The sequence below is a fragment of the Haemaphysalis longicornis genome, unplaced genomic scaffold (genome assembly GCF_048455015.1).
Source record: "Haemaphysalis longicornis isolate Haplotype H1 unplaced genomic scaffold, Haemaphysalis longicornis Haplotype H1 scaffold_7, whole genome shotgun sequence".
Taxonomy (NCBI): domain Eukaryota; kingdom Metazoa; phylum Arthropoda; class Arachnida; order Ixodida; family Ixodidae; genus Haemaphysalis; species Haemaphysalis longicornis.
Genome location: NW_027526422.1, coordinates 133,287,770 through 133,424,660, shown reverse-complemented (window position 1 = coordinate 133,424,660; position 136,891 = coordinate 133,287,770). Strand labels below are relative to the sequence as shown.

General features: G+C 46.9%; 2 protein-coding genes across 3 annotated transcripts; one reads left to right on the top strand and one right to left on the bottom strand.

Moving 5' to 3' along the window:
• Nucleotides 1-33,604: 33,604 nt before the first annotated feature.
• On the bottom strand, nucleotides 33,605-69,098 carry LOC144145159 (uncharacterized). The gene is made up of 6 exons (XM_077676663.1): nucleotides 68,949-69,098; nucleotides 54,751-54,851; nucleotides 49,402-49,464; nucleotides 46,982-47,056; nucleotides 43,111-43,164; nucleotides 33,605-33,806 (listed from the first exon to the last, which is right to left on the bottom strand). The coding sequence occupies exons 1-6, from the start codon at nucleotides 69,043-69,045 to the stop codon at nucleotides 33,723-33,725; spliced, it is 474 nt and encodes a 157-aa protein (XP_077532789.1). The 5' UTR covers nucleotides 69,046-69,098; the 3' UTR covers nucleotides 33,605-33,722.
• Nucleotides 69,099-90,062: 20,964 nt separating this feature from the next.
• LOC144145157 (uncharacterized) lies at nucleotides 90,063-122,209 on the top strand. Of its 2 annotated transcripts, none has more exons than XM_077676661.1 (6): nucleotides 90,063-90,279; nucleotides 92,066-92,166; nucleotides 101,773-101,835; nucleotides 107,692-107,766; nucleotides 116,121-116,174; nucleotides 122,066-122,209. In XM_077676661.1, the coding sequence occupies exons 1-6, from the start codon at nucleotides 90,147-90,149 to the stop codon at nucleotides 122,147-122,149; spliced, it is 510 nt and encodes a 169-aa protein (XP_077532787.1). In that variant the 5' UTR covers nucleotides 90,063-90,146; the 3' UTR covers nucleotides 122,150-122,209. The 2 variants fall into 2 exon arrangements, with proteins under 2 accessions (XP_077532787.1, XP_077532788.1); XM_077676662.1 differs by lacking the exon at nucleotides 122,066-122,209 and adding an exon at nucleotides 117,468-117,635.
• The last annotated feature ends 14,682 nt before the right edge of the window (nucleotides 122,210-136,891 follow it).

Sequence of the window (136,891 nt, the reverse complement as noted above, 5' to 3'; positions counted from 1 at the left end):
TACAGTTTCATCATCGTAGCTGATTGTTGTTGCTCAGGCCTGTACAAATTTTTAACCTGTATCGCTTGTTTAGCTTGATCATGATAGCTGCAACTCTTTGGCTAATGATGAAATACTCCTCCACGTATCTTGCTACTTCTCTGTGGATTAGCATAGAATATGCCCACTAGTGACCTCTATGAACCCTTCTCGTGTCCTTCTAATCTTCGCTTAACCCTACAACATCCGACCTAATATCCGACAGCCATAGTAGTGCAGCTAAGCTTCCCTCGCTAGACAGAGTGTGATCGTTGCACATTTCCAGGGTAAATTTTCAGTGGAGGCCTGTCCGGACTACTGATTCTTAGACCCTCTTCTGTATCGCTGTTCTGACCGCCGCCCTGAACACGTATTTTGCAGCTGCGGGGAACTAATGGCCGAGAGGTAAGTTGGTTAGTCATGAGAGGTGGTGACAGGCTACTACAACAGGGTGGCAAGATTATTCCCTGCTGAGCAAGTGCTGTTTATATCCATAATAGCCTTCTTGGCATGCTTGAACCTTTCTAGTGTAGCCCCGTACGTATATATGATGATTTTAACTTCCAGAGCAGGCAGCACTTAATACCTGCATGAGTGCGCCATAGGGAGCGAGACGAAAAAGGAAGAGCGAGTGGAGAAGTTTCCCGCCGACCCAGCAGTTATATTGAGCAAGGGTTTTTCAGTTTTGCTTTTATGCCTGCGGTTTTGAAGAGATATCCTGACTGCCATCTTACGGATGAGAATTACTAAAGCCTGGCCGTTCAAATGGTAAGCTACTGCCATGCTCTAGTGTACGGCAACGAAGAAAAGGCTAGTTTGAAGCATAGCCTAATCACGAGAAGCTGAGCTTCAGAGTTGACGCTAAGATGAGTAGCTGACGCTCAGCCAGCTGGCGCTCAGCCGGCTGGCGAACGCCACCCGGCTGAGCGCCAAATGTGTTCGCCATCCTTCCAAATGTGTGTGTCATGAATGGATGTAGCGTAAAGGGTCTGTTTGTTTACATTTCTGTTTTCAGCTGTAACTTTACAAAAAATGCGTTTACTTTAACATGTAAAACCACCCGAACTTCCACGCGATGAAGCTAGTATTTGGTTTAACCGGTCACCCTGTAGCGGAAGTTACCTAGGTTCATTTTCTTTGCGCGTTACTCAACGCACGCGGGCGCCCCTGTGCCTACAAAAAGAAAACGCTGATAATTTTAACACAATCGTTGCTACGACGTTCAACTTTGGTACAAAGTTGCTCGAGAACTTTATGGGAGAGGAGTGCGAAGGAATTAAAACTTACATTGGAGATTTTGTGATGAACACGCAAAAATTCGCTGAGTTTAATATGGGTGCGTGCGGCAGGAATGGAACCTTCCACAATTAATGAAATGGAAAAAAAATGTTTTCCCAAAATCTCCTGACAAACGCAAAAATATGTACCTTATACATCTTCCCCTAAACCAAAAACTAAACAAACCACTTTCAAACTATAAATTAAAAAACGCGAAAGAGAGCCAGCCGCCTAACGCCCTGCATATTGCTGCGAACCATACATTGGGTTTGTTTATTTGTGTTTTGCTTTTACCGCCCGGCTGCGCCGGTCTGTGTTATCTCTGCGCCAAGGGAAGCGCGTGTTCCATTCTTTCTTTCTGTGCCGCATGTGTTATCTGTTGTGAGGGAGAGCATTCCGATCTAACGTGAACAGCCCAGAATAATCTTCCTGGATCTACTATGTTCTCGATGTGAATCGACGTTTCGAGAACCACGCGCGCCGAAAGATAAAAAGCCTGCAGTGCGGACGCCGGAGCATTCGATTCGACGACACTCGCCTGTGCAAGTCACTTTGTTGACCGCTCCTTCGCCGCCTCTGTATTCTTTTGAGTTGTTAGGGGAGCACAAGTTCGCGCCAATAAACGTGTTTCTCATTCAACACAACTGCATCGTCCTTGTCTTCGTGACATCTGGTGGAGGTGCTGGGTACGCACCGTTCATGCCCACTACAACCTCGAAAAGCCGCCAAGCCAGTCCAACAAGAGCCAGCCCCCGCCTGCAAGATTTACCGCCCGAGTTCGGTTTGATGCCAGAAGGGCCCAAGAAAAGGAACGCTGCAACCAACACCATGGTGCAAGAAACAACGTCGCCAATCGTCCTGCAGCAGCCCCGGGAACCGCCATCGTTCCGAGGAGCCCCCGCAGAAGACCCAGAAGAATGGTTGGAGAAACTGGAGCGCGTCCGGATATTCAACAGGTGGGACGACTCAGAAACGTTCCGGCACGTTTTCTTTTACTTGTAAGATTCGGCTCGCACTTGGTTCGAGAACCACGAGAGCTCCTTGACAAACTGGGCTCAGTTCAAAAGCGAGTTTACTAAGACCTTCACTACCGTCGTGCGGAAAGAAAGAGCCGCCCTTTTGTTGGAAACGCGCACGCAACACCCCAACGAAGGTGTCGTGATCTTCGTTGAGGAGATGAAGCAGCTATTTCGCCGCGCGGACCCCGAAATGACGGAAGAAAAGAAGTTGCGCTTCTTAATGCGGGGAGTGAAGGAGGAACTGTTTGCTGGACTTGTCCGAAATCCGCGCAAAACCGTCGCCGAATTCGTGACCGAAGCCAGCACCATTGAGAAAGCCCTCGAAATGCGTGCTAAGCAGTATGACCGCAACTTTGTTGGCGCGGCCAATGCGAACGACTTTGGCAGCACGCGGATCCCGGCCGACAGCCTACGCGAGACTATCCGCGCAATAGTGAGAGAGGAGCTGCGGAAACTTCTCCCAAAGCCGCCGCAGCCCCAAGTCGCTTCCCTCACCGACGTGATTAGATAAGAAGTGCAACAAGCGTTGGGAACTTCTACGCCATCCGAGGTACCCCGAGAGCCACAAGCTATGACATACTCCGTGGCTGTTCGTCGACCCCGCCCTGCTCCAACACGCCGTCAAGAGGCCCCGCCGTACCGCCGCCCACTGTCACCCGCCCGACCCCCGGTAGCCCGAAACCAGACGCCGAGGAAGACGGACGTATGGCGAACTCCCGATAACCGTCCTCGGTGCTGCCACTGCGGAGAGGCCGACCACATTTACCGTCGCTGCCCATACAAAAGACTCGGACTGCGTGGTTTCTCCGTCGACGCACCTCGCCCTCTCCCTGGCCAACGACCACGTGAGATCGACGAGTATCTATCTGAAACCAGCCGTGGCCCAGCGCGTTTCAACCGTTCGCCGTCGCCCTACCCCTACCAATCGCCGAACCGCCGTAGCAACGCTGACTTCGCCCTTGGAAGGTCCCCCAGCCCACGCGGGGGAAACTAAAGGCGGCAACTTCTGGAGGTGAAGTTGCTCTACGGCGAAAAACTAGAAACCCTCCAACGACGCAAGGACGCGCTGAAGACAGTGATTCACGCGCATACCCTCATCCCGACGACCCGACCTAACCCTGACGAGACTCCCGAACACGACGACAGCTACACGGCGCGACGCGTACCCGACCTGACCGAGACGTCCGTTGAGAAGACGACGACAACGACGATGCACAGTGCCCGACCATCAACACGTACAAGCAGAGATACGACGCCCCGACGAACCCGGAACTCGAGGACGACTGCATCTGACGTCAAGGTGTCCATCGACGGCTTTGACGTAGTCGCCCTCGTAGACACGGGAGCTGACTATTCGATAATGAGAGGACCATTTGCGTCTAAACTGAAGAAAGTTATGACCAGATGGGACGGTCCGCACATACGCACAGCAGGAGGCCACCTCGTGACGCCAAGTGGAACGTGCACATCGCGCGTCACCATAGACGGCACAACGTACCCTGCGGCGTTCGTCGTTCTGCCTAACTGCTCCCGCGACGTGATTCTCGGAATGGACTTTTTGACGGACAACGGCGCAATAATTGATCTGCAGACCAAGTCGATAACATTTTCCTCCAATCACTCCACGACGCCGCAGCCGAACCCTGATCACCGTGCTGCTGTCAGGATCGCCGACGATCACATCCCCCTGCCACCCCGCGCAAGCTTGATGATCGCCGTCTACTGTGAGGATGCTGCTTCTGACATCGACGCTATCGTAGAGAGTGATCGAAGGTTGCTTCTCGACCGCGGTGTCTCCGTCGCAAGAGGCATTGCGCACTTTAAGCAACGCCAATCTCACGTTTTGGTCACTAATTTCAGCCGAAGAGTACCAGCATTTAAACAAGGGAGCTGCAATTGCGTTCCTCGAAGAAACGCAAGAAGCAATTGATGTGATCGCAGCCGCCGACTTTGAACGCACACCCGTAGAAACATTCAAGCTCCCGCAGCCATTCGACGTGAATCCGGCGCTACCGCAAGAACAACGGAAAAAATTATTGGCTTTGCTGCGTCGCTATAGCGAATGTTTTTCGTCGAGCGCAAAACTACGTCAGACCCCTCTAGCGAAGCACCGAATAATAACGGAAGATGGAGCCCGACCTACCCGACAGTCACCGTACCGCGTCTCTTCACACGAACGGGAAGCCATCCGGACTCAAGTCGACGACATGCTGAGCGATGACATTATACAGCCATCGAAAAGCCCCTGGGCTGCGCCCGTCGTACTCGCAAAGAAAAAAGACGGCACATTAAGGTTTTGCGTTGACTACCGGCGACTGAACAAAATCACGAAAAAGGACGTGTACCCCCTCCCCCGAATCGACGACGCCCTCGACCACCTCTGCCACGCGAAGTACTTCTCATCGATGGACCTGAAGACCGGCTACTGGCAAATTGAAGTGGACGAGAGAGACCGAGAGAAGACTGCATTTATAACCCCAGACGGCCTATACGAGTTCAAGGTGATGCCGTTTGGGCTGTGCACAGCACCAGCGACGTTTCAAAGAGTCATGGACACTGTGCTAGCTGGCCTTAAGTGGCACACCTGCCTCGTATACCTCGACGACGTAGTGGTATTCGCCCGGACTTTCGACGAACACCTTGCAAGGTTGGAGTCTGTACTCGAGGCCATTCGTACGTCGGGGTTAACGCTGAAGCCTGAAAAGTGCCGTTTCGCATACGGGGAACTCAAGTTCTTGGGCCACGTCGTCAACGCCGCGGGAGTCCTACCTGACCCGGCAAAAACTTCAGCCATTGCGAACTTCCCAAGGCCGAAAGACAAGAAGGGCGTGCGGAGATTTCTCGGGCTGTGCGCATACTACCGGCGCTTCGTCGCAAACTTCGCACGCATTGCAGAGCCACTCACGCGCTTGACGAAAGATAGCACCCCTTTCAGCTGGGAAAACGACCAAGAAAAAGCAATCGGCGAGCTGCAAAAACGCCTGCAAAGCCCGCCCGTGCTCGCTCATTTCGACGGAAATGCCGAAACGGAAATGCATACCGACGCCAGTGATATAGGCTTGGGTGCCGTCCTTGTCCAAAAGCAAAGCGGCTGCGAAAGGGTAATCGCCTATGCTAGCCGTGGTCTGTCGAAGGAGGAGAAAAACTATTCTGCCTCTGAGAAAGAGTGCCTGGCTATTATATGGGCGATTTCAAAATTTCGCCCATACGTGTTTGGAAGGCCATTCAAGGTTGTAACAGACCACCATGCGCTGTGTTGGCTCGCCAATTTGAAGGACCCCTCTGGCCGTCTTGGGCGGTGGAGCTTGCGCCTGCAGGAGTTCGACGTTACAGTCGTTTATAAATCCGGCAGGAAACACTCCGACGCCGACTGCCTGCCCCGCGCCCCCGTCGACCCACCACCACAAGACTCTGATGAAGACAGCGCGTTCTTCGGGATCGTGACGGAGAGCGACCTATCCGCCCAGCAGCGTGCCGACCCCTACTTACGCGTCATAATCGAGTACCTCGAGGGATGCAACGTTGCCGTTCCTAGGACCTTCAAACGCAGCTTACCAGCATTCAGCCTGAGAAACTCCGTCCTTGTGAAGAAGAATTTCAGCACCGGAAGAAGAGCGAATTACCTTCTCGTCATCCCCGCGGACCTTCGGGACGAAATTTTGGAAGCATGCCACGACGACCCGTCTTCCGGACATCTGGGCACAGCCCGCACTATTGGAAAAATCAAGGCGAGGTACTACTGGCCCGGCCTTACCTCTGACGTCACACACTACGTCCGGAGCTGCCGTGACTGCCAGCGACGAAAAACGCCGCCGACAAGACCCGCCGGACTTCTGCAACCGATCGCCGTCCCATCGAGACCATTTCAACAGATTGGAATGGACCTTTTAGGCCCGTTCCCTACGTCACGATCACAGAACAAGTGGATTGTCGTAGCGACAGACTACATGACGCGCTACGCAGAGACCGCCGCTCTTCCGAGGGGGACTGCACAAGAAGTGGCGAAGTTCTTAATAAGCCAAGTTGTGCTGCGACATGGAGCCCCGGAAGTCCTAATCACAGACCACGGAACGGCATTTACTGCGGAGCTGATGCAAGGAGTATTACGCTACAGCAACACGGATCACCGAAGAACGACGGCGTACCACCCCCAAACGAACGGACTAACAGAACGTCTGAACAAGACAATCGCAGATATGCTGTCAATGTACGTTGACGTTGAACATAAGACTTGTGACGAAGTGCTCCCGTATGTCACGTTTGCGTACAACACGGCTATCCAGGAGACGACACAGCTGACGCCGTTCGAGCTTGTCTACGGTAGAAGGCCGACTACGATGCTCGACGCCATGCTTCCGCACGTAGAAGACGACGACCTCAACGCCGACGTCCACGGATATCTTCAACGTGCGGAGGAGGCCCGCCAGCTCGCTCGAGTTCGTATAACGGACCAGCAGCTGGTGGATGCGGGCTGCTACAACCTCCGACGCCGAGACGCCGAGTACCAACCAGGGGATCGTGTGTGGGTTTGGACTCCCATCCGACGACGCGGACTCAATGAGAAGCTCCTGCGACAGTATTTCGGACCCTACCAGATTCTATGACGTGTTGGCCAACTTACCTACGAAGTGATCCCTGATGGCGACTCCGGCACACCACGACGACGCACGCGGCCTGAAGTCGTCCACGTGGTTCGCTTAAAACCTTTCTACGGACGATGACGAACTTTTATTTTCATTTGTTCGGACTGTCGCTTATGTTAGCATCGGGTCGATGCACTCTTAAAGGGGGGGGGGGGTAATGCTGCGAACCATACATTGGGTTTGTTTATTTGTGTTTTGCTTTTACCGCCCGGCTGCGGCGGTCTGTGTTATCTCTGCGCCAAGGGAAGCGCGTGTTCCATTCTTTCTTTCTGTGCCGCATGTGTTATCTGTTGTGAGGAAGAGCATTCCGATCTAACGTGAACAGCCCAGAATAATCTTCCTGGATCTACTATGTTCTCGATGTGAATCGACGTTTCGAGAACCACGCGCGCCGAAAGATAAAAAGCCTGCAGTGCGGACGCCGGAGCATTCGATTCGACGACACTCGCCTGTGCAAGTCACTTTGTTGACCGCTCCTTCGCCGCCTCTGTATTCTTTTGAGTTGTTAGGGGAGCACAAGTTCGCTCCAATAAACGTGTTTCTCATTCAACACAACTGCATCGTCCTTGTCTTCGTGACAATATCGAGAAAAAGGCAGATTTCGCGGAAGTATCACCATTCGTAATTATATGACCGAATTTGAGATAATTGGTGTAACCCAGTTTTCATGACAGAAAAAATCAGAAAATAATAAAAAAATGCACAAAACTGACCTGACAAAATAAACAAATATGCATCTAATACACTTCTCCGCAGAACTGATGTCTAAACAAAAAAAACGCCGCAAGAGAACCTTCAAAGTACAAGTAAAAACTGCAAAAATGAGCAAACCGTTCAACTTGCTGCATTTCCGCAAACATGCATATTTTGGGGGAGTTACAGCTTAATTGGGTATGATAGCGAAATGAAGATGATTGGTTGAACGGAGTTTCGAATATTAAAAAAATATATTCCGGACACTTTTTACTAAGGCGCAACCTGGTAATGAGCGAAGCATGCAGCGAATGTTGATTTAAATATTGTAAGTCACTCTCTTTCCAAGCGGCGCGTACTGATTGGGCACCGGTGAATCGCCGGTGGGAGGTGAAATCGTGCGCTTGCTAAGGCGGTGGGGCCCACTCTTGATTTTAACAGGATTTGAGCAAGCGGCATGCCCATTTGCCCATGTTTGGGGTAGTGGCAGGGGTCCATGCGGGCGCCTGTGTCTCGCCTAGGGGTTTCGTCTTCGGTGATTAACGAGGACTCGGCACCAATTGAGTATGCATTTTCTTGTTTTGACCAACCACCCAACGCGAACAGGCCTAGCGTTGGTCCGGGCTCCGGCATGGTCGTGTTGTGCGCGCCGTCAGCAACTAGTTATCGTCGCCAACTCGAAATGCATTTTGCCCTTTCGCGCTGGTAAACGCCCGCAAGACGCCTCCTTTCCAACTCCGTTCTTTTTATTGCGTAGTTCGTGCAATCTGACTGTACGGGATCTAGGCCCAAGCGACGCGGAATGTGTCGAACGCAGACGGAGCGGTTCGGTTCCGGGAAGTGGGAATGAATGACTATATGACAGCCAGCTTGATAAGAGCAAGCGGCCTCAGGGTCGCGCCGCTCGCGTGAGAACACATTTTCTGGGGCCGCAGCCACGTCGTCGCGTCGTTTTGGCCGGGGTGCGTGATGTAGGCGTGGGAAAACATTGGCGGTACGACAGCTTAAAGTAACTCAGGCAGCTTGGCAGTAGCTGGCTCCGGGCTCCCCATTTTTCGTATAGCAGGTTGTAAAACCATTCGGTCCGCTGTGCCTCCGGAGACGGGGAGGCTTGGAGCTATCAGCTGGAGCCGGACGGCGGTCGATTTAGGGGAAAGTGCTCTCTTTGGTGGCCCGTGCGCGCGCGGAGTGAAGTGGTGCAGGGTGTGCGTGTAGCAGCCCAGGATGGGTGCGGCATTGGTGACGACTGAGCCAGCCGTCGTACCCTGTCGCCCTCCGCGCAGTTTTTGGCCACAGTCCAATTAAAGGGGCATCGCCTGTCAACGGCGGATAGTCTTGGTGACGTGCCGTGTCGTTAAGACGGGTGGTTAGGGGCTTCAGCTGGCGTGGAGTGGCTGTCCGGCCTTGGACGATAATCGTGGGAACGGTCGGCGCAGCCGCGTTCGTAGAAGCTTGTTCCCGGCCGCTTGCACGTGTCTCCGCGGGTTTTTGAGTGTTTTTTAGGTTTGTTTGGTTTGCTTTTGATATTTTAATTCCTTCTTTCTTTTGTGAGAGAGGGTGACCGCTGTCTTAGGGTTACGGGGGGGGGGGGCATTGCCCACCGCAATGTAAACCCGGATGTGGTAACCCGACCAATCAGATCGCCGAGGGATGCTGATTGGCCCGTGTATCGGGGGTGGAGACTAGGTGACCCATTAAAACCACTAGACCCGAGGTCTCGGGGTCGAATCCTCAGGGTTTTAATGTGCTATGTACGGCCGGCGTATTCCCGGGCTAGCCAGGTAAGACTAGGGAGGATCGCACCACTTGTGTAGTCTTAGGTCAGGGTCCATCGCTGACGGGGGTGCCGTGGGAACAAAGTCTTAGCTGACCTAGAAACCCACTTTATTTCTTACTCTGTCTACTTTAGTCTGTAAATAGCCTGTATTTATCTCTCGCTTAAATATACAGTTTTAAAAACCCTCAACAGCTCTCATCGTCGTGTCATCAGTGCCGCAACCATCAGGCACCACGGCAGACCATCGCAAGGCTTCTACACGCCACAACATCGGCGCATCGAAGCAAAAAAAACGAACCAAATCTTTACTGGCGCAGTCGGGCAGAATCTGCGTGGCACGGCGACAAGGAGGGTGACTACTGACTGAAGAACAAGTTAGAGCCGCATCTGCAAAGTGAGGAAGACCTCGCTTTCTGGGAGCCCGGGCAGACAGCGGGACGGCGAGCCAGGGAAAGCTTGGCGGGACCAGCAGGATCGACGGAACCGGTCACATGTCATCGGAGGGACTTTTTGGGTAGCGGTGCACCGGAGGAGCGACCAATGACACCGAAGACTGGGCAGGGACAGTGCAGCGACGAGTAGCAGCGAGAGAAGCCACCGCGAGAAAGACGGAGAAGCGACGGGCGACTACACATCCGAAGGTGCGTCCCCTTTTTCTACTAATGCCGTTAATCTTAAATTGAGCTACGTAAAAGGTCACAGTAAAACACTAGGTAATGATTTAGCGGATGAACAGGCAAAAAAGGCTTCAGAGTCTGGAGAATACACTTTTATCCAAATTAAGAAATCGATTATATCTATAGAATTACAGTTAAGGCTCACTAAGGAATGGAAAGATCTTTGGAATAAAGAAGGTAAGGCAAGTTACACATATACGTGGATTCCAAACGTAAATCTTATTCCAGAACACTTCCCGACAAATTTTTATTCAGCTCAAGCTGTGACTGGGCATGGGAGGTTCCCTTTCTATTTTTAAAGATTTGGAATTTCGCAGAATACATTATGTCCATGTAAGGAAGAAGCAGTAAACTTCGATCACTACCTAAACGACTGCAAACTAGTTGCCAAGGAGAGGACTCAAATGGTTCAGAAGCTAGGACGAAATCTTGGAAAGCGGAAACCTGAAATGATTAGAAACAAACAAACCAGAAAGATTCTTGAAGCAATGGTATTAAAAATTAACGAATTTGTAATGCAAATGTAACCAAATAACCTTATCTTTGAACCACAGATAACAACAATATTTGAAGCAGATATGATCGGGAGATAGGGTGTAAGGCCGATTTGGTGAGGTTTCCTCCACCTGCATCTCTCGTCATATTGGCTCTAATGCTATAACAACACTACATACAACCAAAATATATTCAAGAACTAAGGCCAAGTCCTTCCTAAAGACGAATACAAGGCAAGCTGTCCTCAACTCAACTGAAGGAACAACAGCAAGAATACGACCAAGTTCTACAGGGCCAGAACGACATGACTACAGACAAGCACTTCGTCCGCGTCATCGTCTTCAAGTCAAGATCAAGGAATAGCAGTACAGGTCTACCGACTACAACACATTGTTCCAGTTCCAGCACAAAACGAGTGTTAATATTCTCTTTCTAAAGCTTAACTCTTGTATAATTCTAGTTTTGACACAAGCAACTGAATGTACACTTTAAGTTATGCAAAAAAATAAAAAAAATAAAAGCCGCTGATTGTTGGGCCCGTTCCAGGGCGGTGGTCGCTGATGGTAGATCTATTCTTTTCCCCCTTACCCCATCCCTTTCCTGTCCCAACCACTTTTCTGCCAATCCCTTAACCCAAATTTCTTTCTTTTCCCTTCCCTTTCTTTTCCTGCGATACTTCGGTGGTGCAGGCTGGGAGTCTCTTCTCCTTCTCACACACTGTCACCCAGGGGCGAGCACTGCTGTCCACATTGAGTCTTGGTGATTCATGAACACGTGTTTGGGGCACTTAAACCCGGACAAGTGTAGGCTTTCAACGGTGAGCGGGGACGAGGAGCGAGAGCAGGGGGGAGGTTCATCTGACCCTGAGATGTTGAAGATGCAGTCGAGCTAAGGCTGGTGTCACAACGTTGTAAAGCTCTCGAGCTTGACCTCGAGGTGATAAAAGCGAAAGCAAATTCCGCAACAGGCGCGGGAGAGAGTTCAGGTACACCACCTAGCCGAGACGCACACGCGGCGCTCCGTCATTTTTCGAAGCTGCTCGCGGGAGCGCTGCCGAAATTGGCTACAGAAGTAGAAGTGCCCGTGTGGTTTGAGTCCGTCGAGAACACACTGGAGGCGTACGGGGTAGCACGGGAATTGCGGGGCCAAATTGTCTTCCCGTTAATAGCGGAAAAAGTGCAGCTTTTGTCGACGCACCTCAAACCATCGGAACACAAAGCTTATGAGACACTCAAGAAAACAGTGCTCGAAGAGCTTAAGCTTTCAGCAGGAGAGTATCTCAGGCGGTTCCTCACGACGAGGAAAAGGGCAAACGAAGGGTGGCGCCCGTTTGCCACGCGTATTCAGAGCTACCTCAATTTCTACCTGGATGCGCGAGGGGTGAAGACGTTCGATGAGCTGGGGAAGCTACTAGTAGCAGATCAGCTCAAAAATAACCTCTAGGAGGGCGCACTGCGCTACGCCACGTTGCAGGATGGAACAAATTGGAGAAAGCTTCCGCTTTGTCGGCCCGTTTGCAAACATTTGAGGCAGCAGAGGGGAAAGGCAGCGCATCCAAGAAAACACAAGCAAATGATGCTCAGTTCGGCAAGAGAAGGGAGCTAAAGAACCGCCGAAGCAGGGTGCCGCGAAACAGTTCGGTGATAAGCGGGCGCAAAGGGGGTGTTGCTCGTGCGAGGCTCTCGGTCACCAAAAGGCAATGTGCCCGCCTGGTACAAAAAAGCTACCAAGCCAGGCTACGAGCAACGCTAACAACAGCTTGTCGGCGCGGGTGGCGACAGAGGGGGTCAAGGGCGCGCACTGTGAGCTGCAGCCAGTCACTTTGGAATGTTTGAACAGCCAGATCGGCGGGATCCTCGACACGGGGGCAGAAATCACGGTCCTCCGCGAGAGCGGCGTTCCCGCGGAGTTAGTTAAGCCACATGGCACCATTGGCCTAGTTTCCGCCTTCGGAGAGAAAGTGAGCGCCAAGTTGGCGGTGGTGCCCCTAACCTTGCCCGCGAGACGGGCGTGTTCGCCGAGATAAGACAGACAGTGCCAGTGCTCTGCGCGCTAACTGACAAGCTCGTTTCACGAACAGATTGCTTGCTTTCCCGAGAAGCATGGGAGTCGCTCACAAATGAGTGCGACATGAAAGGGCTCGTAACGGTGGGCGAGGAGGAAGCGACCGCGCGCGCGGAGGTCGAGCTGGCGGGGCGCGAGGCCGGAGTGGCCGGAGAGGAAACTGAGTCGCTCTGCGTTGCGGTTTCGCATATAGACGCGAAGGGCGGCTGCAGTCAGAGCACGGAGGTGAACAATCGGGCCTCGAAGAGGAGGGCGAAAGTAGCGCGTCAACCGAATTTCGGAGGGCGCAACGAAACGACTAGACTTTGCAAAGCGCGTGGAAAAACGGCAGAGCAGGAAAGGGAGAAATGATCATCAGCTAAGGGCTCCTTTACCACAAAGCCAAGCTACTAGGGCAGCTGGTAAAGCAGCTCGTTCTTCCCGAGGGTAGGCGAAAGGAAGTGCTCCAGGTGGCCTACGAGTCTAACTGGGGTGGTCACCTGGGCTTCCGTAAAACAGTGGCCAGGATAAAATCCAACTTTTTTTGTTCAGACATGGAAGACGAGATTAGGCGCTCCTGCAGCACCTGCCACGGGTGCCAGACAAGAGCAGACATCCGACACACCGACAGAGTACCTATAGAGTCACTGGTGCGGCCGAAGTACCTTTTTGAGCAGGTCGATGTCGACGTGATAGGGCCACTTGAGCCGGTGTCGGCTAGGGGCCACAGATAGGCGTTGTGCATTGTCGACCTGTGCACACGGTGGCCGGAAGTGGTGTGCATGCGCTCCTTGAGTGCCAGGGCAACTTGCGACGCCCTGTTAAGCCTGTTCACCAGGACGGGCATACCGTAGGTTATCGCATGTGACTGCGGAACTAACTTCACCGTGGAGCTCACAAAGGAGTTTCTGGGAAAACTGGGCAGCTCCCCTAGGTTCTCGACGGCGGGACACTCCGAAAGTAACGGAGCCGTCGAAAGGTGGAACCGCACTTTTAAGAACATGTTGGCTCACACTATACAAAAAGAAGGCAGGGACTCGGACAAGTTCGTCCCGTTCCTGCTGTGGGCTTATCGGGAGGTCCCGCACGATACGACGGCGGTCGCGCCCTTTCAGATGCTTTACGGAAGAACGCCAAGTGGCCCGCTCTCCGTGGCAAAGCGCATGTGGGAAGGAGAGGGCACCATGCCGGCGGCTCTGGGGCCGTCCCCATCGGTGTACATGAGAGACATGATGGCGAGCCTAGATCGCGCCGCCGAGGCGGCCGAGCTAATGAGCAGGAAGGAGCAAAACGTCTACGCGAGCGAATTCAATAAACGGGCTGTGTACAAGAGGTTTCAAGCGGGCGAAGCCGTTTCGGTGTTCGACGATGAGCGTCCCGGGAAAATGTTTCCTAAATGAAAAGGACACGGCACGGTCGCCAGAGGGCATCGAGAGCACTCGTACTTCGTGGAAATGCCAGAAGGAGGGAGAAAGCTTGTGCATGCCAGAAAATAGCGGCCCTACCAAAGCAGAGTGAGCGCAGTGGGTGTTATGCTTGACGAGAACAGGACTTCTGGTGGGGTCCATTATATGCCTCGGCTGACAGATGAGCGTTACAGTGGCCAGGTCCTCCCTGACAGCATGACAGCTCATCAGGAGGAAAGAGCCAGGGCTGACCTTCGCGCGGTGTTCGCAGAGCACCAGGGCTTGTTTAAGGACAAACTAAGAATGGCCATGGTAAGGGAACACTCAATTCTGTTAGATGAAGGGTTCGCCCCAAAATAGTGTCGCCCCTACCGCGTACCCGCCGCATTACAAGGGGAGGTGAGGAAGCAGGTCAATGAGCTCCTTGAGGGAGTACTAATTTTCACTTGCGAGAGCCCGCATGCACATCCATTTGTATGCGTTGCTAAAAAGGACGGCTCCTTGAGGATATGCGTGGATTAATGTAGGTTGAACGCCGACACTGTAGCGGACGCGTATCCCATGCCCCTGGAGCAGGAGCTGATAATGAGAGTAGGGAAGGCATGTTTCATAACTATTCTCGGCCTCCGTAGGGGATACTGGCACGTGCCATTGACGCAATTGGCTCAGGTCCTAACCGCGTTTGCGTGTGCCAGAGGCCAATTTGCGTGGAGGGGTATGCCTTTTGGTCTCGAAAATGCCGCTTAGACTTAGACAATGAACACCTGCAGCATTTACGTGTGATCTTCACGGCCTTACAGCGGGTAAACCTTCAGGTTAAGCTTGAGAAGTGTCAAATCGCATGTGGTCTTATACGCTATTTAGGGCACATGGTAGGATCAGGGACGCATGCGCCAGACCCAGACAAGTTAGAGGCCATACAGGGCTTGCAAGCACCAACTACTAAAATGGAACTACGTAGTCTGCTGAGGCTTTGCGGCTATTAACGAGGCTACGTTGCGACCTACGCCGAAGTGTCGAGCCCGTTGACAGAACTGACGGGAAATCGGGTTTCTAACAAGATACCGTGGTCCGCCGAAGCCGAAAGGGCGTTCAAACGGCTCAAAGCAGCGCTTTGTGAAGCGGTGACACTTGCAAAGTCAGACCAAAACAAGCCGTTTTGGCTTTACACTGACGCCTCCTCGTTTGCGGTGAGGGCTTGCCTCTCGCAGCGTGCTGCAGACGGCTCTGAGCGGCCAATAGCGTTCGCGAGCCATGAGGTCTCTCCCACGCAGACCAGATGGTCGACAATCGAACGGGAAGCTTTCGGGGTTATCTGGGGGTTGGAGTTCGATCTTCGGCTTTTCGGCGCTCAGGTGACGGTGGTGTCCGACCATAACCCGCTGTCGTTCCTCACCCTGACTACGCCTCACGGCGCCAAGTTAACGCGCTGGGCGCTGGCCCTACAAGGGTACAACGTTGTCGTACAGCACCGAAGGGTAAGTGCTCATGACAATGCTGACGCGCTGTCACGGGTTACGCACGCATGTTGGGATTCGGACGACAGGGCTCGTGACTGGGGGCGGGGAGACAGGACTCGAGGTTGCAACAGTGACCGACCACGTTGCTGAGGTAGGCAACGACCAGACGTGGTGGGGCTGACTCAGTGTGTGCGTGTGTGCGAGTGATGAGCGGGGCGCAGTGCACTCGAAGTCGAGTTACAAACAATGTGCTATGCCAGAGACATTTCTTTCCTTGTGGAACTCTAGGGATTTTGGGGGTTTCCTTGTTCGGAGGGGTTGCGTGTGGTTTTACATTGTCGCTTTTCTTGCCTGTCTTGTAAATATTTGGTGTTATTCCCGTAGTGACCAGTGGGCTCTTACGTAAATTGTGTGACGGGATTTTAAGGGATCCAGGCGCCAGCGACGCGGAATGTGTCGAACGCAGAGGGAGCGGTGCGGTTCCGGGAAGTGGGAATGAATGACTACATGGCAGCCAGCTTTATAAGAGCAAGCGGCCTCTGGGTCACGCCGCTAGCGTGAGAACACATTGTCTGGGGCCGCAGCCGCAACGTCGCGTTGTTTTGGCCGGAGTTCGTGATGTAGGCGTGGGAAAACATTGGCGGTACGGCAGCTTGAAGTAACACAGGCAGCTTGGCAGTAGAGATGTGAGCAGTTGAAAAAAACAAAAAAGCATTAGGAAAAAAACATGTTTTTTTCGTTTTTTTCAACTAAGGTAAAATTGAAAAAAACACAGTACCCCCCCCCCCCTCCTCCGCGGAATTGTGTTGTTATGCAGCTCCTTTTGACGTGCTTGAAAGTTTCTTGTTTAACTTTTAGTAATTGTACTATTTTTGTGCTTCTTTCTTACCGCTCCATTTATTTCGCGTGAGTGATTGCCAGGAAACGGGGGTGCAAGCCTTGCTGTTTCCGAACAACCGAACATTACACGACTGCGGCTTCAGTTGCGTAGTCTCTGCTAGGGCACCACGGCGTCAGCGGCTAGCGCCGATACAACGGCAGCCGTATCAGATAGCGCGCGCGCGTGCTTAGCGCGGCGGGAACGCCCAATATCGCGCCTGCGCCAAATTCAATACAGCACAGTAGAGCTGCGCTAGTGAAGTGAACGGATGGGCGTTTGAGGACCTTTTTTCAAATACCCTGCCATTATTTCAGTCAATCCAACAAGCTATTCATGAGTACTTCAGAGTAGAAAATATAACCCAGTTTCCGCTATGGTACGTCCGCGGTCGCACGTTTGGAAACATTTTAACGTGTGCGACTCGCCTACCTCGGGGAAGAAGCAGCAAGCCTTCTGCAAGTACTGCGATGCATCCCATGGTTTCCTCAACGCTACCTGCCTTACGAAACATCTGTGGTCCTGCAAAAAGTGCCCACAAGAGGTTAAGGAGCGGTACGGCTTTCCATCCGAAAACAAGCAACCAAGGATCTCATCGGCGGCCTCGTCAAGTGAGTACCAAAGCACCGGTATCTCAGCAGCAAGTGTCTCAGTTGTAAAATCAGCAAGTCTCTCGTCTTTTGTTGACATAATTACACCTGAAATGCAACACAAAATTGACGAAGCTTTGGCTAGGGCTGTGTATGCGACGAACACACCATTCTCTATAGCGGAAAACGAGCACTGGCTTGCCGCTTTCAAGATGCTTCGGCCTTCACACAATCCTCCTAGCCGTTACATTTTGAGCGGTCGCCTGCTCGACGCTGAGTATGAGCTTGCAAAGACTGACGTGCAGGATACTCTGATGAAAGCGACGTGCCTTACCGTGCTCACAGATGGGTGGACCAACATACGGGGAGAGTCAATAGTGAACTTTGTAGTCACTACACCAAAGCCTGTGTTCTACAAATCGGTCGACACAGGCACTAACCGGCACACTGCCGCCTACATCAGCAGCGAGATCTCTAACGTCTTTGATTCTCTGCAACCCAACAAGGTAGTTGCCCTAGTCACCGACAATGCTAGTAACATGCAGGCAGCATGCCAGAAAGTTGTTGAAAAATTTCCACACATTGCAACAATGGGATGTGCAGCACATGGACTGAACCTGCTCCTCAATGATATCATGCGCCTAAAAGTTCTAGAACGAATTTATGAGACGTCAAGAAAAATAATCAAATATGTGAAGCACACCCACGTAGTTGCTGCTGCGCTCCTACAAAAACAGGAGTCAAAATACGGCAAAGGAACTTTTACGACACTTAAATTGGCTAGCAAAACAAGATGGGGCGGCGTCACCCTGTCATTGCAAAGCCTGCTCAACAACAAGGAAGCACTGCAAGAGACCGTTATCGTGGAAGATATCGGTGTGGCGAAGCCGATACGCCAGGCCATATTGGATGAGGAAGTGTTTTGGAAAGACCTTCGCAGCTGCCTAGACTTGGCGACACCAGTCTCCTCGGCCATTACGAAGCTTGAGTCTGACCAGGCCTTGTTATCAGACGTCGTCGAAGTTTTTCACTCCATCAAAAGTGACATCACAGCGAGGCTAGAAAATAGCTCCTTCACTGAAGACAAAAAGTCTCACATATTGCGTGTGCTCAGGGGGCGTGAAGAGTTTTGTTTGCGACCCATTCACATTGCTGCTAATGTCCTGGATCCAAGGTATCGCGGCAAGAACCTAGCTGACGCGCAAAGTGTGGTCACGTTTGACTGGATTTCCCAACATGCAAAGAAGCTCTCGCTAGACGTCGGGAAAATTTTATCTAACGTCGCACAATACCGGACTTGCAAAGGAATTTGGTCCAGTGAAGGAGTTTGGGAGTCTGCGAAACATCTAGACCCATCCACGTGGTGGGAAGGACTTTGCTTTAATGAACCCTTAAATCTCATCACCGGTCAAATACTGCAAATTCCCCCTTCTTCTGCGGCTTGCGAAAGGAACTTGTCGGAATTCGGAAACGTGCACACCAAGCTACGCAACCGGCTTTCAGGCGATCGCGTGCAGAAGCTCGTGTACGTGCACTCGAACCTGAATGTCCGGAAGGGTTCGTCGGCTTCACAGCAAAGAATCGACGTGGCAAGCGGAACCGAATCAGACACGGATTGACGACTGTTCGCACTTTTTGATCGGAACTTTAGGAATTGACGTGAAATCACTCCATTGATTTTGAAACTGAAAGCTCTGCTGGAATTTTTGTGTGCTACTAAATAAATGTGTCGGGTTTTTAAAACAGTGTGCGCACAAGTCTTTTTTTCCAAGTTTTCGTAATTTTCTGAAAGAAAACTAGAAAAAAACCTGTTTTTTTCAAGCACCTCAAATTTTCATGAAAACTTGCATCTCTACTTGGCAGTAGCTGGCTCCGGGCCCCCCATTTTTCGTATAGCAGGTTGTAAAACCTTTCGGTCCGCTGCACCTACGGGGACAGGGACGCTTGGAGCTATCAGCTGGAGCCGGACGGCGGTCGATTTAGGGGAAAGTGCTCTCTTTGTTGGCCCTGCGCGCGCGGAGTGAAGGGGTGCGAGGGTGTGCGTGTAGCGGCCCGGGATGGGCGCGGCATTGGTGACGCCTGAGCCAGCCGTCGTACCCTGTCGTCCCTGCGCCCAGTTTTTGGCCAGAGTCCAATTAATGGGGCATCGCCTGTCAACGGCAGAGAATCTTGGGGACGCGCCGTGTCGTTAATACGGGTGGTTATTGGTTTCAGCTGGCGTGGAGTAGCTGTCCGGCCTTGGACGATAATCGTGGGAACGGTCGGCGCAGCCGCATTCGTAGAAGCTTGTTCCCGGCTACTTGCACGTGTCTCCGCGGGTTTTTGAGTGTTTGTTGGGTTTGTTTGGTTTGTTTTTGATATTTTCCTGCTTTCTTTTGTGAGAGAGGGTGACCGATGTGTCAGGGTTACGGGGGGCATTGCCCACCGCAATGTAAACCCGGATGTGGTAACCCGACCAATCAGATCGCCGGGGGATGCTGATTGGCCCGTGTATCAGGGGTGGAGACCCATTAAAACCACGAGACACGAGGTCTCGGGGTGGAATCCTCAGTGTTTTATTTTGCTATGCACGGCCGGCGTATTGCCGGGATAGCCAGGTAGGGCTAGAGAGGATCTCACCACTTGGGTAGTCTTAGGTCAGGGTCCGTCGCTGACGGGTGTGCCGCGGGAACAAAGTCTTAGCTGACCTAGAAACCCGCTTTATTTCTTACTCTATCTACTTCAAACTGTAAATAGCCTGTATGTGTCTCTCGCTTAAATATACAGTTTTAAAAACCCTCAGCAGCTCTCAACGTCCTGTCATCAGTGCCGCAACCATCAGGCACCAACGCAGACCATCGGAAGATTTCTACACGCCACAACATCGGCGGATCGAACGAAGCAAGAAACAACGAACCAAAGTTTACTCCGACAACTACACCTTCGGCATTCATTCCCCCATCGGTAGTCCTGTCTTGATTACAGAAGAAGTTTGAGGGCAAAAAAACAAATAAGCATGTACAATCATGGTGATATTCTTCAGCTAGAGCTGCATCCCATTATTGCAGTGCAAGCCTTGATTGAGAGCCAAATGTGTTCGAAAATATACAGAAGAATTTCTCTCTAAATAAGCATCCCGCCCGTTCGTTGTGTTTCCAGGTAAAGCCGCTACAAAGCCCACTCTAACAATGGTCTTAAAGATGCGTACTACGCTGTACGTTTCTTCCAAAGCGGTCATTGAACACAGTAATTGTTACAACATGTTATGTATCATAAACGAAATAAAAAGAAAGCAAATGCTGGGAAGATAAACAGGTCTTGATCTGCAGTAACTATCTTTTCTACTTCCAAAAAAGAATGGATAATTCAAAAACTTGAGTACAGCAATCGGAGTATATATTTTCCACAATCAAACACCTTTATAATAGCTGCTAGCAGATACCCGACAAGAAATGTTTTATTACAGGCTCAAGAGACGCTCACTAGTAGCGTGACGAACGGCGCATGTTGAGGTCGAAAACATTTTAGTTATCACTCAACAAAACTTCTTGGCCGAGGTGTTTCACACCGAGCTTGGGGAACCATGGATTGGCCGGACTTGTGTACCCAACCTCGAACACGGTAACTTCAAAACGCAGAATTGTATTTACGGATTTTATTTTTGATCACACGCGAATATTAAACAGGATACCTATACCTTCTTCGAAGGGGATTATTTGAAAAGACATGCGTCATAGCTTGATGCCCATGCGAGTTCCCACCATTAGCCAATATTAGGGCTAAGGTAAAAAGCCACGGCTCGGCCAGGCCCCGTAGAATAGGTTGATTGTGAAGGCCCCTGTGCCGCCCGGGGGAAGTAAATTGTTTCGTGTCAGGCCCGGGCCCCGACCCAAAAGTTCAGCCCGTGCAGTGCTCTGAAGTCTGTATCGTGCTCAGAGTGGTGGTGTATAAACAAACCCATGTATAAAAAACCCGTCCGTCTGTATAAACAAACCCTGTATGAACCCGTGTATAAACAAACTCGTCCTCGAGCTTACTAAAGAAGGTAACTTCTCACCTGAGGAAACAATCTTCTTGAGTAAAAATATAAGCCGCGCTTTGATGACCCAGAGGTGGTCCGAAACCATCGCGACGAAGTTTTTACCGTGTACAAAGCTTTTTTTATATTATTTCAAGCAATGGCCTATCTGTTTGTCATTCCTCCGTTGTTTTGCGTGATAAACCGAGAGGTCAGCTTACAAATATCCAATATGCATCATACTTCTCACTCCCAACATTCTTAGCTACCCGCCTGGTAGTTTACGGCTCGTGTAAGCTGTAGCAATGTACAAAATGCACATGCGATAGGGTGCACATTGTACATCACTGCACTCTAAGATAAAAAATCTCTTGGATGCTATTGCCCGTGTTGCTCATTCGCATGTGTTCGTCTAGACGATTTCAGTAAGCCTGTTCTGCTCGCGACGCGCTTCGACGTGCCCAGTCCGATGCACTTCTGTATGTATGTCTAACTGCATTGTGTTGCAATGTGATGCAATGTGACTTAAAGGACGATGTCGCCTGTGGAATATAGTGCTATATTCTCAGCGTTTGAAGAGAAAGCAGCTTCGTGTGCGGGCAGCCTGAGCGAGCTCTCTGGTGGCCGCCATGTAGATGCTGTGAATACTTCAATCGCATCTCTTTGTAAATAGGCCTCTTCACCATCAACCATGGACCATCTATTGTGACCTGCCGCCACATAAATATATCGAGGCTATATTTTAAAACAATTTTTTTTTTCCATTTATTGAGATTCCAAAAAAATTCACAGCAATGTTTTAGTAAAGAGTTTTTTAAATACAAAAGACATATAGGGCATTCCTTGTCCTGGTGCCGTGTTTTTATGATCACTTTTTATTATGAATAATTACGAGCACGACAGCTGCTGCATGTGAACGCATGAAATTGCCGAGGTATGAGTGCAACAAAGGTTTCGGTGGCATCAACGTATCCGGAAGGGGCTCCCGTAGACATCATTGAAATGGTTTGCCACCGTTCCTTCAGCCGGATACGAAGTCCCGCAGGTATTCAACTGTTTTCAAAATATAAGGGAGGTCTGTAGACTTCAGACTTTTCAAACACCGCTGGAATAGGAAGACAAAAATTGAAAGCGCATCTAAAGTTTTAAAACTAAAAATGGAAACAAATGGCGTAGTAAAACAGAATTAAAAAAAAACCGCTAGTATTTTTTTTATTAGGCTCCAGACGTTATAGCCATACAACAGCGAATTTTAGTGGTGACACCCGTGGAGGTCTCAAAGGAATACCCTTCTGCACGACTGAAAAAGCGGTGCGGGAAGCAGCGATTTTTCGCGGGAAGCAGGAAGCAGCGGGAAGCAGTGCATGCTGCGGGAAGCAGCATGCACATTTGCCCATGTTTGGGGTAGTGGCAGGGGTCCATGCGGGCGCCTGTGTCTCGCCTTGGGGTTTCGTCTTCGGTGATTAACGAGGACTCGGCAACAATTGAGTATGCTTTTTCTTGTTTTGACCAACCACCTAACGCGAACAGGCCTAGCGTTGGTACGGGCTCCGGCATGGTCGTGTTGTGAGCGCCGTCAGTAACTAGTTATCGTCGCCAACTCGAAATGCATTTTGCCCTTTCGCGCTGGTAAACGCCCGCAAGACGTCTCCTTTCCAACTCCGTTCTTTTTATTGCGTAGTTCGTGCTATCTGACTGTACGGGATCCAGGCCCAAGCGACGCGGAATGTGTCGAACGCAGACGGAGCGGTTCGGTTCCGGGAAGTGGGAATGAATGACTATATGACAGCCAGCTTGATAAGAGCAAGCGGCCTCTGGGTCGCGCCGCTCGCGTGAGAACACATTGTCTGGGGCCGCAGCCACGTCGTCGCGTTGTTTTGGCCGGAGTGCGTGATGTAGGCGTGGGAAAACATTGGAGGTACGACAGCTTGAAGTAACTCAGGCAGCTTGGCAGTAGCTGGCTCCGGGCTCCCCATTTTTTCGTATAGCAGGTTGTAAAACCATTCGGTCCGCTGTGCCTCCGGAGACGGGGAGCCTTGGAGCTATCAGCTGGAGCCGGGCGGCGGTCGATTTAGGGGAAAGTGCTCTCTTTGGTGGCCCATGCGCGCGCGGAGTGAAGTGGTGCGAGGGTGTGCGTGTAGCGGCCCAGGATGGGCGCGGCATTGGTGACGACTGAGCCAGCCGTCGTACCCTGTCGCCCTCCGCGCAGTTTTTGGCCACAGTCCAATTAAAGGGGCATCGCCTGTCAACGGCGGATGGTCTTGGTGACGTGCCGTGTCGTTAAGACGGCTGGTTAGGGGCTTCAGCTGGCGTGGAGTGGCTGTCCGGCCTTGGACGATAATCGTGGGAACGGTCGGCGCAGCCGCGTTCGTAGAAGCTTGTTCCCGGCCGCTTGCACGTGTCTCCGGGGGTTTTTGAGTGTTTTTTAGGTTTGTTTGGTTTGCTTTTGATATTTTAATACCTTCTTTCTTTTGTGAGAGAGGGTGACCGCTGTCTCAGGGTTACGGGGGGGGGGGGAGGGGCGTTCCCACCGCAATGTAAACCCGGATGTGGTAACCCGACCAATCAGATCGCCGAGGGATGCTGATTGGCCCGTGTATCGGGGGTGGAGACTAGGTGACCCATTAAAACCACGAGACCCGAGGTCTCGGGGTCGAATCCTCAGGGTTTTAATGGGCTATGTACGGCCGGCGTATTTCCGGGTTAGCCAGGTCCGACTAGGGAGGATCGCACCACTTGTGTAGTCTTAGGTCAGGGTCCATCGCTGACGGGGGTGCCGTGGGAACAAAGTCTTAGCTGACCTAGAAACCCACTTTATTTCTTACTCTGTCTACTTTAGTCTGTAAATAGCCTCTATATGTCTCTCGCTTAAATATACAGTTTTAAAAACCCTCAACAGCTCTCATCGTCGTGTCATCAGTGCCGCAACCATCAGGCACCACGGCAGACCATCGCAAGACTTCTAGACGCCACAACATCGGCGCATCGAAGCAAAAAACAACGAACCAAATCTTTACTGGCGCAGTCGGGCAGAATCTGCGTGGCACGGCGACAAGGAGGGCGACTACTGACTGAAGAACAAGTTAGAGCCGCATCTGCAACGTGAGGAAGACCTCGCTTTCCGGGAGCCCGGGCAGACAGCGGGACGGCGAGCCAGGGAAAGCTTGGCGGGACCAGCAGGATTGACGGAACCGCTGACATGTCATCGGAGGGACTTCTTGGGTAGCGGTGCACCGGAGGAGCGACCAATGACACCGAAGACTGGGCAGGGACAGTGCAGCGACGAGCAGCAGCGAGAGAAGCCACCGCGAGAAAGACGGAGAAGCGACCGGCGACTACACATCCGAAGGTGAGTCCCCTTTTTCTACTAATGCCGTTAATCTTAAATTGAGCTACGTAAAAGGTCACAGTAAAACACTAGGTAATGATTTAGCGGATGAACAGGCAAAAAAGGCTTCAGAGTCTGGAGAATACACTTTTATCCAAATTAAGAAATCAATTATATCTATAGAATTACAGTTAAGGCTCACTAAGGAATGGAAAGATTTTTGGAATAAAGAAGGTAAGGCAAGTTACACATATACGTGGATTCCAAACGTAAATCTTATTCCAGAACACTTCCCGACAAATTTTTATTCAGCTCAAGCTGTAACTGGACATGGGAAGTTCCCTTTCTATTTTTAAAGATTTGGAATTTCGCAGAATACATTATGTCCATGTAAGGAAGAAGGAGTAAACTTCGATCACTACCTAAACGACTGCAAACTAGTTGCCAAGGAGAGGACTCAAATGGTTCAGAAGCTAGGACCAAATCTTGGAAAGCGGAAACCTGAAATAATTAAAAACGAACAAACCAGAAATATTCTTGAAGCAATGGTATTAAAAATTAACGACTTTGTAATGCAAATGTAACCAAATAACCTTAACTTTGAACCACAGATAACAACAATATTTGAAGCAGATATGATCGGGAGATGGGGTGTAAGGCCAATTTGGTGAGGTTTCCTCCACCTGCATCTCTCGTCATATTGGCTCTAATGCTATAACAACACTACATACAGCAAAAATACATTCAAGAACTAAGGCCAAGTCCTTCTTAAAGACGAATACAAGGCAAGCTGTCCTCAACTCAACTGAAGGAACAACAGCAAGAATACGACCAAGTTCTACAGAGCCAGAACGACATAACTACAGACAAGCACTTCGTCCGCGTCATCGTCTTCAAGTCAAGATCAAGGAATAGCAGTACAAGTCTACCGACTACAAGACATTGTTCCAGTTTCAGCACAAAACGAGTGTTAATATTTTCTTGCTAAAGCTTAACTCTTGTATAATTCTAGTTTTGACACAAGCAACTGAATGTACACTTTAATTTATGCAAAAAAATAAAAAAAATAGAAGCCGCTGATTGTTGGGCCCGTTCCAGGGCGGTGGTCGCTGATGGTAGATCTATTCTTTTCCCCCTTACCTCATCCCTTTCCTGTCCCAACCACTTTTCTGCCAATCCCTTATTCCAAATTTCTTTCCTTTCCGTTCCCTTTCTTTCCTGCGATACTTCGGTGGTGCAGGCTGGGAGTCTCTTCTCCTTCTTACACACTGTCACCCAGGGGCGAGCACTGCTGTCCACATTGAGTCTTGGTGATTCATGAACACGTGTTTGGGGCACTTAAACCCGGACAAGTGTAGGCTTTCAACGGTGAGGGGGGACGAGGAGCGAGAGCAGGGGGGAGGTTCATCTGACCCTGAGATGTTGAAGATGCAGCCGAGCTAAGGCTGGTGTCCCAACGTTGTAAAGCTCTCGAGCTTGACCTCGAGGTGATAAAAGCGAAAGCAAATTCCGCAACAGGCGCGGGAGAGAGTTCAGGTACACCGCCTAGCCGAGACGCACACGCGGCGCTCCGTCATTTTTCGAAGCTGCTCGCGGGAGCGCTGCCGAAATTTGCTACAGAAGTAGAAGTGCCCGTGTGGTTTGAGTCCGTCGAGAACACACTGGAGGCGTACGGGGTAGCACGGGAATTGCGGGGCCAAATTGTCTTCCCGTTAATAGCGGAAAAAGTGCAATTTTTGTCGACGCACCTCAAACCATCGGAACACAAAGCTTATGAGACACTCAAGAAAACAGTGCTCGAAGAGCTTAAGCTTTCAGCAGGAGAGTATCTCAGGCGGTTCCTCACGACGAGGAAAAGGGCAAACGAAGGGTGGCGACCGTTTGCCGCGCGTATTCAGAGCTACCTCAATTACTACCTGGATGCGAGAGGGGTGAAGACGTTCGATGAGCTGGGGAAGCTACTAGTAGCAGATAAGCTCAAAAATAACCTCTAGGAGGGCGCACTGTGCTACGCCACGTTACAGGATGGAACAAATTGGAGAAAGCTTCCGCTTTGTCGGCCTGTTTGCAAACATTTGAGGAAGCAGAGGGGAAAGGCAGCGCATCCAAGAAAACAGAAGCAAATGATGCCCAGTTCCCCTATGTGCGGCAAGAGAAGGGAGCTGAAGAACCGCCGAATCAGGGTGCCGCGAAACAGTTCGGTGATAAGCGGGCGCCAAGGGGGTGTTGCTCGTGCGAGGCTCTCGGTCACCAAAAGGCAATGTGCCCGCCTGGAACAAAAAAGCTACCAAGCCAGGCTACGAGCAACGCTAACAACAGCTTGTCGGTGCGGGTGGTGACAGAGGGGATCAAGGGCGCGCACTGTGAGCTGCAGCCAGACACTTTGGAATGTTTGAACAGCCAGATAGGCGGGATCCTCGACACGGGGGCAGAACTCACGGTCCTCCGCGAGAGCGGCGTTTCCGCAGAGTTAGTTAAGCCACATGGCACCATTGGCCTAGTTTCCGCCTTCGGAGAGAAAGTGAGCGCCAAGTTGGCGGTGGTGCCCCTAACCTTGCCCGCGAGACGGGCGTGTTCGCCGAGATAAGAGAGACAGTGCCAGTGCTCTGCGCGCTAACTGACAAGCTCGTTTCACGAACAGATTGCTTGCTTTCCCGAGAAGCATGGGAGTCGCTCACAAATGAGTGCGACATGAAAGGGCTCGTAACGGTGGGCGAGAAGGAAGCGACCACGCGCGCGGAGGTCGAGCTGGCGGGGCGCGAGGCCGGAGTGGCCGGAGAGGAAACTGAGTCGCTCTGCGTTGCGGTTTCGCATATAGACGCGAAGGGCGGCTGCAGTCAGAGCACGGAGGTGAACAATCGGGCCTCGAAGAGGAGGGGGAAAGTAGCGCGTCAACCGAATTTCGGAGGGCGCAACGAAACGACTAGACTTTGCAAAGCGCGTGGAAAAACGGCAGAGCAGTAAACGGAGAAATGATCATCAGCTAAGGGCTCCTTTACCACAAAGACAAGCTACTAGGGCAGCTGGTAAAGCAGCTCGTCCTTCCCGAGGGTAGGCGAAAGGAAGTGTTCCAGGTGTCCCACGAGTCTAACTGGGGTGGTCACCTGGGCTTCCGTAAAACAATGGCCAGGATAAAATACAACTTTTTTTGTTAAGACATAGAAGACGAGATTAGGCGCTCCTGCAGCACCTGCCACGGGTGCCAGACAAGAGCAGACATCCGGCACTCCGACAGTGTACCTATAGAGCCACTGGTGCGGCCGAAGTACCTTTTTGAGCAGGTCAATGTCGACGTGATAGGGCCACTTGAGCCGGTGTCGGCGGACCCCAGATACGCGTTTAGCATTGTCGACCTGTGCACACGGTGGCCGAAAGTGGTGTGCATGCGCTCCTTGAGTTCTAGGGCGACTTGCGACGCCCTGTTGAGCCTGTTCACCAGGACGTGGATACCCGAGGTTATCGCATCTGACTGCGGAACTAACTTCCCCCTGGAGCTCACAAAGGAGTTTCTGGGAAAACTGGGCAGCTCCCCTAAGTTCTCGACGCCGGTACACCCCGAAAGTAACGGAGCCGTCGAAAGGTGGAACCACACTTTTAAGAACATGTTGGCCCACACTATACAAAAAGAAGGGAGGGACTCGGACAAGTTCGTCCCGTTCGTGCTGTGGGCTTATTGGGAGGTCTCGCACGATGCGACGGAGGTCGCACCCTCTTAGATGCTTTACGGAAGAACGCCAAGCGGCCCGCTTTCCGTGGCAAAACGCATGTGGGAAGGAGAGGACACCATGCCGGCGGCTCTGGGGCCGTCCCCATCGGCGTACATGACAGACATGATGGCGAGGCTAGATCGCTCCGCCGAGGCTGCCGAGTTAATGAGCAGGAAGCAGCAAAACGCCTACGCGAGCGAATTCAATAAACGGGCTGTGTACAAGAGCTTTCAAGCGGGCAAAGCGGTTTCGGTGTTCAACGATCAGCGTCCCGGGAAAATGTTTCCTAAATGGAAAGGACTCGGCACGGTCGTCAGAAGGCATCGGGAGCACTCGTACTTCGTGGAAATGCCAGAAGGAGGGAGAAAGCTTGTGCATGCCAGAAAATAGCGGCCCTACCAAAGCAGAGTGAGCGCAGTGGGTGTTATGCTTGACGAGAACAGGACTTCTGGTGAGGTCCACTATATGCCTCGGCTGACAGATGAGCGTTACAGTGGCATGGTATTCCCAGAAAGCATGACAACTCATCTGGAAGAAAGAGCCAGGCATTTGCGTGGTGTTCGCAGAGCACGAGGGTTTGTTTAAGGACAAACAGGAATGGCGAAGGTGAGGAAACACTCCATTCTGTTAGAGGAAGGATTCGCCCTAAAATCGTGTCGCCCCTACCGCGTACCCACCGCATTACAAGGGGAGGTGAGCAAGCAGGTCGATGAGCTCCTTGAGGAAGACCTAATTTTCCCTTGCGAGAGCCCGCATGCACATCCATTTGTATGCGTTGCTAAAAAGGACGGCTCCTTGAGGATATGCGTGGATTAGCGTAGGTTGAACACCGACACTCTAGCGGACGCGTATCCCATGGCCCTGCAGCAGAAGCTGATAATGAGAGTAGGGAAGGCATGTTTCATAACTCTTCTCGGCCTCCGGAGGGGATACTGGCACGTGCCATTGACGCAATTGGCTCAGGTCCTCACCGCGTTTGCGTGTCCCAGAGGCCAATTCGCGTAGAGGATTATGCCTTTCCGTCTCAAAAATGCCGCTTAGACTTTTTAGCGAGCAATGGATGAGCTCTTGCTGCCGCATTCTTATTACGCCTGCGCCTATCTGGATGATATCGCAGTCTTCAGCGGGACGCTCAATGATCACCTGCAGCATTTACGAGCGGTCTTCACGGCCTTACAGCGGGTAAACCTTCAGGTTAAGCTTGAGAAGTGTCAAATCGCATGTGGTCCTATACGCTATTTAGGGCAAGTGGTAGGATCAGGGACGCGTGCGCCAGACCCAGACAAGTTGGAGGCCATACAGGGCTTGCAAGCACCAACTACTAAAAAGAACTACGTAGTCTGCTGGGGCTTTGCGGCTATTAACGAGGTTACGTTGCGACCTACGCCGAAGTGTCGAGCCCGTTGACAGAACTGACGGGAAATCGGGTTTCTAACAAGATACCGTGGTCCGCTGAAGCCGAAACGGCGTTGAAACGGCTCAAAGCAGCGCTTTGTGAAGCGGTGACACTTGCAACGTCAGACCAAAACAAGCCGTTTTGGCTTTACACTGACGCCTCCTCGTTTGCGGTGAGGGCTTGCCTCTCGCAGCGTGCTGCAGACGGCTCTGAGCGGCCAATAGCGTTCGCGAGCCATGAGGTCTCCCCCACGCAGACCAGATGGTCGACAATCGAACGGGAAGCTTTCGGGGTTATCTGGGGGTTGGAGTTCGATCTTCGGCTCTTCGGCGCTCAGGGGACGGTGGTGTCCGGCCATAACCCGCTGTCGTTCCTCACCCTGACTACGCCCCACGGCGCCAAGTTAACGCGCTGGGCGCTGGCCCTACAAGGGTACAACGTTGTCGTACAGCACCGAAGGGGAAGTACTCATGACAATGCTGACGCGCTAGGGGTTACGAACGCATGTTGGGATTCGGACGACAGAGTTCGTGACTGGGGGCGGGGAAACAGGACTCGAGGTTGCAACAGTGACCGACCACGTTGCCGAGGTAGGCAACGACGAGACGTGGTGGGGCTGACTCAGTGTGTGCGTGTGTGCCAGTGATCAGCGGGGCGCAGTGCACTCTAAGTCGAGTTACAAGCAATGTGCTATGCCAGAGACATTTCTTTCCTTGTGGAACTCTAAGGATTTTGGGGGTTTTCTTGTTCGGAGGGGTTGCGTGTGGTTTTGCATTGTCGCTTTTCTCGCCTGTCTTGTAAATATTTGGTGTTATTCCCGTAGTGACCAGTGGGCCCCTAGGTGAATCTTGTGACGGGCGTGTAGGGGATCCAGGCACCAGTGACGGGGAATGTGTCGAACGCAGAGGGAGCGGTACGGTTCCGGGAAGTGGGAATGAATGACTATATTGCAGCCAGCTTGATAAGGGCAAGCGGCCTCTGGGTCACGCCGCACGCGTGAGAACACATTGTCTGGGCCCGCAGCCGCGTCGTCGCGTTGTTTTGGCCGGAGTGCGTGATGTAGGCGTGGGAAAACATTCGCGGCACGGCAGCTTGAAGTAACTCAGGCAGCTTGGCAGTAGCTGGCTCCGGGCCCCCCATTTTTTGTATAGCAGGTTGTAAAACCATTCGGTCCGCAGCGCCTCCGGAGACGGGGACGCTTGGAGCTGTCAGCTGGAGCCGGACGGCGGTAGATTTCAGGGAAAGTGCTCTCATTGTTGGCCCGTGCGCGCGCGGAGTGAAGGCGTGCGAGGGTGTGCGTGTAGCGGCCCAGGGAGGGCGCGGCAGTGTTCACGCCTGAGCCTGCCGTCGTATCCTGGCGTCCCTGCGGGTAGTTTTTGGCCAGAGTCCGATTAACGCGGCATCGCCTGTCAACGGCAGAGAATCTTGGGGACGCGCCGTGTCGTTAAGACGGGTGGTTGTGGGTTTCAGCTGGCGTGGAGTGGCTGTCCGGCCTTGGACGATAATCGTGGGAACGGTCGGCGGAGCCGCATTGGTAGAAGCTTGTTCCCTGCCACTTCCACGTATCTCCGCGGGTTTTTGAGTGTTTGTTGGGTTTGTTTGGTTTGTTTTTGATATTTTCCTGCTTTCTTTTGTGAGAGAGGGTGACCGATGTCTCAGGGTTACGGGGGGCATTTCCCACCGCAATGTAAACCCGGATGTGGTAACCCGCCCAATCAGATCGGCGGGAGATGCTGATTGGCACGTGTATCGGGGGTGGAGAGCCATTAAAACCACGAGGTCTCGGGATAGAATCCTCAGTGTTTTATTGTGCTATGCACGGCTGGCGTATTGCCGGGATACCCAGGTCAGGCTAGAGAGGATCTCACCACTTGGGTAGTCTTAGGTCAGGGTCCGTCACTGACGGCTGTGCCGCGGGAACAAAGTCTTAGCTGACCTAGAAACCCGCTTTACTTCTTACTCTGTCTACTTCAAACTGTAAATAGCCTGTATGTGTCTCTCGCCTAAATATACAGTTTTAAAAACCCTGAACAGCTCTCAACGTCGTGTCATCAGTGCCGCAACCATCAGGCACCAACGCAGACCATCGGAAGATTTCTAAACGCCGCAACATCGGCGCATGGAAGCAAGAAACAACGAACCAAACTCTACTCCGACAATTACACCTTCGGCATTCATTCCGCCATCGGTAGTCCTGTCTTGATTACTTAAGACGTTTGACGGCAAAAAAACAAATAAGCATGTACAATAATGGTGATATTCTTCAGCTACAGCTGCATCCCATCATTGCAGTGCAAGCCTTCATTGAGAGCCGAAAGTGTTCGAAACTCTAGAGAAGAAAACCAGCCTACCATTTTTTTTTTTCATTCGTGGGGTAATTTCTCTCTAAATAGGCATCCTGCCCGTTCGTTGTGTTTCCAGGTAAAGCCGCTACAAAGCCCACTCTAAAAATGCTCATAAAAATGCGGACTACGCTGTACTTTTCTTCCAAAGTGGTTCTTGAACACACCAATTGTTACAACATGTGATGTATCATAAACGAAATCGAAAGGAAAGGCTGGGAAGATAAACTGGTCTTGACCTGCAGTACCTATCATTTCTACTTCCAAAGAGGAATGGATAATTTAAAAACTTGAGTACAGCCATCGCAGTATATAATTTCCGTAATCAAACACCTTTATAATAGCTCGCATCACATGCCTGACAACAATATTTTTTATTACAGGCTCAAGCGACGCTCACTGGTAGCGTGATGAACGGCGCATGTTGAGGTCGAAAACATTTTTAGTTATTACTCAGCAAAACGTCTTGGCCGAGGGGTTTCACACCAAGCTCCGGAAACCATGGATTGGCCGGACATGTATACCCAACTTGGAACACGGTAACCTCAAAACGCAGAAGTGTATTTATGGATTTTATTTTTTGATCAGACGCCAATAATAAACAGAATACCTATAACTTCCTCGAAGGGCATTATTTCAAACGCCATGCATCAAACCTTGACGCCAATGCGAGTTCCCACCATTAGCCAAATTTAGGGCTAAGGTAAAAAGCAACGGCTGGGCCAGGCCCCTTTGAATAAGTTGATTGTAAAGGCACCTGTGCCGCCCTGGTGAAGCAAATTGTTTCGTGTCAGGCCCGGGCCCCGACTCAAAGGCCCAGCCCATGCAGTGCTCTCAAGTCTGTATCGTGCTCAGAGGTGGTGATGTATAAACAAAGCCATGTATAAACAAACCAGTCTGTCTGTATTAACTGCCCGCCTGTATAAACAAACCCTGTATGAACCCGTGTATAAACAAACCCGTGCGAGAGCTTACTCAAGAAGGAAACTTCTCACCTGAGGGCACAATCTTCGTAGAATAAAAATATAAACCACGCTTTGGTGACCCTGAGGTGGTCCTAAACCATCGAGACGACGTTTTTGCCGTGTACAAAGCTTTTTTTATTCTTTCAATCAATCGCCTCTCTGTTTGTCATTTCTCCGTTGTTTTGCGTGATAAACTGAGAGGTTAGCTTAAAAATATCCACTATGCATTATACTTCTCACGCCCAACATTCTTAGCTACCTGCATTTTAGTTTACGGCTCGTGTAAGCTGTCGCAATGTACAAAATGCACATGCAATAGGGTGCACAATGTACATCACCGTATTCTAAGATAAAACATCCCTTGTATGCTATTGTCCGTAATGCTCATTCACTTGTGTTCGTCTAGACGATTGCAGTAAGCCTGTTCTGCTCACGCCGCGCTTCGACTTGCCCAGTCTGATGCACTTCTTTATGTATATCTAACCGCATTATTGTAGCAATGTGGTGCTATGTGACCTAAACGATGATGACGTCTGTCGAATATAGTGCTATCATCTCAACGTTTGAAGAGAAAGAAACTTCGTGTTCGTGCAGCCTGAGCGAGCTCTCTGATGGCCGACATGCACATTCTGTGAATACTTCAATCGCATGTGTTTGTAAATAGGCCTCTTCCCCATCAACCATGGATCATCTATTGGGATCTGCCGCCACATAAATATATCGAGGGTATATTTTAAAACAATATGTTTTCTATTCATTGAGATTCTAAGAAAATTCAGAGCAATGTTTTAGTACAGAGTTTTTTTAATTACAAAAGAAATATAGGGCATTCCTTGTCCTGCTGCCGTGTTTTTATGATCACTTTTTATTATGAATAATTACGAGCACGGCAGCTGCTGCATGTGAACGCATAAAATTGCCGAGGTATGAGTGCAACAAAGGTTTCCGTGGCATCACCATATCCGGAAGGAGTTCCCGCAGACATCATTGAAATGGTTTGCCACCGTTCCTTCAGCCAGATACAAAGTCCCGCAGGTATTCCACTGTTTTCAGAATATAAGGGAGGTCTGTAGACTTCAGACTTTTCAAACACCGCTGGAATGGGAAGACAAAAAGTGAAATCGCATCTAAAGTTTTAAAACTAAAAATGGAAACAAATCGCGTAGTAAAACGAAATTAAAAAAAAACCTTTAGTATTTTTTTATTAGGCTCCAGACGTTACAGCCATACAACAGCGAATTTTAGTGGTGACACCCATGGAGGTCTCAAAGGAATACCCTTCTGCACGAATAGAAAAGAGGGGAAAAAGGCAAAAAGCGCTTAAGCCTGACGAGGCCTAGGTACGCTAAGGCAGAACGCAGTACAGAAATAAACGCAAAAACCACGCAATACATAAGAGGTGCAGCTATCAAAATGCAAAACTAGTACACAAGCAGTAACACTTACAAGAATTCAAATATGTGTACAATATACCGCAAATACAAAGTGGTACATGTACAAATACAATTTCGTACATGCGGGCGACATAAAGTCATTCTACTCAATTACTCGTGTGAAAAAGATAGAAATATTTATATATAACAAATCCATGTACATGCTGTGTACACACATACCTAGCCATACATATACATATATACATGTACATACATACATGTAGACATAAATACATACCCATACGCATTTATCTTGTAGACGGTAAATTACAATTTTACATTGGAATTTCACCTTCAATCAGCTGTTGTTTGGTCTTTTTCTTGAACATGTTTTCAGATAAAAAGAACTCATCAGCAAATGACTTTTGTTTACTGCCCTGGGTACACGAAAGTTGTTTTTGTTCACGATAATTCATCCGCGTTCGTGGATCTCTTAGTTTCACCACGCGAAGATTGTAAACTATGTGGCTATCAGGAACAGAGTACAAGAGATTCCGGTGAACGTATTGAAGCAGCCGTAGATAGTACACTTGGTTGGCTTTTATTATGCGGTGTTTAACAAACAATGGTTGCGTACTTAAGTTTCGTGGTTCATCATGGTATCCCTCAATAGCACGGAAGGCTTTTTTACACATGACAAATAATTTTTGCAAGGTTGAAGACGTGTTCATACCCCAAAACAAAATTACGATAAGAAAGTCTTGAAACAAAAACCACCCATTATGCATAGACGCGTTTAAACAAACAGGCAGCAGATACTAAGTCCTAACAATCGGCCAACAATTTTCTTACTTCAGAAGCAGGCTTGCAAATAATAACAGACCACGGAAGTTTTTCAATAAACCACACCCCAAAAATTTTTGAGAACAGACCTGATTGATTTTTATACGATCATAATGATTATGTATACAATACGTTTCCACGATGATGATGTGCTGGAAAATATTATCTTTAGTTTTATTGATATTACATGCAACGCATCCCGTTGTCGCGGCGTAGTCCACATCCCTCCGCCATTCTCCTCACCGCGGCAGCTGCGCGCTCCGCCGCTCTCACCGCAGCGCCATCTGTGCGTAAGCGCGGTCAGCGCGCAGCTTGCGCTCGGCTGCGCTCGCTCCCGTCGCCGTGCCAGCTGTGCGTAAGCGCGCAGCTTGCGCTCGGTTAAAAAATTTACACCATCTTCCCGCGAGGGGAACCATGGGGTAGATGCGACGCATCGGGGGTGAACATGCTGCGTAAATAGGATACACAACAACAGCAATCCACATTCTGACATCGCTAACATAACGAAAACGCAACGGCAACCCCCGACGCGTCGCATCTACCCCATGGTTCTCCTCGAGGGAAGATGGTGTAAATTTCTTTAAACTAAGCCTTTTTACGTGTAACTAATCACGAAGGTTGGTTAAATACGCAATGACAATATTTTGAAGCACTGTTAATGAACAGGAACAGAAGAAAAGTTTAGTGTCATCAGCGTACATAACCACATCGGGAGACCTTTGTATTCCAAGTTATTGCAATATGTAATGAATGATAACAGCCCTAGTATTGATGTCTGCGGGACAACATCCTTACTTACCTGTGTATCGGAGGATATGTTATTTGCTAGAAAATATTAGGACCTAGAACTCCGCAATAGGTTCCACACAATACCTCGAACCGCATAGTTACAAAGCTTCCAAACAAGTGTCTCATGATGTACGCAATGAAATGCCTGGCGAAAATCTAAAAGTATGCCGAGGGTATATTTTTGGTCTTCAATAATATCTAATATTCTGTCTTGAACAACTAACAGTGCTTTCTCGGTGAACTTATTTTTGTGAACCTATTTTGTGAATCAACAAATCAATAATGACATTGTATTTGTGCAGGAAATTGATTATCCTACAACGAATAACACTTTCAAGCATTTTTGACAACACAGGCAGAACAGAAATTGGTCGGTAATTCGACAGTTCATTTATGGCACCTCCTTTACGAACTGGAATGACTCGGGCCAATTTTATGTTCTCTGGAAAAACACCAGCTGATAGTTTCAGAATTTCAATTTGTGACAGTACATCGCATATAACGGCGCAGACATACTTTAATGGTATCACTTTTATATCTTCATATCCCGCAGATACGTACTTTTTAAAGGAAGGATCAATGTACCTTCTTTTTGAGTATTTGTGAGCGCGAGTACTATAGATTTGAGCAAGGGGGTGGTGAGGCCCAAAGAGCTATTTACCGGAGTTTGCGTGACAGAATTTGGAGAAGCGGCATTATTTAAATTGTTATTGAAGCCGTGTTGCAGCTCATGACCAGTTGATTTCCTATTTGATATAATCATTTCTTCAAGTTTTATATGTGTGGTTTTATTGATCAAGTTACTGACCTCTTACCAAACTTTACAATGATCACTTTGAATGCGAGAAAAATATCTTATATAGTAGTCATATTTCCGATTTTTTTAATTCGTTGTTGAGTTTATTTATATTTCTTTATATTCAGCAACTGGAGTTAGAATTATGCAGTTGAGAAACTCTTCATACATTTATATTTCGTTTTTATCCTTGAGTAAAGTGATTGATCGAATGCTTCTTAAACTTCTTACGAATAAATTATCTTTCTTTCTGCCGGAAAGCGGTGTTATATTGGGTTATGAACATATCTATTAAAGCGGAATATGCTGCATTGACTTAGAATATCTTGTATATAGGCTCCCAATTATTATCTTTGATTCGTTTATGGAAGTAGTTGAGAACAAGATCAATAAAATCTCTTATCATCTGCATAACAGTGTTTGTTGTGTCATTTAATTTGAGAGGTATGAAGCTAAATATCGGCAAATGGTCGCTCATGTCGGAAGATATTACGCCAGACTCAGAGTGGGGAACCTGAACATTGGAGATACAAATATCTAATAATATGGCCGTGTTGCAAGTTATTCTAGTAGCTAAAGGGATATAACTATAACAAGAATACGAGGAAATGAGGCTATGCAATTCCCTTGCATTACCGGCATCCGATACTAGGTTCATGTTTAGCTCGCTCATTAAAATGAAGGGCAGCTTAGTCCAGTCGAGAAAAGGGAAAATACATTCCAAGAAATCGAAGAATAAGGATGTGTTACCATGAGGGGATCTGTATATAGCAAAATAGATTAAGTTCTTTAAAGGTATAGCTAAATATTCAAATTTGGCATTTGTCATTGTAACATCGCTAATCACAGAATTTAGGTGACCTTTTTTAACAAATACAGCAAGCCCACCCCCTCTTCTATGGGGCCGTGATAAACCATGGTGAACATTGTTATCGCAGGAACGCTCATCGCTATCAGTGCCAAACCAGGTTTCTGAGAAAAGCCTGAAGCCGAACTGAATCGACAGTGACCCAAGCAATCAATCAAGCTCGCATCACTTGTTTTTCATGCTACGAATGTTACGTGGAGGGCTGAAAAAAAATTTTGTTACAATGCGAAAGCCAGAATTAAAGTGATCAGTTTTGTATCTAATACAGACGGGGGAAATATTCCCATTGATAATTTAGTGGTGATGAGCATGCTGCGAACGCCCCTTCTCTATTTACTCATCTTAGTCAGGTCAGACAAGTCCTGTATCCTCCCATCATTCATGTGTTCGTCTTTCCGCGGAAAACCTTTCTTCCGCTAGTTCAGACAAATTGCAATGCGACTTCTTTCTTACGGGAAATAGCGGCACCAGTCAGATGTTTGTTGCCCGGAGAAAGATGCTCGTCGACATGCACTGCATTGGTGTGGGATAAGCCGAGCTGCTTAGTTGGCATCTTCTGCTACCTACTCACTTTTTTATCCTCAACGAACGGAATAGCAAAATACATGAGGCAGTAGGACTGAGATTCATCATTATTTGGGATGGGTCGGAGCTTGGTTGTCGAAACACACTACTCAACACATCGAATTTGGGGATTAAGTGATGGTCATCTGTGCGGTAATAAAGAGAACAGAAAGGAGTGCGTCTGTCCGATCAGTTTTTTCATCTATGCTTAGTCGCCCGACACTTGAAACCTTACGAAAGCATCATCGCCAATATTAACAGTGCAGTAGCAATCAGAACCCAAAGGTTTAGCAGTAATCGTACCAAGAATTGTGGAAACTTTGCTTATTGAGATCCACCCGCATGGGCATAGGATGCTCAGCACACCGAGTGCCCCTTGATGCAAGATCATACGTACGAACCATGTGAAGAGAGCTGGGCGACAGAGTTCTATGGCATAATATATCACAAAATTTAACTCAGAATGAGCTGTTCTACGCCTGGAGTTTATTTTTGTGGTAAATGCTTAAAATTTTATTTGCTTTCTTTCGTTCTTCTAACTACCATATTACGCAAACGTCCTTAAAATAAAACGCGCTGATGCCATTTTGACTTTTATTTTGATACTTATCTTTACTTCTTATTTATACTTTTCGTAGTTATCTTTATGTATTTATATATAATTATCAGTAGTAATATATTCCTTTAGGTTATATTTATCAATAAGCAAACATGGCGCAACCATGTGTGCCCTTTCTATTTGAATACAATATTTTGTTGTAGAAAGAACTCGACCTCTGCAGTTCTACTCGGCCTCATCAAGCTGCTGAGTTTTACATACGATTTGTAACCAAACGGCTCACATTCCCATGTTATAGCAGCAAATTTCTTTGAACACGTAACTGATATTACACAGTTTGTAATAAAAGTTGGGGTTTTACCGTTACGACACTTTCACAAGTGAATGTTGCAAATCGTGGTTTGGGTTCGTAAAATAAGTAACACCATCGTGGGATCTCCAGCGTGGGAATAATTGTCACCATGCAGGGATATTCGTTCGCTTGCACACAAAATTCTGGAAGGAGCCACGATCGCCGCCTGTGTCCTCGGAGCGCTTTTCGGTTTTTAAAAATTTTGTTGTTCTCTTTTGATGTGAAAGTGAGGCTGGCGTATTGAAAATTTATCACGTTTTAATAACACCTTGAAAAGCTTCAAAGTTTACAAATACGGTCATTTCGGCATGAATCGAATTAGGTTTTGCCCGGGAACAGATCATAATATTCGCCTTCGCATGTAGTTTAGGTTTTTGTACAAGGGGTGCCTGAAATTTCTTCTGGCCGTATTTTGGCCAAAGAAGCTGTTCTATTGAGACCATAAGTAAAGTAGCTCCTATTAAAATTAGCGCTACCTAAATACTCGAAGTAACCTACCAACACTGCTCACAGTCAGTACAGTTTCTAGCTTTCCTCAAATGGTTACTTTCTCATGACAGTCGGTACAGTAACTTATTAACAGGCGTTAGGTAGTTCAGAACTAAACAATATTGTGTGTTCTGAAAACTACTCACTAAATCTTTTTACACCCGTTTTGGCCGAAAAGGGTGTAAAAATGTTGTCCTATGGCGAACACCTTTAAAATGTCCTGTGGCGAAAAAAAGGTGTATGGATGAAAAAAGGTGTTCGTGTGAACACCCTAGAAAGGGTGTAGGGTTGCTCAAAATCCTAAAATGAGGGTGTGGCCAGAGCAGCAGCTACGCATGGCAATGTGAATCGGCGGAGCGCGCAGCATCCAATACACACAGTCAATACGCAACAGGTTACACTTAGAACACAAATGAATTGAGCAAGAAAACCAACGGAATGCAAGCGGCACATGCAGTGCATACTTACTTAGCAATAGATGTGCTCTTTTTGCTTTATATCAAGCAAAGGAAAGCCCCCCGATCGAGTCGGTGGGCTTGTCTCGAAAACAGATATGTCAGCGCTAATTTTGGAACTGTGGATTTTACTATGGGAATATACGAATCAACAGGCGGATTTGCAAAAACTTTGTAATCACGAGGTAGTGTTCAGGTTCCAACACTTATTGAATTTTATTACCAAACAAATCTTTCCCGCCACTTGAATAGCCTCTAAAAAGAGTATTCATTATTTAAACACCCTTTTTTCCATAAGGTTGTAAAGCTACAAATTAGAGTGTTCGAATCTAAGAAAAAGGGCGTAAAGAAAAAGGTGCAAGAAGAAGGGTGAAAGAAAAAACCGCACGCTCAGAAAAATGGTGAAGAGACCTGCAACTTTGGAGGCATTTTGTACTTCGTTACACGGGTGGACTGAACATTTTCTACAAGCGGGGGGGGGGGGGGGTGTTTTGTACCTCACGATATGTAAATCAGTATGAAATTGGGGGATTTATTACCATGACGCTGTAACCCGCCGCGGTGGCTCAGTGGCTAAGGCGTTGCGCTGCTGAGCACGAGGTCGCGGGTTCGATTCCCGGCCGCGGCGGCCGCTTTTCTGATGGAGGCGAAAAGCAAAAACGCCCGTGTGTACGATATTTCGGCGCACGTTAAAGATCCCCAGGTGGTCAAAATTAATCCGGAGCCCTCCACTACGGCGCGCCTGATCGCCTGCGTTGCGTCGGCGCGTTAAACCCTACAATCAATCAAAATCAATCAACCATGACGCTGTATAAGCTTGGGCTAGTTTCTGTGGCGTTAGCAAAAAAACAAAGAAAAAGAACTGCGGCATCTGTAGAGGGTGCACCACCGCAGATAGAGTATTGTAACAGGGAAGTCGGCTTTCGAGCTTGTTAGAGTATGAGCACAAGGACCGTATGCGTATGCACACCTCTTACTATACCATTTCAAGGGTACTAGTTTTTTTTTCGAGTCTAAAGGGCAAAAAAATGCCCCAGCTTGCAATAGGGGTGCGCGGCTGCAGAAACAGCATAGCTTGGGTTCAACCTAGCTTGTTATCTCCTTGGATCTCCTGTCAGTGGGTGTGGGGGGGACACACTAGAACAGGCTTGTAAAATCCGGTTAAACTTGGCCTCTCCTTCAGCGGTCATCCTAGCATATCTACAACACTGCAAAGCCAAGTAAACATAACAAAACTTAGCAACACCGGAAGAAACTAGGTCCACCTCTAGCTCCACCGTTCTTTTTTTGCAATTGAACACCTATTTCACACGTTTCAACACCCTAAAGAAAGCCAAGGGTGTTAGGGTCGGTAAACATCATTTTCGCCACACGACTATAGTATTTTTATTTTTTACCACCATATCATGGCTCACCTGAACAAAAATAACCTTTTGTTTGAAACCCAGCATGGTTTTCGGCATGAGCGATCATGCCAAACACAGCTTTTTGAGCTTTTGAATGACCTTCACCGCTCATTGCATTCTTCCGTTACGTCGATGCTATATTCATTAATTATTCTAAGGCCTTCGACCGTGTGCCCCATAAGCGATTACTGCTGAAGCTCTCCGCTCTTCAGCTGGACAGCCGCACAACAGAGTGGATCGAAGGATTTTTAACTAACCGTTTTCAGTCAGTCAAACTCGATAATCATGTATCTAATCGCATTCCTGTAAAATCCGGTGTACCACAGGGTTCAGTTCTAGGCCCTCTACTCTTCCTAATATATGTACATGACATTGCTCATAATTTACCCTCAAACGTCCGCCTTTTCGCAGATGATTGCGTTATTTATAGAGAAATAACACATCCGGCTGATATAACTGCGCTCCAAGCAGATTTAACAGGTTTGTCAGAGTGGCGTTGCACCTGGCAAATGGAGATTAACACATATAAAACTAAGCATGTAACGTTTACTTCCTCTAACAGTGTCACCCCAAATCAGTACACTACTTCGAATACCCGTATAGAGTCAGTGCTGTCATTTAAGTATCTGGGTATATTTCTTAGTTCAAACTTGAACTGGAACACTCATATAGAATACCTAACAGGTAAAGTTTTTATAAACTGGGCCTTCTAAAATGACGCTTACACCTTGCAAACTCCGAAACTAAACTGCACGCATACTGTTCTTTAATTCGTCCTTCGGTAGAGTACGCGTCTAATATATGGCACCCGCACCAGGAATATCTAACAGCCTTACTCGAGTCAGTACAGAACAAGGCTGCTCGGTTTATTCTTTCGTCATATTCCCGCTATACCAGTGTTTCGGCAATAAAAGCGTCCCTCAAACTTCCCCCTCTCGCAATTCGAAGAATATACTGTCGCTTATCATTTTTTATGCTCTTTATCACAACGGTTTATTGCCTTCAAGCAGTCATGTTCATCCAGCAACTTACGTATCAGCACGCTCGATCATGCGCATAAAGTCAGGCCCATATTCGCGAAAACTAACAAATAGCAAAATTCACCATTACCGCTTAGTATTGCCGAGTGGATTCTGTTGCCTGCCAGTGTGGCAAACCTAACCGAGCTGTCCTCATTCCAGAGTGCTCTGTTAGCGTTTTTAGAAAATGAACATCCGCTCTAGTTCTGTATCCATATTCTCTTGTACTATTCTGTTGTACTTCTCTCTTGTACGCCATTTATGTTTTGTACCGGCTTTTCACCCTGCAATCATTTGACACATGTGACTTGTATGCAATTTTTTGGTTGATGTGCAATCCCCCCTATGTAATGCCTTTTCGGCCCTTAGGGTATCTCAATAAATAAATAAATAAATAATAAATACATTTTGGAGGTTCAAATTGGTGTTTCGCGTGCCAAAGCTAAACTTAGGGCATGATGTGCACCTCATATGAAAACGAGCGATCATCCAATACGAGCAATTATTTTTTTTGCGTTTGAAAATTTCTTGCGAGTACAGAAGTATATGAGGCGATGTCTTGTTCTTTACCGTGCTATTATGCATATAAGCATAGCCTTATTGAATGAACAGCTGAACATCTTTTCCACACCCTTTCAACACCCCAAGAAAAAACAAGCGTGTTGAAGTTGATCATACCGTGTTTTTCCAACCAAACGGGTGTAGAGCTAGGAAAAGGGTGTTGAACTTCAAGAAAAAGGTTGTAAGGGCATCCCAACCCCAATTTTCCTCTTATGCTACACCATTTTTTGCTAAAAGGGCGCGAAAAAGTTTAGTGTGTATGCTGCACATAAAACTACTACAGTTAAGAAAATAATATTCTTGAACACGAAAGAATTGTACGTACGCGAACAGCATCTACGGTTTTCTTCACGTCCAAGTTGAGCTTCTCCGGCATATCCTTCGAGAAAAATTTTGAAAAAGAGTTAGAAATCCTCTTTATATTTATTGCGTACTTCAGCAAGGATGCTGAAGAGGGTAACACTTTTCATCTCTTTTCGAACTGTTCGCTAAAAATTACGATATTCTTTATACTCAGGCAAATGATAGGGATAGACGCGCTGTGAACCATGCAGTGATTGCGGTATACCTTACTGTCATTGTATGCTAAATGAGGTAGCAGACGGCTTTTTTTCTATGGTCAATCTCCCGGCTTTTTCTGCCCATTATATACCTTCCTTGCTCATGCTGAAAACTCCCAGCTGTCAAGTAATATTCACTACAAACGTGTCCGTGTCTACAAAAAAAGTTCAGAGCACAAGGTCAACCAAACTGCATACTTTACAGTAAAAATCTACGCTGAATAAAGAAAAGCTTTTACTCGAAATCAACTTTTCAGCCGCAGATGCCGCATGGAAGCGTTACGAATTCTGGGCAACAATTTGTATACAGTTAAAACCCGATCAAACCAAGTCACTGGGAACCTCAAATAACTTCGTTCCATCGAGGACTTCGTAAAATCGACGCCATTTATAGACAATTAATTCTCTAAATACGATGTCTAAAAGGTGTCGCATACCCCAACCTACCGTGACATTTTATTTGAGACGGCTACAGCGTTCGCCTGCCGATAATTTACCAATGGGCTAAAGGAGGCTTCGAAAAAATTATCAATAAAATGCAAGGGGTTCTAGGGGAAATGAATTTATTTCCTGGCAAAAAGCTTGTCATTGTCGCCTGCGTGCGCTTCGTTACCATTGGGCGTACAGGTGTGTCGTAGTACACAAGCGCGCTCAACGGGTCCTCGTTTCCTTTATGAGCCCCTCCAAAACAACTGGGCAAGTCAAAGCGTCCATCACCTGGCCTGGTGCTGGCACAGGAGCTTTAGTAAGTGCTGAGCGTGAGCAAGATGCGGAGGCACTTGTCGCCGTCGATGCGACCTCCGTTTTGTAGTTATCCCCGCGACACTGTGGCGACCCTTGCATTGATGACAACGTTCGCATTCCGACAACATTTCAGAAGCCCTACGGCACTTCAAAGACAGTTTTATTGGATCCGATTACGAAAACGTGGCCGGTGCAGAACGCGGTCCCGCTTCAGGCGATGGCGGAGATCCTGCTTCTCCGGCGCTCCATGAGCGAGCTCCGACGCCGAAAGCTACCTTCGGCCGCACTCGTCCAGGCCCGGTGGCGACGCATTCTCGTGGCGAAGCAGAACAAATGCTTCGATGGTGACGACCCCTTCTTCAGCGAGCACAAGTCGATGCTGGACGCCTCTTTCTGCACAGTTTATAGGTCCGACGAGAGGGAAGTCTCATGGTTCCCAGATAAGCCGGTTGGGCTGCTGGAACATGCCGAGTACTTCAATGAAGCAGTATCAGACGTGGACGCAACTACAATGCCACTACGCTTGCGTCATGATCTCTGCAAATTTGACCGTACGCAAAAGCGTTTCCCAATCGATCCCGGCGGCTGCTTTCTGGTCGAAAATTTTGAACATGGTCTCTTTTCTCGGGGGTCCGTATGAACATTCGCAGTCTTCACTTTTAGCCGCAACATAACTTTGATCCTGCAACCCAGCAAGCGCTTGTTGCCCATGACACTGGCTATCGACTTGTACTGCCTCGCTCGCATGGCAGCGCTGTCTACAGAGATCGACGCCACCGAGACACCAAGCCAAGTGATCCACTGAATCCCCAAGCCAGCCGACAAGCATCGCTAATGTGGAGTCGTGCGGCGCTACGGAAGCCGGACAACCAGTCGTAGTTGATCCCGAACTTCGGCACTGCCCGTGAAGCTACCAGATAGCTCCTAACCAACTTGGTGGCAGCGGGAGTATGTTGAGAAATAAAGAAGCGCAGGCAGGGGGCGAAAGTAGGAAGGGAGGACGAAGACGATCGAGTGGGCTGATTGCCCGGTAGTCGACTCCATCACCATTTTACAAGCAGACGCTGGTCTTGTTTCGCTACAGTGGACGAGAGCGGGATTAGTCAAGTTTATATGGCGTTGAACCGTCCTTCGGAAGCTTCGTAATAAGTGCTACGAGGGGTGCTAACATTGAGAAGGCAAATACCTGGGTATACACATCTTGTTTATAAATGGTAGAAGGTATTGTCTGCTCGCCGTCAGAACTGCATAGCATGGCGTATGCAGAAATATCTTTATCCATAGAGCTTCCGACGTTCACTTGGCCCATGGCTGCTACTAGTTCTGCGAAAGTAAAGTGATCTTCATTGCTCTATTTTGTTCATGGGTTCCAAATGATAGGTCGCAAGAGGCGGGGTCAAGGCTGGCTGCAGTAAACTCGCGCTCGCAGCGTCTCATTCGAACGTTCATGGTTGTTTTCCTTTGTGTAAAAGAACGGTCGGGACCATTGGCTCCACCTTTGTCCTGTTGGTGAGTGTGCGGAAGGTACCTCAGAGCTTGAGTGTTCCTAGGCGGGTGACAATAAAGCCCAGCAGATTACCAAAGGGCAGGTACTCAGCAGTGGAGTTTATCGTCGGACAGACGCCATTTACTGCCGCAGCCACACCATGTCGGCGAACTAATGCCCCCTGCTCAAATACGCACTGCCAATGTATCCCAAATCGGCCAGAGATTAATATTTTGGTATTCTGGCTCGGGAGTATTATTGATGGCCTAACGCTGCGCGTATCCTGAAATGACTGCACGGGGGTCCATGTCACTTTAATGTGGGGAAGATGGTAGTTTTTTTTTTGAAGTTTTAGTTATCATGGTACAGTCTTCCGCTGAAAACTGCGGCGTTCTTGCGAGTATGTTATAATGGTGGCGTAGAAATAAAAAATAGTGTCCACATTTCTTGGTGCAATATGACGGTATCTATGTCAGAAAAATGTGCACCTTCCCGGTGGCCTAATACCTAAAAGCTAAAATGTGTAGCCGCGGACTTGGCTCAAATAAAGATGCAACGCTGCTGACTTAGGCAGCGAGTAATAGTTCCGGCGCCCTGTATATTTGAAGGGAAATTTATTATCCTATTACTTGTATAAAGAATATGTATATCGACCATAATTTTTTTTAAATTTAGGAGTACCATGACAAATATTTTCAGCACAGTGATGGGTCCTCTAAGAGTTTGCCAAGGTATTTTTGTTCTTTTGTAATAAATGAAACTGCTGTCCAATTTTGTTTTAACAAATTGAAGAAATTCTCCACTACTTGCCCCTTCAAGATAATCTTCCTTCTAGATATAGCGAACTTTGCTTAAGTAGCCTGCGCTCAAAGAATGCTCGAAATAAAGAACTTTGTAGCTTCGAACGACATCATTTTCACCCATATTTGCCCTCCTTCTTTTTGATAGGCGTGTTTGGGGGGGGGGGTCTAGAATGGAATGAGACAACAAAATAATAATGCAATCTAAAGAAGATTTGGATATAAGAGCAAATAGGAAACCCGCTAAACACTCATCAGGCATAGGCTGGGGGAGAGGGGGAATGTAACCAATTGGAAATCGCAAGACATTACTTTTATACACTCCTGTTATCTACAACCATAAACATTGAACTGTGATTTTCGCAAAATACCACTGACTCTATTAGGCCACAAAATTTCCACAACAAATTTGTACTTTTTTTGAAGGACGGCTTCGGTGAGCCTTTACGTTCTAGTGGCCAATTTCTGAAAGCAGAATTGATATTTGGGTCGAAGTTACGTTTTAGTGGTTAACGAACACGGGAACTGGCAAATAGACCTGTCGTTGTGCAATTGCACGTCGTGCAGACTCATCATCAATGAAGGTTTTGATGAAGATCTACGAACCGGAAAGGCAGTGCTCCATGCGTTTCCATACTTTTCCATACAGTCCAGAACCTTGTCGCGAAACGATGTAGAATCCTGCAAAGTTTCACAGATGGGCAAAACGTTTTTCTGTATAAACGAGAGCAGTTCCATGAATTTCCATTGCAACCTAATATACCTAAAAATGATAGTGTTGATGATGATGGTAGTGCTTAACGCGCCTACGCAGCGCAGGCGATGAGATGCGTTGTAGTGGAGCCCCCCTGAATAATATTGACACCTAGGGATCTTTAACATGCGCCGAAATCTCGTACAGAAAGGCGTCATTGCTTTTCGCCTCCATCAGGAAAGCAGCCGCCGTGGTGAGGAATCCAACCCGCGTCCTTCCGCTCAGCAGCACAACTCCTTAGGCAGTTAGCCACGGCGGCTGGTAACATGACAGTTTTGTGCATGTTTTCTTGGCTGATAAGAAGTGTTCGTATTGAACGCCTCTGATACACGTGCCTGCCTGGGATTCACAAGACGGAGGTAGCTTCGAAGTTTACAATTATCTGCCGCCTAGGCCATTATAAAATCTCTCCGAATGAGAGTAAGGCGATCTTGCCCATTGTGGACAATCATGACGTGGTCGGTGACCTTCCAACAAAACGTTGCTTTCCTTTTGAGGAAACAGGGTAATGAGCACCCGCCTCATAATGAGGTGGCTACAATAGCACTAGTTGAGGGATAATCGTCGGGGGCACCGAGCGAGCGGAAACATCCCGAACGTTGTGGCTCACGGTTTGATCGTACAGTATCGCGCCGTAGATTTGTTAGCGGTATTTCTTTTTTGAAATTTGCTCTCATTACGACGTGTTGATTTAGAATCTTCAGAATCTCCACAAGCTCGCCTAATTCGACGAGAACTTTGCACAACTTTTTAGAGCACACCTTCATCAAATAAATGTTCGATTTCAGTTCGTGATGTAGAACTAACTTGTTTTGCGTGCTTGAGTGTATAACCACCGTGATGCCCATGCCTATCATCACGCCCACCCTCGTACAACTCAGTGTTACCTCCTGCTTACTTGAGGAGAAAAAGGGGCGAGAAACTTGTAGATCGACTCAATAAGACTGGAGGTCCTAAGTAACCTTTCTGGCAGATAATACAACGAAGGAAAAGCCTGTCATTGCCCACAGGAAGTGCAACGGTGGCGGGAAAAGAAAACTCGGAAAACAAACCCCGCCAGCAAACCTTCGGCCAGACTGCTCTTGCAACTATGGTGGTCTTGACGAGCCAGCAACGCATGGATAAAAAGGAAGAGAGTGACGTGCACCCAACCTGCTTGCATCGTAGATAGAGCACCATGCGCCAATACCTAGCACGCCGCCGGTGGTAAATGAACCGGGCGCGTCCGAGGCCTACATGCCCTTCGTAAAGGACGTATGCAAACCTATATATTCTAAAAAAAAACAGCCTTTGTATTAGCGATAGAACGCATGTTAGTGATAATTGAAAATAGCCAAATCACATACATAACTACCTACAAACATTGTAGGATTATGCACCCCGTAGCGCAACTTAGTTCACATAAAGTCCCATGCTGTTGTGGATAGAGTCCGCATTCGGTTACTACTCTCTCTGGCGTGGCGCTCCGACTATTTGGTGCAGTTGAAGGATTTCAAGGATTTTATTAAACATTTTCTGTACATACACATCGCACGTAGTTATTAGTACAGAAGGAAGTTCCAATGTGATACTGTCGGGGGGACCTCCTGTTAGTAAATGCGAAAATACTGTCATAAATATTTAAGCAGTCGACGTACAGGTCAGTCTAACCAACTAATGGAAAATGAAAACACTTGAACAAGATATATAATATTAGCTCTGAAAAACCGTTTTAAGTACTATAAACAGGAGAAAGCAGAAAAAACGTATTATTCAGAAAAAAAAGTTCTTACGCATGAAGGGTCTTCAGCTGCTGCACAATGCAGAAGCAATATACTCTAGAAGTACTAAAATATCTCCGTTAGGGCCAGTTCAGTCTAGCACGCCAATAAAGTATGCAAGCACTAGAACAAGAAATTAAACAATATTAGGTCTGGGAAAACAGGTTTAACTACTATACACTGGGAAAAGAAGACTTTATTATTCAGACAAATTGCTAAGCAAAAACGATCTTAAACTACTGTAAATCGAACGCATAGAATTACACTTTTTAAATGTTATTGGTAATGCATTTCATAGTTAAATGCCTGCGAAAACGGCGGTTTCCGGTAATTAGTGTACACCTTAGGCAGCAGTAAGTTATGGCCTTGTGGAAATCTTGTGTAATTCATGAAAGATTTCAGGATGTCAAGTACTTTTTAAAGCACGCTGTGCATAGCTTGTGTAAAGTGAGTTTTGTTTTCCTATGACTACATTATAACCCATTTTACCGTTCCCCACCATTCACACTTACGTCATTTGTGTCTTGGACGAAAGCGAAGCAGAGATGATACCCAGCGCACGCTTTTCTCGCCTCCTGCAAGATTTGTGTGAATATATTCAGATTTGAGTAACGAGTGCAATGTTGGAGGCACATAATGTGAAATATAGAAAATACAGCCTTTGTAGCTATCCCATATATTCCCCACTACCAATTCCGTCACATTTTATGGAACAGCAGCACCTAATTTTTCATCGGGAAAAGTACTACTCCGGCCAGCATACATATAGCACGTCCTCAAGATTTGCGTGTCCCTCCGTGAAGAAAGGCGCTTCGCTGTGCGTAATCACGGTGCGTGGGAGAATAGCAGAAAGGAAAAAGCGGAGAGAGTACTAGGAGAGAAGAGTCTTTGAAAGTGCATACGGCGCCTAAGAGAAGTATATGCAAAGCGCCTGTTCAATTCATCTTTCCTGGTCGTTCACTCACGCTAGCCTGTACGCGTGGTCCCGGCTCGGCCAGTAAGTAATCGCCTGCGCTCTATACAGGTTCGAGTAGGTGTTTGTTCTGTGGTTCCACTGGCGGTGTTGCGCGTGTTAACTCCATGTCATGAAAGCAGCGCTGTCCTTGGAGCCAGTGTTTAAGCGCGTCTTCACCGTTTTTTTTTTTTCTGTAACAAGATGAGCACGAATTTAGGACAGCCAGAGGTGTGTATCCCTTTGCGTCGACGTAAATGCCGGTTGCATCGCTGCTTACAATATTTTCACAGGGCGTTCGTAAACAAATGGGAGCACTGTCTCGAATTTTTCGCCCGCTTTTCAGCAAGGAGCGTTTCTGTTCCTACAATGACCAAACCAGCAACTCTGACAAGGTGACCCTAATTACGAAGTTACTTCGGTAGGAAGTATTTTTTGTTTGGATGTTTGTTTGAAATTTTTCATTTCGTCTGGAGCGACCAGCATCATTTACAACGGCTGAGCTATATGCCATTAAAGAAGCAATTGTTTACTTCCTACACCACCCGCTGCATCAGTGGAGCATCTTTACAGATTACAAGGCAACTGTGCAAGTTTTGTCAAGGAGGAGCATGTCTTCCCCTCACCATGCCGCAGCCTCCGATGTCTCCTACCTTCACCACCTCGCTTGCATTGCTGGACACACTATAAAATGGCAATAGATACCTGTCCACAGGGGTATTATTGGAAATCAAAAAGGCGATGGAGCGGCTCGCATGGGCCTGAACCACCGGAAATACCGTAAAGGGTACTTTACAAAAACAGACGCTTCTACCATGGCCCATCGCTTTGCAGCAACCAAAAAAAACCGGATATGGCGCAACAAACCGTATAACGAAGTAATTTTTTACGCGATTGACCCTGAATTGGCATCAAGACTTCCAAGACAGCTCCCTCGTAGGCTGGAGACATTATATCATCGCCTACCATTGAACTCGGCCTACACCAACAGTTACCTTTTTCGCATCGGACTGACGACCAACCCGTACTGCGATAACTGTTCTTCCGTAGAAACCGGTGAACATATTTTAATAAAATGTGTGGACTACTTGGCACAAAGATCCCCTTTTTTTGAAGATATTGAAGGCCGAGATCAACGGCCGGTAACTTTGAAAACCAACCTAGGACCATGGACTTGCCCCTCAAAGCAGCGTCAGGCTCTACAAAGTTTGTTTTTACATTCGGAGTACATCGGCCACATTTGAAAATTGTGAATTCTGTGACACAATCTACAAAATAGTCCTTCAAACCCGTCCAGCCACACCAGTGTTTTTTGTTTTTTTTTTCTGCCCACCTATTTCTATGGCCTGTTTTCCCTGCATCCCTGACCCCTAGCAGGGAACATCTAGGCGATTCCAAACGCCGGCAAAACTCTCTGCTGTTTTCAATAAAGAGCGTTCTCACTCACTCTCTCTCTCTCTCTCTCTCTCTCTCTCTCTCTCTCTCTACAATGGGTCAACAGCTAACATAGTGCTCCATAAGAAGAGCAGTAAAATTGCTACAAGAAATGGCGTCAGGTAAGGAGACACTATTTCTGCAATAATATTCACAGCATGTTTACAAGAGTGATTCATGACATTTGATTAGGAACAGGCTAGAGTTAGGATGAATGGAGGATATCTCAGTAACCTCAGATGTGCTGATGACGTTGCCTTGCTAAGTAACTGGGGGGTGGGGGGGTGGCGAATTGCAAAACATAGTTACTGCCCTGGACAATCAGTTAGAATCATGGGACTGAAAATTAATATTGTTACGCTGGGCAAGGAATAATTTCATTTTCATTTTTATTTTCTTTAGGAACCCAGTGGGGGTATTACATATGTGGCGGATATACAGAAAAAAAAGGCATTTGAACGCATCAGTTTTATGAACTCAGCTGACTACTGACATTCGCTATGAAGTTTGATGAGCAGGTGGTTGAAACAATGGAGCACGCAAGGTCGTTCCAATCTTTGGCTGCACAAGAAAAAAATAAGCGGAAAAAATGACAGTTCTGGTACGATAACGGGACACTTGAAGTGTATGGCCGTTGCGGTGTGAAATTTATGTCGGGGGTAGGATGTAAGGGGCTACATTTACTGAAGAATGAAAATTTTGGCAAAGAGGGAAACGGTGGCCCTACAGCAGCGAACAGAGAGTGGTGATAAACCGGATTATACTTTCGAGGATGAAATGCTAATATTCAACGAGTACAGGGAATGAATACATCGGGCGGCACAATTTTGGACAGATTCAAGATATCTTGGGGTGGATTCCATACGCCGGAATCATATTCAAGTTTTGATCTGATGATGGACTGGTAAGTGAGCAACTATACATTAGGGGGCGCATGGCGTTTTAAAAAGCCAAGTGTTTTGTTTGCAGATGAAATGACGTTAGTAATATGCGCATTCCATGTAAGATCACAAGACAATGTTACACCTAGATATTCGTAGGATGATTGGGACCATACAGTGACGTCCGCGATGTGATACAAAAAAATAAAGGGATTTTTACGGAAAAAAAAGACACGCGTTTACTTTTAGTCGGGTTAAGAGATAGAAGCCATTTATCGCACCATTCTTAAATATCGTTAAGTTCTTGCTGGAGGACCACTTCGTCGTGAGCGTTATGTCTGCATGATAAATTACGCAGTCACCCGCAAACATGCGGATTTTGCAGGATACGCTGAGGGGCAAGTTGTTAATGTGTATTAGGAATAGAAGGGGGCCGAGAGCTGAGCCTTGAGGTACACCTGATGTTATTTTGAGACACTCTTACTGAAAGTCTTATTGACATTCACGAAATTAGAATGGTTAGATAGAAACGTTTCGATCCAGTTTAGTGCATCTGGATTTAAGTTAAACTGGGATAATTTTACCATAAGTCATTATGGGGAACTGTGTGGAATGTCTTTGCGTAATCTAGAAAGATTACATCAGTTGGTATGTTATTGTCAAGGTTAGCATGCAGGGTGTAAAAATAAATGCTAGTTGTATTTCGCAAAAGGATTCTTTCCGAAAACCATGTTGGCTAGGGTGAAAGAATTTTTTAAAGTCTAGAAAGTTTACAATCTTGGAGTAGATGACACGTCTCACGATTTTGCAGGATGCCCTTCTTAGAGAAATGGGTCGGTAGTTCAGTACACAGTTTTTATCACCAGACTTGTAGATGGGAGCGACCTTGCCCATTTTCCAGTCATCTGGTAGAATTCCGGTGGAGAGCGACTGCGCATGCATCAAATACAGCAATGGGGCGATAGGATCATCAATGTTTTTTTATTACTTTAGAATTAACTTCATTGACGCCACCTGACGAGGACTGTTTCATATGTGGGATGAGAGATCAAAAACCGTCTCTGCAAAAATCAATGGGATACATACTGGACGTTAACAGTACCATGGCTGGAAAGGAAGGTGGGCTAAATTTGTTAGTAAATACAGACTAAAACGCGGTGCTAAAAGCATTCGCGCATTGCTCATCGGTGAGCACCTGACCAGATTCGTTAGTAATGTTGATAGTGTTACCAGATTGAGGGTGAATGACTTGCCATAATGTTTTTGTGTTGTCGCTTAGCATGGCTGGCAGGTCTTTAGTCAAAAACCTGTACTTCTTCTTACTGATAGCAGTGGCGTATTCTTTTCCAGCTGTAGTGTACTTCGCCCAAGCCTCAGGTGTTTCTTTTGTTTTGGCTGCTAGAAAATGACGCTTTTCCTTGTTCGCTAATCTCTTCAGTTTGTTCGTAATCCAGGATTTGTGTGTCGTGGTAAAGAGTGATACCTTGGGGATACATTTTCCCGCTATTTTGATCATTTTAAGTTTAAACAGTTACCGTGCGAATGGAGTATGAAAGCTATTTCGAAAAACCAGAAAGAATTTTTTATGTGTTGTGTTCATGGCTTCAAAGGTACCCTTATCGTTCAAGGTAATTATTTTCTCGAGTTTTTCTCCACGCCGAAAGGGGAAGGAAAAGTCTGCGTGTATTACTCGGTGATCACTATTTTCGGGTAGGTATGAGATTGAGGACAAGCAACCAGGATGGTTGGTTAGTACTAAATCTAGGATGTTAGAACAACGTTCAATATATATAAGAAGTATAAGACGTATATATAAGTAGTAAAGTGGATCGTGCTGTAAAAGAGGTAAATGTTTTAAACTGGAGAACCACCATCGTTAAAAGTCATGCACGTAGTGTTAGAGATAGTAAGAGACAGCCATTTGCGGTACCATGACATAATTGTCTGGACACCATAATGTAACTATTGATGGTCGAAGTCGAAAGAATTTTCAGGATAAAGTACAACATTGTTTGCAGAGAACGGCAACAGGATGACGCTCAAGACGAAGGATGACAATTATAGGTTAGGAAAAGTAAAGAGCCAAGCACACTGACTTGGGGGACACTATAAGTACCGCGGGAAACAATGAAGTGGAGCTAATGCAGAAATACGGTGAATTCTAGAAGAAGAACAATCTTTCACCCACGCTAGGACGTCAGGATGAATGTTTAAAGCTGAAAAGACTGAGGGGCAGTTTGTGGTGTGGGAAGTGATTGAATGGTCTAGAGAAATCAATGAAAACTGCATCAGTGTGCAAGCCTACATGCGGTCGACGATGAACAAAACGTAAAGGCTGTGTTTCACAGAATTAGCCCCTGCGAAAACCGTGGTGATATTTGCATATGATGTGATGTTTTAAGTATTTAGTGACTTAAGAGCTAACGACTTGTTCCACGACTTTACATGTAATACTTGTTAGAAAAATTGGTCTGTTTTTATTGGTGAAGTACGGTCGCCTAATTGAAATAGTGAGGATACCTTTATTTTTCTTACCTATGCCTTGCTATTCCCTGTGGCAGAAGAATTACCATTGAACAATAAGTTATCCTTACCTTTATTACCGAGGGTCGAATGTTGAGGGCCATGATTTCATCTTTGCATGACCATAAAACTTCGGTAGCCATTCTTGCAGCTTTTGCAGTCTCTAATGGATCTAAAACAAGGAATTTATATTTGTTATGGCTTAGTACAAGAAGTACGCCTTAAAGGGACACTGAAGTGAATTTGTCAAACTTTTGTTTTTGTTAGCATTCAATCGCTTAATCGTTCATACATCAACGTTCACGTTATTCGTTCATATTTTATCTAGTCAATAAAACACCACACTCTAAACGCGATTTAACAAAACCCGATTTCTCCAGAGTCCGATTTACCAAAAAGAGCCCAACGCGTTGCCTAACTTGAAATAACAATCCCTGCATCATAATCTGTCCCAATTAACTACACTTTTCTGAAAAAATATAACTCATCATTCGGGGAGTTTCGGTCTGTTTTTTGGCGAACGCATCAAAATTGATTTATCGTGCACCAGAGATGACATCGCGGAGCACCTGTAAACCGCTTTTACGAAACTATGCGACTAAAAACACAAGTTGTAATTTTGAGTTGAATTCCAAGGACGTCGCCAGCGGTAAAAAACAGCTACGGGAGGATGTTTCAGGGCGTGCTTTGAGATTCTCGTTCGCCATCGTGCCGCCGATAGTTGTCATGCTTTCGCCCTTCTTTTACATTGTTCGCTGCTAGAACCTGTGTTGTTTTTGAGAAGTTCAAGTGGCTGCCCCTACAGTACGTTTAGCATTGCCACTAGTGTGCGCGGGGGTGGTTTGTGCAAGGAAGCACACCACTAAACCTTGGAATGAGCATGTCGGACATGGAGCTCTCTGCACCATATTGAAGATATTAGGAGCCCCTAAGTTGAGTAGACGAAGTGTCCATCGGGATTAGTTTCTCCACCTACGTGAGTGCCGACGCTAATGCAGTCACTAGGGAAGTTTTGGACGAAAGAGATATCTTTCAGCTTGTAGGATGCGTGCAGGAAGTGGCATCTCAAGACGATCACGAAGGCGATAAAGATATTGAGGCTCCTGTGCAAACCAAGTAAAGTCGTAGATGCCCTTTATCTGCTACGGATGTTTGCCAGGATGTACGATGATACAGAATACACACTGAACGCACTACAAACTTGCGAGACGTCCGTGCGGCCGTTGCTTGCAAAGCGCACGCAAGCAATGATCACCTACTTCTTAAGGGGTAAATATCTTTGTAGTCTCCCGAGGGTGGCTCATGTACAAGCAACGTTTTTAGTGCTTCGTTTTTATACGCGGGGGCCGCAGTTTAATTTTCGCAGCACCTATGCATCGCAAACGCGACGGCGCATAAGAGGACTGGATGCCACTACAGCATATAACAAAATGTACCGAATGAAGTGACAGAGAAATGCTAAGTTCATTTACGGAAGCTCTCAATTTAACGAAATAATGAGTGAATCACCTCAGCTTTGTTAAATAGAGTTTTGATTTTATTTCACTTTAAATCTTGAAAGAACGAAATGTACCATGCGACATTTGGCGACGGCCGCAACAACTAACAGCAGCTACGTGCATTCTTCCTGCGATGTGATTCCACGGTGTCAATATTAGAGTTCAAACCAGTTTCTGATTTGGATACCTGTAACAACACGCTTGGCATCCGAATTTATTGTTGGTTAGAGTGCCTGAACGCCTTCCGCGTGTTCGGAGAGGCTCAACTGCCAGGTGGCTCGCCCCACTTTTCGAGCTTGCCTGGTTCACCTGTGTCGTAAGAGGCGTCTTCACACCATACCAGCAGTCCGCTGATTCAGCCCTGTGCCCGATAGCCGATGGTGCCCGTATCAACACTACGCCAATAAAAACTCTCCATAGTGTCACTCTCAATCTGTACGCAGTCTGCCGACTCGATCGTCTAGACAGTGACCCTTGCAGCGCAAAAGTGTGAGCACTAAAGAAAACATGGTTGTTTTATATTTTCATCTCAGAGAGGCTTTCGGCCAAGTAGACCACGCATGCCCTCCGTCAGTGTGGGACGGGTGACGAAACAGCGCAGCGGGTAAATATATGTTATAGCACAATTGCCATTAACATCACCTTTATTTGGGAGTAGGAGGACCCCAACGGCGTAGGTAGGCCGGGCCGACAAGGCGGCTTAATGTCCCAGGTTCTTTTCGCGGTGTACATAGACCCACAACGTAGGTTGGCCTTGGGGTCGAAGGGAATCATAGTCGTAGCCATCGGTGAGCATTCATGGTCCCAATAAGCGGTCCCTGCTGTTAAGCGGGGGGCCACCATCACTGGTGCCTCATGCCGTAATGATGGAGGCTTCTACCATGGCTACAACGGAAGGACAGCATCGTACAGCGTCCCTGTTACCGGAGGACAACGTTTTACTCAATGAACATGATCCGCCAGCCATGAAAAAGCGCGCCATCGAGGAGTTACAACGCCACACAACCGGAGATGGACATGCAGCTGAAGAGGAAAGTCAGGCTGCGTTTACTGTAGTCAGATATAAGAAGTCTAGGCCTACCGGCATCCCAGTTGTGATTCAACCAACGCAACCAGGTTGTTCCTTCTGGAGGCTCAATCCCAATTTGCTTGCATCGGCAGTCGTCTCGATTGCCCAGGAAAAAGTTCTTACACATCGCTTCAATAAGGACGGTGGCCTTGTTGTCACCGTATCGACTCTCAACGCTGCCAACCGTCTTCTTGCCGTGACGGAGCTGGTTGGCATGACGGTCCAAGCACGTCTACCACGTTCCTATTCAGCGACGTCTGGAAAGATTGATGATGTCCCTCTTGAGTACACGGACGAAGAACTCCTTTCCTACCTGAGAGATCAAGGTGTTACATCTGCCAAAAGGCAAGTCTCTTATGATCGGGGCGAAAATGGTGTAGTGGCAGAGCGTCGCCGAAAAACAGTGCTTCTGGAGTTCCCAAACGGCTCTGCATTACCAAAGCGCATTTTCCTTGGCTTCTGCAGTTATCCCGTTGAGGAATACTTGGGAACAGCAACCCAGTGCTATAAATGTCAAAGGCACGGTCATATTGCGAAGCACTGCAATGGGCCCGTCCGATGCAAAATATGCGCAGGCCCGCACTCGTACAAAGACTGCACTTCGCGCGCGCACCCTCGATGTGCGAACTGTGATGGACCACATCCTGCAACCTTCGGTGCCTGCCCGAAGAAAAAAGCCGCCACTCTTGCACGCGCAGTTGAGCAACTTCAAGGAAGGGCTCCCAAACAACGCGAGCCACCCCCAAATCCAGAAGTGGTTTGTGCAACACCCAGCTCCACTCAGGGTTCGCTTTCAACACACACAAACGCAACAACGAAAAAGTCCTATGCACGTACTGTTCGAGAAAGCCCCAAAAAGCCCCAGCCTGAAGAGAAACAACAACCGACACGAGCTTTCGTTACTCCTGTGCTACCCATTGCGACTCAGCATGCAACCGAACCACCAGCGGAGACCCACGCTCCTACAACGCAAGTCGACTTGAGTAAAGTGATAATTCCCCTGTTATTTGCGGCACTCAAAGCTCTTATGTCCGCCATACCATCCGCAAGCGGTTTGCCTGAAGTTGCTGCTATCATGGCTTTGGAACCTCTGCTAGCAGCATCTTGCTCCCTACCTGGTGTGCCATTCACCATCGGGAAACAATGACGGCAACACCATCGCCAACAGTGTCGTTGAACAGTCACCTAAAACGATGCACCATTTTCCAGTGGAACGCTCGTGGTCTGAGGTCGAAGCTCGGTGATCTACGTCAGCTTCTTCACACTTACCGATTCCCATTCGTTGTCATTTCAGAGTCACGAGTAGATCAGAATTTCCGCTTGAGTGGTTACTATTTCATCCACTCTCAACGAGTAAGCGGTACAAGCCGGCTTCTTATCGGGTTCCGTACTGACGTTCCGGCAGTTGAAATTCCAGTCTCACCGCACGAAACAAATGAGTACGTCTGCGCAACTACAATTATTGGTTCTCAGACTTTCACATTTATCGCAGCGTACTTACAACCCAACGCCAAGTTTGATGAGACCAGGCTGGACAACCTCATCACGTCGACTGATAAGCCGCACATTATCTGTGGGGATTTTAACGCTCATAATGAAATTTGGGGCAGTTCCCAGACAAGCCTACGTGGTGCAAAACTCGCGGACCTCCTAATTAGACATGGCATTGAACCCCTAAACGATGGCAGCATTACCTTCCTCAAATCCCCCAAAACAACCAGCTGTATCGATCTATCATTCGTCACTGCTGGCTTTTCCGCAAAATTCACGTGGTGCACAGACTTAGAGACAAGAGGAAGTGACCACTACCCGATTTTGATATCAACTCGTGACTCGCACTCTCAGACTTACAAAGAACAGGTCGCGTGCACAGACTGGAGAGCTTTCGTGGAAGCCATACGAACCTGCATTACGGCAGCGACTCGAGATGACGAAATTATCCCAGCGATACTTCACTGTTTTCGGAATTCCACATGCTTAAGAACAAAACGCTGGAATCAACCCAATAATGACGCTGAGTACCAAAGATTATGTGCCATTCGTCGCCGTGCGGAGCGAAAAGCCCTCCGTACAAAATCTCTAGAAGATTTACGAGCTTCTAGAAGGGCTCAAAGACATGTAATGCGTCACCTATACAAGCTTCAGCGACAACGGTGGAGGAACTTTTGTGCAACGTTAAATACTCACACACCGTTGACGCGCATCTGGCGTGTTGTCAAAGGGTTACGCACGCAACCTAAGCAGCTGCGCCCTTTTGTTGCCCTCTCACTGCACGAGCACTCCTCTTTGAAATTGGTCGCAGAGGAATATTGCAAGATCCTCTCCTCATCAACGCTGAATACACTTCCACCTGTTAGGCCTCCAGAATCAGCCGTTCCAGCACTGGACCTGCCTTTTACATTACAAGAACTGACAGCAGCAATCTCCGATGTAAAAACCAAGTCGTGTCCAGGTCCGGATGGCGTTAGTTACGCAACCTTCACACACTTGCCTCACAATGCCCTGCTCCGTCTCCTAGAGTTCTACAATTCCTCTTGGATGAGCGGTACGCTGCCCTCTGATTGGAAGCTCGCCCAAATTACTCCTGTTCTAAAGCCTAGCCGGCCGCCCATGTGTTATTCCTCTTTTCGGCCTATAGCTCTGTTGAACTGTATTGGGAAACTGATGGAGAAGATGGTACATAAAAGAATGTCCTGGTTTCTCGAAAGCCGACGCCTTTACCCGCAAGAGATGAATGGATTCCGTAGGCACAGGTCGTCTATTGACAATATAATTGCCCTTATCTCGTCAGTCGAGGAGCAATTGGATTCTAGCCGCATACCAATCGCAATTTTCTTAGACATAAAAGCTGCCTACGACTCTGTCACACACACAGCCATTCTAACTGCTCTTGCAGTACATGGCTTTGGAGGAAGACTCTACGCCTGGATCGAGGATTACCTTGCTGGACGTCAGCTTTTCATGCGCACTTCGGATGGTGACACATCACGTTTCCCCGTCGAAAAAGGTGTTCCACAAGGAGCCGTTTTAAGTCCACTGCTATTTAATCTGACTCTCATAGAGCTGAAACGGTGCCTACCGCGGGGAGTTAACATCACGATCTACGCAGACGACATTTGTATCTGGCACGCAGCACGCTCCCGACGCACCACTCAGCAACGTCTCCAGAAGGCCCTCTTCTCCATTTCAACCTACCTTGCTGCTCGTGGACTTCACCTATCGCATGAGAAAAGCGTTGCAATGGCGTTTACAAGGAAGCGCATGGATCAGTACCCAATTCTGCTGAGTGGACGAGCCCTCCCGTACGCCCGGACCCACAAGTATCTTGGCGTAATCATCGACCGTAATCTCTCCTGGTCGCCTGAGATAAAAAGACTGTGTGCCCGCATCTCTGCGACGTCTCAGGTTCTGAGATACCTTGCCGGTTCCCGCTGGGGCAGCAACTGCGGGTCGATGCTACAGCTTCACAAAGCTTACGTCGATGGCCTCATACGCTATAGCCTTCCCTTACTACACCATGCAGCGCCTACTAACAAAATGAAGCTAGAAGCGGCTCGACGGAACAGCCTGCGCATTTGTCTTGGTCTACCCAGAGGTTCTTCGGGTGCCGGGACCATCGCTGAAGCTCGTCGCTTGCCTCTGGACGCACTCATGTTACAGGAGTCGCTCCGTGTCCACTACCGGCATTTACTTCAACCTACTCCCCACTGTCTGAGCAGGATCACTGCGGCCCAGAGTTCTGGGTTCGGAGATGCTATTAGAGCTTTGTGCCTTCCCAAAACGACGCAACCACCGCGAGCAATGCCATCTCAGTTTCCGCCCTGGACATTAGCGTCTACTCGTATAGGTTTAGGCATCCCAGGGATGACATCTAAGAAGATAACGCCTCAGGCTGAACTGCTCCAACTGGCGTTGGACTACATGCACAGGTTGCATTCCACCAGGGTTCATCTTTTCACTGATGGGTCTTCGCTGCCGCAAAGTTCTTCCTCTGGACTATTCGTCCCGTCGACTGGTAAACTCTTTTCCTACCGTTTAGACAGACCAACGTCCTCGACATCAGCTGAACTACACTCCCTCAAAGAGGCAATCCGCTACATCCTACGTCAAGAGCCCAACGAATGGACCATATTCACTGACTCTAAACCTGCCCTTCAGTGCCTCCTTAAGAGCGGCAAGCACGTCACATATGAACTTGCCGTTCAAGATATTCTCTACCTACATCACCTTGCAGTAGGCGCTGGGCACAATATTGTTTTTCAGTGGGTGCCTGGTCACTGTGGGATAACGGGAAACCAAAAGGCTGATGACGCTGCCTCTGCAGGCCACACCCGCCGAAATATACGAAGAACATTTTTTACCAAACACGACGCTTCCACCATGGCCACACGTTACGCCCTTTCAGAGAGAAACAGAATGTGGTCAGATCCTACCCACCACCACAAGTTTCTCTACTCCCTTGACCCTCAGCTGTCGTCAAGACTTCCTCACCAGCTCCCCCGTCATCTAGAAACATTATTTCATCGGCTCCGACTTAATGCAGCTTACACCAACAGCTACCGTTTCCGCATTGGACTATCTACCACCTCCAGGTGCAACAACTGTGCATCGGAAGACACTATTGAGCATCTTTTACTCCACTGTCCTGCCTATAAGGACTCTAGATCAACTTTGCTACAGAACGTTGCACGCATAGGTTATACGCAAGGACCAGTGACCTTAAAAACCATTTTAGGGCCCTGGCCGTCTTCTTCTCAGCAACGCCTAGCCCTAAAATTTCTGTTTTCGTACCTCAGCGACACTGGCTTAATTCAAAAACTTTAAATCTCTTCACTCTGAGACTTTCGCTCTTGCCCTTTTACTTAATTTCGTTGGTCCCTCTCTCAGCTTGCATCTCTTTTCTGCCCTCCTCTCTCTTGGGCCTTTCTTCCCTTTCCCCCTCCCCTAACAGAGTAGCATGAAGGCGATTTTGTACGCCGGCTAAACACTCTGTTTTTCTAATAAAGAGCTTCTCTCTCTCTCTCTCCCATCGGTGAGGTGGTGTTTTATGCGAACGATGTCGCGATTGTATGCTCGGCAAAAGAGCAGGCTAAAGAGGTCGTAGTGCTCATCTAATAATTCTATCGCTCCTCGGGTGCTCAGCTGAACCTATCTAAATCAGGGGGACGTGGCTTGAAGAGAGACTCAGCAAATCACTAAAGCTCTACGGAGTTCGATGGAGGAAGGCCATTACTTGCTACCGGAGATTAATCTAGACAACAGCAGAGCCATCTCCCCCGTTTGTAGTCAGCACTGGCAGCAGCTGTAAAGATATTGCAAAGACTCTGTAAAAACCCTCGACAGCGCGGCACATAGACGTCTTCTAAAGTGCCCATGTATGTAATGCAGTGGTATATTATTGCAAAATTGTGCCGTGGTAAAACGAATAATGTACACACTCATAGAGGGTTGTCAAGAAGAAACTAAAACGGCTCTGGCAGAAATTATATAGCAAATCAGAAGCATCGACACTCGTGCTAGCGTTCTCAAAGAAAGTATGAAGAATGTGTCTGATTTGAAGGTGAACATCGATTCCGCCGCTGATTTAGTTTAAGAAGTAAAAGTTCACATTACAAGGTCAATGAAAAGCTCGCAGATATGCTTGATGACATCCATAACCGCATCCGCAGAACAATCTCATTACAAAGGGTTTTGATGAAGTCGAACATAAGGACTACGTAGAATGGTAACGTATTGTAAGGTAATTTTTTTGTAAGCATTCTCAGCATGAAGTTGGCCAGAATGAAAGGGCTCATCGCGTATATCATAGTCAACCTAACTTCCGTAGCCCAGTGAATGTAACATTTCTTGGCTTTAGATAAAAACAGAGGATTTGAGCCTTGGTTCTAAACTAAAAACCTGTAATCGCGCAAAGAGTAACTTGAGGAAGATTTTTCAAAAAGACTCCGCTTGCTAGATTCAAACTGCGAGAATTCGGAAAAGCAAACAAAACTGAGGATGAAAAACACTATGTGCGTTCTAACAAGCTTTACACGAGACATGGCATATAAAGTTATGATTCATCTACAAACCAGGTCATTCAACTACATCATAAAAATCAGCCCTCCTTTAAATGACACAGCGCTGGCCACTCACGCAGCTTACAAACAATAACACCAGTTTCCTTATTGCTATCGAACTACCGCAATATTGTACCAAAACTTGGGGCCTTTAAAGCCCTCTTTTACACGTGTTCAGCCTGTATCATTACGGGCCTAGAAACTTTCTTTTTAATGATATATCAAAAAAACATTTTACACTTCCTTCCTCAACTATCAAATTTTTCTTAGGAACAGTGGCGGCTTTTGCGGGGGCGGCATACGGAACGCAGTTAAAGATGATTATCGCCAATCACTAATCGACATTGATTCACCTTTAAACGTAGTGTGGGCGAGTGCTCACATTGGCTATTTACCCTTTTGTTTTCATTTTATATGACACTATAGGCACAATCTTATACCAACTTGCAATCACAGAAATGTACTAATCATGGAAGGGGATTTCAACTACTCTGGCATAGATTGATCCACATATTCTGTCACAGCGCAGAAGAATGGCTTAGAATGCCTAGAATTCCCACCAACTTACACAGAATTTGTGGACCAACGCAGGGCAATTCCTTATCCGACCTCATCTTAACGTCCTAACGAATAAACCTGTCATCAATAGCACGCATGTCATGGGTGAAATAATTGCCCTTAGGGCAATTTATTGCTCGGTATCAATCCTGCGTGTAATAAGAACTAAAATACACAAAGGCATCTTCAGCTACGCCGGCACGGACAAAGAAAAATTCGGCCATGTGCTACACTCCTTGACTGATCAACTTGACACTGGAGGTGAGGATTCTACGATCAATGAAACTGGTGCATCTTTCGTGACAAAATAATAGTAATAGAGGCAACCTGTGTGCCCAAAAAAGTGATAAGCTCCCGGAAGAATGACCAAAAGTTTACATGTGATATCAAACGGGTTTTAAACAGAAAAAAAAGAGCGCACAGAAAGGCCACTGGATGTATAGTTGTGAAGACTGGCCGAAGTATAAACCGGTTAATTCTTGAACTGAACAGGCAATTAGTGAAGCAACACAAAAGTATTTCAATTACGCTACCAACGCTAGGGAGAAGTGACTCCCAAAACTTTTGAAATACTAAGAACCCACTGAACAAACGCTGAGTGCCGGTCTTTATAAATGCGACAGGGGCTGTGCTATCACTTGAATGGTGCGCGGGGGAATTTATTCAAGCCTTTGCTCAGGTTTCCACAGTCGAGGTGCCTCTCAGTGACGCTTTAAATGTTCAACACGCAGCCGAACAAGCTTCATAGTTTCACACCGATTGAAATTCCAGCCCATAGCGTGACCTGTGTCATGGAAGAAAGCTTCACACACTAATCGTAAACCTGATAATATAACTACAGAGCACCTAATCAGTTAAGCACCTCAGCTTAACTGAATTCGCTGTTATTTTAGCAATCACTGGATTAAAGTTTACCCCCAAAGGACCGGACAGTCCTCTTTCTAAAATCTGGCTACAAGATTGTTTCCATTAACTACAGGCCCATCTCACTTACCTCAATCAGCGTGAAGTTACTTGAATCTATTGTTTTCACTCTTGTAGTCACCCATGTCAACCGGAACAATTTCTTTGTCAACCACCAGCATGGGTTTCGGAAAATCTTTCTAATCGAACTCACCATTCTAAGCTGGTTGCCTGCCTCCACGTTTTAGAGTACATGTCTCTCTTGCACTGATGCTATCATTATTGATTTATCGAAGTCTATTTATCGAGTTCCCCATAAACGTCGCATGATAAAAATAACCAAACTTGATCTTGATGCAAGTACAACAATTTGGATTGAAAAGTTTTAACAGACCGATGGCAATTACTAAAATTACGACTATGTCTCTAGCCCGGTCAGTGCTTTGTGTAGCGTTCTTCAGGGGTCTGTGCTTGTTTCTCTTCTGTTGTAAATTTATATCAATAATGCAGTTAGTAGTACTACCTCGTCGATTCGTCTATCCGCAACGACTGCGTAATTTACAGAGAAATAATTAAACAGATAACGTTGCTGCACTTCGGCTCAAATGTTCAACATTAACTGGATGGTGTAAACGGTGGAAAATAGAAATAAACGTAGAAAAAAACTAAACGCGCGCGATTTTCCTCTATAGCGAGCCGGAACACATGATTATAACATAAAGAATTGAGAATTTCAGACAGTTTCCTCCTTTAAATACCTTGGAGTCACATTCACCTCTGGCTTACACAGGGCTGCTTATATAGAGAAAATGACGTCGAAAGTGTTTAAAAACTTCGTTTGCCGAAGCATCGCCTTCATCTTGTTAACTCTGAAACGAAGTTCACGCCTGCAATACTGCCATTCGCCCTTCTCCAGCATATGCGGAAATGATATGGCGTCCTCAAGGTAGGTCTCATTAACGCGATTGAATCGTTACAAAACATAGCTGCTGGATTTATTCGGTCCTCATTCTCCCGAAACCAAAACGCATATGCCTAAGGAATCAGTTGAATGTTTCTCCTGTCACTCTCTACCGGCAATATTTAAGGTTATCTTTTTTTCATACCGTAATCCATCGCCCCTAAGTCGCCATTTTTATCTTTACGGCACAATATACATCTGCACGCATCGACCATGTTTGCAAAGTTAATTTTGCCTTCGCCCGAACAAAAAAATGCGGAACTTAGGCCTGCAATGCACTGATTTTTTTTCTTCCGGGATCGTCATGACTGTTACGTTCGGTCGGCTCTCCAAGTTCTAGGTGCCTTACACCTGGCCCCTTGTCTTGCAATACGATCGGAGCTTTGTCATGGAGTCCGTGCACCGGGCTTTTACAGATAACAGGGGGCGAAGGTAGTCCTCTTTCAGGGCATTTCGTCTTGCTGGGGGAGTGGGCACTGAAATTTTGGAAGCTGTTCTGATGTCTGGTGGGCGAAATCCTTCTACTTGCTGGAACCTCATTGAGGTTTTGGTACAGGGACAATAAAGTATATATCGTTTAGGCTGTTTATTGCTTTAGTTTCAGAATTTCCAGCAGGTTATAAGTGTGACACTTGAATACATAATGTGTGGTACTCGTCCCAAAATTGCCATATATATATTATGAAAAGAGACTGCCCCGCTTAGGCAGAACAGCGATCGCAAATGTGCGCTCATTCTGACTCCTGTGCTAGTTAGCCCTGCGGTAAAAGGGGTTGGTGAAACTTACAAATTACGGTTTAGTTTATTTTAGTTTCCAATTATGTATAACAATTTGGCGAATCTTCTTCTGCATTTATTGTCCCTATATTTTCTACTAGCGCACCAGACGCGCAGTCATATGCAGCATACAGCTCCAGTGAACCGAACACAACGAAGCGTCGCATGTGTGCGTGTGTGAAGCTACTTTGACTCCAAGACTTTGTTAACTTTAAACTGTGTACAAACTAAAAAACTAATTCTACATTCTTTTAGTCACAAATATTATCGTGGCTTAGGTTTCAGTGAGCGAACCAACTACGACGACCCGGCAGCCTCCGAACGACTGACTCTGTCGAAGGGTCGGCCAGCTGTGCCGTCAAACCAAGTTTGCTACTGCACACGTCATACGGGACATTCTAGGTAACCGGCAAGAAGGATGCAGAGAGAAGGCGAGCACTTTCGAATTGATTTTTTTCCAAAATAAAGTCTCGCCCAGCATCCATAGTGGTCAAAAAATGGCCTAGAGCTCCAGACTTCAATTCTCGCAAGTGCTCCCATGATGTTTACAAATGTCTTCTGTGTTTCTTTAGACATGTATTGTAAAAGATGTACATGTCACCAGTGCTTTTTTTCTGTCTTTGTCAGCTTTGGCTATGATTGGTAGTGGCAATTGTGCGATCGCTTCGAAATAAATCTACTTGAAGGCGGTTTGTTACAAGGAAAGATGAAGTCAGCCACCTTTGCAAATAAAAGTGCGTGATAGAAAAAAGTTTACGTCACCATATTTCTTCGTTTTATGTTAACTCGTGGGTACATACTGAGGCAGCCACTATTCTGCGAGGAAAGGTAAGTACGAAACACCAGTGGCAGGTAAACCGTCCTAAAAGGTAGAAGCTCAGAAACATGACTCCTCTCTATGCGGCCCTCAATTTGTTGATTGCAAAATTGGGCGAGGTGTCTGCTCGTGAATTAATTCCTAGCAATTCATTGTTTCAGGAAAACATTGCTGATAAATTCTATACAGGCTTAGGGTTCCAAAAATATATTCCATACAAATGCGCCATCGATAAAGCAGGCAAAAATTTACAATTTCGGATAAGCGCGGACTAACCTGTTTGAATCAATAGGAACTTATAAGGTGGTCTACATTGCAAAAGGTGGCTTAAAGAAAATTTATTTGATTGCTTCATTGAGGTGGATTTACCCAACTATTCTTTTCGTTTGGAAGAGCCTCACAAGCTTGTGATTTGCACTCTTTCAAAACAAAGATGATCACGTGAACAGCAGATACGTTGCAGGGTATTGAGTGAAATTTATATTACAATTAGCGACATCAGTTAACTTACTGGCGTTACAGACGTTCTTGTAACTATTGGTTTCTTCTAGTTTAGAAACTCTACTGTTCTCACGTTTAAAACCACCTGGAGTGTTCGCTTGATGAGCGTCATCATAAGTGCATAGTCATGTTCATACAGCCAAAACACAGGCTTGCCATAAACATAGGACCCAAACAATTTGCAGCATTGGCATAAACGATTTTTTACCGTTTGTTTTCACCTTTGATTATACACTATAAAATTACACTGAAAGCAGTTGTGTACGATGCCAAGAAAAATATGTAGTACTGTGTCCGTTTTTCTTCTGCGGATTGTTTTAGCATCATGAACTGCCAACAAGACTCTGTGCACATGCATACCTTATGATACTCGGGAAGCAAATATCTTAGCCCCAAAAAAAGGCACCAAAATATTTCTTCGAGCAAAAAATTTCCAGGAAGTGTGGTTTTACAACGCCTAAATTAGATAGGCATGACCGATGCGACTTGCGCCAATAAGGTATACGAGTTTCCGACTACAGACTAAAGCTGCTGTGATTTCCTGACGAGCCCACTACTGGATCCAAGACCAGGTTAGTTCCTTCTGTCTAATGCTAGCAATTTTTATATAAAAAAGAAGAGTACAAGAATTGTTCGAAGCAGCTCCAAATAATATAGCAAAATGACCATGAAATATTTTTCGCTCATTTCAGAAGCTGTAACACGGGAGTTGACCTCGAATAAAAACACCACCTGTATGCATGTTACAAACGTTCGTAATGAGTTTGCAGTGACTAGTCTGTATTATAGTAAATACTAAAGTACACTAAACAAATTTGGATCCCCGAAAGCGGACAGCCTAACACATATGCCGTTTACACAAATATAAAGTTGCAACTTGAGCCCTGGCAACGACTGGATTTTAATCTAGCTCCATTTTACAAAAATGTGGCGGCAGTAATTTTTCACTCCGAACCATTTTCTACTGAAGGTACAAACTTATTGATATAGAAGAGGTTGTATGGTAGAATATTAGGCTAAGACACTAACACCGGGAATAATAGCAATTATGGCCACAGTTTATCATGGCATTTTGTTGTAGATACAGAGCGATACTAAGCAGACAGCACATGTGTGGATACTTACTAAGCGGTCCGCCGCACCAACGCATTGGTTGAAAACAATAAGCCAAGTGCAATGATAACACGCCGAAGCAAAGTCCCAATCTGAGTGCTCTTATCATTGTGGAAATGAGGCAGAATGCTTTCCGAGGATGAAGTTCACTATACAGAGCTGAATCTGAGTCCGTGCTTCACTGTTTCAACAGGTTTTATTCTTATCTCTTTATTCCATGCTCCAGCTAGCGGCTAGCAAACATGAGTCTAACGGTGAAGTGATATACTATAGTGTAGAGGTGCAATGGCCGCCTATAGCAAATATTGATCCCCCACTACGATATATATCAAGCGCAAGACACACAAAAGCTAAATACAAAGACGTACTGTGTGAACGAGCCGCCGTTATTCTTTTAATGAAGCTGTGCCAACAAGCCAAACTTTGTTTGCATAGAGAAAACGTGAAGCCAACCCGTGAAGGGCAGTGCCTCCTCAGAATATCAGTGCACGATAGCACACTAAAACCTCGTGATTCGAAGTCGCATAATTCAGACCAACGGACGAATCAAACTGCTCCATTGGTGTGGAAAAAGGGACGGGCATTCGAACAAGTTTAAGCCAAAACGAATATTTTAAGCAAAAACGAATTGAAAATATCAAATGGCTGAATAGCTGGTGAGAAATTTGTTAACACACGTAATTTTTTCTGAAGTCTTGATTTTCGCAATCAGTCGGCTCTTCTGGGTGAACCATGTAAAACGATTCTGTTAAATTGGTGTGCTACCTGTAACAATAATATCTTGCTTGGTTCCTCAATCAGCCTGCGATAAAAAGAATTTGGGGTAAAAATTTGGAGCCCATTTCTACGTTTCTGTTGTGTTTAAGCAAAATATTTAGCAATATTGAGTTTGTGCGCCATAAGAGCGATGTACTCCTGAAATTTGAAACATCTAGAACCAGCAGTCTGTCACACTATCAACACTACGTGTTAGACCTTTTCAGTCCGCCAGAGGTATAAATAAAAAGAATGTATTTTGATCGTTTTAGCGGCGTCACTGGGACAAATGCTTAAAAATATTTTTTTCTCCATTCGCACGACTGAATGGTTGTTTGGCAGAAGCATACTGAATTGATCACACAGTGAAGAATACTGGGTAATTTTTAAAAAAGTAACGCATTGAGTAACGCGTAAAAACACCCAATGAGTTCAGAAATGCAGATCCGCACTATTAGTGTTGGTTATGTGAACACCGTATATAACTGTTTAGAGATTTCTACGATCTACAAAATCCCCCAAAGGACTTCAATTTTCAAACAATGTAGGAAACTAAATACAACGTTGAGAAAACCCCATGTCCCCCGTTTCCTTTGTTAGGGGCATAATTTCTATAATCCCGCAATAGCGTGTCCTAATGCAGTGAGACAAATATACTGCCGAAGTGTCAAGTCTATTTCTCTAGCAGTCTCAGCTGGGCGATAAAAAATAGTTCAGTAAGTAAGTCAACATTCTATTTTATGGATATATAGTTATTGTATATATATGAAAAACCTTTTTAAATGTATTCCTATATACGTACCTCTATAAGGCCACACTTTGAACCCAAATTGTGTACGCAATAGTGCACATGCGACTTAAAAGCATGAATAATTTTTATTGAAATTATTGAGCGCGAACGCAGTGCCTTAAAATTCAAGAAGTGGGTAATATGTTCCCTGAACAGGCTACTTTTGTTGACGGGAGAATAACGATGCGGCTGGTTATGCTCTATCCTGCGTTTGCTTTATGCCCCGGTGTTAAACAGAAATATCCCCACAGATAATTTAGGTTTCTGGCGTATTATCAATCAAGAAGCCTTCTTCAAAGTAACTTCTGCGCACGCAGCAAATTTCGAAGTTTATTCGCGTAACAATGTGCGCAGAGCTCAATGATATTATTCTTCTGGAGTAAGAAGCTTTTTTGATAACAATGGAAATAAAAAGATTTTACGAGAGCTGAGGCAGAAAACTTCTTTGTCTGTTTCACGAAACATTGTATTTCATTTGAAAACGCCCTGTTTGACAGTAAAGGCAACCAAAAAACTGGTGTTAACACGATTTGTGTTATCTCTAGGTATGAGGCATGTTATGTTTAATGATATTATTAAGTGGTGTTTTATGGCTCACAGCCCACTATGGCCAAATGCTTCAAATAAAAATGTATGTCATAGAAGTAGCGTGAAAGGAAAAGCAATCCTTTAAGTAAAAATAAATGTAAAAGGCCCAAAGGCAATCAAGATGGCTGATGTAAAAGGTTGTGATTATGTGCGCTATAAATTATGTGCATAAATTGCATTTGTGTTGGGCATTTGAAAACGCGTTTAATCGAAAACATGTAATTATGGTTACGAAACAAGATTGACGTAGTGTTGAAATAAATTGTGTAGATTGTGTAGAAACCCGCCGCGGTGGCTCAGTGGCTAAGACGTCGCGCTGCTGAGCACGAGGTCGCGGGTTCGATTCCCGGCCGCAGCGGCCGCATTTCTGATGGAGGCGAAAAGCAAAAACGCCCGTGTGTACGAGATTTCGGCGCACGTTAAAGATCCCCAGGTCGTCAAAATTAATCCGCAGCCCTCCACTACGGCACGCCTCATCGCCTGCGCTGCGTCGGCGCGCTAAACCCCACAATCAATCGATTAGATAGTGTAGAACTAAAATGAACAGTCACGACCAGGAGGAAGCCCGTATCATTTTTCATCCCGTCGTAATAATGTAGGGTCCGGAAATATAGGAGCCCATTGCTAAAATGAGTTTTTCAGGAGAAGCAAGTATACTATTAAAGATTTGTAATCGTGCGCGATGGTTGAAGTTGGAGTAAGTCTCAACGATGTCCCTGCAGAAAAATAGTCGACCCACATTGCAAAAAAGAACGCGAATGCCGCACGACGTCGCTGGTGGAGCCCACGCATGGCGCGGTAAACAAATCGTTGGTAAGTATTCTGGGGAGAAGAATTGATCCCATTTCTTATTCATATTGATGTTTGCAAGAATATTTATTCGGCAGGAAATTTCTTGTGTAGCTCCAGTACCACCATTTCTGCATCCGATTTTGTTTCTGTTAAAATTGCAAATCTATGCTGAATGGTATGTTTGAGAATGTGTACTTGTGCCCTGCATCGTGTCAATTTCACATCATATAGCGGAAAACGAAGGAGTTTGTATAGGGATGCCTTTGAATATAATTACGAATGACGTATTATTTCTCAAGCCGGCCAAAGTTGCATATTTTTTCGTCCATGCTGATGATTGGTTTCTTTGGCGGAAAGCCAATTATGGACAAAGAACGCGAAATATAGTTTTTTATGATCGTGTTAAACTAACAACTCTATCAAGTGAATTAACCTGAAATGTCGTTGGCTGGTGTAAGGGGCTGAGTAGTGATTCTGAGTCAGATCGAAAGAGGTATAAAAACTCATTCCCAATCCAATACTTAAGAACAAGTTTGATCGGAAACACGGGATGGTCTCGTAAAAACTATATTATTGCTGTAGAAAATGCTGTCTGTAAAGTTCTTGGAAGTGTTTGGGCGTCTTGTGTCGAGTGTGTCGCATTAAATAAGAATGTGGATTAGCGTAGGCACTCTGCGCATCAGCCAAATAGAGATCCTCTGGATCTAATAAGTAGGTGTAAATGTTACATGAGTGTGGTCGATACGTAGCCCGGCTAACGCAACTTCTGTGCATATGTTTTTAACTCGGTTGCGGATCAATCAAATGATTGCTTTATTAATTGCAGTTTGTTGCTGGCCTACAAATACCAGAAAACTATGATATCGCAACACTATGTCGCAGACACTTTTGCTGCAGTATTTGTTTTTGAGTATAAAATTACATAGAAAAAATGTATTTGTATCAAAGTAATAAAGTTGAAAGACAGTGTTCTACCCGGATGCAGCATCAGCAGTGAATGAGAAAACAACACAGTTCACGATAGTGATGATAGCTTCTAAGGCAAAAGTACGGGAAAAGCAAACGAGAGAAAGGTCCGTTGCAACCTTTGGAATAGCCAGTCGCAACAGTCTAGGACATACACTGGTTTTATTTGTGGACAGCAAAACCCTGAGAATAGTGAAGATGTTCTTCTGCAGGCAAAATAATATATAAATGACATGGCAGGGCCCCAAGTGTAAACCAAACAAAAGTGACCTCATTTGACGCGACAACCCAAGTACTGTGCAGGATGTGGAGGTGCGAAGCAAGATTAACAGTAGCAATCACAGGATGGTTATGTTCAACGTAAATCTGAGTCTCAAAAGAGCAGGAGCGAGCGTTGTGAAAAGCCAGAAAAGTGACATAGAGTCTGCATGAGCGAGACTGCCGGATTCTAGAATAACAATTCATAATGCATTCGCGCTTTTAATAGGGAAGGACAACGATAGTGTGGAAAATCTAAATGGCCACCTAAGAACAGCAAACATAAAATCAGCACCAGCTGCGAGACAAGTGGCCCTTAGAAAACAAACTGCAAAAGTAACTCAGAAACAGAAGGAAATAATTCCCAAACGTAGCACCCAAATATTCCGAGTAGGCTGATGATTCTGAATTGGCCGAGTAGTCGAAGTTGATGAATAGAAGTAAAACGAACAACATTCGTGCGTACAACATGGCAGTGATCAAACTACACTGGATTTAGGATGAAGATTGAGAACAAATAAAAAGGAGGTCGCTATAGGCATACGCCGAGTTTGCGCACTCAGAGACGAGCCGGATAACATTACACACAACATTGAAAAGATAATAAAAGTAGCGCAAGGAATTTACACCAGCATATACGCCTGCGATGTGAGCACACGGAAAACTACTGAGCCTACAACCTTAGCTTGCGATGTACCACAACTAAATAGGAAGCTGAAAAGGCTGTCAATGGTACGGAGTAGGAAACGCTGCAAGTGACGACGACAGAACCCGGAATTTTTTATAGAGGGAGGACATATTGGGCTGAAAAGGCATGCTGTACAATTTTCAGAATTCTTACATTTAAAAGTTCCCATAGCCTGGGAAAACGCTATCTTATTCTCATTCAAAAGAAGGGGTACACCAGAGTCGTTGAGAACTACAGGCCTATCAGCCTACTCTCCGGTGTAAACGAGCTGTTTACAAAAGTAATAGTTACATGAGTAAATAACAACTTAGATTCCCATCACCGGAGAGAGCAGGCGAGATTTAAGAAACGATAGTCAACCATGGAACATATCGACGTCGTCAATGAAGTGACAGAAAACTCCGGAGTGTATAATAAACTTCTTTACAGGGCATTTATAGCCAAGAAACAAGCGTTTATTTCAGGGTGCACCGCAGCTGTGCTGGAAGCATCGAAAGACCAGGGAATAGAGAAGACTAGCATAACACGCCTAGAAGACATCTGTAAGGGATGTAACTGCAGGATAATCCTTCACAAGCCAAGCGACAAATCCCCTATTCGTAATGGCATAAAACCGGGTAATACCATTTCGCCAGAGCCCTTTATGGCTTGTCTAACTGAGATATTCAGGAAGCTGGAAGGGGAAAAGATGGCATTACGGTTATACAGAGTATACTTTAACTATTTGAGATTCGCAGACGACATAGTCCTGGTGAGCGGGCAAGAAGAGCAGCTGCAAAATATGCGTCGGGAATAAATTCAAAAAGCAAGGCCTTGGGGATAAAAGCTCTACACTGATGGTGAATAAACATGCCGAAAGCACCCAGATGAGCATTTGTAACAAAATGATAGAAATAGTAGAAGATTATCGCTACCTCTAAAACGTCGCCTGTGCTAATCTTAAGCACGAAGAAATCCGGTGCAGAAAAGTATGGGCTGAGATGCACTTCGCAAGCACTCCCAAAAAACAAAACCTATGTCACGCCTGTACTGAAAAGGAGAATATACAACCAATGCGTCATGCCACATGAAGCGGAAACTTGGCGCCTTATTAGAAAAACTTCAAAGCGAACTTAGGTTGCATTAGCGGGCCATGGGAAAAAGAATGGTAGGCGTAAAGTTAATGGAGACGAAACGAGCTTCCGGAATGAGAGAACCCATTAGAGAAGAATACAGTCGAACACGGATATATCGAACTCCAAAGGGATCGCGAAATAGTTCGATATATGAAAAATTCGATATAAAAAATATGGGCTCTGAGACCTCACCGATCGTCGCATTCAAGAATGACAACTAATTCCGCACTCACCACGCAACAGGACGCTTTATTTCCGTGAAAAAAAAATCGCTGATCTTGGCCTGCTTTTTCGTCCTGGAAATGAAATTAAAGACGCTGGTCTCGATCTTCTCGGGGCTGCACAACTAGAAAAATCCAGCAGTACGCTGCGCCTTCGCACACCATGCACAACACGCACGCAAATGAAGAACAGCGCGCACGTACCACAAGAACTTTGAAGGTAACAATTCCAAGGCTCTCTGAACGGACTCCAACAAAGCGCTCGCGATGGTCATCTCCGATAGAAACAGTGATCTCCGAAAGGTGCGGGGCAACTCGCCAAACAGCAGCAACAGCTGCAAAATGCAAAAGAAGGAGGAGGCCGCCAGCGCCTTCGTTCCCTCTTCCCTTTCCCGAGACGACATCGGAAGAAGCCAGACCCAGAGAGAGAGGAAAAAAAAAACTCTTTTTCGGCAAGCCGGGGAACTTACGCAGCCGCAAAAAAAAAAAAAAAAAAAAAAAGACGTGCGAAGTCGGGGCATCCCTACCTCGCACTGTCGCATTTTCCAAGCGTTCGGGCTTGTGTGCCTAGAGAGATTTAGAACACCGGGCTCCGTCCGCTAACGCTACGGCGGCCGGTAGCGGGGCCCGACTGGGCAAGCGCAAATTCATTCCGGTAGGGGGGATTAGTTCCGCGAGCCAGTCTTCGCCATGCCCACACATTCCTCCCCATCCTCCTCAACCTCAATCGGGGGTGCAGCGACCGCCGAAGAGCACCTTCCAGCTCGCGCGGCATTCGATATACCCAATGTCGGGAAAAATACGGTTCGATATAAACGTTCGAATTCCTATACTTTTACACAGAATTTTAAGGGGATAATTTATGAGTTCGATATAGACAATAATTCGATATACCCGTGTTCGATATATCCATGTCCGACTGTACATCATAATTTAAATAGCGAAAAAGAAAAGAACCCGGGCACTTAGGCGAGATGACGATGGGTGGACTACCAAGGCGACTGAGCGTATACTCAGGGACGGCCACCGAATGGAAAGGCCAATTACTTGATAAAGGAACAAAATAATAAATTTTGGAGGCAAACAATGGACTCGGGTGGCGCTCGGAGGAGCAGTTCGACGTTGATTGGAGAAGCCTTCGGCGTACAGCCTTCCTAGTGGGCTGTTGTTCTTGTTGTTGATGATGATGATAGTAATGGTTATGGTGGTGGTTGGTATGATGATGATGATGATGATAGTCATACGCATGCATTTTGGGGCATAAAGCTAGTCCGTGAGCATTCTCTGGTGATGAATGGACCGTTTATCGCGCTAGACATAAAGGCCCTAAATTGTTCTTGTCCTAGGCGCGCCACACGCAGGCATCGGTCGGTGCCCTCACTCGTGACTACACTCAGCTGTAGTCATTTGTACTCAAAATCACGAAGGAGTACGATGATGAGTGAGTGCACACCCAGAATAAAAAGTGAGTACGATAACCATTGAGTACAGGGGAAAGTCCACTACTCGTGAGTACAGTACTCATGAGTGCACTACTCATGAGTATGAGTACTGAGTACTCATGAGTACGAGTATCTGTGAGTACGAGTACTTGTGAGTACTGTGTACTCTAGAGTACAGTGCTCAAGAGCAAAATACTCATGAATACTGTTTTTTCGAGTGCTTGCCCTCGTGAGTACATGCACTCGTGATTACAGTTCTGCAAACATGTTCTATCAAGAACTCGAGTCTGGACGCGCGTGTACGAGTAGCAAACTTTTAGAAGTGCCGCTGTGCAACTTAACTCTCAAGGATGGAAAATCAGCCAACGAAACTGTGCCTCCCTCCTATACCTGTCCCTGTTTGGTGCTGTTAGCTTTTTTCGGCGGTCGCTCGCTAAGGGGTCGTGGTGAAAAGGGTAAAACGAGGGGGTGAGCTCCAGGTGGGAGCGCAGCCGCAGTTTCTCTGTTTCTATGGCACCAGTTGATTGGTGCAGTTATTTTTGTTTACATATACATGGCCTGGGAACGCGTAGCTGCTTCGTTCCGCTTGCTCCGTTCAAGTTGTTTTATCGGAAGCGGTGGGGGCTGCTAACAATGCATGTACTACGCACACTGAACTTGCTCTTTTCCGTTCTTCAGCAGTTTCCGAAGACGCATGTCACGCTGTGAAGTTTCGTGATCCGAACCGCCCATTTAAACAGTCGCAGTTATTTCGCGTCAAATCGACTGCATGGTGTGTCACCAAAATTGTCCGCACCATTCCGCCGTGCGCATTCAAGCGATAATTTGGCTGATTTACGTGCGCCCATATGGTTTTATTAGGCTCCCGTTTTGAAACATTTTGCTCAGGTTCGGTAGGACTATGGTCTGGTGCTGTCCATTTAGAAGTGAGCATATAGCCCCACCGTGCCGGTTGTGGGTTGCTAATCGGACATCATAATGCCCAGTTTAACGCTTGCGACGCCTTATTTCGCCTCGCATATTTTGTCTAAGAGCCCTTACATCTTGCCGCTGGAGGAGCGTATTGCTTTCTAATGGCTTTGCTTTCGAATGGTAAACCCGATGCGCTGCTTCTGGTTTATACCACCGCGTAATGAAGAAGCTGAAGACGATGGTGAATTTCGGTGGTTCCTTGATCTGCTGTTTACTGGCGGGGCGACCTCCCCTCGCTAGCAACTTATGCCGAGTTTAAGCTCGCATTGGGGAAGGCCTCGTGAAGAGGCCTTTTTTAATGATGAACGTCAACGCCAGGCGTAGGGTTTTTACCTTAAGCTCGCGTCTTGGAACGTCTCGTAAAACATGTTGCTTGGCCATAACGACGCCACCGCAATTTTTGAGCGATAGCTGTCAGCTTCATCAGCACTGCTCTAGACAAGATCGGTAGTTTTTTCCGCTGTGCAACCAATGCACCAACATGACAATACCGTGACTTCAGTGCAAGCTATCACGCCTCAAAAAACGCGTCTGCAAACTATGTTTTCGAGGTCACGCAGCAGTTAGAGCAGTTGAACAGTATTGTAACGGCTGCCAAGCGCCGGCAGCAACTGGGTGCACTCCAGCGCTCGACTGCTAGCCCTACCCGTTCCACGCCCCCTCCCTTCCCCCCAAACACACACACATACACTGTTGGGCCTGGGATATCCCAGAGCTCAGTCACCACTGTGGCGACGTTGCCCTGCTCAGTCCGCTATCGACGCAGCGCAGAGCAGAGGGAGGAAGTAGTCGAGCCGACGCTGATTAGAAGCTACATTTTGATACAATATATACAAACGTAACAAGAGCGTTACATGGCGCAGACAAGGGAGATAGCACTTATCGACTCAGTGCCTCCGATGAGATGCCGCTGCGCTATCGCTGCTTCCGGGCTGGTTTTATACCCCCGGGGTTCCTCTGCAGCCGTGCAGAATTCGAATGCCTCGAGTCGTATCTATCACTGGCCGCTGTTTGAATCCGGCGACGCTGTTTGAATCCGGCCGCTGTTTGAATCCAGTCATACCTCCCACTCCAGACTGCCAGGTTAAGTTTATGTGGCCCGTAGACCCCGCACACGTTTTCAATGAGTTGCTGTTGTCCCCCCTCATCAGGCATCGCTAACTTAAAGACAGATGAAAATATATCCTCACTAATAAAAGAAGTTTCTACACGATATTGAAATCAAATGTAAACAATGACAATCTGAGAAAGAAACACATGCTAACGAAAGTTCAGCGACACGATTTGCCTCGAGAGCGCTAAAATATTTGGCAACTTTGGTCCCCAGTTCAAGCCTAGCGTTGTCTAAGTAAGTATTGGTGGCCTGAGCTAATCCACGCAATTGAACAATGAGAGGCACCCGATTACCTGTTGCCCTCAGGTCCTTTTCTAGCACCGTGATAGCATCCCTTGCACCAATGCTGGAGAGAAAAAAAAGAAGTGACGCCATCCTGACGTTTTTGCAGGCGGCCCGTTACAAACACGGCAAGAAGAGGCGAACATCAGGGAGGAAGAACTTCGCGCTGTTGCGCCGTGAAACTTGAAACTTCGCGCTGCGTAGCGCGAGGTGGCTTGCAGTGTCGCCCCTTTCTCTTTCGTAATAAAACAACCCAAGCGTGACTGAAACGCCTGCCAGATACGAAAGCTGCTCGTATAATGAACGTAAAATCATAGCTGAGCTGATGCACACATTGCAGTTCAGCACCTCGCATTTGCATCAGCGCGCGACGGGTTGCAAACTCAGTTATCACTGATATTAAATTGCGGAGTCCCATATCATTAAATAATTGGGGTTTCACACCTAAGGGGTGGCATTTCAAAGACGACTGGGAAACAGCGGCGGGCCGCAGTGGTCGTTCTGCTGGAACCGCACCTTCCGGCACAGTTGAATAGAAGCGCGAAATAGGGGTAACGTCGATGTGATCTGTTGTTTTTGTGAAGATTGATACACCCGCCCCTTGTCGACCCATTTCGATTGATGGTAGGGTTTAACGCGCCGACGCAACGCAGGCGATGAGGCGCGCCGTAGTGGAGGGCTCCGGATTAATTTTGACCAACTGGGGATCTTTAACGTGCGCCGAAATCTCGTACACACGGGCATTTTTGCTTTTCGCCTCCATCAGAAAAGCGACCGCCTTGGACGGGAACCGAACCCGCGACCTCGTGCTCAGCAGCGCAACGCCTTAGCCACTGAGCCACCGCGGCGGGTGTCGACCCATTTCGACGTATCTTCTCACTTTGCCATTTTTTCTAATTTCTCAGTTTGCGATTATGGTGCCATTGCCGTGCCCGGACGCTGTGCTGGAGGTCAACGTCCTGGGCTCGCAGCTGCGTGAATACCTTAAAATATGCTTGCACGACGTTTTAGGGCGGCTGTTGTGTTTATGTTGCGGTAATCGTTGCTGATGTGTGTGGAATAGTTGTGTTGCGCTGTTGTGGCGTTCGACCGAAAATAGGTCATACGAGCGCTACCCTAATGATACGCCTCCAAAAGCTGGAAGCTTCAGGAATGTCGAAGCACGAGGGATTACCGTCTTTTATGTCCTTAAGCAAAATGTTTGCTACTAGTGGTATTTTTAATTGATATCCAGTTGTTTTTCGCAGTACGAACGAAATAGCAGTTTTATTTTGTGACGAGCAACTTGTCTACGAAGCGGTCGAAAAATACGCCGGGTAACGACCCACGACGGCGGGCGATTTTTTGACACTGCAGTTGAAGCCGGCGCTGTTTCAGAGGGTGTCTCGGCTCGTCAACTGTCGTTCTTCTTCAGAAACATTTTTGGTGCGGAGGAACCTTTCACGCGATTGTTAAACTGATGAGGTCTAAATGAATGCTACATGTGCATTTTAGATTGATAATGCCCGGGTACAACTACAATAAAACGCACCGCAATCCACCCCACCTTATTATTCCACTTTTTAGTGCAGAAGGGCGCAATCGTAGTCTCTGCAGTTTTGTAATTTAGTGGACTCCATTTGACGGAGTTCAGAGCGTGAATCCGTGACCAAATTAGTAGAAACATTGTTGATTACGATGAAATATTAGTGGATGTTGTGTGCAAAGAAATACAGGTGAGTACAGATTGAGTATAATTTGTACTGTCAGTAAGCTCCGATGATACGGAGAATTTCAGCGCACCGAGAAACGAAAACGGACGAGAAAAGCTGCCGCCAGAAGACACATAGAAAACCGCTATTTACGGCCACGGCAGCGCCGAGAAGCCCCGAGCCCTACGAGAGCACGACGCACCCCACGCTCCGGTTCTTCATTCCTGAGAAGACGAGGAGATGCCAGACGCAACGCGAGTGCTTACGTTCCGTTTCCATCTCTCCCGCGTACGCGCCTTCGTGCAGTGCGTCGCCCTACGACAGTAAACAGTGTAAGACATTTTCTTCGCGAGATCCTTTGTCCTGGTGTATAACTAACCTCTGTATTTCTAATTATTTAAACATTTTAATTTTTCCTGTTTAGCCTTTCATTCGAGCCACGACCTAGCTAACATGGCGCAGTCGACAGGATCAGGATTTGAGGTCACGGGAGGACAAACGGATAAACAGACGGACGACGCAGGTGAACCGCACCCCGACTAAGAGTGCGGCACGCAGACGTGGGGAACCGACGAACTTCACGTAAACGTAGGTCGACCCACTGCTGACTGCAACGGAACGCTAGGTCCTATGTTCAACGAAGAAAGAGGAGTTCTTGAGGGCACTACGATAACGAGGGCTGCCTTTCTCTGGCCGTAAGGACGACATCGTCTTGCGTCTTCTAGTGCACAACAAGCAACGGCGCCAGCTCTCCAAACCAACGAATGGTCCAAGATATTTCAGGCTGCTTACGACAACAAATGGCGTAGAAACTTGCAAGCGGCGCTGTTTGTGAGGAGGAGGCTGCGTGAAGAACGAGAAAGTTTTCTGATACAACTGGCGAGAGTCGCCCAAACGTTTCCCCACTGCCTGGACTGCACGAGATCCGGACACATCCAGCATGCACGACGGCACGGACAGGAACGAGACGTTTGCCAGCTCACCGTACCTCTCTATGGTAATTGACACAATTACAAAAACGCAAGCCAAGTTCAGTGCTTTTCTTGCGAGATCACGAACACACGCTGCTCTGACACCGAGCCAATCGATGAGCTACATCGCCCGCGCGCAGGTCATTCCAGCGACGAGCAACGAGACGCGCAACGTACGCAGCGCGCACGAGCCAGGAAGCATCCCATGCCGGGCACCCGTTCCTCCGCTCCAGACGTACACGAACAAAACTCTGAGAGCACGGAACGCAACGGAGCCATTACGCACATTTTCCGCACGGGCTGTCCTAGCCCTGGTCCGCGCAACCAACGACATCGCATCCGGATTGTTGGATAGGCCATGACGAGGGAGACGCACGGCGAACGGAACGCACCATACCTTGCGATTGACGGCACACCAATGTTAAGGGAGTTTTCAGGGAAAACAAAACGCACAGCGCACGAAACGCACCAGAGGGGACGAATGGTCCCAAACTTGCACCGGTAGAGCTGACCGCGGCGAACAAAATGCAAAGCATCCGGAACGCGACCAAACCAGCACACACACAGGAAACCGCTATTTTCGACATCCTCCATCTCCCAATGCTGCTATCCGGACTTAGCCAGCAAATGTCACAACCACAGAAATCAAGCTTGCCACAAGCAACAAATAACCCAATGCACGCGGTTGAACCCAACCGGAACGTACGAGCTCTCCAGCACCAGCTACTCCAACACGAGTCCACCGAACGAACGACATTACAATCGTGCAGGTAGGTCCGTCGACGAGCAACGACACGGGCAGCGCTTGCGGTATGCCGACGCCAGAAGGTACAAGATCACTAGCACCCGCTGCTACGATCGAGACTCACACGACAAACCCCATTTCTTACAAGAGGACGCAATCGCGAGGAAGCGGACTCGGGACGAACGCCACGCTTTCGAGCCTGCTTATACGGGGAGAGAGCGATTTTATCATTCTCGAAACAACAGGCAAAAAACGAGAGCTTGGGTGACGACATGGGCACGGCAAGAACAGCAACGAATGAGCCCGATCCAGAAAAAGGCATCGAATGCCCTACCGATGAAGTGACGCTTCCGACGCCAAGGAATGTGGACCGAATGGACGAGAAAAAATACGCCTGCTTCCACACAACCACGGTTTCACTTCCAAAGCAACCACGGCGAAACGGAGCACGGAGCCGCAACAATTTTTACCGATTCGCCACGCCACGCAACGACATCGCCACGCCACCGCACGCTAAACGAAAACCCAACAGGCTCCCGCAGCATGCGCAACGCACACCTAAACCCAAGCGACGTCCTCAACCCGCCGAACTATGCCATAACTGCACAACGCAGCTAGCAAGGAGACAAAACGGACGTTTACGGTCCCACATAAATCAAGCACGCAACGAGCTGCAAGAACACGATCGCCGACTGAAGCGGCGCGACTAACGCAATGCCGTAAACGCTGTAAAGTTCAAGTCCGACAAAATGAATACCACGGAACACATAAAAAACAAGCCTATTTGATATTCACCAAACCTGATCAAGACAAATGTGGTGTAACGAGATGTCTAGTATCCGGAACAACAAAAAAAGTCTTCTCTGTCTCTATCCCTTTTATCAAGAAAAGCAAGCACAAATTTGTATTTCGCGCGTTCGTTTTTTGCACTGCCTTAATAGTAGTTCGCGTCGCATCTGACAGATGGCGCCACCAGTCCATGGCGCGCGCGCCGCTCGTGGGATCTTGTTCTCGGCAGTTGTACTCGGTCTTTGCAAGAGGTAGCGTCAACATCCCCCTCGCGAGGGGCACGATCAAATGCAGAGCATTTCCGGGGGCGCACGACGTTCGGTAGTTTGCGTTACGTTAATGTTGTTGCACTTGTGGCAACTGCTGACGAGAGAGCGCTCGTCAGCAGTAATTTGAATGAGTCAAGGATATAAGGCGTGTCCGTAGCCTTCCATTCTATGTCGGCTTTGTGGCGCAGTGGGTAGAGCGTTGCGTACATTGCGTCCCGCCCGGAGGGTCGAGGGATCGAAACCTGGCGAAGGATTGTTATTTTTTTTATATAGTAGGGACAACGACGGTGCGGACTACGAAACCTGGCGAAGGATTGTTATTTTTTTTATATAGTAGGGACAACGACGGTGCGGACTACGGACGCCAACGCGGGTGACATCGTGAGTTACTGAAATTCTCTGTATTTAAAACAAACCCCAGCATCGAGCAACTGCGAATAAGCGGACACTGATCTGGATAATAATGGAGGCTACACAGACACCTAATTGTGCCTGGGATATTGATAATTGAGTTGAGTATTCGTGAGTAATACGAATTGAGTTCTCAATAATACAGATTGAGTACTCATGAGTAGAGATTGAGTACGAATACTCGTGAGCAGAAATGAGTTTGAGTACAAGTGAGTATCATTACAAATGAGTATGTGATAAGTGCGTATGAGTGATTTTAAAAACATACGAGCTTTTTGAGTCAGAGTTTGATTGAGTATAGCGTGAATGAAAAATTTGTGATTGAATTTGAGTGAGTTCTTTCAGTTTTGCCGACCTATGCACGCAGGGCAAACCCCGATTCACCACTGGCATGTTGTACACAGACATTTTTTGCGACCTAATTGAGTGAACGGGTACTGTGCTTTGAATAAGCTACAACGTGATTGTGGAAACGCGTTGGCCCTTTTTATCAATTTATTTGCGTGGTCTACGCCTCTCGTTTCGATTAATAACCCTTTGTGTCCACCCCTAGTTTTCTTCTTGGCCAAATACGGCTTTTTCTGCCGCTGCAGTACAACAAGTAATTTGCACGCTGAAGTACTCACAAACGCGACATGCCTCATTGAAGTATTTTCACTGACCCTTTCCAACTATGACATGATTAAAAAAGAGATTTTGGTAAAAACGCAGCAAATATTCTACTGAGTCATAAAAGCAACTGCCCCTCCATCAAAACGACAACGGCGTTGGGACGCGAGTTTCCAAAAGCAAGCCCAAAAACAAACGATCCTACCCAGACGCGAGCGGACCCTGTTTGTTTATGATTATCTGTGTGTTGGTAACGCTAATTCTATTTTATATGTATGGTAAGGTTTGAAAAGCGTGTGGGAAGTCATCAGCCTAATCATACGCGTGCCAGCCGGTAGGAGCTGTTCGAGGGGAGAAGCAATTGTGGCAATGCTTTGTACAAAGCGGCCAAAATACCAAGATAGCTAGCTGAAGCTACGAAGAACTCTTGCTGTGAGCGGATGAAAAAAACCTGACAACAATGGCAACCTTGTCAGGGTCTGGTGGTATGCCGTATTTCTAGGCCCCTGTCCACTTCAAAAATCGTAAAGAATAAGCAGGAGTTATTTATAGAAGGGCTCCAATTTGTCATTCTTAATTTCCCGTTTCTCTGCCCTATAAGTCTCCAGGATTTTTTCGCTTCTATTCTCTGTGCCCACCACTTCGTCGTCTCTGCTGCCTGTACCTGCTTTTTAACTGTTGTGTAAACCCCGCTTTCCCCTACCGACCTTCCGTACCGCTTGGTCAGCTGTCTAGTCCTCCGTCTCCACCGCGTGTCCACGCTCCTCATATACAGGTACTTAAACACCCTCGCGGCCCATTTTTCGTCCTCCATGTCACGAAGTCGCTCCTCAAGCTTTATCTAGCTCTGCGCCTCCCTCGCCTCTAAAAACGACCAGCCCATATACCCTTGTACCGCTTCATTTGTAGTTTTGCTGTGGGCCCCTAGGGCCAATCTGCCTACCGCCCTCTGATTTACTTCCAGGCCCGCTTGTGTCTCTGGCTTCATGCACAGAACCGAATTAGCGAAAGTTAATCCTGGTACCATGACCCCTTTCCAGACTCCCCTTACCACCTCGTATTTGCTGTATCCCCAGAGGGCTCTATGCTTCATTATAGCCGTGTTTTGTCTTCCTCTCGTCTTAAGGTGAGCATCATGCGCCTGCGTGTAATCTTCGCTGTTGTTCAGCCATACTCCTAAATATTTATACTCTTTCACCAATGGTATTTCTACTTGCTGCACTGATACTGGTTTGTGCTCCTTGCGGTCATGAAAGACCATGATCCCCGATTTTTCTCTGCTAAAGGATAGCCCTAGGTGCGTCGCTTCTTCACCGCATATATCCATCAAGCCCTGCATACTTATCCGGTTGTCCGCCATCAACAATATGTCGTCTGCATACATTAGTCCCGGAACCCGCTGTTCCACCACCTGCCCGTTTTTCATGTAGGATAAGTCGAACGCCAGCGTGCTGACTTCTAGCTTCCTTTCTAATCCCGCCATGTAGATCATGAACAGCAACGGAGAGAGAGGACATCCTTGTTTCAAACCCTTGTAGGTGTATACAGGCCTATTGTATGTTACCCCCTCCCAAACTATTTGCACTTGGTTCCCCCGCTATAGCTCCCTGAGTAAGCTAATGAATTCTGCCCCAACTCCCTCGTCCTCCAGGATACTCCAAAGCCGCTCCCTGTCTACATTATCATACGCCGCTTTAATGTCCAGAAAGGCTAACCACAAAGGTCAGTTTTGCATCTTCGCCACCTTTATGCATTGGCTTACCACGAATAAGTTGTCGTCTAGTCTTCTGTCCTTTCGAAACCCATTTTGAAGCTCCCCTAATTTCCTATTTTCTTCCACGCACTGCTCTAGATCGAACTTTACTGCCTGCATTGCTAACCTGTACAGCACTGACGTGACGGTTATTGGCCTATACGAGCTCGGGTTTGTCCTGACTCCTTTGCCCTTGTACACTAAGTTCATCCTGCTCATTTGCCACGCGGCCGGTATCACCTTTTCTTCTATCCTTGTTCTGATGGCTTTCAGTAGCTTTCCCTTGCTCTTTGGTCCTAACTGGTTAATCAACTCCATCGGTATCCGATCCGTGCCTGCCACGGTATTTTTGGGGACATTCTCCTTTGCTCTTTTCCATTTGTCCCCGTCTATCTCCAGACCTTCCGGCCTACCCGCCGCGACATCTCTGTGTCGCTGCGGGGCCTCTTCATCCACCTTACCGAACTTCTCCGTGAGGATTTTCTGTAGGTATGCCAATGCTTCCTCTCCCTTGAGCATCTGCCCCTGCTCGTTTTCTATAGTACCGCCATCTGTGGGACTCGTACGCTTCCCTAATGCCTGCACATGGTTCCAAAACCTTTTCGGCGCGTCAATACCCCTTCCTCGTATTTGTGCTACCCATCGCTCACTGTCCCCCTTTATTTTCGCCTGCACTAATTGCTGCACTTCCTGTTTCATTTGCTTATACTGCTCCCATTTTAGGTCCACCTCCTCCTGATGTCTCCCCATCCTCTTGGCCAGCCTGTGCTCTTTAGACGCCTGTTTAGGCCTCTCTATCGCCGCCTTGATTTCTTTGTTCCACCTGCTTTTGGGTGTTTTTTTTCCTCTCCATCGATTGGCCCCCTCTGCCTTGACTATTGTTTCCTGCATAGTCTTGATGAGCCTGTCATATTCCCACTTTTCTCCAGGATTTTTTTCTTGTCAGCCCCTATGCTTTTGGCTATAACAGCAATTTGTTTGCTGTTTAACTTTGTGCGTTGCCCCCATCGACCCGTTGTTTCACCCCCAGTTTCCGAAAACTCAGGTTTATGCGCTTGTGGTCACTGCCCAGACTGTGGCCCCCTTCCTCATCTATGGTCATTCCCTCCAACCATTCATAAAGTCCCTCTGAAATAAGGCAGTAGTCAATACTCGACTGTCTCCTACCACATTCCCACGTTATTTGACCTTCGCATTTTTGTTCCCTATTTACTAAGATCAGCTTCTGGTACTCACACATATCTAGCATTAGATTTCCGTTGAAGTCTGTGTACCCGTCTAGATCTTCAATGTGGGCGTTCATGTCCCCTACCAATAGTACCTCCCCGGAACGTTTCAAATCTTTTTTAGACATGCCACCAGTTTTTCGTTTTGTTCTTTGCTATCCTTACCCGTCCACAGGTAAGACACCCCTAAAGCCATCTCCCTACCCTCCACTATCCCTTTCATCCACACATGTACTTTACAGTCTTCTTTCACTCTCTTCCAATTAGCCCCCTGCCGTACAAGCATACCTACTCATCCGCCTTTTCTCAATCCAGCCGTCCTGTTACAACCTTCCCATACATACTATCCGATTACCGGAGGTTCCTCCAAGCCCCGTAAGAGCGTCTCCGTCAGAGCGTATAGCTGGATATCTTCCTGTTCTAGCTGCTCAGTAATCTCCATCCACTTCTCTCTTTTCCTGCCACCCTGCATGTTTATGTACGCGATCTTCAGTTTCCCCCCTCTCTTTACACGCCGTCGTCAGCTCTTTCGTTTGCCTACACCGATCTGCACCAACCCCGCTATCTCCCTTTGCTCCTTGCATTTGTCTACGCCATCTTCGAAAAGGCCTGTGGGCCCCCTAAAAAAGCCACAGATCGCGCCGCGTGTCGTCTTCCGATGGCTGCTCCCACCTTCCCGTCGAAATGCACTCCGTCACGCTGGAACGCCCTTTTCCGGCCCACCCATCGGACATCCCTGTTGATGTCTACGACATCGAAACTCAGCTCCTTGCGCAGCTCCCGTATGTCTCGGTTTACCGCTACAACTTCCCTTTCCACATATACCCCTCTCCCAATTATCTCTGGTACTGAGCTCATGACGACCTGCACATGTCGGCACAGCGCCCGAAGTTCCCTTACCCCCCTTTTCTAGCTGCTTGCGCACTCACGCGCCCATTCCCCGCAGAACGTCATTGGTTCCTCCTGCAATAATCACTAGGTTCTGCCCCTGCATATTTTCCCACATTTTATCCTTTGCCGTTTCTAACACTACCCTGACCATCTGCCCCGGCAACACGCCAACCTGCACTCTCTCGACCTCTCTCACCCGGCCTCTAATCTCCATTTCTGAGTACCGCATGTTGGAGTCCCCCGCCAAGTTCACCATGCGCCTTTCTTCCTTTTCCTGGCTGCCCCCTGGCGCGGCCACCTGCTCCCGCACCGGCTGAGTCAGCGCCAGTCCCGGATCATCTTCCGGCGTAGCATCTTTGTCCTCCTCATTTCCCTTCTCAAGTTCAAGCACTGCGGACACACCTGCCTCGTGACCTGCTTCATTGTTTGTCGGGATGCCACCCTTCGTCGCCAGTTTGACCTCCATTTGCGCCAACCTCGCTTCGAGTGCATTCCTCTGCTCTTGTTCCTCCTTCAACTCCTCCTGTAGCTCGCCTACCTGAACTCTGAGCTGCTCCTTTTCTTCCTCGAGCCGGTCGAGGCGCGACGCTAGCACACACACTCTTCACCTGAAGTGCTGCCCTTCCGCGTCCTCTACCGACTCGAATCTTGTCTCCTCGAGCGGGTATTCGTGCTCGCACCCCGTGCGCACCACACCCGGCTTCTTCCTCTGAGGCATGGTACTGCCCGTCCAAGGCTACCAACTCTGGCTTACTTCACTGCCGCGTTCTCACGCGCTCCCCTCCAATCTAAAAGTAAGCCCCAACGTGCGATTCTTTCCTACAGCATCAATTCTTCTTTCACGAATGACCAACTATCACGCTTTCAAACCACCACGTTCAACAACCGCGCGACACATCTGATTCGGTCACTTCCCAACGCTAACAACTACCGCCCCTTACAACTAACCTACATCTCTCTCTAAAACATGTTCGCTCTAAAAAAGGAATAATAAATTTCAAACACTTATCCGTTTTCGTCGTCGCTGCCTCCGCCGCGTTCTGTACGTCCGCACACATCGACAGCTTTAGCCGGTACGTCCGCTGCCCCCCCCCCCTTTTTTTTTGTTTAGATACGATTTTGTTTCAGATACGATTCTGTTCAGATAAGCCGCGCTGGTGCGCGTTAGCTATAGATTTTGCCGGCTACATCAATAAATCATTTCAAAGTGACATACTCATTCTGAATAATGTTATTGGTGGATAGTCGTTAGGGCAGTTTTTGAAGCCATTCCACTACAAATTCTGGTCCAGCCTCATGCCGAGCCTTACAGAACTACTTCAAATGTCCACGAAATTTGTACAAGCAATGAACTTATTGTAAAACATTTTCCCCTTTGGTTTTTGGCCTCGTTGCTGCAGTACCAAACAATGACATCCCTTTTGATTTCTTAAAATTTTATGTACTCGCATGCACTCATTATTTGTGAATACACCTCACTTCGTGATGTCGCTTTATATTTCGGTGTACAAACCATAATTCATTTGTTGTTGCCGTGTAGGCTACGTCGACTTTTGACATAGTAGGTAGATCACTTTCTCTTTGATGATGAATGGTTTGGCTTGTTGGTACAGCTCCACCGAGAGACGTATATTTGCAGACCAAAGGCGCGTGCCCGTTTTTCTGCATGTGTGTATTCTACGATCATTAACGTCGTAATGAATGATTACTTTCTCTTCTTAGGCAGCGTTCGCGAATGTACACCATAAATAAAAGTACTTAGAGTGCGAGCAGTTTCTCTATCTTGTGCGCGACCAGGAAACAATGATACAGGGTATCGTTTTAAATCGCAAAAAGGAACCACTGAGGCAGTCGCGCGTGCGCATAGTCAGATGTCCCTGGAAATGGTATTCCACCGCGATTCCCCAGTGATAAGAATATGGAAATGGACAATTTGTTTTGTCCTGTTATCAAGGCCACTGGTTCATACTTTCCAGCCAATGCGGTGGTGTGGCGGAACGCTAAGTAAGTATGCTGATTTTGGAGTGCTGGCCTAACTATCGCACTGTGCTTACACAAAAAATGATTTTATTTCGTCATAAGTCTACATTGTCTACGCAAGTTTGTTCGTGTAGCTTTCTTTACTCTCATGTACAAAGCAGGAAATATATCATGATCTGTAAGATGAGACGTCGGGTCTGCAGGGTGGTATGTGCAGTGCCGTGGTTTTTGTTTGTGAAACAGGACTGAAGACATTATTTGGGCAATTAGAGAAAAACGGCGGTTCGTCCCAATACGCGTTGGCAGCGCTATTTTGTTACATCTCCAACGTAAAAATCACATTCACCGGTGCGCCCTCTAGGTTGAGTGTGTTATAGTTACTTCATAGACACCTTTTCATCACCTTTCTTCTCGGAAAGGGCGGATTTGGAGCCTCCTCCGACATTACTCAAGAAACGGAGGGACTTGTCAAAACGAACTGTATACGTAAGGAACACATTTCAACAAAGAGTACCGCCATTGTTCAGTCGACATATTTCAAATGTTTTGGATAGGTTAATCTGCAAGGTAGTAAGATGTAAAATTTTTCATAATATTCAGCCCAATATCACCTGTAAGACGCGTAATTTCGGAATAGTTAGTCTTTAGTACCCCTGTTAAATCACTTTAAGCAATACACTGTAAACAAAATATTCCTCCACCAGAGAACATTTTAATACATCCAAGAGTCCGGAAAAGCAGATTTCAATTCGGAGCTGGCAAGCGGTTTAAAATACAGTAGTATACGCACTCCCGGTGCCAAGTTTGATAATTTTAGAGGTAGCACACGTCGCAGCAAGGCTCCTGCGCGCTGATGTTCTGTGCCGAATAATTGTCGCGAACTCGCATGGCGAAGAAAAGAAACAAACTTCTTTTCATTCGATATTTTCAACCACAATGTCTGAAATATGCTTTTTTTTTAAGTGCGAATGCACTTCTTAAGCGAGCCTGAAGCGTCCGCCGCCGTCCGCATTCCGCCGCCGTCCGCATAGCAACAGCTGCGGGTGCGCGCGCTCCTCGTCTTCCTTGGCAACGGGGGGAGATGGGCGCGCGCTGCCTGGCCGCTGACATGGCACATACCCACGTGGGGGATTGGCCAGGAATCTCCTCGTCTTCCTTGGCAACGGGGGGAGATGGGCGCGCGCTGCCTGGCCGCTGACATGGCACATACCCACGTGGGGGATTGGCGTGAGAAGGGCTAATGCACCCGCTTAAAGGAGTACTGACACGAAATTTCAAAGCTGAGATCCGCTCTAGCAATCAAGCACAACGACAACACAAATAGGGGTCTGTGCATGGCACATACCCACGTGGGGGATTGGCCAGGAATCGGGCGTGAGAAGGGCTAATGCACCCGCTTAAAGGAGTACTGCCACGAAATTTCAAAGCTGAGATCCGCTCTAGCAATCAAGTACAACGACAACGCAAATAGGTGTCTGTGAATAAATGCATCTTTCTTTCTTTGTAGTTGTGTGTGTGTGTGTGATCTCTCTTTCGCGAACATTACCGAACCGCGCAAATTCAACTCGTGCATTCGCACTTTCACATTCTTCCCCTCGGGGAAATGCGGGGAATTTTTTCCTTTACGTGGCGAAAACCACTGAAACTTGAAAACGAGCGCTTATTATCAAATTCACCCTTAGAATTAAACATGATCAGTTTCTAAAGCATAAAAGTACAGAGCATTGTGGATGTGTAAATTGAGCATAAAAAGTCGTCTTAAGACCAACGATAACAAGCTGAACAGTAACGATGTTATCCTTGTTATTAGACCCTGTACAAGCTGCAAAGGCTGGTAAAATGTCGACAGACATTTTATTTTCTTGCAAGAAGGAAATTATGACCCTCAACGTACGACCCGCAGCAATAAAGGTGTGTTTAAGCATTTTTTTTATATTTTGTGTTGAATTCTCTCCTAGAAAGCATTTACCCGAAAAAAAATCACGCATGATAAATTTTGCGTTACGTCATCATGCTCCCTCTTTACAAAATGTTCTTTCTATATCAACCGTTGTCGATCTTTGGACAAACTAGTAAAGAGTGAGTGAGTAAATTGTTGCTAATGAAGGAACGGGTGTGGGGGTGTTAAGTGTGCTAGCAATTGCTCCACTTGAGTAGCCCGATTAAAAATATTTCAGGCAAATCACCGCGAGTCACAAAGGTATGCCTCCTTCATCAAATGAGAACAATGCTCATGCTGAATCACCCGGGTATCCGCTGTGCGGCTGGGTGTAGGATGTCCTCAAAAGAATTTGAGTGGTTCTTTATCAAGTTTTCACAATAAAGCGGTCCAATCTACCGCACGCTCTTGGCAGTTCATAAAAAAACGTACGACGTCACCAAATACTCCTTACGTTTAGCACAGCTGCAATTGCTGATTCAGATTGCAAAGCCACGCCCATGTTGAAACTGGATTAGTCGGACGTGGAACAGCAATGTCTTCTGTGCTCTTCTAACTGCCTTGTTAACGCAAGATTTGTATCGTGGCCTCGAGAAGGACCCACAACGTTCGGAAATTGTTTGTCTTACAAGGGGCGGATTGTTATACATCACTTTAAACATTCAGGCATACAAAAGCTTTATTCCGGACAACTTATAAACGGCTTCATTTTCTGGGGCACCAACGTGTGAAGGATGCCAAGGAACCGAGCACCAAGGCCGTTTTCATTTAGCTGCTGAACAAGGCTCACGTAGGTTGGCATGTTCCACCTATGGAAATATCCTGCAGATGTTGTAGGCTCCTTTACAGTCGGTTCAAACGGCTGCGGGTCGCTTTCTAGGCGATTTTGTTTTTAACGCTGACTCAATGACAAGTCACTCTGGCGTTTTGTATGAAATTACATGATCAACACTAAGTGCTGGGGAAATATTTGGAGCTTACAGCGTACGAGCCGGCTGCGTAGTTTCCGTCATTTGTATAGGGACCCGTCCGTAAGGACGTGAGCGATGTCCCATATAAAGTCGAGCCCACCGAACGTTCCACCACCGGCCGACCTCACCTCGCATTCGCAGTCACCACTTGATCGGCTTTACGTAAACGTGAAGCTTCTAATGAATTGCGGAGGGATCCCCCTTTTCTAACCGAAATGGTTTCAGCAAGGAATATAAAACCACAGAGAAAGAAAATGTAAAAAAAAAGACTTCCCCGTCGTGGTATCAAATTGCACCCCCTCCACCCTCAACTCAACTCCGCGTTCTATAGGCCGGAGGGAGCACTCGAAGGAAAAAGGGTGAAGTGAGATTGGGGAGAAAATAGGGGAGAAGACGGCGAACTTGCAGAAAGTTGGCGTTGGCCCTGTGCCAGGACCTGTGCATCCGCTTGCGTTTCTCCCGTCCAGCTTGTCTGCCGGTCGGGAAATCGGTGGATCAGATTTTCAGGGCCACAAATCTAGCTACACGTGTATTTCGGCAGCCCCCGTGCAGGCTCCCTCGCGCTTTCCGCTTGAGTTCAGCCGCAAGAAAAGTAACAAAGAAAAAAAACACCATTCAACCTCAAAAACAAGCCTTGAAGCCTAAGCACGTCGAGAGTGCCAACAAGGTATCGTCGACTGTTGTTTTCTGACATTGTGAACGACCTTATGCAGGGAGCGAAAAATGTGTGACCTGGTTAGACGTACGATCTGTTGAAGTTGACAATCTGGGAATTTTTTAAAGAGAGAGAGGACAACACCCTGAGTTCCTTGATCAATTCCGACCCGCCGACCAGGAAGCGCAAAAAGCCCCTATCAACCCTGAGAAAACATTTATTTGTATATTATTAGCTACGTCCCACCTGTCAATCTTTTTTTAAGCCGGGAGTTCTATTCCGGCGTGCAAACGGCCAACGTCGCTTCCTGGCTGCAGCCAGTGCCCTGCAATCGCCGCGCGCCCTCCATCCGGTGCCCGCCACTTCGTCAGTGCGCCCGCCGTATGCATGTTGCGTTTTCATGCTCAGAAAATGCTTGTTAAACTTATAACGAACTTAGAATATAACTAACAAATTCAGCATGACGCTCAAGTTCGTTGTAAGTCGGCTCGACCGTACTTCCGGCACAAGTGCTGAGGTAGTAGCGACCACGGCTGAGATACTATCTTGTATGCAAGACACAGCGAATACAAGAGACTCTGCAAGATACTGTCTTGTACGCACTCACGTGGCCTAATAAAAGCCATGCACGACTGAAGCCATTTGTTAATTTCCAGCGATGAAGTTTCAGTGGCGCTCACAAGCTTTTCTATGAGCTTTGAGACATGTGATGTGTGAAACACGCTGATATAATGTAATTCTTCCACGTTCCGAGCAAGGTTTTAGCACCGGCGATACCCCTACAAGTTTTCACAACAATGCAGTGTTCGTTTCTTGTACCGCAAATAAAAGTGAAAATCAGCAGAAAGTCTGCGTTTTCGCTCTCATTTCAATTTCCATAACATTTAATAGCAGATCCCATTAGTACCTGCTACGCTGTGTAGAGGTACGCTGTTTAGGGAGGTCTGGAGGTTTTAGGAGGAGAAAAAGAGGTCCACTATGAACGCAGACAGGGATGGCAAAAGAGAGGCCCAACTTTATATTTCACAGCATAGGGATCAATGAAGTCGTCCAACAACGAATTGTTTTTCTCTTCTGTCGGACTACGACGATGAACTGCGTGACTAGCGGCAGATTTCAAGAAAGTGTAGTCCCCATTTAGCCAGGAAGACAATGCGGCATTTCTGGGAATGAATGTGCAGAAAAAGCGGCTCATTATGATAATAGAAGAGCCATATTGGCCGACATCCCGTTATAGTGCCATGCTGCTTCACGGTAACTGCCCTCCGTCGCCCGATAACTCACGTTTACTCTTTGGAATTCCGCGGAATTTTCACTCTCCCGCCTGTGCTTGCTCGACCCTGACCTGCAGCGCCACTTACCCATTATCATGGAATGCTCGGATGCCACCCTACTGTGCGGCCTGTCGAAGGAGTTGCTTTCACCACAGCTTACTCTTTCGCTATCGAAGTGGCTCACAGCCCTGCTTGGGACGTGTGTGCCGCGTACGAAACAATCGAACACCTCTCGTGTCACTGTGCACGGTTTGGAACGCAGAGATTGCACCTGCCAACCGCACTCCGCAAACTCTAAAACCAGCAATTAATTGCGCATACTGTTTTGGGTCACAGGCGTTGCCCATAAGAGTATCAAAAGGCCACAAAAGCATTACAGTCGAGTCCACCTATAACGATATATCCGATATAACGATGAACAGCTAGGGCAACGTCAACTTTTTTATTCTTTCTATGGTAAAATAAACCGCTTATTACAATCCTCCAGTGCCACTATATCGGATATAACTATTGAATCTGGTTATATTGTGCACCAGAAGTGCAACAGTGGCGACTCTAATGACGCGGTTGCGCAGACTACTGAGGTAGTTCCTTCGGAGGCCTAATGCGCGACACAGTCCCTCGGGGACTTTGTTTCCGGATGGACATTTAGCTCAGCTAGGTGAAGCACATATACATGCTCTTGGAAAAGATTTGCGCTAGCTTCACACGCGGCAAACCAAGGTGACTGACTGTGGCTTCTTTTCGGCAAATTAGTAGTGGTACAACCTTGCTGGCATGCGAAAAAAATGTTTTGAGCTCTGTTCCATCTTTTAATTTCGCAACCCGCTTATAACAATTATCGGTTATAACGATGGGATTTCTATGATACTTGGATGTTGTTATAAGTAGACTAGACTGTACTTCGTTTTTTTAAGGACGGAGGCTTGTCTGAACGATTGTAGATACACCGTGTACCATTGTCACTCGCCGTTTGGTTAATTTACTTTTTAAGTTTCGGCTTTATTATCGCCCATGGTTTTCTTTTTAGTTACTTTTAATTTTTATTTTTTCGTCCTCTAGCTCTATTCTACGTCTTTACGTCTTTTCAATATTTTTCTTTCTCTTTAAATCCATCCTTTTTCAATTCCCATGCGTAGGGTAGCCCACCGGACTGTAATCTGGTTAACCGCACTGCCTTTCATGCACTGTATTATTCTTATTCTAAGATAATGACTGATATCTTTCCTGATACGGTATGGGGGGAAAAGCTACATTAAGAATTATAAGTGCAGCCTCTTTCGATTCTCTTAACTTCTTTGTGCAGAGTCCTATTGTTGATTTTATCCGTCAAAAAGTGTTAAGTGAAGTGTCCTTCTTTGTCGGGTAAGCTAAAGCTTCTAGGCTTGAACTGTGGCGCCGGCAAGTCAGCATGCAAGATATGCCGACAAATTGTGGCGCAGTGCGCAGCTTACGTAAAATAAAAGCAAGTGCATTGTACTTACCAGTAGAAAGCCACATGAAGAACAGACATGAAGCCTGTACAAGAGTAGCTTGCGGTGAAGACTACAAATAGATCCCGGCCTCTGCTGCTGGTGTCTGTCGACGTTGCAAGGTCCTCAAATAGAATCTAATCAATCAAATATTTTGAAGACGTTGCTAAACATTTGGTCATGTGGTCTGTGCTGTCTGTTTATTGAGCTAGAAATCTAAAGAATTAACCAGCCCCGAAAAAGTGCCGCAATTGAATGGAAGTCACTTTGATCTGACCGCAACATAGCTTCCATGTTTGATCTTGTTTGGCTCATCCGCCTTTATTTAGCCGACGGCAGCGTCCTTTATGCGTGGGCGCTTAAGCAAGACCTTCAATATGAGTAGAATAAGCTATATGTCTGGTCGTTGGCGAAAGATTCGCGGAGAAATTGTGACGCATCCACATCGCCTAATGGAGCGTAGTATTTACTTACAACGTTTAGATTGCGTCCCAGTTCACACGCAGCATGGCATTACATGTGATGGAGCATTGCGATTCTACGTCTATAGAAACAGGAGTGGAACGGCTCAGTGTCCACTACCCTATTAGGGTGTTCTTGCTGTTCTTGCGTAGGATTAACTGCGCCGCTATTGTCCTGCCCATCAACACGAATGTCGCCACGGAAGGCAGTGTCACGGCTGCCAAATTGTGATATTCAAATATTTTGACACCACCACTTTTTGTGGGGAGAATAAAACAATCGCGGAAGCAAAACAATGGCTTACATTGTATAGCCCTAAACAAACAGAAATGTTAAGGAACAAAAACGAAGGGCACCACTATTTGCCGAGAACAAAGAGACACTAATGCAAGTGACAACATAAAAAACAACCTTGGTTATCCCACATAAAATATCCTAAATAGAGACGCTAGTAGTAGGCGTCCTCTGCAATAGTTATCTAAGAAGCGCGTCATATCCGCGTGTGAGCGACATGAGTGCTGCGTCCTCTGTCGAAGAAGTTACCGCATTACAAGGATAGGTCCTAATGCTCGACGAGCGAATACTGAGCAATGGTACAGAGTTCATGTACTGCGGTAAAGACATTGCATCTTCTGTAAACAAACCTTGATGGTTTTTCAGGTTGACGATGGAGAGGCAGAGGCCAAAAAATAGTTTGATTAGTTTTTGGCTGTGTAATGTCAAAACAATAACAATAACGATAAAGAAGCGTTGACCAAATGCTGTGGCTTAAGAGTTTTAACCGAGTGCGTTGCGGACAGCATAGATGAGGCAGATTGAGGTACCATCAGGAAAGAGGAGCAGCTAAAAGCGCAATGGAGTAGCAAGGGGTAGGCAGGTTGACGATGTACACGCAGAGGCTAAACAAATGCCTTGATTGATTGTTTGACCTTGTGATGTCACAACAATAAAAATGGCGATCATGCAGCGCTAAAACAAACCGTAGCATAGGACTTTCAACAGAGTACGTATAAGACGGTACATCTGGGCAGGTTTAGGCAGCATATTCGGATGGGGGCAGACAGATGCGCCCCAGGTTGGTACCAGCCGAAACAGAGAAACGAGGTTTTAATGCCTCTGTATGCATGAGGAATTTCGCCCACATTGGGAGCGGTCACACGAATCAGCGGAGTAATAGTCGTGGAGGCATTAGAAGGGCAGGTGTTCATAGGGAAGAGAAGCTTCGCCCATCGTTAGACTTGTAAAAGCTGACCTCAGTCGAAACGTGGAATGTCGCATGCAGCTGCAAAAGGGTCACCGAATAAGAAGGCTCGGTTTCCGCACAGGGTCGCGGAGGCCGAAACCACCTCCTGTCTCCTGAAATATTAGGGATTGGAAGTCGACATACGAAAGGGGTTAAAAAAACCCTGGAAGAAACGTCTGCATGCCTTAAAGAAATAACAGTTATGGCACCTCCTGTTGTAACCTAATGCAAAGTTGGTCGTTTTGTCTTGAGGCCGTGAGAGAGTGAGCGGTGCGAGCACCGCGTGGACCAGGAATGATAAAGACGTCGCGCACTAGTGATGAACCTAAATACACCGCTACCTGCGCTAGGAAGCAATACCACCACGAACTACAAAAGTAACATCTCTATTACAGTGAAAAGAAAGCAGCATGATTCGGGCCAGGAGGGCAATTTAGGCTGCCTGAACATCATTTTCCTCATTTACCCTCTCAGTTAGAACTGATAAGTATAACAAATGTAGAGCCTATCTGACCAGTAAATGAGTTTCGAACGCTAACATGTTACAAAAAAAAATACCGCGACTGATTTGACCAAGTTCTCTAAATGAAGCAGCAGAGCGTGTACCAGTGCAGCTGCAAATTGTGTTTTGCATGTTATCCCATTTACTTTTTTGTGTTGATCTCAAACTCCGCGTTGACCGTAATTCTTCCAGGGGCAAAAGATTAGTACGCATATTTACACTCAACTGCTGTGGGTACGCCTACACACAAGGTGAAGGTGTCAATAAGCGATCCTTTGAGAATTGGCGCTTTTTTGCGTAAATCCTATTGACATGTTTGAAAAAAATCGCGCCAATCCACCCCGTGAATGTGGTTGGAAAGCAAAGCTGTAAACGGCACTCATAACGATTACCCATGCGACGTCGCTTAAATTCACTCACATTGCTCTACAAATAGCAAAACCAGAAAGAAGTGGAATGCTTTTAACCACACCATTTATTACTCCAAAGAGACATTCTTGTTAAGGTTAAATCAATGCATGAAGCATGAACGGTGTTTGGTTTTGGTTGAGTTGTATTGGTGTAGTACAAGAGTGGAAACTTTTTTTATAAAATTAAAGTAAGCTCCAACCCGGTGTTAGACCATCTGTCTTCTCCGTCTCTGCGCCTCGGACGATGGCGACGAGATTTGCGGCAGAGAACGAGGAGGAGGAGGAAGAAATACTTCTGTTGACATTTCTGAACGGCCAAGAGTGAGCCCTGGGGAGTTATTCCTTCTTCTGTGGGGCCCATATGCAGTCCGCGCGGCCTGTGTTCTGTCCAGCACTGAAGCTCTGTAGGTAGAGAGGGCCAAGACAGCAGCATCTCCCATTGCTCTTGTTGGGTAGTTGACGGAAAGAGAGGAGGGTGCTCAGGGCTAAAGTCGCACACCCCGATTACGGGGCGGAGTGTTCCTACTTCTGAGCAAAATTTACATTCAGCGTCGTAGCGATTCGGATACATTAAGTAAAGACGCGTAGGCTCTGGGAAGGAGCCCGGATTGTATGAGCCGTGGGGTAGTTTGTTGTTCTCTGGAAAGGTCAGGGTAAGGCGAAGGCACGGTGTGTTTCAAAAGGCGATAATGCTGGGTTATCTCCCTGAACGTGACAAGCGGGTGACAGTCCTCGTGCCGCTCCATAGCACGGGAAGTAAAAGCGCAGGCTTGTTGGGTGGGCGTTTTTGTTGCCCTCCATTGAAGCTTGAGGGGGTGTCCAGATGAGCTGAATGGAAGGGCAGTGTTTTTTTTAGCACGCGCAGTGCAGGCCAGGACACCCAACCCTACTGATAATTCCAGTAGGCTTGCTGGGAATCGATGACTACCCTCCGAACCCCAGGTTGAGCGAGAGCCAAAGTGAAGGCTGGCTCTTCTGCTGCCGTCATTTCTTTGGTCCTAAGCGATGTACACGCAAGGAGGTTGGTTCTGGAGGTAGCCACGATGATGGCGTTTGCTGCCCTCAATGTTTGGAGGCGTCTGTATAGATAACTGCATGATCCCCACCGAGGGTGGGGTTTAGCACTTGACCCCGTGCTTTCCGGTGACCCTCGTCATGTGAGGGGTTCATATTTCTAAGCAAAGGGAGCATCTTTAGCTTTTGTCGCCAAGAGTCGTAGAGTACGTCAAGCGGAGTGACATTCTGGGCTGCCCAGCCAATCTGGTGAAGCATGCGGTTACCCATCGCCGTTCTGAGTCGGACCTTCTGTTTAGAAAGATGTTCTTCTATCAGCTCTTCCACCGTGTTGTGGAGCCCCGTGCTAAGCAGCCTCTGTGTGGACGCACTCATGAGAAGACCAATGGTCCGCTCGACCGCCTTTCTAATCATTATATAATGCATCTCTACGTCTTCCATGTCGAGCAGAAGACAGGGGGTTGACGTAAGTAACTCTCGAGAGGACAAAAGCTTCAATTATTCGAAAGGTACCGGATTCCTTAGACCTCACTTCTTGGTGGCAACTCGCCTGATCATGTGTATGTTTGATTAATGCTGTTTTTGAGGCGCTGCAAGGAGACGTCACTCTTGGTGTTACCCTCGAAATAACTACCCAGGATCTTGATGCTGGGGCTTGGAGTGATGGCCTGGCCATCAAGGAGTATTTGACTGTAATCCTTGGTTTGGCGTGAGGGCGGACGACAAGGAGCTGTAATTGTTTACGTGAACACTGGAGGCCACAGGTTCTAGCACATTGGCGTACTAGAAGTGAGATGTCATGTATTCGTCTGAGCTTCCTTTAATTTTCGTAACTCATAGCACATGAGCAGGGTGCGCACAGGGCCGCTAGGCGGGCGTGAGTGGTCGCGTGACACTTTCACGTGGCATTCAGCGAGAACGCAGGGGGTAAATCCGTAGATGTGCTTGGTGAGTACACCACCTGTCTTCTCAGTCTTCGCGTGGGCTCGTAGCTAATTCGGTAAGACAACGGGCTCTCAATTTGTTAGTCTATTAGTTCCAGGTTCGATTCCCGGCGGTGCGGGTGAATTCTTTTATTTGTTCGCTGGGGTTTTCTGGTGACACCAACGGTCGCGAAAGAACCCTTGGGGGGTAGAGGTAAAAAGCTTTGCTTTAAAAACCGGTAGGACTTGCCTTACATCTAAGAGATTACTGTGGTTCCAACAAAGAAGTGCCTGTACAACCTATGTGACCAATACCTTTAAGTGCTTGCGTGCTGTGTAAGAAACTGTTACGCATCACTACATGGATGCATTAATCTGATTCGCGACACGATCACCTCGGTTCTTTGCGCTTGGTTTTTGTTGTTAACAAAGGAAAAGTGCCCTTATTATACCGACAAAGGGAGAATGAAGCTTTTATGAACGCTATTCTTTTTATCTCCCTTGCCGAAAGAAATTGGGAAAGCACGGAAGCAAGAGCCACGTTTTTACTCCACAAATAGCTTTTGCCCTTAGGTCTAGAAGGGTACCTCATGACTACAGGTTGGGGTCGTCTCGGCTTGCCAATAGGCGTGCATTCTGTGTGATTCTGCAGGAGGCGACAAGGATTTGTGCTGTGTATCATCTCTGCTTCGCTGTGGCCCAAGACGACAAAAACGTGAGCCTGAATTGTAGAGGAGGATAAACATTGGTCATAATGAAATAATACGTCACCAATATGGGTTGCACGCAAACTGTGCACAGCTTTTTTGTTATAGAATTAAGCCTGTTAAGACAGCTCAAACATCGTACCTGTGGCTAGGTAAGATGTTTGAAGCGTCTGCCCGGAGGTTGTCGCGATGGAATGCGTCTTCGTGACATCCTGACATCTAAACGGCTTCAGCATTGTGGTAGTACGTTGTGCGTCAAAGTTATGGTTTCCTTGTATCGATGTCAGTGCTTTCTTTCTTCGTTTTTTGCTGGGCGCAATTCACAACTTACCTGCATAGTTAAGGACAATTGCCGAAGAATAGACTATTTTTGTCAATACCCTGACTGTGTGGGGGCTCGATGGTTAACTATAAAAGCCTGAGAAACACATAACAGGTCAGAGCCATCCGCGTCCGTAATTAAGGATCACGTCGCTTTCCCTTCAACCCGACCAAACAATATAAACGTATATTCCCTTTCTCTATTCAGTTGTGCCGTTATTTCTGCGAAGACAAACGCGCTAAGGATAGGCTGGGTAGCGACACTGGCAGATGCGTCTTTGTTTACACAATGAGCACTCCCTTTGTCCCAATCGCTGCTAGGCTGCCGCATTGGCCCAGGTAAAGCCTGGTCGCAAATACGATGAAGGAAGGGTCGGGCGCCGTGTTTTCTCCTACAAAAATACATCCAACCGGCGGCAATTTTATGATCTGGATTGACTTCTCTGGTCTAGTTGGGAGTTAGGAAAACTGTCCGGTGACATTTGTGATTAGGTGTTGATAAGCACGACGCGATAGTCTTACTTCGACACCGGAGGAGAGTTTTGGAAGTGAGTTGAAGGTTTTGCGATTTCGGCTTTCTAAGAACTGAAGGTCACCCAAGAGAGCAACACTAACATCGACGGTTTTACATTGTCGTGCCACTGTGAATGCAGATGCCATCTACGCTTAGGTGGCTTAAAACATGGGCGGGAAAGGTTGCGGCTGCTTGGTGTTGGTTAGTTTCAGCGAGAAGGCGACACTGTCAATAATTCCAAGTGCTTATTTCCTCACGTCGTGGCTGGTCTGAACACTTTAGTTTTTGCAGAGATACAGAGAGATAGCAACAAAGTACCTTTGTTCAAAATACGGTGAAGCAATTTGGGAAGAGGGGGATGCTAAGTCCAGAGCCCCGGCCACAGCAGTTCGTTCCCAGACGTCGAAATTAGCTCATGCTGATATTTAGGTGATGACCTGGTGAAAGCTGTCCCCCATTTTTCCACAGACGTTTAATGCGAAATGTTTGATTTTACCTGAGCGCAAATCTGAACAAGCCTAGGCTGCGTGAATGAGACCGCATGTTTACCAAAGCTGCATTGAGGGGGATGTGGAATGTTCCTTTAGAGAAACTTACCTCACCTTGGGAATTTTTCCTAAATCTGGTCGATAAACAACAGCCGTTCATTCAACGCCTAGATGAATTCGCTCTCCCGCTAGAAATTCCTAGACTCCTGGTTAGCGCAGTAGGTAGAGCCAGTGCCCTAGATATGCGGTAGTCCGGATTGAAATCCTGGACCAGGACGAATTTATCTTCAATGCGAAGTTTCTAACGAACCTGCACAGCTTGCTTTGTAGCCGTGAGGCTGCATTGACGTGGATTTTAAATGCTCCTCCGCATGTTTACCAATTGGCACAATTTTGGTTGTCGCCGGATGTTGCCTACCAAAGATCTTTGCCCATCTAGATGTGTGAATGCAATAATTTGTTTGTATCCTGCACACAAGTTGCAATTTTTTAGCCTTGAGACGCTTTTGTGGCACGTGAGGGATCGTGTTCCTATGCGTAAAAAGACGACACGTTTTTCGCAATTTCTTGGTAAAGGGAGTGGGGAAGTCGCTGTCTCAAGGAGCATAACAAGTGAGTTGCGTGCTTTTTTTATAGCAGCCTCTGTCCTGTTTAGGCCACCGTGTCCGGATGCCGAGGTTTCCGAGCTTCCTTCAATGTGATGGCCGAATCTTTCCAATGCCTTATGCTTATTTCGACTGTGATAATGTTTCAAATGCTATAATAATAGTCACCATTACTGTTGGGCCTTGTAATTGATAATTTTTCTAGTTTAATATCTGAGGGAATTGCTTTAATTTCTGTTTCTTCTCTTCCTCTGCTTCAGGGAAGGTAGAGTACTCCACTGCAATGACTGTCGCCTCAGCACTTTATTACATTCACACGTGGGCGTATACTGTGTTTGCATCTATGGGGTACTTTGAATAAAATGATTCAATCCTGGCTGCTCGCCTGTCCTCGTGCTGAGTTGGCTCCAATGATTGCCGTAGGCAAAAGGTTTTATGAGGAGCCGCTTAATGGGAGACATGTCTCATATGACTGCCAGTTTCTTTTCCGGGAGATTGGTGGAGGTGATTACCTCGCCTACGATATGCATTACCCAATTTTTTAAATCTGCGGAGCCCTTTAGCGACATGGCTTGTGGTCGTATCTTGCCCGGGGTCATGAAGTCACGTACCCAGAGGCTTCGGAAAAAAGCCGTTTCTCCTGGTCTTGATTGAGTCTGGGTCCCTGGCGTTACAAAGCTAATGTCCTCTCCACGCCACAGAGGCGGACGTTAATCATATAGAAATTGCTGGGGGTGATCTTTGTGTTGCACCATTGACACGGGCGAAGCAGTTGCTAGGCTGTAAATGAGAACACACTAGTTTAAAATAAAAACAAACACGCAATAATGCGGAATTGAAGGAAACTCATTCAAGTGTCTCTGTTTAGGCCTTCTCATGGGCTATGGCGCCCTCTCTGGACTTCTTTTGGTATCTGCGCCAGGCTGATAATGAAACTCATAAAGAGAGGGTGCCAACGCCCCTCTTCCCCAGAGAGTCGGAGCAGCGCCACCTGTATCACGCCATGTTACACAGGCGGCGATGAAAAAAAACAGAAACACAGACACTGACAAGAAGAAAACAAGGAAAATACTCTCGAATCACTGCTCCGCACTTCCGAAAGCTTTCACGTTTAGTAAGACTGGCTGAATTGTTTGACAGCCGCTTCCTTTGTGCTAGCAAAGTGGCTTTCTTAATGCGTTCAAAGGTGTTAAAAAGGACTCAATTTAAACGTGGGAAATTCTAAACTTGAGATCTGCCTTTATGTTGTCCTGATGGCGGCGTTTAGACGGTCTTCCTCGGTGAGGTGAAGTTTGTGGTACGGCCCGTTGTGGGATATGTGGCTCACATTCACTACCTCCAAGACGCGGATGGTTTTTTCACTGCTTCTGTTCCCTCTGTGAAGGCGTAATACAAGGGGGCCCAATTCGTTTATTATGTCCTCTTTTTTGGTGGCCCTGAAACGGCTGTGGGTCTTCTGTGGTTTCTCTATAATTGTTTGGACCTTTTCTTTCTTCTATTGCACTGTATCTTTTCGCATGCAAATGCTAGCTGCTGCGTACTGCCCTCACTCGCGGCCTTGCAAGGGGTTTTGGAAACAGTCAAGCTGACAAAGAATAAGCACCTTCATCCTTCTGCCTGCATTTTTCGCATATGTACAAAAATGCGAAATATACTCATTTTGAATTTGAATTTGCATTTCAGTAGGCGCGTGCCAGAGATTAGAGATTGTACGTTTTCTGGGATGACCTCATTAAATATTTTGGGAGATTTTGGTACCATCGTGCAATGGCAGGTGTGTTGGAAACGAGTGCTGTCAGCATCGTGCCATGACTCGTTCGCAACACACTTTGAACCAGTGACAGGGCAGCGGCTACTTCGGAAAGCAAATTATCAAGTTTTGCAGAGTCGCTTTATACTGCGTTTTATTTTTCTGGAGGGCATTTTAATCTGTTTCTGCTCTTAATAGCCGAGACCTCCCTTGGTTTTTGAGAACATCGCAATAACCTCCTGTACCCTTTTGGATTAAGGTGACACAATGTTGGCGCCGCCATTATTAACTGTGAAGGGTTGCTTAAATTTATGTATTTATTTGAAGCGCTCGGGCCTTCTGGGGTATTAACAGGGTACATAAGGTATACAAGGCATGCAAATAGGCAACATAAAATGAAGGCTAGTAAATTAAAATAGGTTAAAATGAATCTGTACGTACATATAACAAAAAGTGGAATGATATAAAAAGCACAAAACTTATCTGAACGACGACAGCTGAGAGTTCATGTGTAGAGTATTCCCACATGAACACATACAAGCATAAGCAAGGTGGTGCTTTTGCTGAAGCGGAACAAGAAACGTGAAAAACACTTCTTGGTTAGTTGTTTTTCCATGCGCTCCTAAGGCCAAACGGCCTACGGTCGTCTAGGTCACCTCAAGGCCTGCCACACCTTCTGGTTTTGAGCAGAGGAATGCATTCGGATATGATACCCCGAACCACTGCTTGTTTCCACATTTCTCTCACTACTTCATTTTTGTTATACCTCCACAGAGCTCAATGCTTCATTACAGCGGCGTTTCGCTTTCCCTTATCATTAGGTTGCTCCTCGTGAGTTCTAAAGTAGTTATCCCCTTCGTTTTGCCACACTCCCGAATATTAATGTTCCTTCACTCTCGGTAATTCGCCATGATGGATTGGCACTGCGTCAGTGCTAGTGTAATAAAAAACCATTATCCCCGGTTTTTCTGCGCTAAAATTTAACCCGAGGCCGGTGGCTTGCTGACAGCTAACATTTCAGTCGTTGCATATCGGTGTGGTTATCAGTTAAAAGAAAAATGTCGTCTGCGCATAACAGGCTTCCTAGGGTTCCCTAGGGTTCAACCATTGTCGCCGTTACACGGTAGGAGTGCATTTTATATTTCTGCAGGTTTATTCACCGCTGTCCAATTTCCAACGACTTCAACTGTGCCAGAATCGCGCAATCTGACAGAGGTTGGCTTCGTAATGCCATGTACGCAGGTTCGATTCCTACCATGGCAGACCATTGGAAACTTTTTAAATTTTTCGTCGCTCAACCCACGCTCATCATCATTGTCAGAGAAAGTTGACTTTCCTGCAGTGAGTGTGTGGTGGACCACAGGCGACGCCAGCGAAAGACTGAAAGCTTCCCTTTAATAAATTGTTGTCTCCACATTGCGGAATCGTTGGCGAAAAATATACTGACACAGTTCCCTTCAGAACACCCACATGGCCACGTGCTTTGCAAAAGGTCGAGCTGCTGCTCCGATCATGCTCCTGTAACAAAAAGTATGCCATGTTACTCGTTCTATTCTTCAGTGATAATATTTAGCGCTTTGAAACCAACGCTTCGCCAGCAACTAGGCCAGCCTTGATATTTTCACCTCCTCCTTGCCCAAGGTATGTAAAGCACTTAATATAGCACTAGTTGGGTGACGAGCTACGAGAACCAGAGACTTTAGCAGGCTAATACGGTTACGAACAAGATAAGGTATTTTCATGGGGACGTGTCATTGATTTTCTTGCGACATCTGTAGGTAGTTTCATCCCAATGGCAAATATTTACGCAGTATTGAACAAGTGCGGTGACAGTATGATAGCAATACCATTGATATCAACCATGCTCAATTGTGGTGCTGAGGGAGCGTTTAGGCAAACAATGCTTGCTTTCTTGCTGCCGTGCACAACAAGTTGATTACACTGCAAATGTTTAAAGTGTATGAAAAAACTTAATCTTTGCAGCCTTTTTGCAAAATATCAAGGTTTAAGTAAGAAGATAAGGTATCATTTAAGTGAGACGTTTAGCACGACCGACGTGTTCAAAAATGTTTCCGGGAATACTTTCACACCAATTCCAAACTTTGCATTAACGTGGTTCTGTGTAAAAAGGAATACCAGCTGCAAATCTCTATTTTAACTGTTTGTCTTACTATGTAATTATGCAGGTGTCAGCCCCGTTTATGGAGACGTTCTCGGAATGCGTACGAAAGATGGGGAATGCCTTGACAATTGCCTATCCGGTCAGTACACAGGCATGTACACCTGTGCGGGCCTATCCTATAATACGGAAGGATGTTCTGCTGCATAACTAGTGGTATCATTCTTAGCCGCACTGATACTGACACAAAAACAGATGTGAAAACCAGACAAAAATCATTTCAGCCAACGAACAAAACCATAGGTAGAGCGCTAAAGTGTACTTATGCATTTATACCAGAGCATATTTTTTATTGTTACTTGACCCCATTCAAAACGCACTTTTATAAGAATTGACCTTATGCAATTTTTCTAGAACTCTCGCGATTGGTGAAAACGGGTGCTATCTTTCCTGTAATCCCGTATCTTTCGCTTGTCTTGCCGATAGGAGCAAATCAGCATCTCTGCCATCATAGCTTTACGTCTTATGGGTGACCATGGGCTGTGACTCGTGGAAGGTGACTCGTGGAAGGTTGTCTCTTTCAACTGTGTTTACACATTTCCTATGCTGTATTTGTATACTAAATTTGTTACTGTTTACCATTCCCCCCAACAATAGCTCCATCTAGTACAATAAAACTCTAGCATAACCGGGGACAATGCTTTGAAAACGACCAACCACGGTGGTTCTCCGTTTTTCATGCAAGAGAAAGCACACGCTGGTGAATCACAGTTCAGCATGCAAAAGAGACCGCGCAAGCATGCGGTTGCCAATGGAACAAGACAACCACGTTAGGCAATTCTGTAGATCATTGGGGCGAAAAAGCGCCTTAAAATGCGCAAAAAAGACACGTGCAATAAAGTAAGAAAACCAGCAAAATGGATACTCTTAGGTAGCTTCGAAATGAATGTTACGTGGCACCCGCCCGTCACAGTACCTGTAACAAGGAGCTACCAGTTTACATCCCCCAGACAAATAAGACTTGTACAGCACCCCATCACGTTTTAGGGATACAGACGTTGCAGATACATTGTCAAGGGGACTTGTTACTAACGCATGACCAGCCGCTCGAAAGGGGAGATTAGCTGCTTGCCTTGCCATGCTTATGTCAGGCGAAGAAAATGCAGTACAAGTGGCCACCACGAAAGGTTACCACGGGAAGGGGGAACACCACACCAAGCAAGGCAGGTGGCACCAAGATTATTCACCCGGATGCGGCGGCGAGCGCTCGAGGTGAAAACACGAGACCACGCCCTATGCCGGTCTATTAGAAGCTGCCAGCTATAATGGTTGATGATGGAGGCGATGCCGTCAAGAAGCGAGAAGAAAGAAGAGTGTAGTGCACCCAGTATTCATTGCAGTTGGATTCCCAGACCTGTGCCACGTCCAAGCGGTCCTACGACATAGAAAACCTCACGCTCTTCTTTTCGCAAGCGGGTTATCTCGCTGGTACGTGGAAGTGTTCAGCGGTGCGTCCAATATATCCGCGTTCGGCACACTAACGGGGGGTCGGAACACGCTGTACCACCATGAACGCACACGAGGGACCTTGCCGTTCAACGCCGCCAAGCCTTGTCAGTGGCGCTTGAAGTTGAAACGCTACGATGCCCGTGCCAGTGACGAACAAGTGCTGTGTAATTTTCTTTTATTTGAACTTCTTACCATTTTCTCCGCAGCGCTGCCGCAGTTCGTCTCCCATTGTTGGTCATCTCTGTATATTTTATGCGTTTCTTAGAATTCGGGTATCCCAAATGCAAAATATCCTCAGAATGTGTTTGATAGTCTAAGTTGTTGCTTATCAGAACCTGTAATAATTACTGTCCACGGCGGGACGAGGGGAGTTTATTTTGTAGTACCCTTTAAAAATCGGTAATATACGCACAACATTTACTGGAACTGCGGGTGAATTTAGGATTAAGCTGCGAAGAGCTCCGAGAGAGGGTGCTCGCGCAACTTCAGGACCAGAGAAAGACATGGCGGGCCGCAAAATGAGCAAAGTTAAATCATAACAGATTGAAGAACACATCCACCACAGGGATTTTCCTTTATCTGGGGTCTTACTGATTGGGTTTGAGTAAAATGTTTTGCGCAGATTGAAAGAAAAAAAGGTAAAGGAAAGGTTTGCAACTATTTTGCGAAACTGCACCAGGCAGCTTCATTCAAGTAGTACTGGAAGGTCAGCACGTATTCTGAGAGCCACAAAAGACAAACCTGTAAAATGACATTGAAAGTAACCACTGTAGATAAGCAAATAATACATGTTTTGGAAGTCGGAAGACAACTAACCGAACGGTGTAAAAATGAAAAAGAAGCTTGGAGGTGACATCGACGTTTGTCTTTATATGTAAGATCGATAGCGTTACTTTGACTCTCAGGGAGCGTTTTCGAACGCAGCTCCTGCATTTACAATCTATGCTTTTTGGCGAGAGGAGTGCGGTAAACGTGGTCACAAGGAGCCTGGCATATAAGTTCGCGTGCCTCGTTGTCTTTGTCTCGTTCCATCTTAGACTCTTGTGTCCGGCTGTCCGGGTGACGTTGTGATGTTTCTTCGTTGTGGTGTTGAGTATCTTACTGAAGCGTTCAGGCTTTCTCTTTAGCCACCAATGTAATGCCCTTTGAGAGTCTGTAATTATGTTTGTGCTTCTATTCGGTATGTCCGCTCATCAGATTTTTAAGAGGAGGGCCTACAGCTCCCGCTTCTTTGTTTTCGTATGCACGAAAGTCCCGCAGCCAGAAAGATTACCAGAGTAGTCAACCATGACAATTGCTGCCTCGTAATTTCCTACGTTCTGGAGTCGGTGTATGATGTGGCCTCATGATTTCGGAACTTTCCTGGAATGATCATGATCCAGCGTTAATGCCTGTCTTTGTTTAGGTTTCAATCTATTTTTTTGGGAAGAGAGAGCTTTTATGCTTAGTTTCTGCATAGGTGACATGTCCATCGTGGCGTGCAGTCGTTTATTTTCCTGGAGTTTTGTTTTTCTGCCTGTTTTTGGTTTACCAGCCGCTATTTTGGGGCTAAGAGAGTGGTATGTCTGGTTCCTTCAAATTCGATATAAAGGCACATTTTCAGGACATATTCATTATCATTTTCATCAACATTCTTTTTTGCTCGACTGCAGGACGAATGCCTCTCTGAAATCGACATTTACTACCTGCTTCGGTGTGCTGCCCTAGTGCATTCTTTGCCTCAAATTATTGTTGCTTCTTCCCTTCATAAAGTTAATGGCCTTCTCTTTTTTCTAGACCCGTCTACGTGTATACATTCCGTAAACATGCTAATCTACCGGTTGTTGTTTTTTTTCACACTAAAATTTCTAGGTTGAGGTCAGCGTTATATGATGGTGCTCCTTTTATTTTTCTCAGTGCGGGTAAGTTTGTTTTACTGTAAGCTCTGCGATATTAGGCTCATCATGGCTGACTGCATGAGTCTTCTTCTCCTTCCTGCTCTTCACTAGGTTGGCCGTTTTTGAAGGTTGCGAATCCATTAAGGGCTTCCTCTTATTTAGCAATTGTGAGTTCGGCTCTGCCTCTTGACTCTGGGGCCACGTGAAGCATTCTCTCGAGAAGTTTCTTGCGTGAAGGGTTCTAAACTGCCAGATGACTGAGAGAACATTTGCACCCTTTTACTTTGAAGCAGTATATGTCTCATTTTCTCCCCCTACCCCCGATGATCATTCGCGTGAAGCCGCTTTACATTCCGGCGCTCCGGTGTTCGTTTGTGCCACCGCCGACCCCTCTTTCACATACGTTATTTGCCATTGGCTATCACGATGAAGCACACGCACATGAGTGGTTGCTGGTTTATGCATGCACGCTGCAGTAGTGCACGCGAAGCTATAGGTTTGATGCCGTCATTAATGAAATGTCCAATGTGCTGGCAGGGAGCTTACACGTGGACGTGGGGCAGCCGAATGCGACCTGTCTGGTGTCCTCAGAGGTCGAGCCGATTAAGGTGTGTGTTAAACAGACAGTAAGATGCCTACCACGCGGGAGAGAGGCAGACAGCACTATGTTTAGTAGCGTGAACAAAGCTTGAGTACTTCAAAGTTTCATTCGGCTGAATTGCTAGGAAATGTGCTGAGTCGCGATGTACATACACGAGTGGTTTGTTTTGTGCACTCCGTTGACTGCGTCTAGCTTCACAGGTAGTCGCTCTACACAGACTAAAATGGCAACATTGTAGGTTCATTATTAACTTGGTCGCATGCGCCATTCCTAGTTTGCCAAACGGGCCGTCCAACTGAGACAATCGCGAATATTGGAAAGAAGTGCGAACAGCGACCCTGTCTGCCCAGCAGGCTACCAACGACTGGGCGTATAACGAACTTCGCTGCGAAAACGTGAAACTTGGTGAAATTGCGTGTCCTTTCGTCTTCGTTGTGGTATCATTGTCCTCCTTTCTGTACTTAAGTTGTGGCTGCGCCATCTCCCAGATTCAACGGAGCCATTGGATCTGCTGCCTCAGTCGTGACTTTCTTGTGGCAGCATTGACGCGCGCGGCTCATAGATGACCGTTAGCAGCCAAGGAGAAATCTAAAACTGAGCCGAATGCCGGTATTGCGTTAGAAACCACTAAGACTGTCCGAACCAGAATATCTGGCGGAAAAATAGATATAGTAGATGTAATACAACGCAACATTCATAATTGTTCTGTATGCTGCGAAGAGCTCCCTTGTACACCAGGCACTTGATATACGTAGCATTTACATGTTTCTTTTATAGAAAAGAAGGAGAGATAAATTATGAGCCCTTCCAAGCCGTGAAGGAGTATACCAGGGAAGCTTGTTACCGCGATATAAAATTGATTGATTGTGGGGTTTAAGGCGCCAACGCAACGCAGGCGATGAGGCGCGCCGTAGTGGATTGCTCCAGATTAATTTTGCTTACCTGATGATCTTCACCGTGCGCCGAAATCTCGTACACATGAGCGTTTTTAGGGGCGAAGCTCCTCTTGCTCGGGCCCTGTCCCCTCCCTCGTTGCTGCTGTACACGGCACCACGATGATGATTGTGGCAGGATCTCTGTAGGGATTGGCCAACCAAAGATTGGCCGAAGATGTCAAAACGTTCAACGCGTTCATTGCTACCCAACAGGGAGGAGAGGAAGAAGAGGTTGTGGTTTGTTGCCTGCGAGCTCAATACACGTGCCGGGGGTAGGCGACACAAGACGCTCTGTAGAAGGTGACGGCCTAGGTGGCTAAAATGTCACACACCGAATTCGGCTACTTACCCATGGAGATTTTCATCGTTCCAAACAAGCCCTACATAATCACCACAAACATCGACGTCGTCGACGGGCTTGTCAACGGAGCGGTGGGAAGTCTCCCGCTTTGCGAGCGAGCGAGGAGTGGTGGTCTTGACGCGGCGGCGCCCAGTTTCGATCCCGCGACTCTCTGGCCGCGACGGGAGGTACGTGGCGCAATTCCTACTGCGCTACCAACCGAGACGCGAGCATGGCTACGAACGCGCCTTATGACCTTCACTCTTTCAGATGGTGCGCGCAGTTAAGAAGACCTATAACAATGTTTCACGGTTTCACCGATAAGCATTTTAGCTTCGCCCCTCTCATCATCATTCAAGTCGTGGAGATGGCGGGATTTTTTGTTGTTTGCCTCCATCAGAAAAGCAGCCGCCGCGGCCGGGAATGGAACCCGTTACCTGCGATATAATAAGGTTGCAAATTTGAAGTGAAAGGTATGCGCATGTTATAGCGTAGTTTACATTTGAAAATGAGAATTCCTAAGAAATTACGGCGATACACCAATCTTCACTATGGTGCCCATTCATGACCAATTTTCAGAAAATGCATTTGCAAGTGGTGAGCCGAGAGGTATCAGCGTTAGGTTAATTTATGCATTTATTGAGCCGATGGTGCCTATCTTTTTCTATTCCTCTAAATCTGAACTGCCTATAAATACGTAACGTACACAAGATGCATAATTCTGTGCTGCAACTTTCAACGTGGAGGTTGAAATGATGTTTTAATGTGCGTGCAACTTTCATTATGGTGGCGTGGCAGGGGGCGCCACGCACCGGGACACTGGTTTTGAGAAGCCTGGCTCTAACGAAGGCTGCCTGCTTCAATAGAGAGGGGGACTACGGCGAGAATTTTTTCCCTTCCCAAAAATACACACATCCCTTGCCATATCGGCTCCACGTAAAATACAATCTACAGATAATCAAAGATTAGTGCACAACAACAATGGCGCAATACGAGCAAAGGGACACCGCTTTTCAGTATCCGTACAGGGGCGCTCTTAACCAAGAGTAAGGCGGCTTTACACCCCATTCCCGGCAAAATAAAATAAAAGAAAAGGACTAAACATTTAGTGAAATACTTCAGAATTTGGACCCGGATGCAGGAGCGGCCCTTCGAATTTACCCTAATCAAAAAGAACGAGCACCAGGTATTTTTTTGTAAGATGATGCGGACATCATTTTAATACTGATAGCTAGAAAACTACTGGCTCCCAGCTACCTACTGCCCACCTCCCTCCCTTCGTGTGGGCGAAAGCTGTAGGAACCCTTGGAGCCTAATATTTTTCCTTCTAATAGAAACATAAATGCACTTCTCGCACCAGGTGAGAATTTTGGTCAATCCATGCATGCAAATTGTATTACTGCACCATAAAAGAAGACCTCATTGATCGACTCACTGATGCCCCCAAGAGATGGTGCGGAATATGCCGTAACGTTTCCAACCGATCGGAAAAGAAGCACTGGTTTTAGAAACACCGGCGTTACAACAATGAACGACACCAGCCGCTCAGGATCGTTGCACTAAAACGAATAAGCGACATCACATACACTGCCCCGCGTCTGATACCGTCTGAAACTAATTGGCGGCGTATCTGCTCACTTCGTTGCAAATGTCGACAAAAGACGATAGTCGTCTGCGCCCCTGCCAAATAAATGCCTCCCTACTTTTTCCAGCTTCCCTCTTAAGCTGTTTCTTTCCCGTATCACTCCTCCCAAAGTACACACGCTAGAGGTTTGCTCAACTCAATTCAAATTTACCGCGTTCCACTGCTCCACGGCGGGTGTCTCGATATCAGCGCTATCGTGTGGCGGAGACGCGTGTGAATCGAGGCACCCTACTTTACGGGCGTTTTAAGCGGAACGTAAAACCTATCTAGTAAAACCTTTGGTTACTGTTGCTTTTTTATTTCTAAAATGCCGCTAGGGAAACCATGGGCGACCGCTTTTGTGTTTTTCTGGACGTATTTTTTAATAAGTCAAAGATCTGTGTATTTAAAAAAAAAGAAACACTGCGAATATCACTTATGTATTGATGTCTTGCCTCAGATATCCGTAATAGTTTGTTTTGGCTCGATAATCTTGAGAAGTATAAACATTGCCACCGGCCTCAGACGTTCAGATTTGGCTGTGGGTATAAAAACCAATTGTTCTGCATCTGTATATCTTTGGCCGGGCGGATGAACCAAGGAACAGGCGGTCAGAAAGACAGACGCATGGAGAGACCAAAATGTCAGCCTTCGAGTAGCCCATGTAAAGCTATCGTCTTTAGAAACGATAATTCCGCATGTTGCCTAAGAGGGTTTACTTAGTAAGTCCTGGACGACGACATGCTACGCGAACACTTAACGCCACATATTGCGCCAATGCGCCTGTGTCATTGCAGCTGAGAGTCAATTGATCAAACCGAACGGAACAAGTGGGCAACAAGGTTGAACTCCCGCCCGGCAACATCATATACGCACCGCTCCACCATCCACGCGTGCCTCGTCATACGTGCTATAACCTATTTCTAAACAACACAATGTGTTCACACAACGCAGCCATTCCTGTACGGATACGTAATAGATTATAGCCGGCAATAACGTGACTGCCACGGCCTTCGCAAGTTATTTTCTCGTCACACTTGAGTTTAGTTTTTACAGTGCTTTTGGGACCTACGCTTACCAGACAGCGGAACCCTTGTGATGTGTATATTTATAGAAATGTTTTATATGCACATTTTTGTCACCGAGAAAGGCGCTCCAGTCTTTTAAGTAACCTACTTCACTTATTCAATAATTTAGCAGTTCCTAATTTTCGTTCTTTCGTCATCGCGATTATCCACTCGGAAGCATGTCATTTTTCATTCTATTGTACATGTACCGAAGTGTTGCTAACAGCGTTTATTCAATTTGTTCCTTGGTTATTCAGCTAACCACTTCATATATACATTCCAGTCCTTATGTTGTACTTTACTATGGCAAGGTGAGGCCTCAAAGTCTCTGGGATGAGATTAGACTGAAACGTATGCATTTGTGTGCACAAGGCAAGCTGAAGAGGTGGTATAAAATAAAAAAAAAGAAGCTTTTATTCAACACATTGTCTCAAAATTACCGTACTTCTTTACATGAAAGGTTGATATATTACTGTATAATACAGCAACTGCCTTGGGAGAACAAGGAGGCTTGTAACACATTTCTTACGGTTTCTATCTAAGGAACTTAAGGAGAAGTACAACTTGAATGTAAACAAGACAGTGGATGCGTTCAAAGTAAGTTCACCTTTTTCTTCATCGAAAAGAAATATTTATCTGCGGTGGCACTATCTTCTGGGCAGTTTTTTTCAACGTGGATTTTGTAAGGAGTCTTGATTGTTTAATAAAAGACCTCAATGCATCAATGAATGTAAAGCAAGGAGTTTCCGGGTGACATATCCCGATATCACAAGCAGGTGGGTAGTTCGGTCCTTTCACGTTAGGCTGGCGTAAACCTTAAGTTCGCATGATTTCAACGTTTCGAAAGTTTCTTGAGCTCCAGTTAGAATATTGTAATGGTACCAGTTTTAAATGCTATTTAGTGTATTATTTGCAGAAGAAACGTGTCAAGGTGCATATTGAATACGACCGTGTAAAAATCGGGAGCTGTTCCTGGGAAGGGGATATTAGCTACTGTTTTTCAACAAAAACCAACTAGATTTTTTTGGCCCAAAGCGAAAGATTAGACTTCTCGGTACACCCTTGGACATACATGCCACTAATGAGCATCTTTAAAAATTTATTCAACATTGTGTACAGATATGTGCAACGCAATTATTGTTTTTCCAGAGGCATGATAATAAACACTGGAAATTTTACTTGTACCTGTGTAAGGATACTCATCCGACACAAAACCGCTTCGATACCTTCACAACACTTAATTATATTGACTGATTTGTGAGGAGGCGCCTAAGTGTACAAAAACTGCGGTAAATAGTAGGATAGTTCAAAAACTTTACTCTTTGCAAAAAACACTCGCGTTCCCTTAGCAACCTCGCCACTTTAAGAAATATTCTAGAAATACAAGGTTCAGAAATGTTGACTTTACAGCGTAAAGACACCTGTAGGCATAAAAAAAGAAACTTGAAATTAACTTTAATATCCTACTTTACTAAGAGAATTCGGGTGGGTTTCTCGCTGTTCGGCCATAATAGTAAGAAGCATAAATGGCACTTCAAGAACGAACAATCGTCTTGGTCCGAGAACTCTCTCATCGGGCACCGCAAGACGAGTCGGAGTAGACTTCGCAACCACTCCTCACATACGCCAACATAACTCAACATTACCGATAGTAGTGAGGCAAATCTATGCACCAGTCACCAATAAGGCCACGAAAGAACAGGACGTCATACTGAAAACCACTACAGACTAATGCCTACCCGCTCCCGGCAGGACTAAACGCCATCCACTCGGTACACCCCATGCGTTCACTGTCAAGCCCAAGGTACACTGTACCATATTGCACGGGAATCTCAACTAAACCCAGATCTTCCCCCCCCCCCCCACATCTCCAACCCCTTACGCGAGCAGTGGGAGAGTACGCTGGCCAGCAACTGTCCTGAAATGGAGATTTTGTGAGCATAAAGGGCGAAGACAGCCGGATACCAGCAGAGACTTGGACTGAAGACCCCGGCCACAAATATGCTCACTTCAACTCTGAACAAAATCTCTTTATCGTTCTCTCTCTCTCTCTCTCTCTCTCTCTCTCTCTCTCTCTCTCTCTCTCTCTCTCTCTCTCTCTCTCTCTCTCTCTCTCTCTCTCTCTCTCTCTCTCTCTCTCTCTCTCTCTCTCTTCTCTAGCCAGTGCGAAGAGAATATAAGTGATTCAGTTAGAAAACACAACAAATTTGTAGCGTCTCGGCTGTCTTCCTACAAATGTCTTCAAAAGGCTGCTTGTGCTTGTCCTGCCACGTAAATACCTGTCTTCTCACCCCCGCTCTTCTCTCACGCTCTTCCCCTCCATCTTGTTCTTTCAACGATGGACACGGTGGAGATTTACTCAAGTCAATTCAAACTTCTCGCATCCCCACCCTAAGATAACCATATATAGGAACCTTTCGTTACTATTCAACTTGGAATGCCGCCTGGATGTCTAGGCTACAGGGCGAGCCATTCAGCAAGTTAGCTCAAAAGAATGTTTTCTGTGCATTTTTAATTATCACACAGGTTTGCGTTTTTATTCGAGCACACATTCATTATTAAATAAAACAACACTGCTAGTGCCAGTTATGTACTGATGTTCAGCCTTTAATATATTTAATGATTCCTCTTCCCTGAAGACTTTTGAGAAGATTAAAGTCTGTACCCGATTTAGTTGTTCGCAAAGGTGTGTTTATATAAACTAGCTGTGAAAGAATACTCAAACTTTTGCCAGGTGGTCAAATCAAGAGACAGACAGACAGACAGACAGACAGACAGACAGACAGACAGGCACAAAGACAGACAGACAGACTGAATCATTCGGGATTAAGTATCCCAAGAAAAACTATCGCTTCAAAATTGAAACTGCATCGGAATTGATCCCAGGGGACCAGAATGTGAGTTGGCTGCAGTCCCCATGACAACTCAGATTCATGGCGTTGGTTGTCTAAATGTGGACGTAGTGAAGACAATCAAGGCTTGTTCAACTACGTCGACAACCGGGACATTCATTCGGAAGCGCAGTGATATTGACCTTGCTTGGCATTTTAGTAACGACACGTTCAGGCCCATATTGGCATTAAACCATGCCTACGCAAGCGAGAAGCCTCGGTATGTGTGTGTGTGTGTGTGTGTGTGTGTGTGTGTGTGTGTGTGTGTGTGTGTGTGTGTGTGTGTGTGTGTGTGTGTGTGTGTGTGTGTGTGTGTGTGTGTGTGTGTGTGTGTGTGGGTGGGTGGGTGGGTGGGTGTGTGTGTGTGTGTGTGTGTGTATGTATGTGTGTGTGTGTGTGCGTGTGTGTGTGTGCGTGTGGGTGCGTGCGTGTGTGTGTGTGTGTCAAATATTATCGGGAGCCCTCCCCTCCGGCGTGCCTCATCGCCTGCGTTGCGTCGGCACGGGCAATTCTAAAGTCAAAATCAAAAGCTCATTTCGTACATACCACTAAAAAAATCGCGCCAATCCACCCCGTGAATGTGGTTGGAAAGCAAAGCTGTAAACGGCACTCATAACGATTACCCATGCGACGTCGCTTAAATTCACTCACATTGCTCTACAAATAGCAAAACCAGAAAGAAGTGGAATGCTTTTAACCACACCATTTATTACTCCAAAGAGACATTCTTGTTAAGGTTAAATCAATGCATGAAGCATGAACGGTGTTTGGTTTTGGTTGAGTTGTATTGGTGTAGTACAAGAGTGGAAACTTTTTTTATAAAATTAAAGTAAGCTCCAACCCGGTGTTAGACCATCTGTCTTCTCCGTCTCTGCGCCTCGGACGATGGCGACGAGATTTGCGGCAGAGAACGAGGAGGAGGAGGAATAAATACTTCTGTTGACATTTCTGAACGGCCAAGAGTGAGCCCTGGGGAGTTATTCCTTCTTCTGTGTGGCCCATATGCAGTCCGCGCGGCCTGTGTTCTGTCCAGCACTGAAGCTCTGTAGGTAGAGAGGGCCAAGACAGCAGCATCTCCCATTGCTCTTGTTGGGTAGTTGACGGAAAGAGAGGAGGGTGCTCAGGGCTAAAGTCGCACACCCCGATTACGGGGCGGAGTGTTCCTACTTCTGAGCAAAATTTACATTCAGCGTCGTAGCGATTCGGATACATTAAGTAAAGACGCGTAGGCTCTGGGAAGGAGCCCGGATTGTATGAGCCGTGGGGTAGTTTGTTGTTCTCTGGAAAGGTCAGGGTAAGGCGAAGGCACGGTGTGTTTCAAAAGGCGATAATGCTGGGTTATCTCCCTGAACGTGACAAGCGGGTGACAGTCCTCGTGCCGCTCCATAGCACGGGAAGTAAAAGCGCAGGCTTGTTGGGTGGGCGTTTTTGTTGCCCTCCATTGAAGCTTGAGGGGGTGTCCAGATGAGCTGAATGGAAGGGCAGTGTTTTTTTTAGCACGCGCAGTGCAGGCCAGGACACCCAACCCTACTGATAATTCCAGTAGGCTTGCTGGGAATCGATGACTACCCTCCGAACCCCAGGTTGAGCGAGAGCCAAAGTGAAGGCTGGCTCTTCTGCTGCCGTCATTTCTTTGGTCCTAAGCGATGTACACGCAAGGAGGTTGGTTCTGGAGGTAGCCACGATGATGGCGTTTGCTGCCCTCAATGTTTGGAGGCGTCTGTATAGATAACTGCATGATCCCCACCGAGGGTGGGGTTTAGCACTTGACCCCGTGCTTTCCGGTGACCCTCGTCATGTGAGGGGTTCATATTTCTAAGCAAAGGGAGCATCTTTAGCTTTTGTCGCCAAGAGTCGTAGAGTACGTCAAGCGGAGTGACATTCTGGGCTGCCCAGCCAATCTGGTGAAGCATGCGGTTACCCATCGCCGTTCTGAGTCGGACCTTCTGTTTAGAAAGATGTTCTTCTATCAGCTCTTCCACCGTGTTGTGGAGCCCCGTGCTAAGCAGCCTCTGTGTGGACGCACTCATGAGAAGACCAATGGTCCGCTCGACCGCCTTTCTAATCATTATATAATGCATCTCTACGTCTTCCATGTCGAGCAGAAGACAGGGGGTTGACGTAAGTAACTCTCGAGAGGACAAAAGCTTCAATTAATCGAAAGGTACCGGATTCCTTAGACCTCACTTCTTGGTGGCAACTCGCCTGATCATGTGTATGTTTGATTAATGCTGTTTTTGAGGCGCTGCAAGGAGACGTCACTCTTGGTGTTACCCTCGAAATAACTACCCAGGATCTTGATGCTGGGGCTTGGAGTGATGGCCTGGCCATCAAGGAGTATTTGACTGTAATCCTTGGTTTGGCGTGAGGGCGGACGACAAGGAGCTGTAATTGTTTACGTGAACACTGGAGGCCACAGGTTCTAGCACATTGGCGTACTAGAAGTGAGATGTCATGTATTCGTCTGAGCTTCCTTTAATTTTCGTAACTCATAGCACATGAGCAGGGTGCGCACAGGGCCGCTAGGCGGGCGTGAGTGGTCGCGTGACACTTTCACGTGGCATTCAGCGAGAACGCAGGGGGTAAATCCGTAGATGTGCTTGGTGAGTACACCACCTGTCTTCTCAGTCTTCGCGTGGGCTCGTAGCTAATTCGGTAAGACAACGGGCTCTCAATTTGTTAGTCTATTAGTTCCAGGTTCGATTCCCGGCGGTGCGGGTGAATTCTTTTATTTGTTCGCTGGGGTTTTCTGGTGACACCAACGGTCGCGAAAGAACCCTTGGGGGGTAGAGGTAAAAAGCTTTGCTTTAAAAGAGTAGAATGAGCGTCCGCGATGCTAAAATGACGTTTTTGGGACGAACTGTATTTTTGTCCCCTAGCACGAATGATTGCGCGCTAATTTTACATCATCTTCCGCAAGATGCCGGTTTTAGTGTGATGCGTTTATTATGCAAGCACGTATCAGCTGACCCGAAGCTAATCGGTAGCATTTGCGGTAATCAGCACTACATAAACTAAGGACATATGAAGTAAGTGCATTCTTAAAATCAGTTCTTTAGTGTTTAGGTGCGCCGCAAATAACGGGAAAAAAGCAGACAGGACCGTGGTGTGTTTTTATTTACCTCAGAAAACGATCTGTGGTAGCACCAAGTTCTCATCGACAATCTAAATCAGAGAATTGGTTCTTCGAACGGCAATATTTTTACTGGTTGCAATTATCCAATGTTTGAAAATATTAAAAAGGAAAATTATGACTCAAAATGTTTCTTTCGGGTGACAGAATAGTGGTTTTGATCATTATAAACTCTTACAACTCCGTTACCGAGCTTAACCGTAACTGAACCTTTTAGTCGCAGTCACAAAAAAAACTTCAAAACCATTCACACCCACACCATGGTTTCACTCCTGCATGAAAGTACGCATTTGAGCACATCGCTGGTATGAAGAGCGAATGCTTCTGCACACAGAGGCTGATTTGTGGGGTATTATATAGACAAAGCCACCTAATTTACCTTGAATATCTCGCGTACGGATATATTTTTGAACAATCACACTTTATTTCCGTCGGTGTCACCCAACTTGTTTGGCATATTTCAGGGCTGCGTAAAGAGCCTGGGGCCTGAGGACCTCCCGTACGTTTTGAAAACAGTTGACTATATCAGGAACTTTGTATCTGGCTGAAATAATGCTGACGAGTGTCATCGATTCTCCTGCCGGAATTATTCCCTTCAAGATATTTTTATGACATTTAAATAAAATTGAGCTGTGAAGTTTTTTGATTGTCTATCAAGCGCAGCACGTACACTGCTTGCAATTGTTCGCAAGACAAGTCTTCATCTCATTGTGAGTTTGTATAATCACCTGATCCTGCTAATTTTCTATACACTGCAGCAAAATAAACGCTTTATAAATATGTGCTGCAAAGAACGCCCCAAGTGCCATACATTTTATTCATCATGTTTCTTGCGAAGTAATAGTCTTAACCTAGATTGTGGAGTGACCCACACTGCATGTAACGTGGATTAAGCTAATCTCTCAAAATGAGGAAATATATTTTTGTCGATCATTGTGCTTGCATGTTTTAACGTAGTTCTGAAATTGGCACAAGCGCGTGGAACTTGCTCAGGATTTCGTCGTCAACCGAACAAGCTTACTGCTATCATAGAAACGTACATTGCATGTAAGAGAATTGGCAACACACGCGCTAATCTACACGCGAGTTGCTATGTTAAATAAGGCTGTATACGCTCTTTACGGCAGGTGTCTAAGTGTGCTGCAAACCTTATGTTGAGTCTTCCTGATATTGATCGCAAAAATTATTATACATTAAGTATTATTTTTTAATTTATTTATTTAAGTACCCTCAGGACCCTTCTGAGCAATACAAATAAAAATATCTTTATGAACTGAAGTCTTCTTGCAATACTCAAAGCAAGAGAAGGATTACCAAAGCAGATATTCCTACCTGTATTATAAAGAAATGTTTCTTTGAGCTCTTAGACACTTGAACTTGATGCCTGTAACCTAATCAACATTCATTAAAGCCGGTGTTTATTGTCGTGGGGAGATGAGCGACGTCAGAAGCGAATAAGGCCCCTCTTTTACTGACGACGTGCCTAGCCAGAGAGCTTAATTTGTACCCACGCCCAGTTATACCAGTCCTTGTACGTGCATTGGAATCGTCAGTCCCGTATTTCAGCGGTAACAGTGTGACTTTAGAATGATGACGGGCATTGTGGTAGTAATTTTGGCAGGGTTGAAAAGCGCCATGTCAATTATAACGGAAGAACGACGCAGCAGGGAAGACCGGGGCCGTGGCTGCCCAAAAGAGGTATGATAACTTTAATGACACGGGACGCTACACGGTCATGATAGGGGTGATCGACTAGCGCCTCACCACGGGAGATTTAACATCCTTCCGCAACCGCAACATTTGCGTCTGCCGCTATTAGGTACAGGAGCTATACTGCCCACCGAACTTTCTGGCCAGTCAACAGCTTCTCTTAGCGCTCTGCATGGGCTCGCGGCTCTGGTTGTGACTCTCTATTCTCCTATGGGTCACTGAATTCGTCGGACGAATCTGCTAACCATATGCTAACCAGAATTGCCAGGTAGAGGCATAGCTGCGGTTTCTGGATGAAGGAATGCATTGTTATGCTGAAGTCTCTTACAGGAGGAGAACACCGGTCAGCACATCCCGATTCGAAAACCTTGGTGTAGTAATGCTTCCCCAGGGCCACGATAATCACGTACGGAGAAGGGCACAAGGTGCCGGGCAAAAGAACTTTATTTTCTTCGCTGCCAGTACGGTACACGTGCGGAGCCAACGGTGTTCCACAAATACCCTTTAGGTATTGATGTTTGCATCAAATATGCCTGTTTTAAGTGCGAATGCACTTCTTAAGCGAGCCTGAATCGTCCGCCGCCGTCGTCCGCATAGCAACAGCTGCGGGTGCGCGCGCTCCTCGTCTTCCTCCTCGTCTTCCCTAGCAACGGGGCGAGATGGGCGCGCGCTACTCTCCTCCTCCTCTCTCCGCTCAGTGACTGCGGGTGTTGGGCGCCTCCTCTCCACTTCGGGCGGGAGAGCTCTCGCTCGCGTAGCGGGCGCTCCGCATTCCGACGCGTGAGGGCGCTCGTGTAGCCCTCGCCGTAACGGCGGGCGCTACTCTCCTCCTCTCTCCGCTCAGTGACTGCGGGTGTTGGGCGCCTCCTCTCCACTCCAAGATCACGATATCCACCGTAATCGCGCAATCAACAACCGTGCCTTCGCACTTACACACTCTCCCCCTCGGGGAAGTGCGAGGGAATTTTTTCTTTTTGCACGACAATATTGACAAGTACCGTATATATTTCTGGGTCATTTTCTTTAGGGAAGTTTTATCGATATAATCCTATTAATGCATTACTTTTTACCTTTTGACCAGAAGGCTGGCCCTACACCCAGTCAGACAGCACGTACGTAATTAAATCGAGAAGTAAAGACATCCTGCATTGTTACTACTGCAGGCAGAACCAAAAATAGAGGACAAAAATCGAAGCCGCTTTCTTAACGAAAAGGTGGTTAAAACGCGAAGCTTTTCATGTGCATTCTTAGTAAACGCAAAATCCAAATTCCCAATTCCAGAGAGCGTTCCGAACTAGCGACATCTAAATAAACGCCGGCTTCATACCGCGAGGGACCCAGGAATTATTCCGATCGCGGGAAGCGTGTTTTTTGTTGTCATTGACACGTTTGGTACCTTGGCTTATCATCGTTGTCGTTTCGTGAAACCCACTGAGTAAAGCTGGCTTTCCGGCAGTGCATTTTGCCGCGACATAGAATACCGTCAGCAAACCATCGAAAGCTCCGCTTTAAAATAAAAAGTTGCGCATTATCCCACCAGACGGCGCGGGAGCCGTACGAAGGTGGTAAAAGTAAACTGCATTGAAGATACCCGACAGAGCGACAGAGCGACAGAGGCGTGGAATAGCATGAGGACAAGAGCAAAGTTGCCGTGAAGCAAGCAGATATGTGACCAATTTTCCAACGAATAATCAGGCGCAATACACTCGTCGTGGATGAAGGAGTTTTTGGAAGCCAATGTTGAACATACCATACTGCGATTAAGAAAAAAATAATTGGAAATATGCAAACTTGAACAGTGTACGGAGAAGATTTAAGCATGAATAACATAACAATCTGGTACCTTTGAACCTAACAAGGCCTGTGGCAAAGTGCAAATGTTCCGGCCTCAGGAACCTATAATTTGTGGTCGTTGAGCATGGAGCTGCTCTTCCCACCTCCCTTTGCTTTGCCTAATTAAAAACTGGAGGACGTGGTGGAAGATCGAATACGATGTGATAACCAGTTCCGATTATGTTGAAGGTAGAACAGTAGCAGGAGTATGTTGGTAATATTTTTGTGGAAGACAGTACTGCTATAAAAAGTGTTGGTGTGGAGTCTTCACCTCATAAATGCACTCAACGCTAGTGGTGCGTTTTCACTGGGCGGACAAGAAAATTTTATTACAAGGCAATCCCGCCATTAACACTGAAGTAATCTGCCGCACTCTCATCAGCCGGATGCGAAGTCTTTGATGTAGTCGATGGTTTTAAGAACGTAGGGAAGGTCTCCAGGCTTCAAATTGTTGGCGCAGTCCTGAAATATGAACAAAAAGTCACATGGACTCTAGAGGTCTGAAATCTGACTCGTAAGGATGTTATACAAAGCATATTTCTGAGATAAGCAATTCGGCACGGTGTTTAGGATGCTCCAAAAATGAGCGTAGAAATATATTACTATTTGTTTGTAATACTAGTGAGAGGACTAAAAGTAAATTTGCCTCTATTGCTAAAGTCAGGGTGCCAGAAACAAATGGTTCGCATTTTGATCTTTATATTGCTACGTAATAAATCATTCCTTCCCGGGTTGGCTCCTCACCATAACATGGTGGTTCATACCTGTCTTAACTGTCCCTATTCATCCGTGAGATATACATTTATAACGCATTCTTTCGTTCAGCCCAACCTCATACTCACAAACTACAACTACAAAGCATAGGAACAAATCAGCTCAAAATCCGAAGATGTGTCATTTACGTGAGTACACTAGCTTCTTGCTGTATCAATTAGTTACCAGGACACTAGAGGGCTCAGTTATGCTCCTAATCGAGTATTAAAATAAAAAGTATAAAATATGAAATATAAAAAAGTAGATAGAAAAATATAAAAAGAGTACAAAAATATAAAATTGTGGGGGTACTGTCCGTTACTTTCCCACGTAGTGGCTTGTAGCGCTATGCAACATCGAAAAAGCCAAGTTCGAGATATTGCCTCTCTCTCTCTCTATATATATATATATATATATATATATATATATATGTGTGTGTGTGTGTGTGTGTGTGTGTGTGTGTGCGTGCGTGTGCGCGCGTGTGTGTGTGTGTGTGTGTGTGTGTGTGTGCGTGTGCGTGTGCGTGTGTGTGTGTGTGTGTGTGTGTTTATATATTAGGGTATTTATCAAAACCAGAATAGTAACCACAATTGCATTGCCATAGTAGGGTCATTAGGACATAGGTTGAATATATCCCTATCATGCAGAAAACGACCCTTGAATCAAGGCATTTCAAAAGCAGCCAATATAATACCTCTGATTTCTTTTAAACGCGCAAATAAATTGAAAACTACAGAACAAACACCAAAAAGGTGGCTTTGTCAAGGATTCCTAAATATTTTGTCGACTTCACTTTTCACGTGGATACCACATAGAAAATCGACACATATATCGCTTCGCTGTACACTTTAACTTAAAGAATGCCGTTTAAGAATGGGAATGTTTAAATTAGAGAAAGTAAGCTTACTCTGAACATATCCACGGTCTTGTTGACGTCCAAGTTGTACTTTTTTGAGACCCCCTTCGAGAAAAACAGGAAAACATATTAGCAAGCCTTATCTTCGGTCCAGAGCATGGAGGTGGGGCGGTCGCAATACTGAGATACGCTGTCTAAGAAGGGCTCAGTAAAAGGGCCTCAGTAAAAATGGCAATGTAGAGAGGTAACAAACCCAAATTTTGTTGGGTTAGAAATCACTAATACAGTATTCATGCTTCAACGTTTTAATAACTTCTAGATGTTAAATCCGTGTACAGGCAATCATGGTATGAACAAAAAATTTGTTTATATATAAATATTTGACATGCAAACCCATCTGTCTTGCTGATTGCTATATGTAATGCCGTGAAATCTATTCAGGTAAACATAGGCACCACAGCCATATTTTTTGGGGGCACGCAAGCGCCATATGTTGCAGGCAATTATCCCTTGGAATTGCAAAAATAGACTTGTGTCGGGATAAATGAAGGCAGCCGGCTCGCTGAGTAAACAACAAACAAGCTTTAGAGATGATAAATAAGCTGAAAGTAGCATTTGCATACAAGGTACAACGGCAAAGAAAACGAGTCGTGTATTGGTTCCTTATTTGGTGACCGGAAGTCAATGAGGCTAGAAAAGTCACGAAATGTAACCTGACAAAAAAAAAAGGCTTCGTGGAGTATACACAATCAGGGAACTATTTCTTGACTCCTAAATATTAGACCCACATTTATTATTTCAGTAATTACGCCGGTAGGCATTTCTGATAGGCAAAGCAGTTCGGAAGAGTAAAGGGAAACAACAGCGCGGAATAAATTACTTTCAAAACAGGGGCACAATGTATAGTTTGGTATGAGGTTTAGTGCCCGAACCTCTCGAGGAATCGTTGTGGAATCAGAACAAAATCGGAAATGCAGTAGCGATACACGCAACCAACCGGAAACACTTTCCTTCCACTTTAAAAACCCTGCCAGGGTGAATGAATCAGTAAGTATAGTATAAAGAAGCAAATTAAACAATAAACAATGTAACAACATTGTTTGTGTTGTAGAATGGGAATAAAGGTGTGTTATCAAAAAAATAAAATTTCAAATAAATAATGGGCTTGAGCAACAAAGCAGGGGAATCCATGCAAACCAAACTGACAGACATTAAAAAAATCAACAGAAAAGCCGACCGGATGAAGAAATATTAACAAGCGAAAAAGCCCTGAATGAAGATCAAATAAAATAGCACAAATTTGGCTCCCAAAACAATGTAAAATGATACGGCTGCCGGAGTTACACCTCAGACGGCCGTGTATTTTGTTTCGTTTGTCTTCCTCGCCATGTGACATCGGTATCCGCCACTGATAGCCTCACTAACCATCCCATTAACTTTTCAGGATCTTTACAAGTGCGCCAACGCAAACGGTGCAATGTCATGTATCACCACAATACTGCCCAACCAGCAATGTAATTGATACAGTTATTTATTTTATTACTGTACGTGTATATCACCCCACAAAAGAAACAACTAGGAGAAAAAAACAGAAAAAAGAATGGAGTAAACTAAAAGGTCAGCCAAATTACTTTTGATAGCTAAGTATAACTAAGATAACAAAATAAGGTCGACGTTTAAAGGAAATATCAACTCAAAAACGCACAATTGCTGTAACACTTTTCCTGATGGTTTACCGAACACTTCGGTGTGACGCAATCACTCAAAATACCGTTTTTATGTCACTTCAATAAGATAATATCAGCAAACAATTTTAACAAAGTGTATTTCTTACACCGGTTTCAAGTAGTACAATCAATCTCAAAGGAGGAACACAACAAAAAGAAAACGACTAGAAACTAAAAATACACTGACCAAAGGATGACTGTCAATTGCACTGAGCACCAAAATTATTTAAAGATCGGAAGAAGTTCATTCGTTTTGCCAGTTGTTCTTGTGCGACTAAGGAAACTTAAAGGTGGTACAACGCAATTGCGCAGAAAAGCCCAAAAATAAAATTTCATGCTCGTTTCGTACATTGCCCTTGCTTTTTGTTGACCATATGCGTACTGCGCAAGCCATCAGAAAACAGATCCGAAATAAGCCTACGGGTTTAAGGAAATATCTCGGGCCAAGGAATAAACTAGGGTTTACGCAACTCTGCAAGGGGAAGAAATGACACAAGTTCCAGGAATTTATTCATTGATTTTCAGATTTTGACATATTCCCAATCGTCCCCTTCGAACACGCAGTATTTAAATAAATAGGATTTTATGTACTAACCCAATGATGAACGAGATACGGTTGTGGACTGTGTAGGCAATTACAATGAACGCAACATTGAATATATGTGATACACAGGATTTAAGCATACTAGACTTAGGTTTGGGGACAAATGTTGCAATTTTCGTTTGCTAAAATTCCGATTGCAGCTTGGCTTATTCCCCGTATGCAGGCGTTGTTTTCATGCCCTAGCGAGAAAATCAAAAATCTTCTCTTTGCTAAGCGTTTTGATGAATATAGACGCGTACAGCAAATGCGCGTTTGGCACAATCGTAAGCTTTACTTAGGCTTTGTTAATAGAATAAGTGGCGGAGAAGAACGCTCATGACCGAAACACGCTCAAACTGCCAGAGCGAGCCAACGATGATGAAGCGTCCGGCATAGTACTACATCGTTACCGTCGTTTTGGCTTCGATGTCTCAAATTAAAACTTCAATCACAGGCATGCGAATACGTGACAGTTTACCTTCCATCCAAAGGAAGCATCGTCCCGATGCTAAGGTGGAAAGGAGCGGAAACTTATTCTGAACAATTCACGTCCACACGAAGTGTGGTTTCATGCAGACTATGTTGACGACCTCAGGTCGACTACGCCTGCGCATTGTGGCAGCGTCGTACGCCGGATTAACTGTATGCGTGACGTCGCTAAGTTGTAGTTGTCTGTAGGGCCCAAAGTACGTAGTTCATGATCTTCTCGCACTGCCCTCGATGTCTGATTGGGCACCATACCCACACGTTGCCACCATGCTAGAAAGCGGCGTGCCTGTGGCAGGCATTGTAAGCAGCAGCACAATGTCGCCGTTGTTGCCTGTTTGTTGGCATGTTAGCTGACGGGCCCCTTCCGCCCGCTGGGCAAACTCCTACGCAGTCGCGTCCTCCCCTCCGCCGTCGTGGGGGAGCGTTCTAACATTGTGGTTACCTCGCGGCCATACAGAAGAGCGAATGGCGTCATGCGCGTGATTTAGTCAATACTTTAACAAGCGTGTCCTGGCAGATCGAGATGGATGAGCGCGACCGCGAGAAGAGAGCCTTCATAACATCGAACTAAAAGTAACGGGCATGACGAAGCCTGTCGAGAGAGTCATTGATCCGAGGCCAAAGGTACACGTCCTTCTTTGAGACATGATTGAGAATACTGCAATCCACCCAAAATCGCAACGGGCCATCCTTCTTGACGACAACGACGGGTGCTGCCCACAGGCTTAGAGAAGGCTGGATGACATTGTCGCGCAACATTTTTTCCTCTTGGCTGTGAATTGCGCCCCGTTCCTTGAAGAGATAGGGTACGGGTTTTGATGAAGTCTTTTCACATTATCATCAACAAAGATGCGATTTTTCGCAAGTGGAGTGTCCGTACCTGGCTGTATTAATGCCAAAAGTCACGCATGAGACAACTTCCTTGCAACTGTTGCGTTGCTCGTCGACGTACATGTTCAGCATGTGTGCAAGTGTTTTGTTTACCCTTTAGTCGGTCCGTTTGTCTGTGGATGGTAAGCTGTCGATTTACAATGGGAAGTACCCGTGAGGCTCATGACGTCGCGCACCAAATCTACGTTGAATTCGGTGCCCCTACCTGTAATCATAATTGCAGGAGGGCCACGGCGCAAAGCAATGTTTTCGATGAAAACGTTGGCCATGCCGAGAGCTGTACCGCGATGCAAGGCTTTCCTTTCGGCGTATCGGGTAAGATACATGGTGGTGACAAGTCTTCATTTGTCAGCATGAGGCGTAGGAAGGGGCCCAAGAAGTCTATGCCGAGTTGCTGAAACGGTGTTTCCGGTATTTGATCTGGTTCATGTAAACCTGCTCGGCGTCCACGCGGGGTTTTACGTTGCGGGCAGTCATAGCTGGTACGGATATACTGTATCACACTAGAAAGAAGTTTGGGCCAGTAGTAGTCCTGTTAAATTCGGGACATTGTAGTGCACAACCGAGGTGGCCAGTGGTTGAGTCGTCATGGCAGGTCCGTAGCATTTCTAGTCTCTTCCGGTCGGGGTGAAGTTCCGCTTGTAGAGGACGTTGTTTCTCAAAAAACTTGTCTACGTAGGAAGAGCTTTGGCTTGCGCGCTGTTCGCCCCTCCAGAAAATCTAGGAGTGTAACTCGACGTCTCCCGTTTGCTGATCGGACAAATTTGTGGCATCGATGGCGCCAAGAAACACCGCGTCGTCATCATCTTCCGGTCCGGGGTGCTCGACTGGAGCTCGAGACAGGCATTCGGCCTCAGAATGTTGTTTCCCTCACTTAAAGACAACCGTCTTATCAAATTCCTGAAGTCGAAGGCTCCAGCGGGCGAGGCAACCAGTAGGGGTTTTCAAACTGGCCAACCAACAAAGAGAGGGGTGTTCGCTAACAAATCGAAATGGGCGACCGTAGAGGCACGGCCGGAATTTCAAGACCACCCACACAACAGCCAGGCATTCCTTCTCTGTAGCTGAATAGTTAGACTCCGCGCGGGACAGTGTTCGGCTTGCGTAAGCGACCACTCTCTCCGCACCGTCTTGCCACTGAATCAGCACTGCCCCAAGGCCAACGTTGCTGGCGTGTGTATGGATTGTGGTGGCCGCATCCTCATCGAAATGGGCGACCGCAGGCGGCACTTGTAAGCGACGCCGCAGGTTCTCGAAAGCAGCCTGCTGCTGAGTGGTCGAAACGAAAGCGACGTCATTTCGGGTGAGGCTTGTTAGTGGAGCCTCGATGTGGGAAAAGTTTGGGATGAAGCGCCGCTAATAGGATCATAGGCCTAAAAATCGCCGTACGGCCGTTTTGTCGGCAGGCGTCGGGAAGTTGGACACGACGGATACTTTGTCAGGACCGGGCTTGAGGCCGGCGTGGCTGACAATGTGGCCCAAGAAATGGAGTTCGTGATACCCGCAGTGACACTTTTTCGCTTTAAAGGTGAGACCAGCTGCTGTTACTGCGCCAAGAACACAGGATGGTCTTTTCAGTTGTTATGCAAAGGTTGGCGAGAACACGATGACTTCGTCAAGCTATTCTAGACCGACACTGTACAGAACCGTGTTCATCAGTCGTTGTAATGTTGCCGGGGCCGAACACAAGCCGAAAGGGAGGGCGTTAAATTCATAAACTCCGTCCAGTGTTATGAGAAATGTATTATCGCGGCCACGCTCATCCACCTCCATCTGCCTGTACACGATTCTGAAATATATCTAGAAAAAGTAACTGGCGTGACGCAGCCTGTCGAGGGTGTTATGGATCCGGGGCAAGAGGTACATGTCCTTCTTTGAGACGATGGCTGTGGCCTCCTTAATGTGGCCCTCACTGTACGACGCGGATTTAATGTGAGGCCAGGGAACAGTCGTTCCTTGACATCAAGCATTGGCCGTAATTCCTTCGGATGTGACATTTCTGGCTCCGCTCTACGGAAGGGGCGTGCCATGTCCTTTGCCAAAATCGCGACCGTCTAGTTCAGTTTTTCGATGCGAGACTCCAAAAAGGTGCTGACACGGTCACGTGGGTCGGTGCTGGCGAATGTCGCAGGCAGCTGCTGGCGAAACTCCTCCCACGACGACAGCCTAACCTTGCAGTTTTCAAGCCTTGTTCGAGCACTCTCGTCCATTAAAAATTACACGTTTTTCATTTTTTGTTGTGAATATCACTGGTTAAATAATGTAGCGCGCTCAAACTGCGACCTCACCACGGAACAAAGGAGGAGTGCGTAGTTGCTGAAACCTTCCCTGAGAGGCAACAGTCTGTGACATTACTTGCCGTTGAAGTGCTTGACATACTGGCGTATTGTAAGGAAGCAGCCCGTACTCAGGAGAGAGGCCGATATGGCGGCGGCTCCTCTGATGCATCGGTGTTTCAACAGGGCAGGGCCATACCGTGATTTCAGGCTGAGGCCTGGACATCTAGTACGCAGCTCCTCCACCGGTGACGCGTACCCCACATGCTCGTTTGGGGGTGATCGTGCTGTTTTCTTAGGCTTTCTATTAGTTGAAGCAGCGAAGAAGAAAGCTCTTGACCGAGAAGCGCCCGAGCTGCCAGAGCAAGCCAGTGATGATGATGCCTTCCGGGTAGTACTCATTCGTCGTCGTCGTCATCGCCGTCTTAGCATAAAATAAAAGTTTATTCCTGTAGGGTTCGTGCTCCCAGCGGAAGCGCAGTTCTGTGTCGGCTCCTCCCGACAGCGCCCCAATTAGTGTCCCCCCCGAAGGGGCCCTTTCCCTCGCCGACGCCACCCCCGACTCCGCGTAGCGATGGACAATGCACGGGGAGACGCTTTGGGACCTTTCTTCAGAGCAGTCGAAAAGCGGTGCTCTTCGTGGGGTGAATAAACCGCATTTTCAAGTGCGCCCGTGCGTCAGCTTGTCACTGACTGCGGGGACATAACATTGGTGACGAGGAAGTGTTTGTGCGACCCACGTTGAAAGGCAGAGTGCTACGCAATGGCTACGCACGCATCAAGACGATTACCTGAATTCAACGGCACCTCCTGGGGATCATGGACTGGACGCCTTCAATTCTTCTTTCAGGCCAACAATATCGTAGACCCCAGCAAGACGAAGGAACACCTGGTTACGCTGTATGGGGCAGTGTGCGGAGTTACCACACCGGAATTGAAATCATTCCGGATTCATTCCACCTTTTTTGAGGTGCCGGAATGGAATGGGAATGGAATGAGGACAGTGGCTGGAGGAATGGAATGAGAATGTAATTAAGCACTTTTTTGCCGGAATGGAATGGGAATGGAATGGTGATTTTTAGACGACGACGTCAACATCCTTGGCGCTGTCCGGCTACTTAATTCGTCTGTGGCAACGACTGCGTCGGTATATCTCAAATGGAGCCCCGATCCGAAAACGACACGTATACCCGTCATCTCGAGTAACCTAATCCGCACAGCGTGTGGCAGCGCTGGTGCAACTGAACTTTGAGCAGCGCAAGCGAGTTTGGCCGCCGGGCCGATGGCGGTGTTGGGTCGGCTCTTCGTGCTGTGGCAGGATTTTTGAGGCATAGCTTTCTCTGTACAGCTAACTGTCAATTGCGCCGATGGTAGACCGGCGTGTCAGTTGCAGGCGTCATGTGCCCAGGCCAGCAGTCGGGGAATGTCATCGGGAAGCAGGAGGGGGGGGGGGGGGGGGAATACGAACGGCACGCATCCGAAGCCGCGGTGTTCCTCACAGCAAGCTGATGCTGCGAAACCTTGCATTGAACTAGCAACATAAAGCGTTCGCGCATGAAACATGAAACAACGAGTCTGCTTGGCGTTCTCCTCCCACCCTCCGTGCCCGGCGCGGAACGAATAGCGTTGTAGCTTGTAATCCGACCTGGTAGGCATCTCCCGGGAATGCGGGACCAACCTGTGGACCCACATGTCCGTCTGTTCCAGCGGGGCACCGGGGCTCCAGCAACTGAAAATCAAGGCAGTAAAAATAAAATTGTGGGTACGGGCCCTGCGTGCCCGGCACCCGCCATAGGCATAAGAAGCGAGGTTCGGATGTGTTACTGAGATTTCTACCTCCACACTGGGGTACGGCAGTGGGATGCTGTGATATACAATTGCATAAGAGAGATATTAAATACGACAATGCAGAAGACTTAGCTTCCAAGGGGCGTTTGTTTCTAACAGTTCCGGCTCCAGCAGCGCCTTTGTTGGCGAGTGCTTTGACAGCTCTCTGCAGTGCGACACCGTGCTTTCTTCGATCCGAAAGTGCGGCCTTCCCCTCCACTTGTTTCAAACTGGTTCCTGGTTTGGTTGCTGTGTTTCTGTGCATGGGGCCTTTGCGCCCAGAAGACAAACGTACCTGTTTACTGAAGCTTGGAGCATCGCCACTATTGCGGTAGGGAGGCCTTATTTCAAAATTTTGTTCAGGTCCTCGTGCATATTGGTGGCGCGTTCACGAAAACAAACTCCCTGATCATACTTCTTTATTTTGCCAGGACTCTCGTCACGATATGGTTTTGTCACTTTAAATTAGGGGGTCATTAATAATGCCCTGTATTGAACGGATTGGGCTGAGGTAGTGCCAGGGCAATAAACAAGTGAAATGGAGGTCAACATGGACCTCCATGTTGACCTCCATGGAGGTCAACATGGAGGTCAACATCTCTCTCTCTCTGAAACCAGGCTTTCATTGTGTCAAAAAACTTACTTGAAAATAGCGAAAAAAGAACAGTTTTAAATAAGACTTCACACGCGTCGACCCTGACGATGAAGTGCAATAGTATATCTTTATCTCATAAACCACGTAACCGTGTACATTTAGATCGTTCGTAGATGCGTTACTTGTGCGCGAGAAATCGTCGCATCGGTTTGTTCCCTTGAGATTTGGGAGTTTGAATGCTTGGCGATTCCTTGGGTGCACTTTCAGCGAAATTTGGACGAACTTTCAGCTTTCGAACTTCTCTCTACTTTCGTTAGTAACGGATGGTAAATATTTGCATTAGAAGGGTATAGTTCTGCACGAGAAGTGCAACCAAGCTGCTACTGTCTCCCATATCGGTGACAAGTGGCACATTTTGCATACTTATGCAGTCTTCAACCCGTATGATAACGTCAGATTCATGCTGCGTTCCTCGGTAGCTCGATAGAGCACCTGAGGCAGTTTTTACGTTGAGGAATTGTACGAATGGAATTGACCTGCCCGTTCATTACAGGAATGGTAATGGGCTAAACTCTGTAAGTCCGAGGAATTGAAAGGGACGGAATCACGACAAGATCTAATTCCTCGGAATGAAATTGGAATGGAATGGGGATGCCCATTCCGCAACACTGGTGTGGGGAGGAGACGTACGACACCGTCTGCTCCTTAGTTCAGCCAAGCACACCAGGGGTATTGGACTACGACCACAACGTTGCGGCACTGCAGAAGCACCCCGACCCAAGGCCATCCGAAGTGTACGAAGAGACCAACGAAGAGACCTGATTGACGAAGACGCGGTCAGCGCCTACGTTGCGGTGCTGAAAAAAACTGGCCGCTGATTGCAACTTCGGAACGCTGCCCACCACAACGGTAGCTACCGCACACCCAGTTGCCATGCCACCTGCGAACCCTACCCTGCTACCACTGGACATTATGCTCCGTGACCGATTTGTGTGCAGACTGCGGTACTACTTCCTACAACAGCGCTGTTTGCTGAGACCGACTTGACGTTCGCAAAGGCTCACGACATCGCCATTCGAGCGGAGAGTGCCGGCAAGCAGCAGCGTGACATCCGGAAGCCCACCGAGCCGGCATACCTTACAAATCACCAGCTTCAGCCCCACCAGGCAAGTGGCAAAAAACCACCTAAGGCGCAGCGCTGCTGGCGCTGTGACGAGCAGCACAGCCCGCATTCATGAAGGCTTCAAGGCGCAACGTTCTATTTTCGCAATTAACGAGGTCACATTGAGAAGGCATGCATAACAAAGAGTAAGCAGTCGAGGGCGCCCCCTGAACGGCACAAGCGCGTGAACGCTTCAGAGGCCATAACTCAAGCGGAGACGCACGGTAGTCTACCGGCATCACTGACGCTGTACGACCTAAACACCGTTCTCAACCTACGCACGCAACCGAAGGTCATGATCGACGTCATCGTGCATCACCAGTCGATCCCCTTCGAGGTGGATTCCGGAGCAGCATGTACGCTCATTACCGAAAAGACGTATCACCAGACCTGGCGGCAGAATGCACCCATCTGGCTCGACGACCACACACACCTGAGAACGTGGTCGGGGCAGGCCTTGCCACTACTGGGAAGTGCCAACGCAGATGTTTGCTTCAACGGCACAACCTGCCAGCTACCACTACTTACCGTGCGAAGGGCCGGATCCAGCCTCTTGGGCCGAACTTGGTTCGACGCCCTTGGGATAAC

Bases quoted from the DNA above. Each gene is read 5' to 3' on its own strand.
- LOC144145159 (XM_077676663.1), bottom strand. From the start codon at position 69,045: ATGATAAGAGCACTCAGATTGGGACTTTGCTTCGGCGTGTTATCATTG. The intron at 49,465-54,750 runs GTAAGGATAACT...CAAATCTTGCAG, and splicing joins TTCGACCCTCGGTAATAAAG to GAGGCGAGAAAAGCGTGCGC. The intron at 47,057-49,401 runs GTAAGTGTGAAT...GAAACTTTGCAG, and splicing joins TCGTCCAAGACACAAATGAC to GATTCTACATCGTTTCGCGA.
- LOC144145157 (XM_077676661.1), top strand. From the start codon at position 90,147: ATGTCCCTGGAAATGGTATTCCACCGCGATTCCCCAGTGATAAGAATA. The intron at 90,280-92,065 runs GTAAGTATGCTG...CCTTGTTATTAG, and splicing joins GTGGTGTGGCGGAACGCTAA to ACCCTGTACAAGCTGCAAAG. The intron at 107,767-116,120 runs GTCAGTACACAG...TTTCTATCTAAG, and splicing joins CCTTGACAATTGCCTATCCG to GAACTTAAGGAGAAGTACAA.